This window comes from Rattus norvegicus, chromosome 17 (genome assembly GCF_036323735.1).
Source record: "Rattus norvegicus strain BN/NHsdMcwi chromosome 17, GRCr8, whole genome shotgun sequence".
NCBI lineage: Eukaryota > Metazoa > Chordata > Mammalia > Rodentia > Muridae > Rattus > Rattus norvegicus.
The window spans coordinates 26779551-26922881 of record NC_086035.1 but is presented as its reverse complement, the minus strand read 5'-3'; the positions used below and the strand labels follow the sequence as shown (position 1 = coordinate 26922881).

The window sequence follows — 143331 nt, the reverse complement described above, 5'->3', positions numbered from 1 at the left end:
CTCTCCCACCACATCTCTATTTACCTAGAAGTGTTCATCACCGAGCTCCACACACAACCAAATCCTTTCTTATAGCTTAGCACGCTCCTGGAGTGGTTGCCCTGATTTTGTAGCCAAAAAGTCACTCACTCACCACTGGCAAAATGAGAATTATTGATCCCTCACCTGAAAGAAACCCTGTTCACTGCTCTGTGCTCCCTCAGGACCTTTCCTCCTCCTGGGGAGCCTCCCTATCCCCCCCCCCATCTCCTACCCTTACTCACTTCTGTGTTACTAGCAATCTGTCTGTATCCTTTGCTTACCGTGAGTGCCAGAGGTTGACACTGAGAAGTTTCCTCTACGTGTATGTATTTATTAGTTTTTAATATGGGGTGTGTGTGTGTGTGTGTGTGTGTGTGTGTGTGTGTGTCCGCGTGTGCGTGTTGTGTGTGACCATGAGTGCTGAGGTAAGCATATGGAGGCCAGAGGACAATTTTCCAGAGTCAGCTCTTTCCTTCTACCCTGGTGAGGCAAGAGTCTCTTGTTTCTGCTGCTAGCTGACCTATGAACTTCGGGGGGGAGGGGGTGTTTCTCTCCTGTCACTGCCTCCCACCTTAGGTTAAGAGTGTTTTTGTCTTTGTTGTTGTTGTTTTAAACAAAGTAAAAAAGAAAAAAAAAAAACACAAGACAATATCTTAATGTGTGTTCTGAGTTGAACTCAGGCTGGCGGCTGGCAGGCAAATGCTTTTTCCTGCCAAGGTACCTCACTGGCTCTCCACCTTATTTTTTGAGACAAGATCTCACACTGACTTGCCGTTTTGGTTGGTTGGGCTCACTAGCAAGGCCCTAGGATCTGCCTGTCTCCTCCTGGGTCACCGGCATGTGCCACCATGCCTGGCTTTTATGTGGCTGTTGAAACTCCTAACCTAGGTTCCTGTGTTGTACAGCAAGCTCTTTATCCATGGAGCCACCTCCCCAGCCCTCTCCTTACTGTTTGCATCTGTATCACTGACACCACAATCGTCCTTTGCACATGCTGGAATAATGACCATAGTTTTGGCAATTTTACATAAGAAGAAAAAAATTAATGAGGGGAATTTCTGAGCTTGTTACAAGCCAACAGGCTAGCCATCTCCCTGTAGGATTGTCCTCCTCTTTAGTAATTGGTTAGGCTGAAAATTACACTCCCAGAAAAATGAGGCACTCCCATTTTGGGGAGACACTCCCAGAAAAGCTAGTAAATTTTCTCAAAGTCTTTGTTTATCTATATGATGGCACGGTGCCACAAAATAAATAATTATACACGTGAAATATATAATTTGCTTTGTAATGAAAGATGGGATGCTAACTGGATCTACCTCTCCTCAGGCACTGTCTCCTAGGAATGAGCATTTGGGACCAGCTGTGTGGGGTAGCTTCAGAACAGATCTTAGGACAAAGGAAAACAGCTCTCTCATCAAACCTACCCAAAGTTGCCATACAGAAGTGCCATTGAAGGCCCTCTCGTAACTTTTAGGCAAAGGAAGTATTAGTCACATCGTGTCGCATCACGCTCTTTTATCTATGCTCTTGGGGAAGCTCATCTCATTTGGGAGTTTTAAACATTTGAGGACATGTGGGGTTGTCAGGTACCTTACTCATCCGCTTAATAGTGGACATCCACGGAAATCCCTTTCTGATCCAGTGGAAGGTTTAAATCAGTCAAGAAAAAGCTGCAGGGATGTTTGAAGAAGGTAGACATTAGTAAGAAGCCCATGCTTACTAAAGCTCAAACTCCCCCACCCCGCCTCCCAAGTGCTAGGATTACAGGTGTGCACTCTCCACACTGCTTGCCTATTCCACAAATTGTGCTGTGTATCCTCGTGTTGAGCGATTGGAGTCTTATATAGAACGCCCCGGATAATCATCCTCCCGTTCTGTGGAGCCCCCTTTATTTCCATGGGAATGCCCTTGGCGGTATACAAGTTCCTTGGCGGTATACAACTTTTACATCCTGACGTCCATTTATTTTTGCCTCTGTGCTCATGCTTTGACGTCACATCTGAGACTCCCCTGACACATCCAAGGTCACAACTGACTCTTGTGTTTTCCTCTGGGTTTTAGTATTTTACTTTACGGGGTTTTAATATTTTAGTGCTTTTTTTTTAGGTCACCAATCCATCAGTGTTACATTTTACACATGGTAAAAGAGGTCCATTTGTGTGGAACCCTGCTTTCTGGGCAATGTTGAAAAGATTGTCCTTTACCTTGTTGAAAGTGCTTGACCAGAGAAGCACAGTGTTATTTCTAGACTTGTTAGTCTACTGGTCTATGTGTCTATATGAATGCCAGTCCCACACAGTTTTGGATTTTTTAAAGATATTTTTCAAGTTTATTAATGTGTACATGCATGTATCCGTGTAGGGTTGTGTGCTGATGAGGAAAGTACCCATGGAGGCCAGAAGATTGTGTCAGATCACAATGGAGTTAGTGGAGCTGGAGTCAGTGGCAGGGGTGAGCACTCCATGTGGGTGCTGGGAATAGAACCGGGGCCCTCTGGAAGAGCAGCCAGTGCTCGTAACCTCTGAGGTGTCTCTCCAGCACAGTTTCAACTAGCAAGTTTAGTTCTGCAGCACATTTTGACGAAGGAATGTGTGAGTCCTTCAGTTTTTTTCTTTCTCACTGTACTGATATCACTTTGGGAATCTTTGCAATTCCAAGTGAATCTGAGAGTTCTTTAAGCTTTTACAGAACAAAGAAAGAAATACCCAAACAACCACAGCTGGCTCCTTCGGCCCCGGGATCACCATTTCATCATCATGTGTGAGGACACTGCTCTACCAGCAGCTCCTGCCCAGGGCATTCCTTTTGGAATCCCGAGCATGGGGCTAAAGCTTTCTCAAGCTATATTAGGAGTACAAGTAGGTAAGCTGGGACTTGAGGGTCAATTCGTCCTTTAAAAATTTTTAAACAACATTTACTCTATGTGTGTACACATCCGCACGTGTGTGTGTGTGTGTGTGTGTGTGTGTGTGTGTGTGTGTGTGTGTGTGTGTGTGATGTGTTTGGAGGTCAGGTGACAGCTTTCTTTTTTTTTTTTTTTCCCGTTTCTTTTTTTTCCCCGGAGCTGGGGACCGAACCCAGGGCCTTGCGCTTGCTAGGCAAGCGCTCTACCCCTGAGCTAAATCCCCAGCCCCATGGGTGACAACTTTCAAGAGTAGGCTCTTGTCTTCCACTGTGGGGGTTCTAGGAATTGAACTCCGGTCATCAGGGTTGGCAGCAAAGTGCCTTTACCCAGTGAGCCATCTTGCTGGCCCCTCAGGGCCATTTCAGCGATTTGAAATGTGCGTGCTTATATTATTTATAAAATGCGCGTGCTTATATTATTTATCTGCCCTCTTTGTTAACTAATCCAATTCCCCACTTTAAGAGGAAAATAATCCTAATGGACCTTTGGAGGTGTTGGCTACTTCATCCTGAGTTCACCAAGTGCCTAGGATGGTCTGAATCAGGCAGCGCAACGGATGTATAATCTCAAAGAGTTTAGGGATGTATGGGGTGGGGGGTTGTATGGTGGATATCTGCATGGAGGGTGCCGTATGACTAAATATAATTTCTTCATTTACACAATATAAGAGGTCCAGGGGAGGAGTGAGGTAGCACTGCCCTGTGAGAACAGCAACGATCAAGGGGTGCCCAGAGAAACAGTATATAATCCACAGCCACATTTCCTGAGGTAGGTGATAGGAAGAGACAGTCTAGTGCTTCAAAGGGTTCGATGAAGAGGGATGAAGCAAAATCCGAGACTCAGTGGGAATGAGCGGAACACCTCCGTGAGCATTCCAGAATCTCAGTTCAGCCAACCCAGTCCTGCTGGAGACAAGAGGCCCCAGCTGCAGAGCCAGGGTGGAGCCCGGTGTGGAGAACCATGAATCAAAAGGAGTTGTCTGGAATTGTGGGTGCTATGGATTTATAGACTCATCTCACAGGGTCTGAGCCACAGCCTTTCCAGTTTCCAGAGGACCTATTGTTCCCGGGGGAAGGTGGAATGTGGCCCTCAGCACACACCAGCAGGTGCAGGAGCTGGGAACAAGCGTCAGGCACACCCGAGTCTCCAGCTTTTGTTCTGTAGCCACCACCCTAGCTGAGGCCCTCGTCACTGCACCCTAGAATGATTGAAATAGCCTCTTGTCTGACCTCCCTGCCCTCGGGCTCACCTCTGCCCTAAACCACAGGGCAATCCTTGGTAGCCTAATGTACCCACAATGATGTCAACACCGTGTTGTCCATTACTCAAAAGTGCTGCCTAGCTTGGACCCAGGACTTCTCTCTCTAGAGCAATTTCAGGGGTTTCCACGGTTCCCCCAACCCTTACATGCTTATAGTGCTGGGCTTGAACCTGAGGCCTTGTGTTCAAGTTTGCCAGGAAAATGCTCACCATTGAGCTCTGAGTTTGCCCATTCTAAACACCCCACCAACTCCCCACTGCACTCTCAAACGAAACAATTCTGCTTGTTTTGTTTATTTGCTTTTCAATGATTTCCTGACCATCTAAAGTTTCTTGGACATAAGGCACTATTATTAGGCTGAATGGTATTGCCACCCCCAAATTCCTGATCCAGTTCTAACTGTGGTATTTCAGAATGCCACCAGATTTGGAGTAGGGTCTTTGTAAAGGTAATTAGGTTAAAGTAACACCATCATCATGGACCCTTTCTGATATGATTGGCTTTTATCAAAAGAATAGGTCACAGACACACACAGAGTGTGACCATGTAGGACCTAGGAAGGAGACATTCTACTTGAGACAAGATGAGAGGCCTCAGGAGAAATCAGCTGTTTTGGCATGCAGGAGAAGATATGCACCTGGGTTCTAGGTGCATATCTTTGTTACGGCAACCCCGGGCGTTTTACACAGACCCTCTGCCAAACTTACCGAGAAGTTTATGTGTACACATTAGTTTCTTGTAAAATTAAGATATAGTGTGCAATAAAACTTTTGATTTTAAATTTCATTTTTGTTTTTGGTTCTGGTGCATTGAACTCTGTGTGAGATATACCTCACACGTGCTCAATATACACCCTCTGCTGATAAGCCATGCCCCCAGCTTCAACAACTGAAGTTTTAGATTAAGCAGTATTCACACACATCTTTCATGTTAGAATATATGCTATCTACTGCATTCCTCTTTTTTTAAAGTTTTATTTTATTTATATGAGTATACATTAGACACATGAGAAGAGAGCACTGGATCCCATTACAGATGGTTGTGAGCCATTATGTGGTTGCTGGGAATTGAACTCAGGACCTCTGGAAGAGCAGTCAGTGCTCTTAATCACTGGGTCATCTCTCCAGCCCTACTGCATTCCTTTTAATTTAGTTCTTTTTTTTTTTCCGGAGCTGGGGACCGAACCCAGGGCCTTGCGCTTCCTAGGCAAGCGCTCTACCACTGAGCTAAATCCTCAACCCCCTACTGCATTCCTTTTAATATGTGATTAATATTACCTGTTCTTCCATCTACTGTTCAATATGTTTGTGTGTTTGTGTGGTGTGTGTGTGTGTGTGTGTGTGTGTGTGTGTTTAAATGTGTTTGTATACGTAAGGATGCATAGGTAGGTCAGGGGTTGATGTCAATTATCTTCTTCTATTTCTTTCCATCTTAGATGCTGAAACAGGATTTCAGATTTGATCTTGTTTCTACTTTCTACATGCTGGGATCACAGGCAGGCTGCCACAACGCCTCTACATTTTTATGGGTGCTAGGTATTTGAATTCTGGCTTTCATGTCTGTAAGGCAAGTACTTTTCCCATTGAGGTAATCCCTCAAATGTTTCTCCATCTATTAAACAGAAAATGCCCCAAATGTCAATTTTATTAAATCACAGAGACTATATGATGAGTACACACCATATTTAAAGACCCATGTTACCTTCAGAACACAAAGATGGGCTAGACGACACTTCCTATGGGAAGGATGACATGTGATTTTGGTATTCCATATACTAACAATAAAAACCAAATGCCAAAGAGTGTCTTGACTTGTTCCAAGGGCAAATGCTCAGCTCCGGAAGGATCCATACCCAGGTTTATTCCCAGTGTGTTGCAGTGCCACTGACATGGGGTAAGTATGACTGTCTTCTTAGATTCCACTCCCTTAAACCATACCACAGTTAGTATCTAGCAACAAGAAAGCAAAGAATGTTGACAGAACCATGATGCTGGAGACAACTGGTCTACCCTCAGCTTTTTTTGTTCTCATTTCTTCCAAGATAGAGTCTTATTATGTAGCTCAACTGGCTTTGTGTCCCCAGTCCTCCTGCTCCAGTCTCCATCATGCCAAGATTTCAGGCTTACGCCACCATGTCTAGTTTGCCTTCACCTTATAGCTGAAGCTGAGGACCTGAGTTTTGTCTCCAAGAATGAAATCACGTAATACATGACCCTCTGTATCTCTCTCTACCCCCAACAACCCAAATCTGTCTTTTAAAAGAAGACATCTAATTAAGTACATCTCCTACACCAGTTGCTGCAAGAGCTTCCTATTTCTATGCATACATACAATCATTCAAGCCCACACATCTCACCAAAGCCTCGAGGCTCCAATGCTGATCTAGGCCTGTCAGCTTCTGTGGCTTCCTTTAGTTACTGTGGTTTTGCTATTTTGCCCTTCTCTCTGTGTTTTGTTCACCTTTCAAGACAGGTTAGCCTCAAACTTGTTAGGTAGCAGAGGATGACTTTGAACTAATTTTCCTGCCTGTGCCTCCTTAGTGCTGGCATTATAGGAATGTGCTACTATGCCTACTCTTGTGCGGTTCTGGGGATCAAGCCCAGGGACCCACAGACACAAGGCAAGCATTCTACCCACTGAGCTTTGTCCCCAGTTCTTCTTCTCTATTTGTTGATTTCTAAGTGTTTATTGAGAAATTATTTAGTATAAAGCATGCTGGCAGCTTCTAGAGGAAACAGAAGTCAGTCAGAGCCTTTAGTAAGCTCTGTAAAGCCAACCTTCTATAACCAAAGGCCACACATCTATGGATTCTGATCAATGGAATCTACCCGCAACAATATGTCTTAAAATTGTGCCAATACTAACATGTGCTTACTTTTCTTGTCATTATTTCCAGAACCTGGATTTGCATAGCATTTATATTATTACATTAGATGCTGTGAGTAATGGGGCTGAGGACTGCTAGCAACCCTGCTTTTGTGGGAGTTTTGTTGTTGTTTTGTTTGTTTGTTTTGTTTGTTTTTGTTGTTGTTTTTAGAAATAAAAGAAAAGAAGCATCAAGGGGGATATGTGTAGGTTCTTTGCAAATCCTACACCTTTTGTATAAGGGTCTTGGGCATGTGTAGATTTGGGTATCCAGGACAATAGGAAGGAAGTGGGACCAAGTCCTAGTGCTTAGAAGATTGCGAGTCTCAGACATCAGACATTGAACAACACAGCTGGACGTCAGCTGGCTTAAGGGTTATTGCTTTGTATTCATGTTCTTCCTTCTTGGAGTAAGAGAGTAGTTTACTATTTTTTTAAATCTTATAGTAGCTGTACTGGCTGGTTTTGTGTGCCAACTTGACACAAGCTGGAGTTATCACAGAAAAGAAGCCTCAGTTGTGGAAAGGCCTTCATGAGACCCAGCTGTAAGACATTTTCTCAACTAGTGATCAAGGGGGGAGGGCTCAGCCCATTGTGGGTGGTACTGTCCTTAGGCTGGTGGTCTTGGGTTCTACAAGAAAGCAAGCTGAGCAAGCCAGGGAAGCAAGGCAGTGAGTAAAATCTCTCCATGACCTCTGCTTCCTGCTCTGTGTGAGTTCTAGTCCTGTCTTCCTTTGGTGATGAACAGCAATGTGGAAGCGTAAGCTGAATAAACCTCTTCCTCCCCAACTTGTTTCTTGGTCATGATGTTTGTGTAGGAATAGGAACCCTGACTAAGAAGACAGTAGCCTACAGTTAAGTTAAAAACCCTATATTATAACAAGGTGTTGAACTTTTAAGTCATTGGCATTTCCAAAGACAGTTGGACTTTTAATGTTATACCATATTTTATAACACGGTATTAATAATATGTGATGATGGAGACAAATAAGAACGAAAAGGGAATGGCTTAAAGTGTCATGTGTCAAATGGCTCATGTGTCAAATGAACAAGGAGTGCTGGCAGTTCTTGGGTGCCAGTGTGGCACACCTGAGAAGAGGGAACCTCAGTTAAGGAATTGCCTCTACCATATTGACTTATGGGCATGTCTGTGGGCTCATTTTCTTGATTGCTAATTGATGGAGAAGGGTCTAGCCCACTCTGGGCAGCACCACTCCTAGGCAGGTGGTCCTGGACTGTATAAGGAAGTTAGCTGAACAGAAGCAGGAAGCAAGCTAGAGAGCTGCATTCCTCTGGGGTTTCTGTTGCAGGATCCTGCCTTGGCTTCCCTTGATGAAGGAATGTACCTGTGAGCTGAAATAAGCCCACTCCTCCCCAAGTTGCTTTTGGTCAGTGTTTTATCACAGCAACAAAAGCAAACTAGAACAGAGGGACTAGACTTCGTTTCTGTGTCTAGGCAGCTAGCAGCCAGAGGCAATTAAGAAGCTTTTAAAGCAAGACAAGCAATAAATAAATATAATTTATTATACTTCTGTCTCTTTCTCTCTGTGTCTCCCCACACATACATACATGTGCATGCATACATATAGGCACATAGATTGAGGATCTCTAGTTAAAAACCACAAATCTGAACTTTTTGAGTGCTGATCTGATACCATAAGCAGAAAATCCACACCCAGCCTCATGTGATGGGTACAGTCACAGGGAAGGTATATAAGATCACCTGCAGGCTATGTAAACAAGGTGTATACAGAATATGAATTAATTTAATGTTGAGATTTGGGATCTACCTCCAAGATTCCTTACTATACATGTCTTGACACCCCAAAATCAGAACTTCTTCTCTTTCCTAGCATAAGAGATAAGGATTACTCAACTCATGCACAATATTGAAGAGTGTTGAGGGTTTTATTTTCCAAGTCCTTTCCAGAAGCGAGGTAACCATGGCACAGAAACACTTTATGGCTTCCTGAGACACACAATTAGCAAGACATGAAGCTGCTGATTTTGGCCCATGCGTGATGCCCTGCCCCAGTTCCTGGACAGGGATGGCCTGAGCCACAGCCAGGGCAAAGGAGGTTGAATAAAGAGGCAGAGAGGAGAGAGGCCATCGCAGGCAGATCTGAATGCCATGTGAGGGAATGAGAGGGACCTAGAACTATTCCGAAGTTTCTAGCGTGATCACCTAAAGGTGGGTGGCATCCCTGAGGTAGAAGAAGGGAGAAGCCACAGCTAGAGCTGTCATTGCTGTGATTGAAGGCAAAAAGGGGACAGGTGTCCCTGATTAAGATAGTCATGCGGCACCTGGTTAAGGGTATTGGAAAAGCTCCGAGGGAGCCTGATAACTTAAGTGGACTTTGAATGAGGAGGAGCTAGCTCTCATTAGGGAATGCTACAATGCAGGAGATCGGGAGAGAGTAAAGCAGATGTCAGCTTCCCAGCATCATAATGAATGCCTGAGAGAACCAACGTATTAAAAGAAAAGGTTTCTTTCAACTCACAGGTTCAGGGGCTTTAGTCCTTAAGAAAGTGGCTGCGCTGGTTTCAGCCCATCATGGCAGCCATGTGTGGTAGAACAAAGCCTATTTTATACTATGAGACAAGGAACAAAGAAGAGCAGTCTGTAGGAGTTCCACAGTCTATGTCAAGGGCTGCCTCCCATGACAGAAGGTCCTTCAGCAGACCCCGTTTTTTTTTTTTTTTTTTTTAAAGCTGGCAACTAAGCCCTTAATGCATGGGCCCATGGGGAACATTCCAGACAAAACTATAGTGGGAAGCTTGCGCTTGTGAGCAGGGAACAGCAACAGGAAGTTCAGTTAGAGTACCCCTTCTGTGGACTTGAATGGCAGGAAGAGCTGCATGTTTAGGCAGACGGGAAAGCCCTGGTGAGGCTTGCTAGTGGAAGGAAACCCACCATGGCTGACCGGGATACGTTAGAACTGACAGTGGGAACAACTGTTACTTGGGTTTTGTATTAACACAGGAATGAAGTCATGGGGGCTTGGATAAGGACCTCAGGGTTGGAGAGGAACTTCAGGGAGGTGTAAAGAGACCATGAGCTGTGACCTAGATGAGAAGGTAAAAGGTGGGGAGGGAATCCAAGGTCATCTTGGGAGTTTTGAACTTGGAGTGAACACAATACATTCAATTCGGAGGAGAAGGCTTGAGATGACACTTCTGTGTCTAGACAGTGGGCATAGCCCAGAAGAATGAGAATTTGGTAAAAGTTGGGGTCATCTCGAGAGGTTACAAAATCTGTACAGGGAACAACATGGCTGAGAGCAGAGGAGAGACAGGAAGGAAGACGACAGAGGACATGGCCATGTGAAATAGCTTGGTTATGGGTGACAAGAATAGACACTACAGGCCTAAGAGGCTGTGGGAATGAATGAGGCCGCAGAGAGCTTCCAAAGTCAGGAGGAGGAATTTCAAAGGAGGCAGAATGGACTGGAACTCACTCCAAAGACTGGACGTTTGGCATGTTGCTATTTCTTTGGTATTTTGGCCAAAGGGTAGATATCAATTTTTTGCCTTTTTTTCTCTACTTCCTGTCCCTGTGATTTACCCATGGTTTTTAAAAAATTGATTTATTTATCCCACATGCATTGGTGAATTGCCTGCACGTATGTCTGTGTGAGGGTGTCGATCTCTTGGACCTGAAGTTACAGACAGTTGTGAGCTGCCATGTGGGTGCTAGGGCTGTCCCCTGGAAGAGCAGTCAATACTCTTAACTGCTGAGCCATCTCTCCAGCCAGCACATGGATTATTTTCAAAAGGGATTTTCTATGTACAAATGTGTGAAGGTACCATCATTCCATTTAGGGCATTTTGATTTTATGATGATGGGGAAAGTGTGTGTGTGTGTTCAGTAGAAGCCAGGCTTGGGATTTTGAGTAAGAATTTTTTTGGGGGAGGGGAGGGTTATGGCTTTGTGCTCTTATCTTTGGACTTTGGGGACCCTAGCTCTCCATGGCCTTGACTCTGCAATGTGTTGCCTGCTAAGCCTGGATCAGGGATAAGTCAGGTGCAGTAAATTTACTTTTGTTTTAATGATACTTTTAATCCTCCATGCTATGATGCAATCCCATCTTAAGTTGAGGGGCATCTGAACCCACAAGAACAATGGCAGCCAAAGTATAATAGAGGTTCTTCCTCTCTCATCTCACTGTGCAGATCATATTGTCTTTGAATTCACTATGTAGCCCAGGCTGGCCCTCCTGCTTCCCTATTCCAGGTAGTAGTGTATGCTACCAGGCCTGGCTCAGAGCACATAGTTAATAGCAGTGTAGCCAGGACACACTGTGAGGCTCACAGACTTCACTCCACTTCCCCACACTCTTACTTCGAAGGTGGCAAGGCCTCTGTGGGTCCTGTCTGGGATCTTCTTTTCCAGACCTTTAACAACATTGACATGAGCGGCTCCTTTGTAGGCCTCTCCCCCAGGGTGCCTGCTTTCACAGCTGACTTTTATGTCAGGACAAGATGGTGACCTGTTTGTCGAGGGCCTGAGTTTTCTCTTTCTTTGACTGTGACTGCTTATCCTAGTCAGGGCCATTAGAGATCTTGACACTCCTCCAATCAGACCAAGAGCACAGGACAGATCAAAGCGATACCATCAAACCTAGGGATATGACTCAATGGTGGAGCACTATGGTGGAGCACTGTGCCATACAGGGTAGAGTCATGGAGCATGGGGTGAGGCTGCTGGGAGAAGAGAGGAAGTGGTCTATGTTACAGTCACACATGATGTAGTGTGGAGATGGGAAGTCTGGACTAAGTGTGCTCTCTGGGAAAGAGGAAAGGGTGCTGGCAGCCACTGACACATTTTGGTCATTGTCCTCAGGCAGGTCTGGCCAGAGCAATTGGAATCCCAGCCTCCTCCCTGGAGGTGTTCGGGATTCCATTTTCTCTTTCCCCTTGCTTGGTGGCTTCTCCTAGGGCCTGATCTGGTCTCACAGGTGACGTGGACATGGGAAGCCTCAATGTCTCACCCAGGCTTGCTGCCCTCAGTGAGATGGCGTCCGCCTCTCTGCTGTTCTGAGTCCAGGCTTGTGGTCCACCTGTAGTGAGGATTTTCATGTCCCCATGCCTCCTTTCCTTGCTGGCTTATAACTGGCCACCCTTTCTCTTCCTTTTTTCCCTCCAATAAAAGTTCCAAAAAAGGACTTGAGAGATGGCTCAGAGGTTAAGAGCATTTGCAGCTTTTCCAGAGGAACAGAATTCAGTGTACACACACACACACACACACACACACACACCACCCACACATACACACAGAGTACCCTCCTACGCTCATATAGCATACCCCTCTCCCCTTACAAATAAGAAACAAAAATAATTCTTTTAAAAAGGCCCTAAACCAGAACACTGCCTTCAGCCTTTCAAGTACAAGGGGGGGGAAATCACCAGGGAAAGAAACAAACATTAACGTTGATTAGGTTTTGTTTAAACTCATGTTTACAGGAGAGCAAGTCCTGATAACTTATCTCTCCTGATGGGTTTTCAATCACTATGCTTTCTTAAGCAGTTGGCTCAAGTCTAACAGATAGCGACTAATTTCCTTGAGAGCAACCCAATCTATTGTTGATGATGTTGCAAAATCTCAGTTGAGTCCAAGAAAGCATTGTTCAATGTTGAGCCTAGACGACTGTGAGACTGGCAACGGGCAATGGCTTTTCCCTGGAACCTGTTTCTACCATGGCTGTGTGTCTGCTGTGATAACATCCTCCTGCTGTTTTTTTTTTTTGGTTCTTTTTTTCGGAGCTGGGGACCGAACCCAGGGCCTTGCGCTTCCTAGGTAAGCACTCTACCACTGAGCTAAATCCCCAGCCCCCCTGCTGTTTTTTATTAATTTAATTTATTGTTTGTTTAAACATATGATGGATGTGTGCTTTGGTGTAGGTGTGAACCGTGGGTTGCATGTGGAGGCCTGGAGACTACTTTGTGGAGTCCTTCGTCTTCTTCCACTTTTACATGGGCTCTGGGTGTTAAATCCAGGCCATAGCAAGCGCCTTTGCCCACCCTAGCATCTCACTGACCATCATGGGGTTTTTGGGGGGAGGAGAAAGGGGGATCTTTTTCTTTCAATACATACTGTTGGTGACCTTGGTGACCAGTCTACTACACTTTAGGGATTGACTCACTGACTTCAGATGCACAAGATTTGCATTTTAAATTCTGTTGCTAATGAATGCATGACCTTGGGTAAAAATATTTGCCTTCATGGGCCCCAATGTTTCTATTTATGAATGAAGAGAATGAAGGCTTTGTAGATCAACAGTGTGTAGAAGAGAGAGCTGCAACACCTGCTGATGTTTGCCAGTGTCTGAGACGTAAATCATTTCACACTGTCAAACTCAAAACCAGCAACATTCCTCAAATCCTGAAATTTTAATGATGGGCTTTGTCTGGGCAGCACTGGAATAGAAAGAACAATACACATACTTCATGCCTAAAATTGTTTTATTATTTTGAAATAGGATCTCACGTAGCCAAGGCTGGCCTTGAATTCCCTGTAGCCAAAGATGTCCTTCTGCCTCCAATCTTCTGTGCATTGGGATGTTGCCACCGTCCTTGGTTTTGGCAGTGCTGGGGATTGAACCCAGGGCTTTATTCTGGTAGGCCAGCACTCTACCAGTGGAGCTACCCACTAGGCTTAATCTTGAAATTCGACAGAATGGTATATCTTAAATCCCATTCAACCTTAAAAGACTGCAATTCTATGCTTCTGACACTGGGTCAGAATACACCCGAAACTTCATTCACAGCTCATGGGGGCATCAACATCCTGGTTCCAGATGGTAATAACCTCCCACCTTGGGTGTTGACACTGGTCTGGTGGTCTTTGAGCTAAAAAGTGGTCTGAAAGGACAATGACCTGGAGTTGGGCCATTCAGGCCTTGTGCTGCTGCAGAATGAGAGTCACCCAGCCTTCCCCGTGGGTCAGATGGGGTGTGAGTCATCCTGTGTCATTTCAGCCACTGTTTCCCAGGGTGCTGGGAAGCAAGGAGGCCAGAGAGCATGAAACAGACGGAGAGGAAAAACACGGAGGAGGAGGAGGAGAAAGGGCCCCTCCTTGGGCAGGGCCTCCCAGGCAAGCATGAGTCACCCCTCACTGTCCTGTCTGCCACACCTTCTGAATGTCAGGTGGAGAATTTGCCTAGCCCAAGCACCCTTGATCAAGTCAGAACAGGTTTCCTAAAGGTCGGGCTCATTAACATTAATGGACTCAAAATAGGCCAATCTCTTCTTAAATGTGGCTTCTTTCTGTTCTGTTTGTAGCCAGAGTAGTAGCCAGTGCAGAAGAGGAAGAAGAGCAACCAGCAAGTTCTGCCTGGATGGGGGAGGCTGGGGAGGATCACAGAGAAGAGAGATGGACTCCCATGATGCCTCCCTAACCTTCCTGGCCAGCTTGTTAAAGAGCAGGACGAACGTTCTAGAGCACGGTTATTTATGCCTTAACCATACCGCAATCAAGATCTGTCCATTGTGAGTGCATGTGTACAACACCGCTACCAAGTTACCGAAAGGTCTAGCATGGGCTAATTAGCAAACTTGAAATCCAGAGACATGCAGCTCAAGAATGTTGGGACGGATGCTATCCAAGCCGAAAAACTAAATAGAAAAGAGAGGCAAACATTCAGAGAATTGGAAGCCTAGAGTATTGTTTTGGGGGATAGAAAATGGTTTAGCTATTTGGAAAACAAAATGGCAGCCTTTCAGAAAAAGTAAATGTAGACTAATATGAGTTAGCAATTCCACTTCTGGGTATACACTGGAAGAATTGTAAGCAGGGCCTCTCTCTCTCTCTCTCTCTCTCTCTCTCTCTCTCTCTCTCTCTCTGTGTGTGTGTGTGTGTGTGTGTGTGTTGACTGGCATTTTTCTCTTAGTATAATGTCCTTGATGTTCATACATGTTGCAACCTGTGTCAGAATTCCTTCCCTTTCAATGTCAACTACTACCCAATTATGTGATTATTTTTTTAATGTGTGTGTGTGTGTGTGAGGGAGAGTGAGTGTGTGTATAGACACATGCATGGTGATTGTATTGAGGACAGGAAACAACCTCAAAAATTAGGTCTCAACAGAGTCTCTCTTCTTCTTCACTACTGTCTATACCGGCCTAGCTGGCCCTCAGGTTTCAGATGATTCTCCTTTAGCTGCCTCCCAGTGCCCATAGGAGCCCTCTGGGGTTACAAGTACATGTGCTACTGCATCCAACTTCCATGGGCTCTAGGGATCAAAGCTCTGTCCATCGGGTTTGCGTAACAAGTGCCTTACCCACTGCGCCATTACCACAGCCTAGAAGTAAGGTCTAGAAGAAACGTTTGCACACCCAGTTCCTGTAGCATTAGACATTGCAGCCCAGAGGTGAAAGTACCCCAGATGCTCACTGCTGGTGGCTGAAGACAGAAACTATGCTGTACTGCAGCATGGAGTAGTATTTGGCTTTGAAAGAAGGGAATTCTGACATAAGCTGCAACATGGGGGAGCCTTGAGGACAGACAGTATACTAAATGAAAGAAGCCAGTCACAAAACAAATACTGCATGATTCCACCTACCTGGCTTTCCTAGAACAGTCAAAATTCATAGGGACAGAAAGGGGAATGAAGGTCCCCAGAGACAAAGGAAGGTAATTACCTTCTTCTTATTATTAATGACTGCAGTGTTTTAGTTTTGTAAGCTAAAGAGAATTCTGAGGATGGATGGTAGTGTGGGCAGGGCAATACTATGAATGCATTTTAATATTGTGGAACTGTATACTTAAGATGATTAAGATGGCAAATTTTATGCTATGCATATCCTCCTATAATTTGAAAAACAATTCTACACACACACAACAATGATGGAAAACCTTGGGGACAAATGGCCTGGGTGATGAGGTTGTCCAAGAAATAGGACTTTGACCAAGTAATGTGACCAGTGTGAGTCTCTTTTGTCCTGTCAGAGATAGTCCTGAAGGCCAAGCTAAGGTTTAGTCAAGATAGTCCAGGTAAGGCTGTTGATATGTTTTGGCATACTGCACGTGGTCAGTAAGTGTTGGGTATTGCTATCATTGAAACGCATTATTATTGGACTTCATAGACCAAGGTCAGTAGAAACTGGCCATGGGCAGTCTTGTCTAACTTGGTTCAAAAGATGGCAACAATGAATTTCTTGCCATTTATATTCACATCCAGAAATGTATGTATTGTTAAGAGTATGTACATATATATCTGCGGGTAAAGACTAGCTAAGATCTCTAGTTAGCATGTTAAATGTATTTTTTTCCCCACACTAAGAAAAGAACCTGGTTCCTTGTGTGTGGTAGGTCACAGTGCTGTACACTAAACTACAGCTCTCGTCAGCTTTCTTAATTCCTCTTTTCTGCTAATATAGCAGAGTCTCCCTTTGCCTCTAGGCAGGCTGCATTTAGAAGTGGTTTATCAGCACAAAGAGATTGCCCTTCGGTTTTTTCCGAGGAACTTCTAGATTGATGTCTGAAGTGTGTGTTCCACATAAGCTATAAGGGAAAGCTCACGGGCACCAAGCCAAGTCTGTTACTTAGGCAGCAGCAGCAGCAGGGCAGATCTCTACCCCGCCCAGAATCCCCGGCTGCACACTTGTCCCCTCAGGTTCCCTCTGCTAAGTTGCTAACGCACAGCACTTTTGGGAAATTCCTGGGCAAACTCAACTTCCCCTGGCGATATTTCAAAGGTAAGGGTGGGGGAAAATGCCCTAACTTTATACAAGATTACAATATTTGAGGATGGATAGGTAAAAGTGAAAATGTTCTGCAAAAAAAGTAAATATTTACAGAACAGGGGTTCTCAGATGGGGATGGGTTGGCTCCCGTTACTGCCTGGGAGTCATGCACAGGGTTTTCTTGGTTGTCACGGGCTTGTGTCCAGTGGTTGGAGGCCAGGGATCCTGCAGAGACTCCATAATCCCTCAACTGTGCTATTCGAAATGAGATCTGTCCATCCCACAGGTCAGCCAGTTCGAGTTAAGGACTCTTGTTCCAGAATAACTAGGAAGAATGGAAATCAGTCATTTTCTCCCTGAAAAGAGGCTAAGAAAAAAGAGCTGTTAAAATGGGATGGTTAGAGGGGCGGCTTAAAGAGACTATTTAAGAAAAAAAAAATCATCTCGGACTGGTGAGATGGCTCAGCGGTTAAGAGCCCTAGGCTGCTCTTCCAGAGGTCCTGAGTTCAATTCCCAGCAACCACACGGTGGCTCACAACCATTTGTAATGAGATCTGACGCCCTCTTCTGGTGTCTGAAGACAGCTACAATGTATACATAAAATAAATAAATTCTAAAAAATCATCTCTTACTTTTATATTTATGAAAACATGTGTGTGCACATGTGACTAAGCCTACATTAGTTGATTAATTTATTATTGTTTTTGTTTGTTTGTTTGTTTGTTTTGAGATAGAGTTTTTCTCTGTAGCTCAAGCTGGCCTCAAACTCATGGTGAGCTTCCTGCCTTAGCTTCCTGAGTGCTGGCATTACATCACATCTGGTATCACAGACGGGTTTATCTTTTTTTTTTTTTTTTCCTGTAGCATCTTTCTTTTGGAAACACTTAACTCCAGCTTTGGTAAAGCCAGAGAACTTACATGCTCCAATCCCAGAACCTGGGAAGCTAAGACAAGATTACCAAGATCTGGCTACACAGTGAATTCCAGTCTGGCTTGGAACCTTGTCCAAAACAAAACAAAACAAAACAAAACTTTTTTTTTTTCAAAGAGAGAGGATTTCCTCTCTAAAACATCTAGGCTGTTCTAGGGATATCTTCGTTAGCCTGTCTGAACCTGTTTTTCTATCTTGTTCCACTTTCAGGAGGAGTTTGTCCAAACATGAAATCCTTTTAAGCTTCCCAGTGGGGTTACCCTTGGGAAACAGCTTTATGGGGAAGCACAAATTAAAGCGGGGAAAGGGTTTGGGAAAGCTTCAGCGAGTGTTGGGGGGGGGGCGGGCTTTGAGGGCATAAGAGCTTCCCTAGACCCCGGGAGCCTACACCTTACCGCTGGATGTCTACAGCCAGCCACCTCAGCTGAAGAAATGGCAGAACAGTCACAGACATGTTCCAAGTGCCCAGGGCTGTGTTCTGGATCAGGACATAAGCTCTGTGGTGGTGCTGTCTTCCTATCTAAGAAACAACAACAGAATGTGCCTTACCTAGTTGTTGGGCAGATTAAGTGAGAGAGCAGGTCCTTGAGAAATGTCAGCTCTACCAGTTGGGATGTAAAACCAGAGAAAAACCCACCGGCCTCATGGCTCACTACTGACTCAGGTGAGAGCTCCCACCAAGCACACTCTTTTGCACTGGGCTTCATGTGAGCTCAGGAGAACTTTGCCAACAGTCTATATCCATTTGCCATTCCCACCTTCAAAGCAAATGGGTTTGCAAACACAGGTGTCAAGTCCCAGCACCCAAGGGGTGGGTGTATCAGCAATCTTTCAGAATATTTTCTCTTCATACCTTCCTAATGGACCTTGTATTATCAATCAACAGTGGTGACCCAATACACAGAGTATGCAAGTTCAGTCCCACTTTGTGAGAGTCACTTTGTGAGGTGGACAGACAGAGGTTCCCAGGAACCTGTTCTTGTCAGTCACCTGTCTGGTACCAACTTTGCTGAGCTTGACGAGCCCAACCAGGCTTGCGACATCTCTCTCTGCTTGTGAAAGCACAAATGTGCTGCTGAAATTTCAGGCTGGAGTACAAACCTGCTCTCCTGCCCTACACGCCAGTAGGTGTAGAAAAAATGCCATCGACAGCCAACTCATGTGCTTGGGTTGTAAGTGCCTCTTTCAAAAGGCCACCGAGGACTTTTTTCTTATTAAAAGTAATAGTTCCTGGGTTCTGTGGCTCATGTCTGGTAATCTCAGTTACCAGGAGACGGAGGTTTGCAAGTTTAGAATTTGCCTGGGCAACTTAGCTAGACCCTGTATCAAAATGAAATGAAACCAAATGAAGTCATATAAATACAAGTGGCAGAAGCCTATTTCAGTGGAAGGATTCTCGGCTAACATGAGAGAGGCCTCTTGCTCGATCAAGCTAGCTCAAGAAATTGTTTCCTGTTCTTTGAAATGAAATTTTCTGTTGGACATATGGGTCTAATCACTCAGTGTACTACACATTAGGGGTTGGGGGATACCCAGATAGACACATGCCCCTTCATGTTTTTGATTGTTTGTTTTTTTATGCCGTGGGTTGATGTAATACACACAACTTATTTTTAAGGGAGGAAGGGTTTACTTAGCCCCACAGTCTGAGGGATACCACCTCTCATGGCAGGAAAGGGGTGGTAATGGTGATTCTGTGAGAGCTGGGGGCAGGGTGGGGCATGGGAGAGCTTGCAGCAGTTGGGTATGTCATATCTGTAGTCAAGAAAACTCCGTTCTTGTCAAATGACGTCAAACAGAGATCCTTTCCCTCTCCTGACATGCTTAAATCCACAAGGGAAAATGGACACATCTATATGAATTCCCCTTGATAGTCAATCCTCCATTGTAATCTGCACACAACGTTTAGCAAGAGCTCGTCCTGTGTTCCAGAGATCTTCTGCTGAGATCTTTGATCTTTTAAAAATACAGTTCCAGGCTGGAGAGATGGCTCGGTGGTTAAGAGGACTGACTGCTCTTGCAGAGGACCTGGGTTCAATTCCTAGCGCCCACATGGCAGCTCAAAACTGTCTATAATTCCAAGACCTGACACTGTTACACAGACACACATGCAGGCAAAACACCAAATGCACATAAAATAAAAATAAATAAATAAAAAATAAAATGTTTTTTAAAAAATACAGTTCCATGGTAGAAATAGGTTCAGATAGGTAAGATCCCTTCCAGGGGTTCTCTCTCTTTCTGACAGGTTCTTGTTGTATGGTCAAGGCTGACCTTGAACTGGTGACCTTTCTGTCTTAGTCTGCAGCATGCTGAGATTACTCTGGTGTATGAGTCAGCACGTTCATGATTGTCATAGTACCCCTGAGGATGGGGCATCCTGGGTTAGAACGACAGCTGAACAGCTCCAGAGAGCCACTTGTACTTCTATAAGCTGACATGCCTCACTGACTATCTAATCCCTCCTTGGAGCAATTTTATATCAAAAAGCTCATGATTTCTGAAGCTTGCCTTTCCGTTCTCAGCCATCTGACGGCAGTGATCAGCAGCGGGCAGTTCTTTCTTGGAGCACTTAAGAATGGTGATGAGGGCCAGTAAGATGGCTTAGCAGGTAAAGGCACTTGCTAACAGACCCGATGATGAGAGTTCAGTCCCTGCGTCTCACACAGTAGGAGGGACATAATCACACAAGCTGTCCTCTGACCTCCACATGTATGATATGGAGTGTATGTTCCACCCTCCATTGAAATAAGAAAATGGCTTCCCACAGGAGGTGACTCTGGCCCAGGACATTGTGGTAGAGGAAGCCAGTGAGCAATGATTCTCACGCACGAGCATCGCCTGTGGAGAAAGGATGACGTCTGTTGTCCAGGCTGCACTCTGGACCAGGTGATTCAGCATCTCCGAGGACATGACTTGGCTGTGTAAGTTTTAAAGCTACCTGAGCGGGGTTGGGGATTTGGCTCAGTGGCAGAGCCCTTGCCTAGGAAGCGTAGTAAGGCCCTGGGTTCGGTCCCCAGTTCTGAAAAAAGGAACCAAAAAAAAAAAAAAAAAAAAAAAAAAAGAACATTTACATTTAAAAAAAAATAAAAAAAAAATAAAAAAAAAAAAAGCTACCTGAGCAATTCCAGCATAGAACTGGGGTCAAGAATGAGGCCTTGGATCAGTGACTGTCATCAAATAGGCTGCATGGCAGAACCTTCTGGAAAAGGGCGTTAGACTGCCCCAACCTCACCCCACAATGGATGTGTGAGCACCTTTGGGAGAGCGCTCCGGGCTGGTGAGGTTTCCAAAGCTCCTCCAGGCGATCCGAAAAGCACCAAAATGGTGGAGGTCATGACCATCTATCTGCAGTCTTGGATTGAAGCTACGTCCATCTCCGTGGCCCTAGTTCGTGCCTGGCTGTGTCAGCTGGGTTATTTCCACTAGAACACGTGGAAACATGGAGCCGGTATGGCTGAGAAGCTGGAGAAGCTGAAGGTCTCAGTGAAGCTGCGGCTTTCCCATCTGGCATCACCTGTGCAATGTCCGACAAGGAGCATCCCTCTTGGGTTGAGCGTTCTGCTCACCAAACCGAAATCCTGTCCTCTTCCCACCACACTAAGTGTTTCTTAGCATTTTCTTCTTAGTATTTTTTTTTAACCAGCTTTCGCTTGTTGATCAAAAATGCAGGCCTAACAATTTGAGAGTTTCTTACAAGTGTCTAGGCTCACACAAATGCATGTAATTTTCGTACGAGTCCTGAAAATATAAAAAGGTAAGCAGCTGTAGCTTTTTGCTTAATAGTTGTCCTATTGACTTCCAGCTCACAAACTGAGAACAGTGTGTTCTTTAAAAGAGGCTTTTTGAGCTGGGGGAAAGGCTCAGTTGGTAAAGCACTTACATGGCAAGCACCAGCCCCAAGTTTTATCTCTAAAACTCATGTTAAAATGTTGGACACGATGGCCCATTTTTGTAATCTCGCTACTGGGGCAGTAGAGACAGATGCACTTCTGGGTTCACTAGCCAATGAGCCTACCCTACTCGGTGAGTTCCTGGCTAGTGAGAGGCCCTGTCTCGAACAGAAAAGGATGGATGACACCTGAGGACCAATAGCTGAGATTGCTCTCTGGCCTCAACAGACATGGGCTCACACATGGATGAATGTGGGCAGATGAAGTTTTCAAATGCCATTATCTTAAAATAATAGTATTTTTCAGCTTTTTTTTCCCTCCCTGAGGGTTGATGAGATGTCTCAGAGGGGAAGAGCCCTTGTTCTGTAAGCTTAAAGACCTGAATCCAAGCCTCTACAGCTGTAGGCTACTTGTGACTGTAACCCCAGGATTGGGGTGCAGAGAAAGGAGAATCCCAATAACCTGCTGACTGGTCAGCATAGCCAAAATGGCGTGTTTCAGCTTCAGTGAGACTGTTTCAAGGCAATAAAGGCAGAGACTCACAGGGAAAGCACTCTGTCCTTCTCTGACTAGCATATGCACACACGGGCACACACTCAAGTGCATGTGCCTCTCCTCCCACTTAGAACTTAGGATTCATGCATCTGCTCAACATGTCCAGTCTTTCACAACACACGAGTGACGGCATTAGGAAAGGCAGACCACCACAAACAATGACGCTCCTGGGGACGCTCCAAGGAGCTCAGCTCAGGAAGTGGTTTTGGAAACAATTCTACCAGAAGACAATGAAATAAATCTAAGCGTGTGAAATGTTTCTGGCAAGACAGGTACAGGACTGTGACCTAAATGGATACCTGATGTGTTTCTTGCTATAGGATGGTCTTTTAAAGTTTCTGTGTTGAATATGTATGCCTTTGACAGACCTGCATGCCACCTCAATACGTTGTCCTTAGGAAATCCTGGCTCCATCTTCCAAATCAAGCCTACCCCCTGCATTCATGAAATAGTCAACCAAACAATCCATCTGGTTCTACACGAAGCTGATACTGAGATTAACCCTGAGCCTTGGTCCTGGCTGCTAATCAGATCTGGCTTCTTGCTCTCCTGCCCTACCACAGGCTGGCCTCTCCTTGTTTGAGTAGCTCATTTTCCACGTGTGAATTTTTCATTTGTGGACTAAGCAGGAGGACTCTACCTTCTGCTTCCTCTTGCAATGTACTGTTGGTTTTGTTGTTGTTGGTTTGTTGGTTTTGCTGTTGTTGGTTTGTTTGTTTTGCTGTTGTTGTTTGCTCGCTGGCTGGTTGGCTGGCTTCTAGATGACTTTTGTTATTTCAGGAACAGGCCTGGGTGATAGATCATTAACCTCTCTTGGGGTTCTCCTTAGAGAAAGAGAGGAGATGCCTCTTTCCCTAGGTGTTTTGTCAAGATGTGGAAAGCCTAAGTGTTTATGGTGATGGTTTAGTGATACTTTTGCATGGCTGAGTTGTCTGGTGATACAAACTCTGTTTCCAAACACACACACACACACACACACACACACACACACACACACACACACACACATATATATATAATTTTTTAAAAGATTTATTTATGGGGGTTGGGGATTTAGCTCAGTGGTAGAGCGCTTGCCTAGCAAGCACAAGGCCCTGGGTTCGGTCCCCAGCTCCAAAAAAAAAAAAAAAAAAAAAAAGAAAAAAAAAGAAAAAAAGAAGAAAAAAAAAGATTTATTTATTATATATAAGTACACTGTAGCTGTCTTCAGACACACCAGAAGAGGGCATCAGATCTCATTACAGATGGTTGTGAGCCACCATGTGGTTGCCAGGATTTGAACTCAGGATCTCTGGAAGAGCAGTCAGTGCTCTTAACCACTGAGTCATCTCTCCAGCTCTTCAAACTTCTTAAATGTACTAAATTGTTTGTGTGAGTGTGTGCGCATGTGTGCATGTGTGTGTAGGCCAGAGATCAACCGTGGGTGTCACTCCTAAGGAGCCACCCACCTTGTGTAGTAAAACAGGGTCTCTAATTAGCCTGGAGCTTGTTGGGTAGACCAGCCTGTTTGTGAGCAAGCTCCAGAGATCTGCCTATCTGTGTCTCCCTAGCACTGGGATTACAAGTTTCTGCCACTCTGCCCACCTATTGCTTGTTTGTTTGTTCTTAAACTTGCGCTGGGAGGACGGAATGCAGGTTCTCATCCTTGCGCACTAAGCCCTTTACTGGCTGAGACACCTCCCCACCTGTGGAAACCCTTTCATACGCGCCTTCTTGTAGAATTCTGTAGGACTGCAAGTGGCTGTGACTGTCAGAGCCGCAGTGTACATTGTGAAATGCTAATAAGCTTGCTTTAAACACCACGTCATCACACCAACTCTGATGCATTTTTAGCTCTAACTATGAAAAACTAGGAGAGATGATTGGGGATTTTCTTTTCATAAATAGAATCACTGGTCCCATTTCCCCATTCTTTTTGTTATTTTGTCATTTTTTTTTTCGGACCCAGGGCCTTGTGCTTCCTAGGCAAGCGCTCTACCACTGAGCTAAATCCCCAACCCCACCCCACCCCACTCCCCCACCCCCCTCCCGTTTCCCCATTCTTAAAGAAAGCTGGGTGAAAGGTGAAAGGGTAGACACTGGGAAGTAGCAACTCCTGTAGTCCTGATGCATTTGTCAGTGGAGGAGGGGAATCCCTGGTGAGATGGGAAAGCAGTCTAATCTGAAGTCTGCCCAGAGAAGGATGTGTGGCCTCTGCTGTGTCCATTCACTACAGATGGACAGGAAGGTCTTCCCTTGAGGGTGAGAATATGGGTGTGGCATGGCTACAGCTGATTTGAGCATTCCCAGTGACTAATCGGGTACTGCCAGTTAGCATTCTGTTGCTGTAACAAACCGGGCTAAGTGACTTCTATGGAGGAAAGGCTGAATTCAGAGCTGTCTGTCACTCATGGTCTCTAGTCTTGTTTGAGATGCATGGCAGCACAATGCATGGTGGTGGAAGAGATCTGATCATCCCAGGGCAGCCAGGAATCAAAGGGGAAGAGGAAGGTTTGGAGGTGCCCTTCAAGGCCACAGCCCAGCAACCTCACCTTCCTTTGGGCTCCGTCTACTAAAGTCTCCGCTATCTTCCTGGTGTTGCTGCAGACAGGAGACCGCCCATAATACACTGGATTTGCAAGACACTCCCACTCCAAACTTAACAAGTGCTAAGTGAGTCCTTCGGAAACTGCTTGCTGAACAATCCCTACTAGGTGACCCATGACCTTGGTTAATGACCACTAATCTGTATTCATTGTTTACCAGCAGCTTAATAAGGCCTTTAATGACCTCCGTGAAGAAAACAATTAGGAAAGTACAGCCTAGATGACCTTGTGACCTGCAGAGAGCCCAGACGGTTATGTGTCTGATCAGTTTGGGATCTGAGTTAAAGGTCGCCAATATTTCCTGTAATTATATCAGACCAGTGCCTTGTCCCCGTGGGAAATTCCAAATGCTTGACTCAGTAGACTCTTCATTGTTAGTGAGCCATCCATCAGCTACACTCATATGCATATGTTTTGAAACTGGTTGTGTTTATGTGGAAATTTCTTTGTGGGCATTTTAAGTAAACTCTCATTGAAGTTTACCTTGATTAATAGGCACAAACAGCAAGCACATAATTGGGTAGTCTTTTATATTCATGGATGGGTCATGTCCTCAGGCCAAGAAATACAGTGTACCATCATTCCAGAAGCCACTCTTCTGTCCCTCTGTTGTCACTTCCCACCGGAAGTAATCCAACCGTGATTCTAATGAGTTCCTATTGTAACAATCAGCCACTTGAAATACACTTCCTTAGACAGAGAATATGCTTGCTAAAACTTCACCTCAGCAACGGTAATAAGCTAGTCTTTGGCTGCCTACTGTAATGCCCCAGTGTGAATAGAGTGTTATAGAGTTCAAAGCCCACATATGGTTCGTTTGTTGACTTTCAATGACTGTAACAAGGTCCCTGAGATGCTCAACCTATAAAGAGGAAAGGTTTATTTGAGGTGAGAGGTTTGGGAGTATCAGTCCCTAGTCTTGTTTTGGGGACTGTGCTATGCATCACATCAACGTGGGGAATGAATGGTCGATGTAAACCACTCACTTCATAGCTGGGAGAGAATGGGGGTAGCGAGGAAGAGGGGGAGGGGGAGGGGAAGGGGGAGAAGGAAGAGGAAAGGAAGAGGGGAGAGAGACGTTGGAGATCTTACAGTCTTGAAGGGCATCTTTTCAATGACCAGAAGACCTGTCACTAGGCCCCTTCTCTTAAAGCATCCACCACCTCCCAACAGCAAAGAGCTGAGCCTCAGGGATTGTGATCCAGACCCAACCTACAGCAGATGGAGCCAACCTTGTTATGTAACCATTTGACCCAGAGTGTGAACATCTCTTTGATGGCTGGTGAGTTTCCATGATGCGTCTGCATCAAATTGAAGCCACGCATCTCCGCAGACTTTTTAACTTTGTACACTTGTAGGATGTGGACACAGGAGACTTCCTTGTCTACACCTTACTCTTTCTGATCCTATTTGCGGGAGATAGCTTTACTTTGAGCTTCTCGTGCACACCTTCCTTAACAAGCCTGGCTCTCCCTGGCTGATGGTGCTCCCACCCCCAGCCCTACACTGCCCTAAGTGACTTACTGTTTACTCTTCAAAAAGCATCACAGTAACCAGGAGTCCCTTTTATTACTATTATTTCCGCCCCCTCCTCCCCCTCCCCTTTCCCTTCCTCCTCCTCTTCCTCTTCCTCTTTCTCTTCCTCTTCCTCCTCCTCCTCCTCCTCCTCCTCCTCTTTTAGACAAAGTCTCATTGTGTTAGAGAATGAGTTCCCAGTGAGGGGGTTTATGCAGAGCTGGCTGTGTGTGCCTGGAATCCATCACTGAAAGATTTTACAGATGTGACCCTCTGAGTGTAAGTAACATCTAATACCTTCTGTGTGTGGTTCTGAGGATTAAACTTGAGGCTTTCTGTGTGCTATGAAAGTGCTCTTCTACCAAGCTACATCCTCAGCCCCTAATTCCTCAAGATGGGAGCTAAGTGGGGAGATAGCTCAGCAGTCAAGAGCACTTGTTCTTGCACATGACCTGGTTTCTATTCTCAGCAGCCACATCTGTCAGTAACTCCTGTTCCAGGGGATCTGTCACCCATTGCATGCACATGGTGCATATACATGCAGGCAGGTAAAGCATTTATACACATAAAATAAAGAAATAATATGTTTTTAATGAATGAGGTAATACTACTATGCATGTTCTAGCACAAATGGAAACTTGGAATAGTTTAGAAGGAATTCAGAGCACTAGTTTTTAAATTATATTTAATTCTGCACATATGGACCTGAATTTGATTCTCATCTCCCTCTCCCTCTCTTTCTCCCTCTCCCTCTTCCTCTCCCTCTCTCTCTCTCTCACACACAGACTCATATGCACATGAATAAATATAATTTTAAAAATTAAAGAAAAGTAGAAAAAATCAAACGTGACTAAAATAGCAAGCATTTGGTTATTCAACAAGTCTGTTGTGTGCCCTTACAGTGCCCTTATAGGCTTACTCTGAAGCATCCTCTAATATTTCATTAAAAAATTTGATATGGGTGTTGTGTTTTGCCTGCATGTATGTCTGTGCATTGCAAGTGTACTTGTTGCCTGTGGAGATCAGAAGAGGGCATGGGATCCCTTGGAACTGAAGTTACAGCTGATTGTGCACTACCAAAGTGGGTGCTTGAAATCAAACCCAGTTTCTCTGGAAAAGCAGCCAGTGTTCTTAGGCCTTTTCTTCCCATCCACTGAGTCTTGATATATACATAGTTGATAATGAAGAGAGCCTTTCTGTTTCCTATTATTCATCTATCTGTCTGTCTGTCTGTCTGTCTGTCTGTCTTTCTGTCTGTCTGTCTGTCTGTCTCTATCTATCTATCATCTATCTGTCTGTCTTTCTGTCTATTATCTATCTATCTATCTATCTATCTATCTATCTATCTATCTATCTATCTACATTTGTTGTTGGTGGTGGTGTTGGTGGTGGTGTTGGTGGTTGTGTGTGTGTTCTTGTGGGTTGTGTGTCCATGCCTATGAGCCAGAAGCCAGAGGAGGAAATCTAGTGTTCAGGTAGGCAACCTGGTCAGCAAGCCCTGCTAATTTTCACGTCTCTGCCTCTAATCCCCCAGCACTGGGATTATAAGTGAACATGGCTATTCCTGGCTTAAAAGAGGGTACTGAGGTTGAGAGTTGGGGGTCCAGACTTAGAATTTTATATTTACTCTTATAATATGCAAGCGCTTTTACCCACTGAGCTATCTCCCCAGCTGCCTCCTTTGTGTTCTTACTGAAAATATTTACGCATCAGAGCTTTGTCGAAAATAGAGAATCCTTCACAAAAAAAGAATCCTGGATACATAAGTCACTTATGAGTTGAGCCTGCTCTGCAAGGTACCACTGTGTCTGCTTGGGGCTGTGGGTGAGCACTATGTGGCTCTTCACCTACAGGATGTGATTACTTCAGGGAGGAGATGCTGTATCATGAGGCTTTTGAGCACCATCCATAGACTTCATAAAGTTTTACAGCTACCATTACCATTTTTGAGAGCATGGAGATGTTCAATTATGGTTAATAAAATACAGTGTTTGGAGGTGCCATGCTTGAGATTGAATTCAGGGTACATAGTGAACACATATAGTCTCCTATTTAACTACACCCTCAGTTCTTAAGATAAAAATGTGTGTAAAGAAATAACTTCATGGGAAAATGTAAAGGTATGATACTGTCACTGGGTGAAGTTTTGTTTCTCAAGCCATGTCTTTCTAAAAAGAAAGAATTCAGCCAAGAGACACAGATAATCTAAGCAGAAACATATTTAATCAGAAATATATTTAGTTTAGTAAAGGGAAATACATGCTTTAGACAGAAATGAAAGTGGCCTGATCCACAGTAGGAGCTGGGTAGCAAGCTGCACAGTACGCTTCCTTGTGTGTAATCCCTGTCCGTTTGTTTAGCCTCTGTGTGTATGATGTGTGTGGTGTGTTATATGTATTGTGTGTTATGAGTGTATATGTGTACACATGTGTATGTGTGTGTAAGTGGTGTGTGTGTGTGTGTTTAGGTGTGTATTTGTGCCCATTTGTATGTGTGTGTAAGTGTTGTATGAGTGAATATGTGTATGTGCATATGTATATGTGTATAAATGGTTTATATATGTGTAGTGTGTGTGCATGTATGTATGTGTGCACATGTGTATGTGTGTGTAAGTGATGTATGTGGTCTGTGGTATATGTGTATAGTATGTGTATGTGGTGTGTGCTATGTATTGTGTGTGTACTGTATGTATGTGTGTGTGTTGTGTATGCTGGATGTGTGTGTGTGTGCATGTGGTGTGGCTTATGTGTGTGTAGTATGTATATGTCTGTGTATATATGTGTATACACATATGCACCATATTTGTGGAAGTCAAAGGACAACTTGAGGGAGTCTGTTTTGTTCTGCTACCTTCTGTCATGTGGGTCCCAGGGATTGAACTCATGTCATCAGGCTTGGTGACAAACACCTTTCCCCAGTGAGCCACACATCATTGGTGTACATTGTAGATTTTTTTTTTTTTTGGTTCTTTTTTTTTTTTCGGAGCTGGGGACCGAACTCAGGGCCTTGCGCTTCCTAGGTAAGTGCTCTACCACTGAGCTAAATCCCCAGCCCCCAACATTGTAGATTTTTAAGGACTTTCCATGAATATATATTTGGCTAGAGGCATATTTATAGGATTAAGGAGATCATTCTCCTCCCTCTCAAAGCATGATGAACTCAATCTCCATTTTGTAACATCATCTCCTAGGATCCTTTTAAAAGCCCACAAGAGGGAAGGTCAAAATCACAAAGTAAATACTATTATAATGGAGCTGGGGGTCTCCTGTGGGTCTCCCTTTTGATGCTACCCGTATGGGGCACCTGAGAAGGTTCCATGTGCCTTAGTTTCTGGTAAAGCAGGAAGATCCCATCTGCAGCTTCAACAATTTTAGTCACAAACAGGCATTCAGTGTCCTTGGCTCTCTAGTACCTCCTGCCTGGCCCAGTCTCAATACTAACACATAATTATTGTTTCCTTCATTGGTTGCTGTCCAAAGTATAGTTTTTGCTTAGGTGCAGATACACAATTTTTTAAGTAATAAAATGGTCTGTATAATTTAAAAGTTAAGGGGGTTATTGAGAGTGTTAGTGATCTGTTTAACTCATGTTTGAGCTAGAGTGAGTGAGGTGTTGACTTTATAAGGCCATTAGAGTATCTAGAACCGATTCCCACTCTGTCCATGATAAAAGTCTTGATTGTCTTATGGTATTTACACATGTACCCTAGGAAACAGGAAATGAGCACAGGCAGTACTAAATAACAAGTCAAGAAAACACAAGGAGAGGATACACTGTAGAGGTCTATCAAAGGCTGTGAGCACAGAAGAAAGGGAAAAGGAAAAAACAAAAGCTGAGTGAGGGAGAAGGGAGAGAAGAGAGAGAGGAAGAGAACCTGGGAGTGTTGGCTTTGCTAATTAACACTGAATGACCAGGCTGTGATAACCTGGTCCATGAACTTCATTTTATCTCAGTAAAATCAAGATAACACAATGCTACTCAAGGTGTTATTCTGAAGTCAACAGTAAAGCGTTTTACATGCTGTGTTTTGCTCCTGGAATGTAGTTCACTATGTTTATTTGTTTCCTGTGGCTGAGATGGTACCCAAGAAAACAAAGAGGACAGAAGTATTTATTTATTTGTTGGTTGGCTTGTTTATTTAGGTCTCCTGGTTTCATTCCATGGATGCTGGCTGCACTGCTCTGGGGCTGCATACAGCTAATCAAAGAGTAGTGGTGATGGGAGTGAATACTGAAGATGGATGTTGCCACCTAGGAAGCAGGGAGTGAACAGCAAGAGGGAGAGACTCAGATGGGATACATCTCTCAAAGGCATGACCTCATTGTCCCCCTTCCTCAAATCAGGCCCCTCTTTCTGCCTCCTCAAACATGAAGTCATCAATGGATTGATCTACTGAGTGAATCTAAACTCTCATGATACAGTTTACCTCTTGATGACTGGATTCACTAGCTACAGATCAAGGCTTCAGACATGGACTCTTGGAGTGTTGGGGGAGACAACAGCTTATCTAAACCTTAACATATACACAAGCTAAATGGTAACAACTCTGTTTTATTAGGCTGTGAAAATCTCCAGGATGGGAAATATGACTTGGTTAGTTTTGCTTTCTAGGAATCTAGTACAGTTCATAAAAGGGATTCCAAAGAAGTTGTTGAATGATCAGATGATGGAGTGAGTGTTTTGTTTAGAAAGAATTGGGTTTGGGAACCTGGGAGAGTCTTAGGATGAAAAGACTCAAGGCTTTGTGAAGAGCAAATTGGATGCATTACAAGAGGAAAGAACATAAGGAAAAAAGAAAAGAGGCAGGGAGGACCATGTGCATGCAAGGTAGGCTAGGATTTAGTTGTGTGATTTCCTTCCTTGAGTTTCACAGGCAAAGCTGGCAGGGAGTATCTTATCTGCTGACAGAGGGTTGACAAAGAAATTTTAGGATGGGGACATGAGAGAAAGAGAGAGAGAGAGAGAGAGAGAGAGAGAGAGAGAGAGAGAGAGAGAGAAATTCATGAAGGCCAGCCTGGTAAAGATGGAGAGAGTCTAGGGAGGATCATCCTGTTCTACTCAGGGAGTATTCAAGACCCTGACCAGGGTGACAGCTATCAATGTGAAGAAGGACAAAAGGCAGATGAAAGAGAGGGCAGCCAATGCTCTTCTATAGTCTTGCATTCTTAGAGTGGCCAGGACCCCTGAACACTGACTCCTGAAGCATGATAAAGTTTATGAAAATCTCTTGGTGATTTCTGAGTTGGAGATGGGACATGTTTAAATTGGAGGATTGATTGAGGAATGTGGAGCATGTGGGTGGGATGAACTGAGGAAAGCACTTTCTCACTCTAGGTTCCCTCTCCTCAGATGACTCTAGCTAGTGCGAAGTTGACAAAAACACTGACCAGTATAAAGTCAACTTTCATGATTGTTGTGACTTATTACTAAAAGGTGGCAGGCATGTGATCTGTCATAGAAAAGCACACTTAGATGAGAGAAGCAATTCAAAGGCTGGAGGACTAATTTCAGCTCAGGCATTAGGGAATACAGTTTGTCCTAGTGGGAAAGGCATGTCAATGGGACTCATTCCTGTCCCTGGTGGTGGGAGTATGAGATGGCTGGTCTCATCATGTATGAAGTCAGAAAGCAGAGAGTACAGTCAGGAACCAGAGTTGGTTATTCCCTGCCAAGGACCAGCCTTGGTTTGGAGAGGGGTTCTAAGGAAGAGGTGTTTGGGAAAAGAAGGACATGAATAGTTATCTGTGGGGTGCAAGCTGACAGTATTGTATTCTGCTCCTGCTGGCTCTTCAAACAGTTCAAGATAGCTCAGCTGTTGAAGGCCAAAGCCCAGCCTTTTATTCCCATACCAATTCTTTCCTTTACTCCAGATTACTTTTCGATTATCCTACAAATCAGCATCCCATGACTCTAATCCTTTGAGTATTAGAAAAAAAAAGCAAGCAAAATTTCAACATTGCAATTGAGTTCAGGGATCTGCCTGCCTTTGTAAGCACAGACAATAAAATACCTGGGTGAGATCTTGTCCTGAAGTTACCATTCCCACCATGCCTGGGGCCAAACTAGCTTTGTTCCAGACTGACCTCAAACTCAGGAATCCGCATGCCTCTGTAAGCACAAACAATAAACTTAGTGGGTAGGATCTGGCTCTGTGCTCACCACTCCCCAAATATCTCTATCTCTTCATTAATATCGTTCTGATAAGCTGGCTTATAGTGGAGCTGCCTTTATTCTTTTAGATCTGTAAAGTCCTTCATACGATTCAAAGTGCATCCTTATATTTTACATAGTTGAGAAATTATATATTTTTGAACTTCTGTTTTCAGAGTTCTTTCCCACAGCCTTGGGATGATTAGGAAGAGACCAGCATCATTGAAGTGAAATCTCCTGGGAAGTGTTTTCTGAAAGCACAAAGAGGCTGTGTTCCAGAGATAGCCAAGGTTGCACCTCATGCTGTGGCTGGACTTGGTAGTGTTTAAAAGTCACCCAGGGGGTATTGGTTTTGAAGGCATGAAGGGGTCACGTAGAGCAGCTGACGTTGGGCACTGTGAGAGGCCATGGAAGGCCATTGGTAAAGGTGTAGTCTCAGGTGAAATTGATGATCCAGAACTGAAGGGGTCATGCAATGGAGCTGAGGCTTGCAACCATAAAAAGAGCCTATTGGTGAAGCCTAATTGCAGTGGAAAACAGCAGTGTTTTGGAGATGCCAGTACCATGAGATGATCACCAAAACCAGCAGGGGCCTGAAGGTCATAACTTTCTACCATTTTGCTGAGACATTATATACACCCTCACCTTCCAGACTGGTGTTGTCTCTTTGTCTCTGATTATCATGGAATCATTAACCTCAGTAGAGAGGACATTCCCTATAACCTTGTCAGGGGGAATATTTCCAGAAGTAGGAGGAGGGCGTAAAAGAATATATATTTTTTTACACAAATAAACCTCACACTCAGCAACCTCCAATATGAGAGGAGGCCCACACCCTGCTAGCTCTGTTCCTGCTGTGGGAACCACGTTACACTTTCCCTTCCATGACCCTGCAGGACTGGCAATCCCAATCTTCAAGAACCAACTCTCAAGGACCCATTCCTCCAGCTAGGCTAGACCACATTTCATGTTCCCAAAAGAGCATTGACAGCTGAGGACTAAGTATTCAAACACGTGAGTCTGTGGGGAGCATTTCACAGTCATTGTGGAACAAGGAGCAGGCATGGATCAACGATGGTGTATGTCAGGAGCAAAGAGGTCTGCTTCTGCATGTATGGGTGGCGGGGGGTGGGCTGATTTGTTTTAGGGCTTAAAGGATATAGATGAAGCTTGTAGGTTTTCAGATGGAGCTGTAGACTAATTAGACAGGAAAATGGAGAGGTGCACTGTTAGAATTGATAGTCCAGGGCATGGCAAGATGATAATTGTTAGGGACAAGTCTCCTGCCTCTAAAAGTTTTAAGCCTGTCCCAAATAAACAAGACAAGCACCAAGACATTGGACCTGATCTATATGGCTGTGAAGCCAGTTGCTTCTATGTTGCGTGTAGCTTTTGCTACCCCAGCTAAGCTCCAGGAATGGGCCACACTACCATCCCTGACCCAGAGAATTGGATCCATGGATGAAAAACACAGATACAGACACATCGCTCAATTTCAACCTGCCATCTTGGCTCAACTGTTGGGCGCCTCCAATCTACCCCAGCTAGTATGCCCTTCCCAATACTCCCAGAGCAGCACTGTAAATCTGCCTTCAACTTCAGTTGCTCTGCCACCTTAGACCCAGCTCAACATCCCAAACTCCTACCTGGAGAGGCAGCCTATGGCTACTCCGCCGGAGATCTCACATGGCTGGTTGGCTTTTTTGCCTCCAAAGCATGGCAAAACTCTTTTCTTCTTTTACCTGCATCCGCTAGCTTGCCTGCTGGGAACCTGGCTATTCCTTCCAGCACATTGGCTGCTAGCATCTTTATTGATGGATCAAGAATCAATTGGGGAACAGGACTTTAGCATCACACCCACCCCTATACTTCTATTGTATTTTTCCTTATTATAGAGTTATTATCACTTAAGTGTTGTATTATATTCCTTTCAGCAATGAAGAAAACAACTTGAGAATCAAAAAAAAAAAAAAAGGGTACAGAAGGCAGAAGGCTATTCTAAATGTCTTAGTCAGGGTTTCTATTCCTGCACAAACACCATGATCAAGAAGCAAGTTGGGGAGGAAAGGGGTTTATTTAGCTTACACTTCCACATTGCTGTTCATCACCAAAGGAAGTCAGGACTGGAACACACAGGGCAGGAAGCAGGAGCTGATGCAGAGGCTATGGAGGGGTGCTGCTTACTGGTTTGCTTCCCCTGTCTTGCTCAACTTGCTTTCTTATAGAACCCAAGACTACCAGCCCAGGGATGGCACCACCCATAAGGGGTCCTCCCCCTTGATCACTAATTGAGAAAATGCCTTACAGCTGGATCTCATGGAGATCCTTTTTCTGTAATAATTCCAGCTTGTGTCAAGTTGACACACAAAACCAGCCAATACAATTGACCCCTTGTCAACTTGACACACAAACACTATTAAGCCCTTACTTTCTTATTCATCCTCAAGATCTAAATAACTTTAAGGGTTCCACCATCTTTACAGATTCTTACATATTAAAATTTCAATTCCTTCAAAATATCCAATCCCTTAAAATTCAAAGTTTCTTTGTTTTTTTGGTTTTTTTTTTATACAATTCAAAGTCTCCTAACTGTGGGCTCCACTAAAATACTTTCTTCCTTAAAGAGGGAAAATATCAGGGCACAGTCACAATCAAAAGTGAAATCAAATTCTAGCTGTCCAACGTCTGGGATCCACTCACAATCTTCTGGGCTCCTCCAAGGGCTTGGGTCACTTCTCTAGCTCTGCCCTTGTAGCACACACCTTGTCTTCTAGGCTCCAGATGCCTATACTCCATTGCTGCTGCTGGTTTTGGTGATCATCTCATAGTACTGGCATCTCCAAAACACTGCTGTTTTCCGATGCAATTAGGCTTCACCAACAGGCTCTCTTTATGGTTGCAAGCCTCAGCTCCATTGCATGACCCCTTCAGTTCTGGGCCATCAATTTCACCTGAGACTACACCTTTACCAATGGCCTTCCATGGCCTCTCACAGTGCCCAACGTCAGCTGCTCTACGTGACCCCTTCATGCCTCAAAACCAATACCCCTGGGTGACTTTTAAACACTACCAAGTCCAGCCACAGCATGAGGTACAACCTTGGCTATCTCTGGAACACAGCCTCTTTGTGCTCTCAGAAAACACTTCCCAGAAGATTTCACCTCAATGATGCTGGTCTCTTCCTAATCACTACTAATTTCTTAGTCAAGCTGACCAGCATCAATTGTCCCAGTAACGCAAAGATTTCGCTTTAGTTCTGGGATCTTGTTAATCACAGCTGATTCTTCAGCCCCAGCTAACCAAACCCACAAAATATTCACAATCAAGATAGCATCAGCCTTGATAAAAGTCTTTAATCTTCCCTCTGAAATTTCACAAGCCAGGCCTCCATCTTCTGCACTGTTCTCAACATTATCTTCCAAACTTTGACAGAACATCCCACAGAGCTCTTAACACCCAATGCTCTTCTAGCTCAAAGTTCCAAAGTCCTTCCACAGTCCTCCCCAAAATATAGTCAGGTTGTCACAGGAATACCCCACTATGCTGGTACCAATTTATCTTAGTCAGGGTTTCTATTCCTGCACAAACATCATGACCAAGAAGCAAGTTGGGGAGGAAAGGGTTTATTCAGCTTACACATTCACATTACTGTTCATCACCAAAGGAAGTCAGGACTGGAACTCACAGAGGGCAGGAAGCAGGAGCTGATGCAGAGGCCATGGAGGGATGCTACTTACTGGCTTGCTTCCCCTGGCTTGCTCAACTTGCTTTCTTATAGAACCCAAGACCACCAGCCCAGGGATGGCACCCACCACAAGGAGCCCTCCTCTTTGATCACTAATTGAGAAGATGCCTCAATTTGAAGGGTGAATTTGAATCTCATCCTTGGTGCTATCTGGTTGGCAAGCCAATCACTTCCCCCAAGCCTCTACAGCTCATAATACCTGGGTTGGTCTCCAGGATTAAGTCAAACAAAAGATGAAACAATTAGCAATTATATCAGGAACAGCATCCTCCAAGTTTGCTGTCTGTAGCTGTGATAAAATACTCTGACCCAAAGCAACTTGGTAAGAAAGGGTTTCTTTGGTTTCTCATAATCTACCATTGAGAGAAATCGGAGTAGGAATTGAGATGGGTCTGAATAAGAGACCAAAGGAAAAATGCTGCTTTATGGCTTGCTCTTACTGACTTGCTCAGTTTGCTTTCTTTTACCCAGGACTACCTGCCCAGGAGTGGCAACACCCACAGTGAGCTGGACCCTCCCTTATCAGTCACAGACTTGCCTATGAACCAGTTCTACAGAAGCATTTTCCCAATGAAGGTTTCCACTTCTTAGAGGATCATAGCTTGCTTGTGTCAGGTTGACCGAAATCTAAGCAGTGAAAAAAGCTAACCCTCCAGGTGGCTGTGACTTCTCCCTGAACGGTGGTGTGTGCTCTAGGACAGAAAGCTGTGGTTAGGTGGCAGACCTGGAAGTTGGAAGGACACCAAAAGAAGAGCAGTGGGGACTCTAAGAGTCTGAACATTGCAGAAGGTTCTGTGGAGATCTTTTATGACAACCTGGAGGCTGACTTCTAGCATGTGAGGGCAGAAGCCTTGAGGACCCAAGGAATGTGTACACACCTGCCTTATAGCACACCAGGAGGCTTATCCTTCTCCAGTAAGGAGAAAAAATGCCTCTAACATGAGACAAAGACAGCGTAGTGGTGGTGTGGCAGTGATGGTGGGCTTAGGAGGCACTATGATCTTTTTGAGGCTTTATTTGGACCAGTATCTCTCTGAGGACAGTAACAGTATTTCTCCTGCATTGGGTATTCAGCTAGAAGAGCTTGTGGGTCGAATTCTTCCTTCAAGTTTAAGATCTAAAGATGATGGGGTCTGGGAGAGTATCTCAGTGTGGAACTCACTTAACATCACCAGGCCCTGGGTTCCATCCTCAGGACCACAGGGGGGAAAAAAACCCCACAAACCAAAGAAGGGATGTTCTGATATCTGAAAGTTTTATAAAATGCCCAGAGAAACAGGTCTGAACCCCACCCCCCTCTTGTTTTTGCTTGTTTGCTTTCTTGGTTTTTTGAGACAAGGTTTCTCCGTGTAGCCTGGCTGTCCTGGAACTCACTCTGTAGACCAGGCTGGTCTTGAACTCACAGAAATCCACTTGTCTCTCAAGTGTTGGAACTAAAGGTGTGAGCCACCATTGGCCCAGCTGGCCTGTGCCGCTCAACGGCATTCTACAAGCAGTAAAGACAAGATCAAGTCTCCCTGAAATATGAGGGACAACTGTTTGCAGTTGGAATTCCACATCTGGCCGAATGATCAATTGAAATGAATGCTGGAGTAAGGAAGCTTTCAGACAAGCGAGTCCCAGAAATGGACCTTTCTGTGCGCTCAGACTCAGTTGAGAGTCTAGAAGACCTGTGGCTCCAAAACGAGGGCAAAAGTGAAGACAAGGAAAGCCCCAGGCCCCAGGAGAGAAGCCAGGGCTCACACCTGGCAGAGATCAGATAGATCACTGGAGCTAAGAGGCTTGTTTATACAGCAGCTGGCTCACTTGAGGACACGCCCCGAACGCTCTCAGCTGGTTTCTTCAAGCAATGAAACGGGGTAACTGATGCAAGAGTTTGCATTGAGAAGATAATTACTCAGTTAGAGAGAGCTTGGGTTGAGCTGATGGTAACAGACAGCTAAGCAGAGGGGGAGAGAGTTATAGCCCTAAGGGATGGGGAGGGGAGGGAGTTACAGCCAGAAGGGATGGGGAGGTTGTAATAGGGAAGGCTTATGATAAACTCATTATATAAAATCCTCTACCAGTGTTGTTTCCAATAGCCAATAGATGGGAGCAATCCAGATGCCGTCAACAGAGGAGCGGACAAAGAAGACATGGTGCATCCACACAATGGAATACTATTTAGCCTTAAGAAGGAAGGAAATTCCAATACATGTTGCAGCACGTATAAACCTTGAAGGATTATGTTCAATGAAGTATTCCAGACATGAACAAGAACTATGCGATTCTACTCATAGATGATCTCTAGGGGCATGGGATTCATAGGGTAAGGATGGTGGCGTCAGGGGTGGTGAGGAGGGAGGGGCGAGGAGTTAGTATTTAATGCAATTTAGTTTGAAATGATGATGAAGGTCAGGCGTGGATGGCGGTGGTGGCTGTACTTAATTTCACCGAGAACATTTATAAAGGAGATGTTGAGGGCCCACGTTAGAATTCCCAGACCCATGCATACTGCCATTCCATCAGAAGCTCCCAGGCCAGCATCTGTGAACAAGAGATCAGGCTTAAACAAGGCAGGAAAGTGAGGCTTTGTTTTCCACCTCTGCACATGCGCCTGGCATTTGAGCATCTGCATTCACACACATGAACATGCACACACAAACCAAATGTACACACAGTCAGACATCATACAAGTTGTGTGTACATACACATTCATTAAACGCATTTTCTGTTTTGTTTTCTACCATTCAAATAAATATGGATTCATTTTCTTAATATTTATTGGTAATAATGACTGAAATAAAAATGTCTTCTATTAATGTAAACCCCCCCCCTTTTTTTTTTGGTTCTTTTTTTCAGAGCTGGGGTCCGAACCCAGGGCCTTGTGCTTCCTAGGTAAGCGCTCTACCACTGAGCTAAATCCCCAGCCCCGTAAACCCCTTTTTAAAGTCAAGTTCCTTCATAGTTAAAAAGAAAACGTTCAAACATCTCCATTTGTATATTACATTTTCAGGGAAGTAAACGGAATATTGACTTTTTTTAAAAAACGAAGAAGAAGAGGAAGAAGGAGGAGGAGGAGGAGGAGGAGGAGGAGGAGGAGGAGGAGGAGGAGGAGAAGAAGAAGAAGAAGAAGAAGAAGAAGAAGAAGAAGAAGAAGAAGAAGAAGAAGAAGAAGAAGAAGAGAGTTTGTTTGCTTGTTTGTTTCTTTAAAGCCATGAACATCTCCCCCACCACCACCACCACTTAGTAAAGCACAGTCAAAGGTTTGGGGGCGATGACAAATGACGTTTCTTCTGGGTTCCATGGTGGGAAAGGACGCTTTGTTCCAGTCCACTTGAAGCCAAACTGCTAAGTAGTTAAAAAAAAAAAACCAGGAGCGGTCAGGCTGGTTTAGCGAGAATGACGTGTCCCTACCGACACCCACCTTTGTAAGACAAAACTGATTCACCAGTTCGTGGATCCTGCGCGCAACGTGCTTAGCCGTTCCTGTATTTGAAGTGTGTCGGTCTCCGGACAGTTTGGCTTACATGTTTCAGAGTGAAACCCTCCGAGCGTGTAGACGGCACACAAAGTGAATGAAGCTAAGTGTGCGTCACAGAAACCATCCTTTGAGCTCTCCGCGTGATTCGCACGATTTTTCCGTGTTGAAAGGAAGGGATAGGTTCACTTAAGTTGCGAGGCGTCAGTTCAGGAAGCCAGACATGGCTCGGCTGTCTGTAGGTAGGGCTCTCTCCTACAGCGAAGGTAATTCACTCTCTGACATCTGCAGCCCTAGCTGAGAGCTCAGGGCTCTTGGGAACCTTACAAGGAAATGGCTGCATTCCTCAGGGTAGGTTTGTTTTCTTAAACACCGTCTGATAATGGTTGTAACTGCTTTACACTAAGTCATTGCTCACCATCTTCCCACTCCTTGGTTCCCATCAAGAGTGACGCCTTCTTAAAATGGAGATGAAAAATTCTAGAACAAAGGTGAATTCATCACTTCCACTGGAGGTGCTGAGATGTGTCCTTACCAAGAGCTTTAAACAACAACTAAATAAGCCCAAAACACAAAAGTAAAACAAAAAACCAGTCACTAAAATGAAAGTGGTGAGGGAAAAGAGGGGGTGGGGAGGTAGAGGGTGATTGTTGGGGGTGGGGGTGGGGTTGATGTAATTTTAGTGAGTTTCTTGCCTTCTCCCCACTGACATTTTATGCAACACACGCACTTTTATAATCAGGAAGAAAAAAACGTTCTCCAAGCTCAGTTTTATCTAAGATAACTTACTTGGTTTGCTAACCGGATTCTTGACTCTAAGTGGGGTTGGCTGCTCTCTTACAGGCTGGGAATATAGGCAGTGACTTTTTGCAGGCTGTTTCCTTCCTGAGGAAAGTACTCAGGACCCCAGGCTAGGAGCCTCAGTTGCAATGCTCCCCCAACCCCAGCTGAGCGATCACTTCCTGTGTTTTATAATTACTGCTGGTTGGTTGTTCTTATTTTGTCTCTGCTTTCAATGTCAAAATAGCTGGACTTAGGAATTTGCTCATTTTCCTCATTCTTTAGTCTCCCCGATGCTAATGTTTCTGCAGTGAGGGTGGGGGTGGGGGTGGGGGTGGGGTGAGGGGGCAGAGTATCACTGTGTACTTTAGGATAATGGTGTGGGACCTGGGGACTTGTGTGTTGGGTGTTTGTGAATATCTAGGGTGTTGAAAGAGTCACTTCGGAAACTAGATTATGGTTTCAAATTTGGACCTACGTTGTTCAGTATGCTGACCTCCAGTTTTACTTTTTCTGAACAATGAAGACTATATTCAAAACCAAACCAAGAGCAAAGGAGCCGGGAAGATGGCCCAGGTAGAAAAAGCACTTGTCAAACTCTCGAAACCCATATAAAATCTGGGTGCAGTAGTGTGTGTTTGTAATTCCAGCATTTCTATAGTGAGACGGGAAAGCAGAGACAGGAAGAGGCCCCTGGAGGATCACTGCCCGGATCAGTACACAGTATAGTGGCAAATGACAAGAGTCTCTTCTACAGACAAGGAAGTCAATAAAGACTGATGACTGATGTTATCTTCTGATATTAACAAGCATCATACACATACGCACACACACACATCATACGCACACACACACACACACACACACACAAATAAATAAATAAATATAGTGTCTGTAATAGCCAGGAATTAATGTTAGGGTTCCCTTCAGATAGCAAAATGCACAGATGCTCGAGTCCCTTGCATGGTTTAAATAATCTCGTTATGTATAATACCCACTATAATGAAACAATAATTGTACTGTGTAAAGAAGTAAGGACAAAAATTCTGTACATGGTCGGTATAGAGGCTTCCCCCTCTAATCTGTGTTTACTGAAAGTGGGAGAGGGAGGTGTCACAGAGTTCTGGCTGCTCATTCTTTGTGACTTGAGATCCTCAAGAAAAACAGGCCTAAGACCAGATAAAATGATACCTACGCTTTGTGTGACCTCAGGAAGCAGGCATATCATTTTATTATCATTATTATATTATTATTATCATCCAGATACCCCATGTACTAAGTTTAGGGAAATAACAATTACTAGAACACTTTCTTGGGTTCAGGGAATATGATATCTTGCTCAGAAATGTGCTCTTTCAAGCCTGACGAGACAGGAATTTTGGCATTGCGATAGGAGATTAGAAACAGAATTTCTGATACTCGAAATATCAGGTAACTCAGAGAAATGCCTAATACGTCTGGGTCTCACTGTGTTCTTCTATTAAAATGTGGCTTGGTTTACATGATACTTATGCTGGGAAAAAACTCTTGGTCAGAGCCTCAGAGGAGGCCCAGGAATGATGGAGAAGACCAAGACTACCCAGGCTACAAGACTAACCCATCGAGATATTTCTCCTGCTGGCTGTCTTCGCAAGCCTTCACACATCCTCATGTGAGGAGACGCGGCCACCCAAACTCCACGAAGATCAGCACCTACCAGGTTGAAAATCAAGACAAGGGGCAGAAAGAGTGTGTGAGATTTTCATCATGTCAGTAGAAATGTGTTTGAAATGTTTTCCTTAGATACTAAATTTTTACTAGGTGTTTTACCTTCCTTTACAACAAAACAAAAAATAGATGAAAGTCACTGAAAACAGAAAAATTCTCCTGTTAATCAGGAAACCTAAGCCAATAAAAATAAAGATAGTTTTAGTCTAAATAATTTTATCGAAATGCTTTCCTCAATGAAATCTCTGAAAAGTAGGAAAGGTTGTATATACTTATGTTTTACACACACATACACACTTATAGTGTGCTGAATCAAGCCCAGGGCCAAATGTGTTAGGCAAGTGCTTTTCCCCAGAACTACATGTATAGCCACTATGTACTTTATAACTAAAACCTTCTCTGCTGACTTAATAGATTGCTTTCTTTATTGCACATACTGTTAGCCCAGGCTTTTGTCTGTTCTGATTTACTAAAATACTCTTCCTCTAGCAGGCAAACTGGCCATTTTGAACTCAGGGCTAGAAAAATCTTTGGAACAAAAGTGTGTCACTTACTACAAAGAGATAATGGGGGAAGGGGGGGTTCCATGGGATTCTGAGCCAGCAAATGGTTTCTGTTAAGCTCATTGAAATCAAGGTGTTCTGTTTGGTGTTTTACATGTGCTTAGGATAAGGCTGAGGGCTCTCTCCTAGCTGCAAGGTCATTTCTAAGGTTAGCCAGAGACAAGGTTGCCTGTCAGGAAACTGTCTCTGTCACTACATGGGAAGCTATCTACAAGTGGCAGGGAAAAAAATAGCTGACCTTGCTCAGCCCAGCAAGTGAAGACTTCCAGATGCTAAATCTGGTGCTTTTCAAACCAGTTGCAAGCCAGGCAGTGGTGCACACACCTTTCATTCCAGTACTGGGGGTGTGTGTGGTGTGGTGTGGTGGGGTCTGTGCACACATATGTGTGTGTGTGTGGGGGGGTGTCAGCAGGATCTCTGAGGCCAGCCTGGTCTATAGAGTGAGCCCCAGACAGCCAAGGCTACACAGAGAAACCCTGTCTAGAAAAATTAAAACCAACAAACAAAACAACAACAAACTCCAAACCCAGTTGTAAGAAACAGACCTTTCAGCCTCTTTCTGGGTCCTCATGGTTCTCTGGAAATCATAGCATACACTGTTGGTGATCACTTTCCTAAAGCAGATTTTGGTTTCCTACAGGGCAAGGGCTGCATGCTACCCACCCTTGTGTGTGAAGCCTTGAGCCTGTGGGTTAGTCCATGCTAGACACCAATATGGCTCCTCAGAGGAATTCGTGTTAACAAGGAGGAGATTTCTGACCTAGAGAGAAAGACAGATACTTGGCATCTAGCCAAAAACTTTTTTTTTCATTTTTAAGAATAATTCCATGTGGTACTTCCTCTCTGGTCCTTGCTATAGAAGGTTGGTAAGGCAGACATTCCATATTCTGGGCTCTCTCCTGAGTAAATTATAACATAAAGATCAGAACGACGATGATCTTCTGATGTTCCTCTTCAGCATGGCCTGAAACAGCCTAGACGACTAATGTTGTGTGTGCGTCTGGAGTCCACCTCCCTAGCATGTCAACCTACTTATTTCATCCTTTTATCTCCCTGGCTCGCCTTAGAGAAAGATAAATGAAATCACGGTCTTCCCAGACAGGCATGTTTGGTTGGTTTTAGACCCACTGGTATTCTTGGGAAGACCTGGAGGAGAGCGAGATGCACTGAGGTAGGTCAGGAAGCAAGGATGGTCACAAATTTACATCTGGTGGGCTGTGCTTTCCAGGCTTCCCCTGCTTTGTAAATAGATTGACCGGCTGTGAGTCTGGGAGGCTGGAAGTGTGGGAGGCGCAGCTCTGGAGTAGCCTTTGTGAAGTGCTCAGATGGGCTATCTCTGGTGGAGGAGAGCCTCTCTCGCTGTGAGGTGTTTCCTAGATAAATGGGTTGTATCCAAGGTGAATTAGCAGGTCGACTGTGGGTCCTTTTCAGTATAGGAGAAAGGAGATCTCTGAATGGCTGAAATTGAGGTTCTACTAGAGCATTTATGAGGACAGTGGCTGTGTTAGTCATCTTTGTCTTTTGCACGGTCTGATACAGGACCTTCCTTCCATATGATGTGTTATAGTTATTCGCTGGACAAACAAGATGCCTAAGAGGGAAAACATTCCAAATCAAATTCCGCGCATTATTTACTGATGCCCCAAACGTCTTCCGGACACTATGGGTTGTCTGTGCGGAAGCTGACTTGTGGGTACGGATTCTATTTCTACACAGAGCACTTTTGTCTACATGCTTTCGGCCAGGTGAATTTGCGTTTAGAAATGAGAGGAAATGGACAGTAGTTGAAGAGTGGCAGATGTTAGTGGGCGAGCTAACAAGTGGTAAACTGTTATCTCACTGTGCGTTTGATTCCTTGGACTTAAGTTGATCCGCTCTGGGCAATCAAGAAACAAAAGTGCAAGTAAGACTTGTGTCCAAAAGTTTGAAGTGTCATCGGAGAGTTCGATAGGACACATATTTAGAAAACCTCCACTTCTCCTCCACACCATGCCGATGGAGTTTGATATTTCCTTTTTGGGTTGCTTTAACCAGCTCATAAGCATCTGAGAAATACATTGTAGAAACAGGAAAGCTAACAGACATGATTTAGGAAGACGAGAACTATGTATTGCCAAGGTCTTTAAGCAGTATTTACTGGAGAGCATTTAACAATGTCCCAAGTTATCTAAACAGCTAGTGTACAGGGGTCTGAATCTAAAGCCAGTTTATGGAGACTACGGAGTAGATAGCACTCATCTGCTAACTGGGAGTGGCTTTGGAACAAACCTGTGGAATGTTCTGGCTGGGTGTTACTCATCTGGAACCCTGGTATCTGTCCAGGGTTCTTGGGCAAAGAGGGACTCAGGTTGGAGCTTAGGAGTCTACATGGGACAAACGTGCTCTAGATTCTTTTAGAGAAATGGAAAGCCACGTCTTGTTTCTGTTTCATGCAAAATCCTTCTATGAAGCCCAGGCTAGACTTGAACTAAGTCCTGCTTCCGGAGTGCCAGGATTACAGGACTATACCAGGTTAAAAAGTTGGGTCCTATGTTTTAAATCTTCACAGCTTCTTGTTGAAAAAGAGAGTTCAAGGGAAAATAAACTGTAATTTATATTGTCTGTCATCCGATGGAAAACAGCGGAAGTGTCTTTATCCTCATGACAAATTATTTCTGGAAAAGCCCTTTACAGGATTCTCTGTAAAATTAGTTTTTACACAACAGAAATCGAACTCCTGGGGCGATTTAAACAGAAGCTTGCGTGTGGAAAAGCAAAAAGTATTTCACTGAAGTTGTCCTAGGCCACTTTATTACCGCCCCTTGGAGTGTAGGAAATCCTCCGAAGGTGTGCCACTATGACCGAGTTTGGCTCCTAGAGCCTGAAGCAAGTCCCCCAGGGTCGCGGCCCTCGGAGGGGATCGAGTCGCCAGGTCTCCGCCCCTCGTCCCTGCTCAGGCTTCGGTGGCGCAGGGCGGAGCCGCAGGTTGGGGAGGGCGGCCCCAGGCGTCGGTGACACGCGGGGGGAGGGGCGGGGGAGGCGAAGCGGCCGCACCTCGCCCTGGGAAGAAGCGGGCCAGGTGTGGCCTGCGCGCCTGGTGCCAGCGGGGAGGAGACTAGCGCCGCCTCGACCAACACCAACACCCAGGCGCGACGCAGCTCCTCTGAGCCCTCGCTGCCCTCCGAGCCACAGCTCCGCTCCGGTTCCCGCGCTCAGACGCCAGTCGCCGTCCCCGTCTCCGCCCTGCTGGAGCGCTGCTCCCCGGCCAGTCCTCCGCGTCCCGCGCTCCTCTCCGGGAGTCCCTCGCGTGCTCCGAGGCGACGCCTCGCGTATGCCGCGGCGCTGAGCGGCTCTCTTGAGTGACCGCAGACATGAGCTGCAACGGCGGCTCCCACCCGCGGATCAACACGCTGGGTCGCATGACCCGCGCGGAGTCCGGCCCCGACCTGCGCTACGAGATGACCTACAGCGGAGGCGGCGGCGGGGGCGGCGGCGGCGGCGGTGGCACCAGCAGGATGTACTACTCCCGGCGCTGCACTGTCAACGACCAGAACTCCGACGGCTACTGGTGGGTACCGGCCGGCCGCCACCTAGCTCAGGCTGGGACCTTTGGCCAGGGAGTTGCCCGTCTCCTGGGCCGACCAGGAAACCCAGGTCTAGGCCGAGGAAAGTGCATTGCCCCGGGTCACGGAAGGCAGGACCCGGTATCCCTACGCCCAGCGCTCACCCCTGTGAACAGGGAGCGTGGGTGTGTGCCGGGACCCGGGCGACAGTCTTACCGTGAGCCTTACCTCGTTTCTACCCTAAAGCGACTCCTTTCCGCCTCCACTGTGGAAGGGAGCAGTGGATGGCTGGGACGTAGGTCTGGCCTTTGTCGTCCCCCCTCCCCTTCCCCTACCCCCGGGTGTCCCCTGAAAGGTGGACCCGGCTGTGATTGCCTTTGTTCCAGCTGGCAGGTGGGAGGTCAGGCAAGGCGGAGCTGCGGCCACAAACACGGGCTCGCAAACTAATGAAAAGTAAAACTTGTGAAGGGGTGGAGTCCCTTTTGCTAACCGGTGGCTTCCGAAGGACTCAGGGCTTGCAACTCACGGTCACCCCTTAGGTTACTTGGCCTTCCGAGGGTATCTGCGTGGAAGTTTCGCCCTCCGCCCGGCCTGAAACTCCTGTCACGCAAATGGGTTCCTTTGCAGGGATGGCCTGTGGGCGCTGGTTGCAAACTTGGCCTGAACAGGTCTGTTCCGCTCGCTCCCAGTTCCCCACTCTGGCCACTTGGTCACCGGGATTCCACCGGAGGCTCTGCGCCTCTTATATAAAAAAATATCGACCTAGTCTCCTGGGTGACTTTGTATTGTGTGGCTTAGGGCTCAGTATTAGTCATCTTTTTGATCGGTATAGAGTGGGCTCAAGCTCCGCCTGGGAGGGTGACCCTGGAGGGTGACACTGTGGCGCCCAGGCCAAGTTGCTGAAGAGGAATCCACGGCACAAAGGGCTGGGTCCTCTTCCCAGATCGTCGGGCAAATACAGCGAGGGAGTCACTGGTGGGTGGGAGAAGGTAATGAGCATCCTTTCACACAGTCCCCACAGCTGCTTTCTGCAAGCCCACGTGAGCCGTGAGACTTTTGCGACCCGCCCCTTCCCAGCCCTACCCTGGTCGCGCCTCTGGAGGCGGCCGCCCTATACCTTAATGCTTCGCAGCGCAGTGGCCGCAGGCGGAGGAGGAGAAACCTAATGGCTCCGGTGGAGTTTTGTTTTGCAAGCAGTTTTAGAGACCGGACAGCCTTTCCAGTTGCAACCTGTTTTCTGCTTGAATTTATTTATTTCTCAGGCACAGGGTACCTTTTCTCATTATTACAGATCTTTGTCTTCTTAACCAATTTTGACCGGGGATTTTGACGAACGATTGTGTCTGATAACACCAGGTTTAAAAACTTGGTTTTAAAGTATATTTTAAAATTTGGCCAGCCACCTAAATCTCAAATTTACTTTTCTGTCTTAGCCTTCCCAGAATTCAGTAGCCCATTCTTTTCAATGTGTGGATTGCATAATTAAAGTCTGGATCAGAATGTGAAAGAATTCTTTTTTTTTTTTTTCTTTTTTTTCGGAGCTGGGGACCGAACCCAGGGCCTTGTGCTTCCTAGGCAAGCGCTCTACCACTGAGCTAAATTCCCAACCCCGAAAGAATTCTTTAGTAGTTCTTTTCAACACTTTATGAACCAAGTTATTGTTATTATTAACCTTAATATTTAGTCTGCTTCTACTAGCCAACGTTTCTTATCTTTTGTTATTTTTGCTTTATTGGGAATCAAACCCCAAGGCCTCACACACAGTCGGCAAGTGTTCTACTCCTGACCTGTACCCACCCCCCCCAGCCCTTTTAATTTGACAACCATCAGTGCCTAGTAATTGGTTAATTCACTTCCTTGGTTTCTTATAATCTTATAGAGAAGTAATATTTTTAATTTATTCATTGAGATGTGAGCGGTGTAAAGATACATTTCTTATCAGGATTCTTCCCTAAAACAATTTGGAGAAAAAAACAATGTTTTTCCCTGTCCTTCAGTATTTCTGCTACCCCACCCCACACACACACACCAAAAAAGTCTATTTATAAACCTATCAAACTTTATATCTTCTGGAAGGAAGAGCAGACAGAAGTAGAAAATGACCTCACTGTGAGAAAGGATTTCCCCCCTTAAGGATCGGGTGTTGGTCAGTGGCCCTTCAGGGGGTCAGCGGTAGCCAGGTGACTCAGAGGCTGTCATTTTCTTCAGACCCAGGTGATAGAGTCCCCTCCCCCCCAGCCTGTTGGACCTGTTCTAGTGCTGCACAGTAGGAAATGGCCCGTGAATGCTGAGTTCTGCATTTTTAGTTCATGGAGACTAAATGGAGAGTCAGACCCTGTACCTGAACCTGTTTTTCTGGTAACATTTTAGCTTTGTGTGGAGGGAGCTGTTTGCTCATTACTCATCTCTTAGGTTCTGCAGAAGTAGGAGGCCCTGTCTGCCCAAGAGAGCTGGGGACCTCTGCTAAACAGAATGCTTAAAAAATATTTACTTTTTTTTCTTCTCTCTTTACAAAAATCAGTGTGGAAACTACTAGTTGAATGTTAACTTATTTGAATCTACAGATTGAATTGATACAAATGAAATAACTTTTGAAATAGGTGTGGGTAGCTCGTCTTTATGTAAACCAGTCTCTGCAGAGAACTCAGATCTTACTTTTGCTATTGAAATCACCGTGAAGTGTGTCTCTTCTGTCTTTTTTCCACAACTAACTCTTGGCCATTTTCAGAACAGTTTGAGATCAATCACATTTACAGTGTAACGCCTTCTCCTCTCCCCCAGCTCCACCTACTTTATTTTAGGTTAGATGGGATCTAAAACCACGCACGTTTCATTGCGTTCCACAGGGGAAAGAGTAAGTGTTACAGGCTCGGGAATGTAAAAGGCATGAAGTTTGAAAAGAAACTTTAGAGCTCCTTTTCCCCTTTGCATAAGACATCATATCAATGCTCCTTTCCGCTAAGGCAGAATTTCTGTAGTCTTATTCTTGGAGCTAACATAAAATGCTAATCACGGAAGTATTTTGTCACCCAAGTAACCAGAGCTCACACTCAGCTCTTCCACCAACCAAACAAAGCGGAGCAAAGATTCAAAGCGGTAGGCATTAAGCTTCAGAAGTATGTGGTTACAATGTTAAGGCTTTTTCTTGTCCAGACCTCATTATCTCAACATCGAACCAGGGGCTGAGAATATGCTCAAGAGAGGAGCATTTGCTTAGCACACTACATTCTCAACAGAGCAAAACATAATAATAATAATAATAATAATAATAATAATAATAATAATAGTAATAGTAATAATAATAATAATAATAATAGCAGTAAAGGAAATCAGAACCAGCAAGAACAAACCTCTAAACTTCAGAGTGAATAGAGCATTGAGGACCATGAAGCCTCACCCAGATCTCCCCGAGTTGACTTCTAGACTGGACAGACCTGTCGCTACCTGTTAATGTATATAAAATTCCATGTCCTTTTATTGACTTAGCAAGCACCTTCTGAGCATGTGCTGCATACATGGAAAGTTAAGGTGGATGAACAAAAAAATCTGAGACCACACAAATACAAGGTACATAAGGGTGGAATTGAAGGTACAGACTAGCGCTGTAGTGCTTGCCCAGAGCTCACAAGGTTTTGGCACACACACACACACACACCCCACACACACATGTTGGTAGTTGTATAAATAGCAACAAAGGTTTCACAAGTAGAGATAGCATCTGGCATTAGACTTTATTTTTTTAAAAAGAGTGGTGTTTATTTTGTGTAGTAATTCGGCTGATATACAAAGATGTACAAGAACATGAAATTGGGGTCCGGGGAGTTCAAGAGGTGTGTAGAGTGGGCTCCTTGGTGAGCATTCTTTGAAAAGTGGAAAGTGGTTAGAAAGGGAGGAAGGTTCTTAGGAAAGGCTGGTGGAGGGGCTTGACTAGCAATGGAATCCATGGCAGGTTTTCATTGCCACCAGAGTCTCCTCCAGGGAGCTGTGTTCACTGAGCCTCAGCAGGGTGGCTGTCTGTGACAGCTCTGTTGGGGGTCGTGCCTTGTGCACAACCTGCTAGAAATCTGAGTGAGAAGGCCATTACTCCAAGGCAGGAGGGTGAAGGGAAAGTCTGGGCGTGGCAGGTGCAGTGGGGTGGGAAAGTAGACACAGCCCAGGTGTGCCTCAGCCCACACCTGGGACACTGCCCAGATGCACTGACAGCCTCAGCCCACACCTGGCTGTGAGATGTAAAGAGAGTCTGAGGGACACCCAAAGCTCAGAGCCTAGGTCACTCAGGATACCTATCGAAACAATGGCAAAATCAGATTCAGGCAAATTCAATGCAGGTCAGATAACACTGGCATTGTTATTAAACCTGGGTAAGTTGTATACTTTATAAAATGTCAGATCCATGGCTAATATGATCCTTGGATGACAGTTCCCATCGCCTTCCAGACACCTGTGATGAATCAGGTATTATGCAAACCTCATGTAATCTCATCCCTCGCAACCAACATCCCAATTTACAAATGGGAAACTGAGGTTAAAATAGTTAGACAAACAAACAAACACTTTGCCCAAGGTCTCACAGCTTGGTTGAATTTTGTATCCAGGTTATCGCAGTATCTGAGACAAGTTCTGTGGTTATAGCTCATCTTCTGTATTTGAGAGCCCTTTTCTAGCCAGTACAATTCTTTACTTCACTGTAACTCTGTCCAGCCTCATTCTGCATTCATCCAGATGCATATTTCCTGATGCATTTCATTATTTTGTTACTGCTCTTATAAAGAGCTTCCTGTGCTCAGAGAACCCCACCCAACATGATTCTGTATTACTTAGACTAATTGTTGATTCTGTATTATGCTGTCTGATTGTTATTTAATGGGACAAAATAGCTTTTGACTGTTGTTGTTTTTTTTCCTAAATGGGCTTGGGTTCATTGTCGTCCAGGATTGAAATGGCTTGGGAAGGGATGTGCTGATGTTCTGATGTCTCGGTGCTGACATCTGAAGGTGGAGCACAGAGAACTTGGGTGTGACTTTGAGAGTCCAACTTGACTCGGATAACCAGTCTTACCAGATGAGAAACTTCTAGAACAATTTTAGAAGTGTTTTTCCAGTCTGTAGGAGTAGCCGAGAGCTCGGCCCCCTGATCAGCCTTTCTCCTTCTCCATCCTACTGGGTTCCAGTGGCCCTGACTCTTAAAAACTGAAAATGGTTCACTGTGATGCTGGAGTTGAAGCCACAACCCCAAAGATTCCCAAGACCAAGACAATGAGCCAACATTGGAAGCCACATCCTAAAAAAAAACCATGCAAGCTCAGACCCACAATTTATATCTCACCAAAGACAGGTCCGGTTGGAGGGGTTCACATACGCTACAACTGTGAACAAGAGCTACATTTCATCAAGATGACCTTTAGTGGGGAGAAGCAGCAAACAGTTGAAAGTTTTGCTGGGAAACAGGATTTCTGACAAACCGACATCACATCCGGTTTTATCTGTCATCTGGAGGAAGAAAAGGATGTTTTCGGGGATGGCAGGACAATGTGTAGAGGTCCAGTAAAACAAGTGTAAATTTTTTGCATAGGAAAATATTTCGAAACAGAGTTCTTTGTTTTGTCATTGAATTTGTTAGAAACAAATATTTTGTTGACGTTTCCACTAAACAACAAAAATAAACAAGGAAGACGTCTTTTTCTGAGTGTTCTCACTCCTTCGAGAATTCTTTCATACTCCTAAAATATATCATTTTCACTTAATTGCCTGAAAGAGAGCTTTCGAGTCTTACAGGACTCCTGAAAATATCCCATACTTTATACCCAGTCCCATACTTTATACCCTTTTGCCCCCTCTTTCCTTTTAAAATATAAATGTATTTGAATGGCTACACTGTGGCATAAAATTGTATGTACTCACAAGTACCCTGCAGAATTTTAATGTATGAGTCCACAGTCATTTCCTTGATTCCCTTTAGGTCTGTGTCTACTTTTTTTTGTACGATGTCCTCAAAATAACAGCTTGGGGCAAAGACAGAATACACAAAAAGAACAAAGTCTTAACCACAGGAGCCGCCTGCCCCCATGGACAGAGCCCCTGGGGTTCACCTCTTCAGCACTCTAGACCTAACTGCACTCTGAAGCCTCACCCCAGCCCTGCAGGTGGGTGCTCCCACCTGTTGGATGCAGGCCATCGGGCACACAGCTTTAGTGTCACTCCAGCTTGGTTAAAGTCACAGACGGTACAGCTGGCAGTGAGCTCCTGTGTCAGCCTTGGGGTCTCTGTGAAGGTTGTGGCAGTGTGGCCAGTTTGTCCCCTTCTTCATCTGCAGCAGCCACCCAAACATATGGAATACCACCTCCACGTTTTTGTTTGTTTGTTTTGTTAGTTTGTATTTTGTTTTTCAAGACAGGGTTTCTTTGTGTAGCTCTGGCTGTCCTGGAACTAGCTGTGTAGTCCAGACTGATCTCAGACTCACAGAGATCTGCCTGTCTTGGCCTCCCCAGTTCTGGGATTAGAGGTGTGCACCACCACCCCGCCACAGTTCTTATGTTGGGACAAAGTTTAAGGTCTGAGGAGACTTGTTCCTCTACATCTTTAGGGAAAGAGACCTTTATTCATTCATTTGGGTGAGATCAGCCGCTGGGATGGGTTTACTCCTAGGTTTGGCTCCTAAATGAGGGCGACCAGTTTAATGTCATCAGTCATGTGCTTGCCTTTGTTTTTCTTCCGATTTACTGAGCCAAACTAGCAGGCCCTGGGCACCTGCAGTGTGTAGAGCTGTACGTTGTTATGTGTGTGTAGGAGGGGAAGACGGAGAAGCTGTGGGGTAGCCACACCTGTGTAGCTAAGTCCAAGAGAAGTGGGGGCAGAGTGAGCCCTGGGGGGTGGGAAAGGGGGGAGGCGTCGTTAGGCCATCCAGCAACTCACCTGATGGCTGGGGTGTTTAGTGAGTCACCCTTGCATGAAGTAAAACTAGACTTTCTTTTTTTTTTTTTGTTTTGTTTTGTTTTGTTTTTTTGTCTTAAGAGTCTTAAAAAAAAAAAAACAACCAAAAACAAAAAACCCACAAACCTAACAATGTGTGATATATAAGAGACGCTTTAAAGATTGTAAAGAGAGAATCGATGAGGCCTTAAGATGAAAGCATTATGTATTTATAATTTCCAACAGACATTTAATGAGGATTTGTGGGGAGGGGGTCGTTTGATGAGCCTGAATACAGAGAGACATTTACCTTCACTTTGGGCACACAGACATGACTCCAAACAGCACAAAGGAAGAAGGGAGAGGGATGATCGGAGAGAGGAAGGGAAGACGTAACCCCTGGAAGAGAGCGTGTGCACACAGAAAGCAACACGGAAAGGCGGCACGGGTGTCTAAGGAGCAGTGAATGGTAGTGTGCAGTTATTTTGTAAACCAAAGCATTTTTACCTCATGACGTTGCATACCTGTCATCACAATTTTCTTTCTGTACCATTCTGGCAGCAGATGTTCAACAAATGCTTTAAGATAGCTAATTTGGGGATATTATTTTCTTCCTTAGAAAAGAATGTTATCTGAACACGCTGAGGTAAAATGTTACTGGACGCTGTTCACAAAGATGATCGCGTGATGTGTCTGGATTTAACTCCGGAACGCGTTTTCCTTTTAGCCACCGGTGAAGGGATCCTTTTACAAAAGCTTAGAGCCATTCTTGTTTAAACAAGTTTTAGAATGAATTTTAAAAAAAATGTTTGCGCAGGCAGGTTCTGTGCGGGGTGAGTCATTTGTCTGAGTTTGAGGATAAAACAATGTCAGAAAAGTTGATCTTCCAAGGATAACTCCTTAATTTCCCAGGAAAATCTATTAATTTTAGCTTAGAAGTCAATAGTCTTTTTTTAACCCGAGTGAGCTTTTCTCCCCCACCCTAAAGCAACTTTTATATTCTCTGTCTATAAAACAACATACATTTTAAAATGGAACCTTAGATGTGAGATGCCCGCTAGCTCGGTTCTGAGTGTGGTTTATAAACCTCCCACTTTGGGCTGGGAATGCAACTCAGCAGGCAGAGGGCTTGCCTAGCCCGGAGTGCTGGATAAATCCCCATCACCACAGAAACTGGGTGTGGTGGCATAGTCTTGTCCTCCTACCGCTCAGAGGAGGAGGGGGGAAATGCAAGGTCCAGCCTCGGCTACAGAGTAAGCTTGAACCCAAGCTGGTGAAGGGACTATTTGCTTAACTTGCTTGATGATTGATCAGGGTTCGATTCCTAGTACAGAAAGAAAGGAAGGAAGGAGGAAAAGAAGGAAAGAAGGAAAGAGAAAGTAGTGTGCTCCCTGAAGCCACTCCCCAGCCCTCGTGAGGGATCCGCACACTCGGCAGGCCATGAAAATGGATGTCTGACCCAGTGGATTAAAATCCTCTCTGCCTGCCCTTCTCCTTGACGGAGCACAGCGGTTCTGTGTATGAGTCCTCCTCTGGGGCTGAAACACCAGGGTAGCTGCTCTCTTCCCCAATTGCTAACCTCAGCAGGCAGAATCTGACAGAGCCAGTGTGAGCCCAGTTCTCCCTCTGACCCCACTCTGTTTCTTTCCAAAGGGCTTCTTGATTGCACCTCAGCTGGAATTGGGATTTTTACAGGTGAAGACAGGATAAGTAGGCTCCTAGGAGGAGATAACAGAGTTCTCTCTGGTACCCATGGTTTCTCTTCTGCTCTTTCGGTTGCCTATGGTCAACCATGATCCAAAAATACCAAATGGACAGTAGGCAGGAGTTGGGGCTCATGCCTGTGAGCCTGAACACTGGAGTCATAGAGGTAGAATCAGGAATTCAAGGTTACCCTTAGCTACCAAGCCAACTTGGGAACATGAGATCTTGTCTCAAAAATAAATAAATAAATGGGTTAAGGGGCATGGGTCACTCTTGTAATCTTAATACTGAAAAGACTGAGTCGGGCTGCAGAGATGGCTTAGGGGTTAAGAGCACTGACTGCTCTTCCAGAGGTCCTGGGTTCAAATCCCAGCAACCACATGGTGGCTCACAACCATCTGTAATGGGATCCGATGCCCTCTTCTGGTGTCTCTGAAGACAGCTTCGGTGTACTTATATATAGTAAATAAATAAGTCTTAAAAAAAAAAAAAAAGAAAGAAAGAAAAGACTGAGTCAGGACATTGCTCTGATAGTTGGAAGCCAGTCTGGGCTACATAATAAGATCCTGTCTCAAAAACAGAAAATCTGGATAAATCTAAAAATAAACATCCTGAAATTTGAAGTGCCCTTTGCTATAATTGTTGTATTTGTTCCATTTTATTAGTTCTAATCTGTTTATTATGCTTAATTTATAAATTAAAGCATCACCACATATATGTACGAATAGGGAAAAACGATAGCTTTTCAATACTGAGAAAATAGATTTTTAACACTATAGTAAAACAGGATTCACCCCTGGCTTGGTGGCTGTAATTCAAGGCTGGAGTGCATGAGTTTCAGGTCAGCCTGGTGACAGAGTGAGTTCTGGGCTAGCCTGTGCTATAGAGTGAGACGCTAGATTTTAATACAACACAGATTTTAATACTCCTTAAGGTTTCCGACATCCTGTGGAGAGTCTTAGCACTCAGCCACTTAGGTAAAGGTGAAACAGTGGATTAGACATGTGGCAATGTCAGAGGTTCTTTCATTATTCAATTTAGTCCTTTTTTCCAGTCTTAAAGAAGCTTGGCTTCTGTGTACTTCTCTTCTTCATCTACTAAGAAGCAAACAAAAACGCAGGGTTAGTGTATCAAGCACGGGTTGTGGGCACATGCCAGGCCGTTGGTAAGCTAAAGCATTTTTTTAGAGTTAATAACACATGCAGTGTACTTTTAAAAGAATAGTCAGACACTCGTGGGTAGGGAAGAGGAAAAGGTGTCTTCTGCAGGATCGAATAGATCTTAAGTGATAGAACTGTCTTCCCAAACTAGGGGGGCTTAACAAAGGATGGCAGCCCCCAATGCCCTGAGTAAGTGTGTGACTGTCCCAGCTCCCTCTCCCTGGGGGCAGCTCACCTGTGAGTGTCCAGTAGCATCCTCTAGTAGTGGGGGTTCAGGAGCTCCAGAGTTGTGCTTTGTTGCTCGAAGAGTTTCATCTTCAAATTTCAGGATGTTTAAAATGTGTATGACACTTTGGATACATTTATTCACAAATGAGTTTGAACTTCTTGCCTCTGTGAGTGGTGTGTGTGGTGTGAGTGTGTGTGTATGTGTGTGAGTGTGTGTGAGTGTATATCTCACTTTATATAAGTGAGTGTATAGTGTGTGTATATCTCTCTGTGTGTGGGTATGTGTGTGTGGTGTGAGTGTGTGTATGCGTATGTTGTGACTGTGTATATGTGTGTGTGTTGTGTGTTGTGAGAGTGTGTGTATGTGTGTGTGTTGTAAGAGTGTGTGTATTATGTGTGTGTTGTAAGAGTGTGTGTATGTGGTATTTGAGTGTGTGTGCTGTGCGTGAGTGTGTATGTGTGTGAGTATGTGTGAGTGTATATCTCACTTTATATAAGTGAGTGTATAGTGTGTGTATATCTCTGTGTGTGTGGGTATGTGTGTGTGGTGTGAGTGTGTGTATGTGGTATTTGAGTGTGTGTGATGTGAATGTGTGTGATGTGAGTGTGTATGTGTGTGGTTGGTATGAGTATGTGTGGTGTACATGGTATGTGAATGTGTCTGTATGTGAGTGTGCAGTGTGTGTATATCTCTGTGTGGGGGGGATGCTGGGGATTGAACCCGTGGCCTCGCTCATGTTAAGCGCATTCTTTATCAGCCAAACTTGCTGTTTTATCCACTTTTATTTTGAAGTAGATTCTGATTTACAGGAAAGTTGCCAAGCTGGTACAAAGTTCTTATGCATGCCATACCCTGTATCCCTTAACTGTCTTTCTTACGGCTCAGTTTATGGTGTTTTTTTTTTACCATGGCACACCTTGTTAGATCAGTTAAGGGAGTCTGGCTTTTATGGTGTGGAGAGATAACCCTTTCATTCATGTACTTAGAACTGGCATTCTGTGTGGACAGCATCACCTGAATCACCTTGCTGAACAGAAATTTCCAGATGTTTCAGAAGAAAGGTCCCTGCCTTTCAATGAAGGAAACAAACTGGCTCTGAAGCCTAGTACACAAGAAGCTGAGACAGGAGGATTGCTATGACAGTGAGGCCAGCCTGGGCTACATAGTGAATGAGACTATGTAGACTATGAAGTAAAACTTTGTCTCAAATAACCAAAAAAAAGTAAAAGGAAAAAACAAAACCAAAGGAAGAAAAATAAGTAATTTTATTTATAATTATACAAGACTTTCCAATTCTCTCCTTTCCTTTGTATGTCCCTTCCTTTTTTAAATTTATGTAGAATCTCAGGGTTGCCCAGCTTGGCTTTGAACTCCTGAACCCAAGCCATCTTCCCACCTTACCCTCTCCAAAGACCTTCATGATTTCCTGTGTCTCTCCATTTCTCTCTTTGTTTCTTTCATTTCCTTCCGTTTCCTGGCAGGTACACTGGGAAAGTGTTCTAAGGCCGCTGGAATCCGGTACAAGTTAGGACAACAGATGTAGTCTTGTCTGTGTCCCAGCGGCGTGGGAATTGTGCCAGATTCCCTGTGTCACGCTGAGCGGAAGGGAGACTGCTTGTACTCACCGGCAGGAGTCTGAGAAGCTGCCCAGGGTTTGACAGGTGGACACTCAGGCCCTGTGCTGCCTGGGCCTGCCTCAAGAAGCCAGTGTCGTCATTTGGGAGTGGTTCCCAGGGAAGGCTGGGATCCTCACCCACATCCAGCTAGTGCTGGCTTGTTGGGGAGCCTTACTTACAGGGAGGAACCCCGAATAAATGGCAGGAAAAAAAAGAAAGAAAATGCTTTCCTGTGGTGTGGTAATAATGGAGTCAGGCACTGTGGGAGAGGTTCCCACATGTGGGCCTCCTCATCTGGGTATGGTATAGCTTTTGTTTTCTCAACATTTTTCTCCCAGTGCTTAGCTTGTAACCCAAGCCACATGCCAGGCTAGTGCCACACCACTGAACTGTGTCTCTAGGTCGACATCCCCTTTCTTTTAACAGTAGAATTCTTTCTTTAAAACATACAGGGTGGGGTACAGAGATGGCTCAGCCGTTAAGAGCACTAACTGGTCTCTTGGAGGACCTAAGGTCAGTCCCCGGCACCAGTGTTGGGCAGCATACAACCGCCTGTAAGACCAGCTCCAGGGGATCAGATGTCCTCCAACCTCCTCAGCCACCTACACTCGAGGGCACAGGCACACATTCATACACATAGGTTAAAACCTGAAGACATAGAAGGACACACACAGTTCAGTTTGATAGACATCAAGCTGACAGAAGCAGATGCACATTGCACTGGAGCCTGATGAAGGACCAGGCACCCCTAAAGCCCTTTAAGGACTTTCGTTGAAAGAACATACTCAGGTGTCCCTGGAGGCCAGAAGAGGCCGTCTGATCCCCTGGAACTGGAGTTACAGACACTCCATGTGTGAGCTGTCCGGAGTGGTTGCTGAGCTGAATCCAGGTCCTCTGGGTTCTCTGCGAGACTGGTGTATGTGCTTAACCACTAAGCTAACTTGCTACCCCCAAGTTCAGCATCATACAGCATTGTGCAGCATCATACAGCATTGTGCAGCATCATACAGCATCGTGCAGCATTGTAGAGTATATTCATCTGACCTTGTCGTACATATTAGACATAAGTCAATGTACTCTACATCTGTATTAAACCAAGCTGCTGTAAGCAGGGCTGCAGCTTGACTTATAATCATCAAATTAGAAACATAGAACGAGCCTCGTTGTGGGAAGAAACTTCTGTTCAAGAGCCGTTCCATCTTTCTTCTCCTCATACCGAGATTTCCTCACCTCTTGAAGTGATTGTGGAGAATGTTTTTTTTTTTTTTTTTTTTTTTTTTTTTTTTTTTTTTTTTTTTTTTTGTAGAGTTACCTCTGCTCTTGTCTCCTGTGCCTGGATTCGCTAGTGATATCCCTGTGCTCTGTGCTTGCCATAGATGGACATGTTCTGGGGACTGGGCTGTCGAGAGGGAGGGAGAGGGGAGTGACAGACAGGCCAGATGAGATCACTGGCTGCCGTCACTGGCCATGAGCACCTGAGGAAAAACTGCTTTGAAGGACATTTTGGGGTTAATCTGTGAGATTTTGGCAGCCCACCAAACTTTGTGCTTGGGAGGCAGAGACAAGGAACACTATGAGTTCGAGGCCAGCCTGGTCTACAGAATGAGTTTCATGCCAGCCAGGGCTACACAGAGAAACTGTCTCAACCAAACCAAACAAAAATTCTATGGATTAGAAAATAGTGTGATATCTATTTTAATTTCCCTGACTCGGACAATTGTCCTGTGGTTATATAATTAGTTGTCTTCATTCTCAGGAAGTGTATACTGAAATATTTTGGTGTGAAAGGCCACTGGCCTTGTCAAATGGGTCAGGCAAAGGTGATATAACCACACACGGGTGACATCTGTGTGAGCAACTGTGGCGTCTGAGTTCACAGACTACTTTTGTGCCATTTTTGCAGCCTTCGTGAAAGTTTGATATTACTTTTACATCGATAAAAGTCATCTCATGTCTGGATTTCTTTGTCTCCACAGTCAAACCGGCACCATGTCCAGGCATCAGAACCAGAACACTATCCAAGAACTTCTGCAAAACTGCGCAGACTGTCTGATGCGGGCAGAGCTGATCGCACAGCCGGTAAGCTCCCCTCGTGTCTCCAGTCTGGTTCTTGCTCACGCTGGTTTCTGGGGAGTTCACGCCTTCATCATAGCCTGCGTGTTGTTGAGCCTCTCACCTCATTAGTGTCTCGAGATGGTCCTTTCAGAGCAGTCGAGACAGGGATATTATCTTAATCTATTTTCTGTTGCTAGTAACAATGCCACAGACTGGGGAAACTACAAAGAAGAGAGGTTTGTTTTGGCTCCTGGTCCTGGCAATGACCTTCTTCTTGGCAGAGTCCCCAGGTGGCAGAAGGCATCACATGGCCACAGACAAGAGCACGCAACACTCTAGCCAAGTTGGCTTTTATAACAGACTCACTCTGAACAGGATAACCTATTCATCCACTAATCACATGAATTGATTAGTCACCTATTAAAGTTCTCCTCTGCCCCACTCTCTTGGTTTTCTTGAGATAGTTTCTCTGTGTAATAGCCTTGGCTGTCCCAGAACTCACTCTGTACACCAGGCTGGCCCTGAACTCACAGAGATCTGCCTGCCTCTGGTTTCAGAGAGCTTGGCATTAGAGGTGTGCCTTACCACCCCCAGCAAGTTCTCACTTTTTTTTTTTTTAAGATTTATTTATTTTATGTATGTGAGTACACTGTAGCTGTCTTCAGACACCCCAGGAGAGGGCATCAGATCCCATTACTGATGGCTGTGAGCCACCATGTGGTTGCTGGGATTTGAACTCAGGACCTCTGGAAGAGCAGTCAGTGCTCTTAACCACTGAGCCATCTCTCCAGCCCCAAGTTCTCACTTTTTAAGAGATTCTTTTAACTTTTATTTTCTGTGTTTGGGTGTTTTGCCTGCATGTATGTTTGTGCTCCACATGCCTGGTACCTCTTGAGGGCAGAAGAGGGTGGCAGATTCTTTGGAATTCTAGGTGGTGGTGGTGAACAGCTCTGTAGGTGCTGGGAATCAACCCTGGGTCTTCCAGAAGAGCAGTGTGTTCAGTTAACCACTGAGTAATCTCTCCGGCCATAACTCCTTTTAAAGTGTTTTGAGGGCTTATAGTGGCTCTGGGTTTTCTAAAAGCTGGCCAGGGAATGATGGGGTGGTAGTCACCTTTTCTGTCTTCTTCCCCAGTGACCACGTGTTTTCAGTGCTTGAATTGTGACCTCTTCTCTCCAAAGTTGACATTCATGCTTGGTTTATATCTAGAACCTGCCACACTGCAAATGTTTTAACCCAGAACGTTAATTAATTAATTAATTTTTAACGGAAGGCTATCTTAATGTTCTAGTTTCTTAATTTAGATACTATGTAGATTCTCATAGTAAACATTTAAAGGTATAGGCTGACAGGTGTCAGAGGATCACAGCCAGCACTTGGGAAGCAGAGGCAGGAGGATTCTAAGTTTGAGGCCAGCCTGAACTGCGTAGTGAAACTACCAAAGAACCAGAAGGGAAAGAAGGTGTAGAGAAGGAGGGAGGGAAGGAGGAGGGGAGAGAGGAAAATACATACTTTTAGTTTGTGGTAAAAGGGTGTGGGGGTCAGCACACTGGTCAGTCCTCCCATACCTGGCTGGACCCTTTCATCCAAAGCAGGTACCAGGTATCAGGACTTCATGGAGAACACACGTGCAGCCCTGGGTGTGGTTTATAGTGACTGTAGGTACAGTGCTCCCAGTTTAATTCTCTCGATGTGCACTAAAGTCACTAGAGTGGGTGCTGGGGTAATCGGTGTCATGTCTGTTAACATCTTTGTGTGTAGAGCTGCAGCCGAGGGGGAGAGAGCAGCCAGTGGACAAGGGAGGGCAAGGGCTAAAGGGCAGTGAAGCAGCAGACGAGCTTTCTGTTTAGAAACAACGTCAGCGTGGAGGAGACTCTCGTAAGAAGATACAAAACTGCGTAACTCAGTCTCATATACCTGTCACTGAGCCCCCTCTATTGTGACATCTGACCTAATGGCAGGGTGTCATTCTGCTTTCTTAAAGAACTGAAAAAGTGATGTTCACACACACACACAGACACACACAGACACACACATACACACACACACACGATGCATAATTTGAACTGTTTTTATTACATATAGTGTGTGTGTGTGTGTGTGTGTGTGTGTGTGTGTGTGTGTGTGTGTGTTCGTGCGCATGCTTGTGTATCATGAGTGAGCGACTGCCAGAGGACGCATCTGGAGGTCAAAGAACAATTTTCAGGAGTTTTTCCTTCCTTCCACCATGTGTGCCCTGGGCATCGAACTCTGATCACCAGGCTTGGCGGCAGGTACTGAGCCATTTCACTGGCCCTGGTTTTTGTTTGTTTGTTTGTTTTTGTTTGCTTGCTTTTAAGACAGTGTCTCTCTGTGTGGTACAGGCAGGCCTCGAACTCCTGATCTTCCTGCCTCAGCCTCCAAAGGTGTGGCATTACGAGTGTGTCCCGCCATGTGTTCTGTACAGTTCGAAGTGAGCTGTCGGATGAGGGGGCTTGTGCTGTCTGTCATGTTACAAGAGAAGGTTTGCTTTCACTGACGCGTTTGAGATTTTTCCTTATGTATCTTCATGCAAATTCCTCCTGCTAGGAACTGAAGTTCGGAGAAGGAATCCAGCTGGCGTGGAACAGAGAACTGGATGAGTATTTCACTCAAGCCAATGATCAGATGGAAATCATAGATGGCTTGATCCGGGAGATGAGGCAGATGGGCCAGCCCTGTGATGCGTATCAGAAAAGGTATTGCCTGCAGAACGTAGGTGGGGGGACCCCCAGTGGGTGACTTCAGGCTTTTTCCAAGAAGAGGCACACACTCCCCAAGGACAATTCCCTCATTTGGGATTGTGCAACTTATCCAGTTCAAATATAAAATTGCAAACTTCATCTTTAGTGGACCCCTCCCCCGCCCCCAACCCAGAGATGCTATAAGAATTAAATAGACCTGCCAAAAAAATGATCGTTCAAAAAACTCAGGCTCTACTACCTAAAGACTATACATGGACTGACCCTGGACTCTGACCTCATAGGTAGCATTGAATACCCTAGTAAGACCACCAGTGGAAGGGGAAGCCCTGGGTCCTGCTAAGACTGAACCCCCAGTGAACGTGATTGTTGGGGGGAGGGCAGCAATGGGGGGAGGATGGGGACGGGAACACCCATCGAGAAGGGGAGGGGGAGGGATTAGGGGGATGTTTGCCTGGAAACCGGGAAAGGGAATAACACTCGAAATGTAAATAAGAAATACTCAAGTTAATAAAAAACAAAAACAAAAACAAAAACAAAAACAAAAAACAAAACTTGGGCTCTTCCTGGAGCGGCTGCAGAGCCTTGTGATCCTGGGTGTTTGGGAAGTTGAGGCAGGAGAATCAAGAACTCAAGGCCTGCCTGGACAGTTTAGTGAGATCTCATCTCAAAATGAATTGCCTGGGTTTTGCCCTTTAAAGAAGGACAAAGGATGTGGTAGAGTACTTGCCCAGCATGCAGGAAGCCTTGGGCTCAGTCTCCAGTGCTGTAAAAACCTCTAGAATGGTTTAAGGAGCTAAACAGGTCGAGAGCCCTCCCTCCATTCAGGCAGCAGCAGAGGCCTCTGGTACAGCATCTGCCTTTTCAAGAGGCTACTGTCAAGCTTCATCTAAGGCTGTTTCCTTGTGACAGCGGCCCTGTTTTCCTTTCCTTTCAGACTGCTTCAGCTCCAGGAACAGATGCGAGCCCTGTACAAGGCCATCAGTGCCCCTCGAGTGCGAAGGGCCAGCTCCAAGGGAGGGTACACTTGTCAGAGTGGCTCCGGGTGGGATGAATTCACCAAACGCCTGACGGGCGAGTGCCTGGGCTGGATGAGGCAGCAGAGGGTAAGTGACCTTACAAGTGCTCGCTTAGACGCCTAACCTAGGTAGTTTCGACATAGGTGACGTCACAGTCAGCACCAGCCCCCCCAGGGTCAGCAACCTGCTAAGTCACGGGGTCATTCTACCCACGTTGCCACTGACCTCATCTGTCTCCCACATAGGCTGAAAAGGAAGAAAAGAGCTCTTCCATGGCTTGTCTGAAACAGTAATGCAAGAGAGAGAACAGTTGAAATTAGAAACAAAATTATAAAATAATATCATGTGGGAGGTGTTGGGCACCATGAGTGACACTGGGTCTTCTGGTTTGGGCTCCCTGGTGGTGGCTTTTTGAAGTTCGGTTGTCCGGCTGTGGAAGTCTCCCGTCACTTGTGTGGGTGTGGAGTCAAATAATGGCCCAGGAAGCATGTGCTGATCCTTTCCCTGCAACTGGAGTCTCTACAAAGTATCTTCCAAGGCTAATTACTGTTTTGTTGTTTTATGTAGTAATTAAGCCCGATAATGAACAGGTGGCCTGAGAAACATGCCGTAATCATGTAGATGGGAATTTTATAATGAAAACCTTCTAATGAGCCAGCCTTCTTTGAGAGGTGGATGTCTTAAAGTGGTACATTGTGGAGAGGTTGTTATGCCGTGCTCTAAGAACCTGATTAATTGTTGGACCCATTTCTTAGTGGTTCTAAAATTTCTTAGCCATTTAAGCACACACACACACACCCACACACACCCTTTTCTTTGAGTCTGGGTTGAATTGTGTTGCCAGGGTTAGTCTTGAACATGCAGACTCAAGCCATTCTCCAGATCAACCTCTGGGATATCTCGGACCTCAGGGAAGAGCCCTTTACACCCAGTCTTTAAAAGGTTTGGGTGTATTCTTGTGTGGTGTTTCCTTTTGCTACTAATCATTCATTCACTGACTCATTCATTTATTTTTATTTTTTTATGCTTAATTTTGTTTGTTTTGTTTTCGTGTGTGTGTGTGTGTGTGTACCACATGTATGTACCACATACATGTGTGTGTACCAAATGTATGCAGTGCCCAGCAGAGGGCATTTAAACCCCAAGAGCTAGATGGTTTAGAACCAGCTACCATATGCACGCTGGGAACCGAACTCACATCCTCTAAAAGAACAGTTAGGGTTCCTAACCAATGAGAAATCTCACCATACCTATTTGAGTTTGTTCGTTTGTTACTTGGTTTTTGAGACAGAGTCTTGCTTTGTAGCTCAGGCCAGCCTTGAACTTGTGATCCTTCTGTCTCATCCTCCAAGATAATGAGATTGTAGTATATTCTACTATGCCCCCCCAACCAATACACACACACACACACACACACACACACACACACACACACACACACACACACACTATAAAGACCATAAACTATTGCGGAAAGTGGAGTAGATAGCGTCATAAAGTCAAAGATGACCTCAGAAACTTAACTACAAACTTGTTTGCATGTCTTTAGATTCCCTAAAGTCTTTGAAGATTTCTGTAATTTTTGAGACGGGGTCTCATAGAACCTAAACTGTGTAGCTCAGATGACTTTGAGCTACTGAGGCCCTGGCTTCCACCTCTGAACACACAGTTCTTGAAGGTTCATCATGTTGGCACCATGCTAGAAAGTGAGGGCTCAAAAATTATGGTCCATTGTTATGAGGATAAATACTGTTGAAGACGAGAAACATCCCAAGTGATTGCCCACGAGGGCTTTAATAAAGTCTTGTTTAGGAGTTGAAAGAATGTGAATGATTTGAGGTAATGGGGCTAAAACTGTAGCCTTCAAGGATCCTTGATGGGAGACAAGAGAAACTTTGAACCAAAGTAATTATGAGACGTCATATCCCCTGATGTCTTCTAAGCCAGTGAGACAGTTAAGTGACAGCTCAGAATTAGTCATTTTCTGTATTGCTGTGGGTGTAGCATTGTGGGGTGCTTTGTAGAGCTGGGTGTGGTGGTAGATGCCTATAATCTCAGCCTGGGCTACATAGGGGAGCTTTGTCTCCAACCCCAACAGATGGACAAATGACGACCACACACACACACACACACACACACACACACACACACAAATTAAAGCAAAGAAGATTTGGTAGAAAAATCTCTACATCTTTAAACTTCAGAAAATGGCGTTCTCACGCGGCCATCATTGATCCATCGTTTTCTGACACCCGTCCATGAGCCTCGATTTTGATACGGTGTCGGGTGCTTCTTAGAGTTCTCAGCAAACTAAAAGCTGTCTGAGTCCTGCTGGAGGTTTGCCCCAGGATCTGTGTGGCCATTTCCTTCTCACCCCACCTTCCCCCACACATAGCCAGCATTCTTCACTCACTCCCAGGAGACCTAGCAGAGGACTGTGCTGATAAGAGAGCCGATTCCCCAGCCGTGTTCAGGAGGCAGACACACATCTCCCTGCCAGTCTTCTGCTTTGTTTCCCTGATCTGTGCTTCTGCTGATGGTCGAGCCAGATACAGTACACCCGGCAGGTAATGAGCTGTGTGAGCTGGCCCTGGGTCATCTCTGCCTTCCCAGGGAGCACTTGCTGTTCCTGTTTTAAACACTGGCAGTTGCTGGACAAGGCCAAAGTCCTTGCTAACCTTCAGTTCTCTGACTCTGAAATGGCTCCTCTCTGAAGCCTTGCCAAGGGCACCAGAACATGGGTGTGGCTTCGGACAATTGTGTTCTGTTCTTGCTGCCATCCCAGAATGGGTTGTTTGCCCTTGGCATGTCAGAGAGATGACACGGGTGATTTAGAAATTTACATGTGCTTGTGCAAAAGGAGGAAGAGATGGTGGATCTGACCAGAATGAAAGGTGCCAGGGAAGGAAACAATGTATTTGATTCTTACTGTGAAACAGCCTTAAATTGCAAGCTCAAGTGATAAATCTAGTCAGATTTCACATTATGTAAACCCATAGTCCTAGCGTTGTTACCAACATTAATCAGAACAAAGGATCTTGAGTTTGCTTGGTATCTTCCCTTTGAAACGGACCATAGAGAGTTTTTAACAATTTGAAAGGAATTTTCAACGCTGAATTTCTGAGCCAACAGTTAACTATGTAGCATTCATCAACGTAACTTGGGGCTGGATATGTAGCCGAAGGGTAGGGCACTTGCCTAACTTTTCTGAGGCTGTAGGTTCGATCCCCTGAATAGCGATAACAAACAAAAGATAAGTAAAAGAAGTAAGCAACGGCAGCTTCCTTGGGTTAGGGATTTTGTTTGAGAGGCAGAGGACATCTAACGTCCATTTAAAAATGAATAAAGAAGCCAGGCGGTGGTGGTGCATGCCTTTGATCCCAGCACTCGGGAAGCAGAGGCAGGAGGATCTCTGTGAGTTCAAGACCAGTATGGTCTACAGAGTGAATTCCAGGACAATCAGGAATACATGGAGAAACCCTGTCTCAAAAATGAAACAAAACGGGGTTGGGGATTTAGCTCAGCGGTAGAGCGCTTGCCTAGCGAGCGCAAGGCCCTGGGTTCGGTCCCCAGCTCCGAAAAAAAAAAAAAAGAAAAAAAAATGAAACAAAACAAAACAACACCCAAAACAAACAAATAAAGAAATGGCTTTAGAACTTAAAATCTATCATTCACACTGCTATCTAGTCATACAAATTCACATTTTATTTCTTTTATCTCTTTAAAAATGTAAGCATTATTATTGTGTGTGAGTGCCAGGCACAGGTACAGGGAGGGACCAGAAGACAAGTTTTGAGCATCAGTTCTCTGCCCTTCTCCTGTGGGTTCTGGGAATCAGAATCCAGTGTTATTCTTGCATAACCATCCCTTTTACCTGCTGAGCCATTTTGCCAGCCCCGCCCCCACATGTGCACTCTCATACGTAGACTCTCTTTCTTCAGAAGAGTGATCTGGATTGCACAGAACCCATGACTGAATTTCTTCCTCAGTTCACCTTGGGCTGGAACCAAACTAACTGAGGATGTCTTTGGTGATTCTCCTTAGCTATTTGGTAATCTCAACCCTTTAAATTTTATTTTGGCTTCAGACATAGTTCATATAGTTTTTTTTTCTTTCTTTCTTTTTCACTAAGACAGGGCCTTGCTGTGTCCTTAGGCTAGGTTTTTTTTTTTAAACAAATGAATACATCTTTAAAGATTTATTTATTTATTTCATGTATACTAGCTGTCTTCAGACACACCAGAAGAGGGCATCGGATCCCATTACAGATGGTTGTGAGTCACCATGTGGTTACTAGGAATTGAACTCAGGACCTCTGGAAGAGCAGTCAGTGCTCTTAACCGCTGAGCCATCTCTCCAGCCCCTTAGGCTAGTTTTGAACACCTAGGCTCAAGTAATCTTCCCACCTTAGCTTCCTGGGTGGTTGTGTGTTTTGAGTTTTATCTGAAGCAGAGTTGCGTATGATCTCTCTCTCTTGACCCCTGACGCTCTAGAGAAAGGAGTCTGTTGCTAGGGAGGATAATAAAGGGTGTGCTCCCTTCCCCCTCTCTGACTGCAGGCGGAAATGGACCTGATGGCCTGGGGTGTGGACTCTGGTTCAGTGGAGCAGCACATCAACAGCCACAGGAGTATCCACAATGCCATCGGAGACTACCGCTGGCAACTGGACAAGATCAAAGCAGACCTGGTACTTCTCACGTTCATCAAGGAGTCTATAGAAGGGCCTATCGCTTAGGCAAATTTGTCTGCAACCCAAGACTATTATTATCTTTCTAAGAGTCTAGAAATTAAAACAAAAACAACCCCCTAAACCCTATTGTCTGTCTAAAAGGGAAGCGGAAGATTTTATGGGCCCTGGAGAAGGAGTTGATCCAGATATTAGGCGCATGCAGGAGGATATCATGAGTTTGCGATTTATAAATGCGTATTTGTAGAGGCGGTAGACCGATAATTACTACAGAAAGCAAAGCGTCGCCTACCAGAAGAGAGTGAGATTAGCATGTAGCTTATATTGCTGGTGGAGTTGGTCAGCGCCCCACTCCTAGGTGGGGATAAAGTCACATCTGTCCTGAAGGAAATTGTGTCTCATATATCTCTCCTGTGCTGGGAAAATGTCAGAGTTGGGGGAAGTGGAGAACGAAGGCACAGGATAGGAGTCTGATCTCAGTGCTTGCTCCCCACACCCAGCCCCAGCCCCATGTGTGATCCTTAGACCTAAGTTTTCATTTTCACTTTGTTCTGCCTTGCTCTTGTCCATTTGAGTATCTGCTCACCTTTCTCCTTCATGTCTCTAAGATCTGGAGGATCCGAAATCATATTTCCTTCAGCAAGTTTTTAAGTGACAGAATACCTTGTGGTGAAGGGAGGAGTGGCTAGGGAGGGGCCTTCAACCTCTTTGGGGAAAGGTCACGGTGGGCAAAAGACTTAATTGAGCAATTGCTTCTTTTTACTGAGAGAGCTGAGGCTAGCACCATAGAAGGAAGCATAGAAGGGGCTACACTCTCTATAGACCTCCATGAAAGGGATTAAATATTTACCTGTGTTTCCTTATCTTCCAGCGTGAGAAGTCCGCAATCTATCAATTGGAGGAGGAATATGAAAACCTGCTGGTAAGCTTGTTTAACCTCCGCTAATTCCGTTCAATTACTCAAGAGGTAAACACCTCTGGGGGTGGGGGTGGGGGACCATACACTGCCTTAGAGTTCAGCAAAGACCCTGCATATACACTGGCCCTTGTGTTCATAGATTATAATTTTGTTGTTCCTGATTTTCTTTTAGAATTGGAATTTCAAATGTTTTGTTTTATTTTGTTGTCGGAAGGCAGAACCTAGCACTGTTCTGGGGTTTTTGTTGTTGTTGTTGTTGTTTGTTTGTTTGTTTGTTTTTTGTTTTTTTTGTTTTTTTTTTTTTAGTTAAAATTTCAAATCAATGACTCTTGTTAGATGCATCTAAAGTGACAAAGGTTTGCAGCCCTTTCTAACAAGTATAAACACAAACAAAATGTTTTCCTCGCATATTTTTACAAATCTGTCACTGTCTCCAGACAGATGCTATGTCAGTTGCTTGATCCCAGAGCAGAGATTTCCACTTTTCTGTTTGGCTCATCCGATTTATTTCCACCTTTCTCATATTTCCTTGCTGACTGCAATGCTTTTAAGATAGTGTGGCTCCTGGTAACAGACTACTTTTCTTTCCTGTTGGGATGGGCATAAGACTGGAACTTTAAATTTGTGGGGGCAAAGTCTGACTTACCAAGAGAGAACACTTAATTTATCTAGGAGTCTAGTTCCCCCTAATTATCTAAAATGATTAAACTCAGGCATCATTATCTTTTAAGTTTTTATTTATTACAGTTGGTGTGCGTATGTGTGTATATATGTACCGCACATGTATACTATAGTGTACATGCCATAGTGGATGTGGTGGTCAGAGGACAACTTTGTAGAGTCAGTTCCCTGCATGGGTCCTGAGACTTGAACTCAGGTTGGCAGGCTCGTCCAGAAAATGCTTTGCCTGAGCGATCTAGCTGGCTTCAAATCATTTTCTGAATCAAGACTCTTCAGAGGCTGGAGACATAGCTCAAAAGCAGGGTGCTTCTCCAGCATGAGGGGCGCCCTGAGTTCCCCTAGCACCAGGAGAAAAGATGAGAATGACCATTCGGAATGATTGGCTCTGAGATACCCATGATCCCACGGGCATCACCAGTTTAGACAGGGCCTCTCTCCTATACCAGGTGAATGCAGCAGGTCAAGGGGTTTTTGCCCAGCCTCAGATGGTTTTGATAAAGAACTCTTATCTGTTCAGTCTGCGGAGAATGCTGTCCCTCTGTGTCCTTACACTGTCGTCATCCTAACGCCGTTCTCAACCTTGTCCACAGAAAGCCTCCTTCGAGAGGATGGACCACCTGCGCCAGTTGCAAAACATCATCCAGGCCACCTCGAGAGAGATCATGTGGATCAATGACTGTGAGGAGGAGGAGCTGCTGTATGACTGGAGCGACAAGAACACAAACATCGCTCAGAAGCAGGAGGCCTTCTCTGTAAGACGCCTACCTTGCCTTTCGGGGGGCAGGGGAGAGGTCTTTTTAAAATAATTTGATCAGCCACTCGTAAGTGGGTCCACTGTTCAGTGATGTAAGATTTATTTAGTTTTATTTTATGTGTTTGGGTGTTTTGCTTGCCTGTGTACCATCTGTGTACCATGTGCCTGCAGTGCCCATAATTGCCAAAAGAGGGCATCGGAGTCCCAGGAACTCCAGTTGCCAGAGCTTGTTAGCTGCTGTGTGAGTGCTGGGAATCAAACCCAGGTCCCCTGGAAGAGCAATCAGTGTTCTTTTTTTTTTTTTTTTTTTGGTTCCTTTTTTTTGGAGGTGGGGACCGAACCCAGGGCCTTGCGCTTCCTAGGTAAGCGCTCTACCACTGAGCTAAATCCCCAGCCCCGCAATCAGTGTTCTTAATCACTGAGCATCTCTCCAGCCGCTCCCCCTTTATTTTTAAAGAGATAGAGTTTCCCTCCGTTAGTCAGAAAAGCTACTACATTTTGGAACTCAATCATCCTGCTTTATCCTACCAACTAGATAGGACTATGGGGATATGACATTGCTGGCTAACCATCCCCCAAGCCCAAGTTCATTGTTTAGTATCCATGAAGACAGAGTGATTCATGGGTAGTGTGTGTGGAGATTAGTCTATCCGGAAACCCCAGAGGGGTGGAACAGTGGAACAAAACCTGAAATTTGGCATCAGAACGTGTTACGTGGTGAGCACCTACAATTTGAAAATCTGAAATCCAGAATGCTCCCTCTGAAGCTTTTTGAGTGCCACCATGGAGCCATAAGTAGACTCTTCCATATCTGAGTTCAGGTGACAGGTGGCCGTCAAATCCAGGAGCTCCCAAAATTCTATATAAAATTATTTTCGGGCTATTGGGTAGAAAACAAAAATAAGTCTTATCTTTAGGCTTGGATTCTACCTCCAAACTATCTCTCTGAATATTTAAATATTTTAGAATAGTAAACCCCAAGCATTTGGAGTTAGGGATGTTTAACATATATTGGTGGCAATGTTATTAATTACCTGCGTGGTCTTGGTCAGGTCATAGCCCTAGTCTCATCTCGGCCCCTCACTAACATTGGTTTCCCAAGTGGCTGTGGTTCTTGAGGACAATGTAATGTGAGTCCTCAGCATCACTTGTTCCCAGAATGCAGTTTTCTGCGCAGCCACCTCTGAAGAGCGTAACGTAACAGAAATCTAACTGCGACTTGTGCTAAGGCTTTCGTCCTTTCTTTTCGCAGATCCGCATGAGTCAACTGGAAGTCAAGGAAAAGGAGCTCAACAAGCTTAAACAAGAAAGTGACCAACTTGTCCTCAATCAGCATCCAGCGTCAGACAAAATCGAGGTAAGTTTCATGGGATTCACATTCTTGTTAGGGAGAAAAACATTTCACAACAGACATCTTTGTGGGCGAATGATTCTTCTCCATTACGAAGCTGGGCCAACTTTACTTTCTAGTTTAGGATCAGCACCCTAGGCTAGGATTTGGCTTTCGTTTTTTCCCTGGAAAAAATATTTTAGACTCTACCAGATGATCTCTGGTAGAGATCACAGTTACCTAACTTGGTTGTTGCATCACAGAAGCAGCTATGGACAGTGTGTAAGTGAACCACCCTGGTCATATTTCAATAAAGCTTTATTTATAAATAAAGGCAGTGGGCCAGATGTAGCTTCTTGGACAGCATTTGCTGACTTTTGCTGGAGACTGCTATCTGTGACCTGTACCCAGGGCTGATGGAGCTGATGGATCACACATTCCTGTGATCTAGCTCCTGTCCCAGAACAGGCTTGGAGTTCTGAACGGATTCCCACACTGGTGCTATATGCACCATATCCGTTCTGATTGGTCAGAAAATACACAACTAAGGCAAGACCCATTTTGACTGGTCCCTTTGGTGGTAGCTGTTTGTAAGAACTGTTTGCACCAAGAAATCTCAGGTGGGACTTCTGTCTCCAATCATTAGACGTGGGGTGAAATAAAGAGGCATCTTTTTCATCTGGCTCATGGGTCTGTGCAGGAGGCATCCTTCTGGGCCTCTGAGTGGACACGAGGCAGCTGACATCTTGACGTTTTCTTGTTTCAGGCATATATGGATACTCTTCAGACACAGTGGAGTTGGATTCTGCAAATCACCAAGTGCATCGATGTCCACCTCAAAGAAAATGCTGCCTACTTTCAGGTTTTTAGACATATCTTTTTTTAAAAAAAAATCTACATTCTTGTGTGTGTGTGTGTGTGTGTGTGTGTGTGTGTGTGTGTGTGTGTGTGTGTGTGTTTGTGGTGTGTGTGGTGGCTGCATGCCACTATGGGAATGTAGAAGTCAGAGGACAACTACTTGAGATGGTCCTAGTGATTGTCGGATACGGCAACAGGCATCTTTACCCACCAAACCATCTCGTTGGGCCTGCCAGATATTTTAGAGTGGCCATGGAACCTCGAGAAGAGTGTTGACATCAGTGATGAAGCCTGGTTCTAGCTTTCTGGAATTAACACGTGATTGTGTAATTTTAGAACAGGTCACAACTCCAGGCTTCAGTTTCTCGTGTACAAAACAAGGAGCTCAGACCCCAGGGTGATCTCCGGAGAACTTTTCCTAGTCTAAAATAACACACCACGTGCCTGCATTGTATGGCTGAGGTGTTTCTAAGCACATGTCACTTGGCCCTGCTACCAAGTCTGTGAGTGTCCTCTACTAGAATCTTTTCCTATAGCCACTTAGCAGAGGTTTGTGTGGGGGTGACAGTTCTCGAAACGGAACTACTAAGTGATCCTGTTGCTTACATTTCTCCCCAGTGTTAGCAAAACGCTCAGGGTAATTAAGCAGAGAAAACATTTATTTGGACGACAGTTTTAGACGGTCCAGTCTGTAGCCCGGGGTCCACATCATTCTAGTTGGTGAAGAGGTAGCGCCTCACAGTGGGAGGAAGATGAGGCGGCTAGGGCCCTCTGATTCTCTCTGAGAGTCCACCCCAACGATCAGACCACCCACCATGCCCCTTCTGTAGATTTCACTGTCCCCATTAGCGCCACCCCAGGAACCCAGCTTTTCACACACAAGCCTTTGGGTGACATTCAAGATCCAAACCCTGGCGTTTTCTCAAGTTCCTCTTTACTGACAATGACTGTTGTCATCCTGAACAGTTTTTTGAAGAGGCCCAGTCAACTGAAGCCTACCTGAAGGGACTGCAGGACTCCATCAGGAAGAAATACCCCTGTGACAAGAACATGCCCCTCCAGCACCTGCTGGAGCAGATCAAAGAGCTGGAGGTACTGTGCCACACCCAGACCCTCAGCAGCTGCACCAGGGGCGGGGGCGGTGGGTTAACACGATGGGCTGTGCTAGACTACAGCCCACACAGGGCCCACACCTCAATTTCGTCATCTTTCTGTGGCGTGCCCAGCTACTGTAGGGAAGGGCTTTTGCTTCAGTATCTCAGTAATTTACAGAAAACAAGAGCAGAGAGAACACCATGACTTGACTTGACAAGACCCTTGGGAAAACACCTCACATTTTATCCACATGGTCATTTCATGGAGATAGCCTTTCCTGCTCGATTAATTCCAAAGGCTGACTGTGGAAGGTTATGTTACCTCATGACGTATTTCGGGCTTATTGTCACTCATGGAACTGTTGCAATATTTAACTTGGATGTTGTGGCAGAGGTCTCTAAAGCTCACGGGGCGCCCATGTTGAAGGCAGATTGTATTTGCAATTGCAGAAAGAACGGGAGAAGATCCTGGAATACAAGCGTCAGGTGCAGAACTTGGTGAACAAGTCCAAGAAGATCGTGCAGCTGAAGCCTCGGAACCCAGACTACAGAAGCAACAAACCCATTATTCTCAGGGCCCTCTGCGACTACAAACAAGACCAGGTGTGTGCTCCACGTCCAGGAGCAGAGCAAAGCCTCCTCTTTCTTCACATAAGCTTTTGTCAACCAAGAGGGCAAAACTAGTCTTAGTTCCAATAAGGACCGTAGTCGAGTCTTTTCTAAGTAAAGCAATCACCCGTTGAACCAAAGCAGTAACACTGAGCTGCCCCTGGGAACTATCAGGGATTAGAACAGTAGCTGCTTCCTTTGGGTGCTGGAGAAGGAAGGTGAAGCTCCCTCCGTGTTATGCTGAGCGCAGACTACATCTGAGATCCAGCCTCACCTAGACGATGGGTATCTTGAAGGTTTAAAACCTTTCAAAGGTTCACTTTTCCTTCTTGTGGTACCTAAGGCTTGTTTGTGAACACCCCATCTTTAAGTTTCAGAGAAGATAAACGAGAGAGAGCACTGTTGTGGCGCTTGTAAAGTGAGTTGTTGGCAGTTCTGGATCACGTCCATCCTGTAGGCTCTGTGGGAAGCTTGATGCAGGTTTACATTAGTTTACATTAGTGGCTGTTTTTATCTGTGACTCCTCCCGTCTGCTTCCTTACAATCAAATTCTGAAGGATCTAAGAGGCAAAATGTGTTTACCCAGTTAGAGGAGCTTTGTGAAACAGGGGTCTGTTCTACCCTGGGGCATGTTCTAAGGTCATGTGTGGGGAGAAAGAAGTTAGGCTGAATGTGAGGGCCCACGTCTGTACTCTTAGAACCTGAAAGGTAGAGACAGAATTCCCTTACATGGAAAGGCAGCCCAGGGTGGAGAGGGAGACCTTTTTTTGAGAAACAACCAAAATCAAACAACAACAAAAGCAAAAAGCCAATACCAACAACAAACAAAACAAAAAAGGAAGGAAGGAAAGAAGGAAAGAAGGAAGGAAGGTAGGGAAAAATTAAGTTGGATTGAAATATGAGGTGAAAATTTATGTTCAGATAGACAGTTGCCCTAATATGCAGGCTGGTATTTTTTTTTATTGTTATTTGTTTTGGTTTTCTTCTTCCTCTGGTGTGAGGGATCAGGGCTACGAAAGCACTTTGTCACTAAGCTGCACCTCCAGCCTTTAGTAGCCATTTTGAGAAGCCGTATCCAGCCAAGTGTTGAGGTACATGCCTTTATTTTTCACGTTCAGGAGGCACAAGCAGGAGGAACTCCGTGAGTTCAAAGTCATCTTGGTCTACATAGTGAGTTTTAGGCTATCCTTCTGAGGCTACGCAGTGCAATCCTGCCTCTGTAAAGGGTGGGGTGGGAACTGGAATTAATTAATTGAATTTACTTATTTATTAGTGTATTGACCCTTCAACCTAGGGCCTCACACATGGCTGGCAGTCATACTACCACAGAGCTATACGTCCAGGCCTTATTTTTTGTATTTCCTATCTTGAGATATGACCTTCTTAAGTTGACCAGGTTACTCTTAGTCTTGCTCATACCCCAGGCAGTCTTTGAACTTGTAACGCCCCTGCCAATGCCTCACGAGTAGCTGGGACTGCAGGTCTGAGCCACCAAGCTAGGTGGAAGTTCACGGAGAAGGTTACTTTTTTTTTTTTTAACAGAATGATGTCAATTTAAGAGCGAATATGACTGAGGCAAGTGATGTCCCCATATTAAAGTCTAATGTACAAAGCACGAATTCAAAACAGGAAGAAAGTAAGATGGAGGTCTGCCTATGGCAGAAGCGTTCTCACACTCCTGGGGGATCTTCTATGGGTCTCTTTCTCTAACTCACTTAGCACATTGCTAACGTTGCCGATCCCTCTGGGTTCACACGGATTGTTTACACAGGTCCTGCTTGGGAGTATCCTGATTGTCTTCCTCTGATGGGGGAAAGCACAGGAGGACCACCCGTTCGTATGCTTTCATTTTCATCTCTGTTTCTTTGGCAGAAAATCGTCCACAAGGGGGATGAATGCATCCTCAAGGACAACAATGAGCGCAGCAAGTGGTACGTGACCGGCCCCGGAGGCGTTGACATGCTTGTCCCTTCTGTGGGCCTGATCATCCCTCCTCCAAACCCACTGGCTGTGGACCTTTCTTGCAAGTAAGTTCTGAAGTTCCTAGCAGCGGTGACACTGAACGGTGGGGCAGGAGGGCTGGTGCCGGAACGAACAGCTCACAGAAGTGTTTCCTTACTGTAATCGCCCCCAGAAAAAGCACTTCCCGTTGTCACGAGTTTATGGTGAAGACTTTATTATGGATAAAAGAGATCATCTGACCATATCAGAGAGCCAGGGGCAAGCATGAGGGCACTTGCCATGCCCCCCCTTTTTAGTAGCGAATGAGTTATTTCAAAAGTAATCATGAATACGACATACCCCTTACGAATGGCAGCAATTGTTGGCCAGCAGGTAGAACATACATGTTATGGGCTGTCCACAGTAGATTCTTTTCACATGCTTTAGGTTGGAAATCCTGAGCCCCACACTGGGTGGGAAGTGTTGGGAAATGCCCTACCTTCCTCTTCTTTCCAGGGTTCAGGGGTTGTCAGCATTTAAGCCCTGTGGGAATGAAAACACTGCTAACAGTCAACATAACAAAGAACCAGATAGCCTAGCTCAACCAGGACGATTTGAATGTTCTATATAACGACAGATAAAGTCGAGAGTGTACTTCTGGGAGGTGGGTTAGTCTGGATCTCTTGACATGTTGACAGTTTCGAGAATTACACGATCACTCCATAAGGTTTGGTTTAGATTTATGGGCAGCAGTACAAACCTGTCCAGCTTTTCTGTGTGGGCTCGAGTGTTCTCCCTTTCCTTCCTCCAGGATTGAGCAGTACTATGAAGCCATCTTGGCTCTGTGGAACCAGCTCTACATCAACATGAAGAGCCTGGTGTCTTGGCATTACTGTATGATTGACATCGAGAAGATCAGAGCCATGACTATTGCCAAGGTATGTGTCCGGGGCTGCCCAAAGGACTGTGTGGTCCAGTGGACCTAGTCACTGGACAAATGAAGATTTTGTGTCCCACCATGTGAGGCCTCTTAGTCTTACACAGGACTGCTCTGTCCACGGCTGCACAGAAAGGGGTGGCACTCAGGGGTAGGAAGCTTGCTTAGCACGCATGAAGCCTGAGATCCTTTGGCTAGCATCTCATACAAGACCAAATCAGCACATGGCTGGTTATGAGACAAATAGACACACCTCCTGAAGAGACCTGACAAGCCAGAATACTTATGGAAAAGGCAGTGTGGGCCCCCATCTCCTTGGAGACAGTGGGAATGAGGTCATACTCATCCACTGGAAAAAGGTAGAAGGGGAAGTCATTCTCGGAAGAGCTCTGAAAGCATCCCTCCAAGTCAGAGATCCTTGCGTGCAATTCTTTTTTTTTTTCCGGAGCTGGGGACCGAACCCAGGACCTTGCGCTTTCGTTTGCTAGGCAAACGCTCTACCACGGAGCTAAATCCCCAACCCCTAGAGATCCTTAAGGTGTGGTTGGCAGAGCCTTGGGTTGAGGAGTCCTTTAGTGAAGTGATAAGCGTAGAGAAGTAAATGGGATGGGAAGCTATAGGGCCTTGAGCTCCCTTATCTTTTTAGAATGGCTATGCTGCATTTGCTTAGCTTATAGTTGAGTTTCTGCATAATATTGTGTTTGAAGAAAAATATCCTGTGAAGGAAAAGGCCACTGGCAAGCTTCTGCTGTGCTTCTTAGAAACGCTGATGAGGCCCCCAAGACCTTTTATAGCTTAGCCTATGACGAGGGTTGCCCTGCCCACTCTGTCCTGCATGGGGGTGAGACTCACCTCTTCCCAACTCACTGTGCCTGATTCGCTTCTAGCTGAAAACCATGAGACAGGAAGATTACATGAAGACCATTGAAGACCTGGAGCTCCATTACCAAGACTTCATCAAAAACAGCCAAGGCTCGGAGATGTTCGGAGACGATGACAAACGGAGGATGCAGTCTCAGTTCACTGATGCCCAGAAGCATTACCAGACCCTGGTCATTCAGCTTCCTGGCCACCCCCAGCACCAGACAGGTCAGAGTGCACCATCTGTTTTCTTAGTATCAGTCAGAGAGGTGGTTTGGAAAAGAGAGCCACCTGTGTAAACTGTTTCCTTCAAAGACACTTAGTGGGGGCTGGAGAGATGGCTCAGTGGTTAGAGCACTGACTACTCTTCCAGAGGTCCTGAGTTCAAATCCCAGCAACCACATGGTGGCTCACAACCATCTGTAATGAGATCTGATGGTCTCTTCTGGTGTGTCTGAAGATAGCTACAGTGTACTTATATATAATAAATAAATAATAAATAAATAAATCTTTAATTGTGACAAAAGAAAGTCACTTAGTGTGCTATGTGTTGACATAACAAAATTCCCGAAACTGGATAACTTATAAAGAAAAGGAGTTTAGTTAGTTCATTACTCTGATGGCTGGGAGACAGAATGGAGCCTGCTGAGTGATCCGTGGCTTTGTTATAATTCACCAGAGAAGCAGAAATGGGAATGGTGGCATGTAGAAGGGATGGAATGGCTTTAGAATAAGTCACTTAACTGTGGTTTGATCAGTGCCAGAGACTTAACCATCTTGCAGGAGATGTGCAGTCATCCTAGCTGAGGGTGGTACCCTCATAATCTAATCATCCCCTAGGCCTACCTCTTAAAGGCCCTACTACATCAGGACTTTTACATTAGGGACCATTCTTCCATCACAGGAGTACTTGAGGGACAATAAGCCTTATTTACTATATAGCAGACACATAAAAGAATTTGCATACCCAAGCTCTAGAATCAAGTCACAGGAAGTAGGCATATTTTTATACAGTTGAGCAACCTCGCACCTTGCCAGCTTGGCAGTCTCCCATATTTATGGTTCTTACTTTTACAGTCACCAAAACTGAAATCACTCACGTGGGTACCTGCCAGGATGTCAACCACAATAAAGTAATTGAGACTAACAGAGAGAACGACAAACAGGAGACGTGGCTGCTGATGGAGCTGCAGAAGATCCGCAGGCAGATGGAGCACTGCGAGGCCAGAATGACACTCAAAAATCTGCTGCTCACAGACCAGGGCTCTACACACAACATCACCGTGAAAATCAACGAGCTCAAGGTAGGACCTGCTAGCATTAATCTCCCGATTCCTCAGGTCCTGTGCTTATCTGGGAATGAAGAAAACCGCCCCATGGCCTATGTGATTATAGGCAGTATATTTGTTTCCTATTGCTATACTAAAGATGTTTCAATCTTAAGAATCCCACAGCTACAGTATATATATATATATATATATATATATATATATATATATATATATATATATATATATATATACACACACACACATACACACACACACACACACACACACACACATATTAAACTTGTGGTATATGTACCCTATAGAAGATAAATTTATTTTAAATTATATTTATTTTAAATTACGGCAAGGGCAGGGAGGTACAGTCACATGAGTTTGGGTTCCCACAGAGATCAGAAGAGGGTGTCAGATCCCCTATAGCTGACGTCATAGGCAGCTGTGAGCTTCCCCAGGTAGGTGCTTACTGGGAACCCAACTCGGGTCTTTGGCAAGAGTGGTACAGGCTCCTAAGCACGGAGTCATTTCTCCAGCCCAACATGGACTACTATCCAGTTTTGAAAACTTGAGAATTATGTGAACCTGGGGGATGTTATGCTGAGTGAAATAGACCAAGGGCGGAAAGACAGGCAGTAGGCGATCTCACTAACATGTGCAATTGAATAAGGAGTCGAACGTATAGAAACGTTCTAGTGATGATCTAGTGATGACCAGGGGTGGGCTGAGGAGGAAGTGCGGAGATGTAGATCAGAGGGTACACGTTTGCAGTAAAGTAAATCTGAGATCTGGCGTGCAGCAGGGAACTGTAGGTAATAATGTACTTATTGAAATTTTGCTGAGAGAGTAGATTTTAGGTGCTCTAACCATATATATGCATGGATACAAGCACCGTGGCAGGTACCTGACGGAGCAGTGGCCTTCGTTATGCAGAGCAGAACAGCTTGCTGCAAACCTTAAAGCGACTGGTTAAAAATGGCTTTGAAAGAGTTGCACAGCTAGTGAAATGTGCTCCCCTCCTTTCTTGACAGAGTGTACAGAACGACTCACAAGCTCTGGCCGAGGTTCTCAATCAGCTTAAAGACATGCTTGCCAACTTCCGAGGGTCTGAAAAGTACTGCTATTTACAGAATGAGATATTTGGACTATTTCAGAAGCTGGAAAATATCAATGGTGTCACAGATGGCTACTTAAACAGGTGTGTGCTGCTAGTACCTCTCAAGAACAGTTGGCACTTTCAAATTTCCTTTTGTCTTCCCTTTTGGTGAAAGGGATAGAGCCCAGGGTGACTGTTCTCTCAATGAGCCACATCCCCAACCCTGTCAAGCTTCATTCTTGCCTGATTTCATTCTTTATATGTGCTTGACCTATTGGAGCTTGTACCTTAAAGATGCCCATCCTCCTCCCAACTGCCTTTATATCACCCTGTTTCCCAAAACCGACCAAAAGCCAATAGTAACCGTCCGATTACATCACTGGAAATGTTAGTCATATGTTTTGCTCTTTGCAGCCTGTGCTCTGTGAGAGCCCTTCTCCAGGCAATTCTGCAAACGGAAGACATGTTGAAGGTCTACGAAGCGAGGCTGACGGAGGAGGAAACTGTCTGTCTGGACCTGGATAAAGTGGAGGCTTACCGCTGCGGGCTGAAGGTACCTTAAAGGGTCACAACTACAGCCTGGGCCCCCAGGAAGTGATGGAGAGCTCCGCCCTCTGCTCCAAAGCCTCACTAAGTTTTCATGAGTGTTTTATTTTTAGAATTATTGTAGGTTTACAGCAAAGCTGACAGGATAGGGCCCATATACACTGTACCTAGTTTCTTCTAGTGTGTCAGTGTCATAGATTTGTTTGATCTACTTGACACGATTGGTGAGTTGGTAATGACTTATTAGTATAGGCTGACTTCAATGCCTTTTGTATGAAAGGAAGGCTCTCATGTAGGTCACCTAGGTCTCGAAAGCACTATATAGCCGAGGCTGGCCTAGAACTCCAGCTCCTCTTGCCGCCACCTCCTGGCAATGGGATTACTGGGGTGCACTACCCCACTCACGGTCCATGCTTTCCCCAGATGTGCAACTGGGTTTCATGGGGTTTTGGACCTTTTAGTTTTTATTGTCTATACATGGCTAATGTCAGTCATTGGCAGGAAACTTTCCAGTGTCTGTCAGCAGGAACAGGATGGATGTGATTTATAGTGGAAATGGTTAGCAGAGTCCTGAGTTAGAATGATTTCTTCACTTCAGGGCCTCTGAGCCATGCATGATAGTTTATGCTTATAATCTCAGTACGTGAGAGGCAGAGGCAGGGGGATTGCTGTCTTCGAGATACTGAGGATCAAATCCAGAACCTTGTGACTGTTAAGCTTCTCCAGCCCTGAGCTATGTCTCCAGGCCTTTCTCTTTTAATGATAGAGCCAGCGGGCAGCTCAGTGGTAAGAATGCTACTTTGCCTCAGCACCAGAAGTAGATGTAAATAAGTAGTGGCTCAGGGGTGGCGTACAGTGGTGGAGGAGGAGATGACTTTTTATGCACCTTTCCCCCTTTAACTTGCAGAAAATAAAAAATGACTTGAACTTGAAAAAGTCACTGTTGGCCACCATGAAGACGGAGCTGCAGAAGGCACAGCAGATTCACTCCCAGTCTTCACAGCAGTACCCGCTCTATGACCTGGACCTGGGCAAATTCACTGAGAAAGTGACACAGCTGACGGATCGCTGGCAAAAGATAGATAAGCAGATAGACTTTAGGTGTGTCGGTCTCCTTCCCCACAGTCCCTGCATTCGGTGGTGCAGATCTCACCAGCGCTATTGTCAGAAAGCAGGGCCTGTACTTGGCCAGCCTACTTTCTGTCATTAGTTTTGACTATTCTGAACATTTTATACAGATGCACTTATACGGTGTGTTCAGAAGTGGCTTCCACAGAGTGTGTAGCTAGACTTCCTGTCTGTCATGGCGTCTTGCTTATTTAATCTTAGTCACTTATTTTTGTGGTAGTACGGATTGAACCTGTGACTTTCCCCATGCTAGACAAGTGTACTACTGCCTTGAGCTACTTTCCCAAACTCCCTGACTGTTTTTCAAGATGTATTTATTTCATGTATGTCAGTACACTGTCGCTGTCTTCAGACACACCAGAAGAGGGCATCAGATCTCATTACAAATGGTTGTGAGTCACCAGGTATTGCTGGGAATTGAACTCAGAGCCTCTGGGAGAGCAGCCAGTGAGTGCTCTTAACCACAGAGCCATCTCTCCAGCCCTGTTGTTTGTTTTGTTTTAAATTGGGTCATGCTATGTGGCTCAGGCTGTTTAGGAACTTGAGCCCCTGCTGCCTCAGAGCACAAGGATTATCGGCATGTGCCATCACCTCTGAGTATTTTCCACCTGTCTTTAAAAAATTAAATTAAATTTCTAGCAGTTGAATTTTGTCTATTTTTTCGGGTTTCATGGGGGAAGCAGTGAGATAGGATCTCACATAACCCTGGCTGTCTTCCAGTGCCCCACAAAGTCAGAATTGGCCTTAAACTCTTGATTTTCTGACCTCCACCTTGCAAGTTCTGCCACATGCAGCCATTTCATCTCTTATCATGGCCGGCAACTATTCGTTTGTTTGGACTTGTATCATAGTTGATGCATATTTGGGGTTTTAGTTTTTGGATATGATAAAAAAAATGCTATGATAAATTTTTGTGCTTGCCGGTTTTCAGTTCCTTTAGGTAGACACTAAGAAGACTCGTCGGCTGACTTAATGGGTTACATATTTTAATGTGTAATAAGAGTGCCTTAATAATTTTATACATTTTTTCCCGTAGATTGTGGGACCTGGAGAAACAAATCAAACAACTGAGGAATTATCGTGACAACTATCAGAGCTTCTGCAAGTGGCTGTATGATGCCAAACGCCGCCAGGACTCTTTGGAGTCCATGAAGTTCGGAGATTCCAACACAGTCATGCGGTTTTTGAATGAGCAGAAGGTATAGCCCCACTTGTCATTCCAGCGCCCTGTTGTGATTAATCGGGTTTAAGCTGGGTTTGCTCCTGGTTTGAAATGAAGAATATTTCATATTATGAATCTACCTTGTGAATGCTTAAGGAGTGCACAGAGAGAAAGCAACTGGGATGTTCAGAAAGGAATACAACTGAAGAATAGTGATGGTGGAGGTTATTTTCATGTCATAGTTAAGAAGTGTTAGAGTTGAGACAGTGAGTGCAGGCATTGTTGGGGGTGGAGGCAGACATAGGAGATCCTTGAGTTCAAGGCCAGCCTTGACCCTATGTCAAAAAGAAAAAAACAAAAAAAACAAAAGAAAAAAGAGAAGTGATGGGCCTATATGGTAATTCTGATTGAAAGTCTCCTCTTATAAGGAATAAATTGGAGGCTTTCTTCTTCTGTCAGAATGGAGAAAAGTTCTCCTCTCAGGCCATTACTAATCATGAGTCCATATAATAATAGACTGAAGGGAAAGAAAAGAACCACGGTAAAAGTGAAGTAACCCTTCCATTTGTATGCTTTCACATTTGTAATATTTTATCCTGTATAGAACCTGCACAATGAAATATCTGGCAAACGGGATAAATCAGAAGAAGTACATAAAATTGCTGAGCTTTGCGCAAACTCAATTAAGGTAAATTGGTTTCCTTAAGAATGTTGGCACACTGTGGGAGGGTATAAAACCTAAATTCACTGTGTTCATGTGTGAAAATACCGAAGAGTTTTAAAAAAGGATGGTTGGTGATGGTTGACCAGATGGCTCACTTAGGGGAAGGTGCTTGTTACCAAGTCTGACAACCTGAGTTTGATCCCCAGAGCACAAGTGCTAAGAGAAAACTGACTTTTGCAAGTTGTCTTCTGACCTCCCAGTGCATACACTCAAAATAAATATATTAAGGGTTTAAAAGAATGTTGGTATTTCATCAAGAATATTGCTAATTACATTATTTGTTTTGCTTTAAAGACACTGTCTTTTTGTACTCTGTGCAAAAATTAATGTGTTTCATTTAATAACAATATTAACTGATCATTGTTAAGGACCTTTGTGAGAAAATTTTTAGAAATAATTTGATGATATAAATCTGTGCAATTATAACTGAGGCAGGAGTATTGCTATGAATTCAAGGCCAGCCTGGATCAGACAGTGAGTTCTAGACCATTTAGGAACAGAGTGAGACTGTCTCAAAAAAAGAAACAACAACAAACAAACAAACAAACAAACAAACAAAACCCCAGAAAACAAAGGTTTTCTCAGGACTGGAGTAGATAGCTTTGGGATAGAGTATTTACCCAGCAGACAGGATCCTGGGTTTGAATAAGCAAGAACCCAAACAAGGATGCTTCTCTTAAACTTTGTAATTCTGCAGGATTATGAACTCCAGCTGGCGTCATACACCTCAGGGCTGGAAACTCTACTGAACATACCTATTAAGAGGACCATGGTTCAGTCCCCATCTGGGGTAATTCTGCAAGAGGTGTGTAAGTCTATCCATATCTCAGTGTCGACTGCCATAAGTCATTATGTATCCCTTCATGTCTGTTGTCCCTTCTGCCTGTCTCTGCCCTGTTTCCTGCCCACCTTTCCTACCATGCTGCAATACATCTCTGGTACAGAGTGTCCGCTGAAACTCAGGGCTTATTAGCACTCTCCCTTTGGTGTGAGTCGATACACATGACACAGTTTTGGAAATCATTTGGGGAAGTCCAAGTGTGTCCTTTATGTGCTGGACTGGATTTGCCATATTTGGTGAGATAGACTCCTAAGAAGTGGGAGTTATGTAGTAGATTTATAAAAGACAGCTTTCCCCCACAGATGTCAGAGGCGGTTAGCTGGAGTGGTGAGGGCGGAACACAGATGGTTCTGGTCCTTTGCTGGATTTCTAGATTCCAGATCCAGCATAACTGACAGATGGGAATTTACTATTTACAATGCCATTGTTTTATTATAAGAAGGCAAAACTATTCAACTTGTACAGAACTCTTAAAAAAATGTAATATACGTAGATATTTCTTTTTTCTTTCCCGAAGGCTGCGGACATCCATGCAAGGTACATCGAGCTACTTACAAGGTCTGGAGACTACTACAGATTCTTAAGTGAGATGCTGAAGAGCCTAGAAGATCTGAAGGTGACTCGTTTCCTTGAAGTGTTTTTTTTTTTTTTTAAAGAAACAGCATAGAACCTTGTTATCTCTGCTTCATTATTACAGAGCTTGGTCCAATTGCATTTCTTCCAGTTGGTTTAATGCAGTTTTAGTCTGGGCTCAGTACTGTGCTCTCGAGTGGCTGCTCCGAGCGGACTTAGGTAGCATTTGCCAAATTGTGATTACTTTGTCAAAAATCTTATGGTTTCGTTTAGTGCTTTATTTATATGAAATTTGCTTTATTTATATACAATTTTAGATAGACTCACTATAGACTGAATTTTATCTTTAATGTTGAGTAATTATTCAATTTCTTCTCCCTTTTTGAGAGTAGACTTGAGTTCATATGGGTATTTGCTGTGTATCTTTGAATGGGTGCTGTATGATGCATCAAATCGAAAGCTCTTTGGTTTTGTTTTTTTTTTTTAGACCAAACAAAGAGAAATGAAACAAAACAAAGACTAGGTTGGCCTCAAATTGATAATCCTCCTGCTTCTACCTCTAAAGTGGAGGATTATAGGATGTGCCACCATGCATAATTAATCATGTGCTTTTGGTCAGGGGGAAGTTATTTTGTTTTAAAAAATGAGGAGGCTGGAGTTCAAAGTTGACACATCATTCCCTAAGATCATATGAGCAGCCAACGGAAGCATTGTTGGTGGTGTGGAGGGTCTTGGATTGTTTTCTGGTAGTTTTTATCTGATATCATTTGTGTGTGTGTGTGTGTGTGTGTGTGTGTGTGTAAAATACGCATGACACTGAAAAGGTGTTGTTTCTTCCTTGTGAACCAAAGTGCTTTCTTTTCAACATGGTTTCTGATTTTATATCCACAGCTGAAAAACACCAAGATTGAAGTTTTGGAAGAGGAGCTAAGACTGGCCCGGGATGCCAACTCGGAAAATTGCAATAAGAATAAGTTCCTAGATCAGAACCTGCAGAAATACCAGGCCGAGTGTTCCCAGTTCAAAGCAAAGCTTGTGAGCCTGGAGGAGCTGAAGAGACAAGCTGAGCTGGATGGGAAGTCAGCCAAGCAAAACCTAGACAAGTGCTACGGTCAGATCAAAGAGCTCAATGAAAAGATCACCCGGCTGACCTATGAGATCGAAGACGAGAAGCGCAGGAGAAAGACCGTGGAGGACAGGTTCGACCAACAGAAGAATGACTATGATCAGCTGCAGAAGGCAAGGCAGTGTGAAAAGGAGAGCCTTGGCTGGCAGAAGCTGGAGTCTGAGAAAGCCATCAAGGAGAAGGAGTACGAGATAGAGAGGTTGAGGGTTCTGCTGCAGGAAGAGGGCGCCCGGAAGAGAGAATATGAAAATGAGCTGGCAAAGGTAAGAAACCACTATAATGAGGAGATGAGTAATTTAAGGAACAAGTATGAAACAGAGATTAACATCACCAAGACCACCATCAAGGAGATATCCATGCAGAAGGAAGATGATTCCAAGAATCTCAGAAACCAGCTTGACAGACTGTCCCGGGAGAACAGAGATCTTAAAGACGAGATAGTCAGGCTCAATGACAGCATCTTGCAGGCCACAGAGCAGCGAAGGCGAGCTGAGGAAAACGCCCTTCAGCAGAAAGCCTGTGGCTCAGAAATCATGCAGAAGAAGCAACACCTGGAGGTTGAACTGAAGCAGGTCATCCAGCAGCGCTCAGAGGACAATGCCAGGCACAAGCAGTCCCTGGAGGAGGCTGCCAAGACAATTCAGGACAAAAATAAAGAGATCGAAAGACTCAAAGCTGAGTATCAGGAGGAGGCCAAGCGTCGCTGGGAATACGAAAATGAACTGAGTAAGGTAAGGAACAGTTACGATGAGGAGATCATTAGCTTAAGAAACAAGTTCGAGACTGAGATCAACATCACCAAGACCACCATCCACCAGCTGACCATGCAAAAGGAAGAGGATACCAGCGGCTACCGAGCTCAGATAGACAACCTCACCCGGGAGAACAGGAGCCTGTCTGAGGAGGTAAAGAGGCTAAAGAACACTCTAGCCCAGACCACCGAGAACCTCAGGAGGGTTGAAGAGAATGTCCAGCAGCAAAAGGCCAGTGGCTCAGAGATGTCTCAGAGGAAACAGCAGTTGGAGATCGAGCTCCGACAGGTCAGTCAGATGCGGACCGAAGAGAGCATGAGGTACAAGCAGTCCCTCGATGATGCTGCCAAGACGATCCAAGATAAAAACAAGGAGATTGAAAGGCTCAAACAGCTGGTAGACAAAGAGACCAATGAGAGGAAATGCCTGGAGGACGAAAATTCCAAGTTGCAGAGAGTGCAGTATGACCTGCAGAAAGCCAACAACAGCGCCACGGAGGCCATGAGCAAGCTGAAGGTTCAGGAACAGGAACTGACACGCCTGCGGATTGACTATGAGAGGGTTTCCCAGGAGAGGACCGTGAAGGATCAGGACATCACGAGGATCCAAAGCTCCCTGAAGGATCTGCAGCTGCAGAAGCAGAAAGCAGAAGAGGAGCTGAGTAGGCTGAAGAGAACGGCCTCCGACGAGTCCTCCAAGAGGAAGATGCTGGAGGAGGAGCTGGAGGCCATGAGGAGGTCTTTGAAAGAGCAAGCGGTCAAGATCACCAACCTGACCCAGCAGCTGGAGCAGGCATCCATTGTTAAGAAGAGGAGCGAGGATGATCTCAGGCAGCAGAGGGATGTGCTGGATGGCCATGTGAGGGAGAAGCAGAGGACCCAGGAGGAGCTGAGGAGGCTCTCCTTGGATGTAGAGGCCCTTCGGCGGCAGCTCGTGCAGGAACAGGAAAATGTCAAGCAGGCTCACTTGAGGAATGAGCATTTCCAGAAGGCCATAGAAGACAAAAGCAGGAGCCTCAATGAAAGTAAAATAGAGATTGAAAGGCTACAGTCTCTCACGGAGAACCTGACCAAGGAGCATTTGATGCTGGAGGAGGAGCTGCGGAACCTGAGGCTGGAATACGACGACCTACGGAGGGGCCGAAGCGAAGCAGATAACGATAAAAACTCAACCATTTCGGAGCTAAGGAGCCAGCTGCAGATCAGCAACAATCGAACCCTGGAACTGCAGGGGCTGATTAATGATTTACAGAGAGAGAGGGAAAATTTGAGACAGGAAATTGAGAAATTCCAAAAGCAGGCTTTAGAGGTATTCACAAATATTTGATCAAAGCTTCACTGTGTCTCCCCGTAACTGACTCCAGATCTAATCTGAACTGTTGTCTCGCTGCTTCCAGAATGCCTAATTTCTCCTGTTTACTGCTCATGCCCTTATTACTTGTCAGATCTCTGCTATGGCTTTAAAATCATCCCAATGCCATCCTCTCTTTGTCACTGCATTGAATACCACGCTGTCGAAACCCCATGCTTGGCCCTACTTTAAAAACTTTAGCATGAGAAAAACATCTAAGATACTTCCCACAAATGTTCTGCTCTTGGCTGGGCTTCCAGTGAGTGCTAGCTAGATCATGTGCTTAGCTTGCCCAAGGTCCTGGGTTCAGTCCCCAACACCACCATTTCAACGTACTAAAACACAAGGTATCCAGTATCCAGTGGTCCCACTACACATCATCTTTAATTCAATTTTTTTCTCAAAAAGTAATAATTTTTTGATTATTTCTTACATGATTTTAAATTTCCACCTCTACTTAGATGTCTTTTCTGCATGCATTACCCTGTTGACTTTTGATTGTGCACCTAACGTTTCTTTCTGTTTGACTCCTTCTAACAAGCCCTAATTTAAAAACGACTTCTAATGTGTTTGACTTCTTTAGACAATATTTGTGTGGGGCTGGGTGGTGTGTGTGTATCTGTATATTTGTATTGCTTTGTTAAATGTGTCAGTAGAGTATGCAGGTGAGATGCAAGTGCAGCAGGGATGGTAACTTGGAAGAAAATTGCTCTCCCTTTTTCAAACTATCATTACTGGTAAAAGTAAGGCAGGTTTACAACTTCTAATTCTGTCTGTGGAAAAGGAACACGAAACAGTAAGTATGACGCCATTTACCAAACTGACAATCTATATTTTCATAATTCTTCCAGTAATGTGTCAGGTAGCAAATGAACAGTATATGTAGGGAAAATACAGACAGGGGAAAATGAGACTATGTTTAAAATATATATGTAGGAAAGGGGGTTAAATTACATTGATCATATGCTAGCATCTAAACAGTATTTTTTTCCCCATTTCTTTCTTTCTTTTTTTGAATTCTAGGCATCTAATAGGATTCAGGAGTCAAAGAGTCAGTGCACTCAAGTCGTTCAGGAGAGAGAGAGCCTGCTGGTGAAGATTAAGGTCCTGGAGCAAGACAAGGCAAGGCTGCAGCGGCTGGAGGACGAGCTGAACCGTGCCAAAGCAACGCTGGAGGCAGAAACCCGGGTGAAACAGCGCCTAGAGTGTGAGAAGCAGCAGATCCAGAACGACCTGAACCAGTGGAAAACTCAATACTCCCGCAAGGAGGAGACCATTAGGAAGATAGAGTCGGAAAGAGAGAAGAGTGAGAGAGAGAAGAACAGTCTTAGGAGTGAGATTGAGAGACTCCAGGCAGAGATCAAGAGGATTGAAGAGAGGTGCAGGCGGAAGCTAGAGGATTCTACCAGGGAGACTCAGTCCCAGCTGGAAACGGAACGCTGCAGGCTTCAGAAGGAGATTGACAAACTCAGGCAGCGCCCCTATGGGTCCCATCGGGAGACCCAGACAGAGTACGAGTGGACCGTTGATTCCTCCAAGCTGGTATTTGACGGACTGAGGAAGAAGGTGACAGCAATGCAGCTCTATGAGTGCCAGTTGATTGACAAGACAACACTGGACAAGCTATTGAAGGGGAAGAAGTCAGTGGAGGAGGTGGCTTCAGAGATCCAGCCTTTCCTGCGGGGTGCGGGGGCCATCGCTGGTGCTTCTGCTTCTCCCAAGGAAAAATACTCTTTGGTGGAGGCCAAGAGAAAGAAATTCATCACCCCAGAATCCACAGTCATGCTTCTGGAGGCCCAGGCGGCCACTGGTGGTATCATCGATCCCCATCGGAATGAGAAGCTCACGGTGGACAATGCCATAGCTCGGGACCTCATTGACTTTGATGACCGCCAACAGATCTACACAGCCGAGAAAGCCATCACTGGTTTTGATGACCCGTTTTCAGGCAAGACCGTATCTGTTTCAGAAGCCATCAAGAAGAATTTGATTGACAGAGAAACCGGAATGCGCCTGCTGGAAGCCCAGCTTGCTTCAGGGGGTGTAGTTGATCCAGTCAACAGTGTCTTTTTGCCAAAAGATGTAGCCTTGGCCCGTGGGCTGATTGATAGGGATTTGTATCGCTCCTTGAATGACCCCCGAGATAGCCAGAAGAACTTCGTGGATCCAATCACCAAGAAGAAGGTCAGCTACATGCAGCTGAGAGAACGGTGCAGAATCGAACCCCACACGGGTCTGCTCCTGCTGTCAGTACAGAAGAGAAGCATGTCCTTCCAAGGAATCAGACAGCCAGTGACCGTCACCGAACTGGTTGATTCTGGCATATTGAGACCATCCACCGTAAATGAACTGGAATCTGGTCAGATTTCTTATGACGAGGTTGGCGAGAGAATTAAGGACTTCCTCCAGGGGTCAAGCTGCATAGCAGGTATTTATAATGAGACCACGAAACAGAAGCTTGGCATCTACGAGGCTATGAAAATTGGCTTAGTTCGACCTGGTACCGCTCTGGAGTTGCTGGAAGCCCAAGCAGCTACTGGTTTTATAGTAGATCCTGTCAGCAATTTAAGGTTACCTGTGGAGGAAGCCTACAAAAGAGGTCTGGTGGGCATTGAGTTCAAAGAGAAGCTTCTCTCTGCAGAACGAGCTGTCACTGGCTATAACGATCCTGAAACCGGAAACATCATCTCTTTGTTCCAAGCGATGAACAAGGAACTCATCGAAAAGGGCCACGGAATTCGCTTACTGGAGGCTCAGATCGCAACCGGCGGTATCATTGATCCAAAGGAGAGTCATCGGTTACCGGTTGACATGGCTTATAAGAGGGGCTATTTTAACGAGGAGCTTAGCGAAATCCTCTCAGACCCAAGTGATGATACCAAAGGCTTTTTCGATCCCAACACTGAAGAAAACCTCACCTATTTGCAACTGAAAGAAAGGTGCATCAAAGATGAGGAGACGGGGCTCTGCCTGCTGCCTCTGAAAGAAAAGAAGAAACAGGTGCAGACTTCACAGAAGAACACCCTCAGAAAGCGGCGGGTGGTAATAGTTGACCCAGAAACCAACAAAGAGATGTCTGTTCAGGAGGCGTACAAGAAAGGCCTTATTGATTATGAAACCTTCAAAGAGCTGTGTGAGCAGGAGTGTGAATGGGAAGAAATAACCATCACGGGTTCGGATGGCTCCACCAGGGTAGTCCTAGTAGACAGGAAGACGGGCAGTCAGTATGACATTCAAGATGCTATTGACAAAGGCCTCGTCGACAGGAAGTTCTTCGATCAATACCGATCCGGCAGCCTCAGCCTCACGCAGTTTGCGGACATGATCTCCTTGAAGAATGGCGTTGGCACCAGCAGCGGCTTGAGCGGGAGTGTCAACGATGATGTGTTTAGCAGCTCTCGACACGAATCCGTGAGTAAGATTTCCACCATATCCAGCGTCAGAAATTTAACCATCCGAAGCAGCTCTCTGTCTGACCCCCTGGAGGAGTCAAGCCCCATTGCGGCCATCTTTGACACAGAAAACCTGGAGAAAATCTCCATTACAGAAGGTATAGAGCGGGGCATTGTGGATAGCATCACTGGTCAGAGGCTTCTGGAAGCTCAGGCCTGCACGGGTGGCATCATCCACCCTACCACCGGTCAGAAGCTGTCCCTTCAAGACGCAGTCTCCCAGGGTCTCATTGACCAAGACATGGCCACCAGGCTGAAGCCCGCCCAGAAGGCCTTCATTGGCTTTGAAGGTGTCAAAGGAAAGAAGAAGATGTCAGCAGCAGAGGCAGTGAAAGAAAAATGGCTGCCCTACGAGGCAGGCCAGCGCTTCCTGGAGTTCCAGTTCCTCACCGGAGGCCTTGTTGACCCGGAAGTACATGGGAGGATCAGCACCGAAGAAGCCATCCGCAAAGGTTTCATCGATGGCCGTGCAGCTCAGAGGTTGCAGGACATCAGCAGCTATGCCAAAATCCTCACCTGCCCCAAAACCAAATTAAAAATCTCCTACAAGGATGCCATGAATCGCTCCATGGTGGAAGACATCACTGGGCTGCGCCTTCTGGAAGCCGCCTCCGTGTCCTCGAAGGGTTTGCCTAGCCCTTATAACATGTCGGCCCCAGGCTCCCGCTCTGGCTCGAGGTCCGGATCTCGCTCAGGCTCCCGCTCTGGTTCCCGTAGTGGGTCTCGAAGAGGAAGCTTCGATGCGACCGGGAATTCCTCCTACTCCTATTCCTATTCATTTAGCAGTAGCTCCATTGGGTACTAGTTGGTCAGAAGTAGTTGCCATGCCTTAGAATCATTTGTATGAATTTCTACTTTATCTTAAAAAAAACAAAGAAAACCTGGTGCTTGAGGTATAGCCGTAGAACCCTCTGTGCTTAAAACATAGCTGCAAGAGAATTCCGATAGTAAAGGTTCGCTTAGCTCTGTAGTTTTCAGCTCAACCAATGGACTTCCATATAGTGAATGAGAAGTGGTGAGGATAGCACACGTTGAATTGGGAATTTACTTCCTCCATATTTTGATCAATTCTCTGTAACTTTTCTTGGCCTATAAGGTCCAATTTCTGTGTCTGGAGATATAAGAGATTACACTGACTACTGGTGTCTTGGTCCTTATGTTGCCTCTCACTTAAATAGTTCCACTTTCTGCCTTAGGAGCAAACTGGCCCCTCCCCACTCCAAGTAGTTTGGCCCAAGTTTCCTTTAGTTTGCGGACATAGATTGAATCACCCATATATTCTTGAATACACTTGTTTGGTTTGGTATTACTCTGACTAGGTTCATAATAGCGCAGTCTTTGCCTTTTGTTAGCCAAGGTTTTCTGTTTATTTGGCTTGTCATTTTCCATGTGCTTTAAAAAGGTGTCTTTATGAAGTTTGCTGTTCTGACAATAAACTTTTAGACTTTGGAAGTTTCTGTGTTTTGATTTATAATGCACTATATATACAAGGACACTTAATTGCTGATTTTTACATATCATAAAATAGGTTTAAACCATTTCCTTACTAACAAACCTAATAAGAAAGCCCATCAAAATATGAGTTCAGGTTTTTATTTTAAGAAGCGATGGTCTTCTACATTTAGTGTTTTTTTCTTTTTTCAACTCAGCTCTTTGGAAAGAAGCTTATGAAAATAGATCATTCTAGAGACTAAAGCCCTGCTCTGTGTCATTCTGGATAATAAGTTTCAGAAGCACCAGCCAACAATTATCATAGTACTAGGGGAAAAAGTAAAATGCCTGAGACTCGTTTCTGGATAGCTTCAAAATAAACCATGTTGCATTTTATTCCCCCCAAAAGGAAAAAACAAAGCTGTTCTTGAATCTATGGAAAGGATCCCTGAAGAGGTCTTGACTCTACACTGAAAAATAAGGAATGGTTTATTCTTCCTCACGGTTTCGGTTCATAATCCTTACCTCCACTGCTTCTAGGTGGATAGTAAGGCAGAAGCTCATGGCAGAGAGATGAGGGGAAATGGGAGGAAGGGACCTGCTCCTGGCAGCCTACTTCCTCAAGGCTCTGCTCCCTAAAATTTTCAAATCTAGATAGCTCTACTATGTGGGGACCAAGACTTCTACACTGAGCCTAAAGAAGACCTGTTTTGCCTGGTGTCGGGCAAGATACTTTGAGAATTCAATAGGATTTACAAGTCCACTGACTGCAAGACATTTGCGGTTTGGGTAGGGACTGTAGACACATAAAACAATCAGTGGGACAATTTGCACCCATCAACAGGAGACACACAGACAGATTGTGTACAGATAAAATACAGAACAGCAAGTAAAGTGCTGAACACGAGGAACAAGGTCAGATATACTTCACGATTGGAGGCTTTTGGTAGCAATTGAAAGTCACCTTTATTTTTAATGAACAGGGTATTTTTCCTTCATAGTAGTTGTCTTTTGTTTTCTTCTCTCTCTCATAGTCCATCTCCTCTTTGTCCCCATCTCCTAATTTAGAGGACTTGAAGTTAATTTTATTCACTAATGAGTTCTATATACCACACCATAGGTCTTAGGTTAGAAAAACAGTATAAAAATAGCCCTTGTAAGTCTAAAAGAAGATGATGCTGGAGGGGAGAGAGGGAAAGAGAAGGAAGGAGGGAGGGGGGTGGAGGAGAGAGAGAGAGAGAGAGAGAGAGAGAACTCAATTCTTGATCACTTCACATACCATGGACCTCTTGCCTCAAACAAATATATTACCCCTGGGTTCTGGAGGCTGGAAGGCCACAATCGAGGTGCTGCAGGGCTGACCTGCTGAAACCATGGCTTGTGGCTGGGCATCTTCATTATGGCATTTATTTTATTGTTATTTGTCTCTCTTACTCCTCCCTGCCCCACCGATTGCTGGTTCCCTCTCTCTCCCAAAACAGCCCTCCCCTTCTCCTTTGTTGGGGAGATGGGGTTTCTCTGTGGAGCACTCCTGGTTCTTCTGGAACTCACTCTGTAGACCAGGCTGGCCTGGAACTCACAGAGATCTGCCTGCCTACGCCTCCCAAGTGCTGAGATTAAAGGCGTGTGCCACCACCGGCCCGGCCCCTTCTGCTTTTATGTCTCGTGAACTCCATCACTCTCCCTCCCTTTAGATCACACCTTCTCTCGATCCTTTCTCTTGTCACATCCACACTTAAATCTGAATTCTGCCTATGAGGAAAACCATGATGTCTTTCTGGATCTGGCTCATTTTGTCTAACAATGGTTTCTAGTTCCATCCGTTTCCGTACCCCTCCGCACATGCCCCAGCTGAGTAAAGTTCCATTGTGTATATTGCCCTGATCTCCTGTATCCATTCATCTATTGATTCCTAGACTGGTTCCGTATCCTAGCTACTGTGAGTAGTGTGCAGCAGTGAGCGTGGTTACAACATTATGTTTGTGGTTAAAAGGATGGGACGCTTTGTGGGTTCGCACGTCATTCTCGCAGAGTCATGCTACCCCCTGTCTCGCTCTGATTTTGTGCTGTGTGAGAGAGGTGTCTTTAATAAAGACAAAAAAAAAATCAATTAAGGACCTCAACTCTACACCTAAGCTCGATTTCATTGCTTTAAAGGCCCCACCTCCAAATCTAGTCACATTGTCACTGTTGAATATGGAAGTTGTGGGAGAACCTAGCTCAGCCTGTAATAGAAGCTTGGCATAGAAAGACTAGTGGGGATATGTCAGAGATAGTGCACATCTTAATACGGCCTCCATTAGCCAAACATAGGATGACTCTAGTAGCAACAGAGCAGTGAGTATTCTTTATATGATGAAGTAAATGATGCTAACTTTTGAAACTCTACCTCTGTTTAATTAAACGGAGTTCATGGTGAAATAAGCCACAGGATGGAAGTGATCAAACAGATTCTTAGCATTAGGTTAAAACAGCAGCCGGTGGGCTGGAGAGATGGAGCACTGACTGCTCTTCCAGAGGTCCTGAGTTCAGTTCCCAGCACCCACATGGTGGCTCACAGCCATCTATAATGGAATCTGATGCCCTCCTCTGGTGTGCGTCTGAAGACAGCTACAGTGTACTCATATACATAAAATAAACAAATCTTTAAAAAACAAAACAAACAAACAAACAGCAAAGACACAGGGTTAGCTGCATAAGTTGAAAGTGTTTGCAGTGCAAGCTTGAAGCCCAGAGTTTGATCATTGGAAGCCATGAAAGAGAGAACTGAGTCCACAGAGTTGTCCTCTGGCCTCCATGCACATGCTGTGGTACTGACTAAAACCGACATGGGGCGAAAACGGCTTCCTACATCTCTTAGGTTACTGTCCAAAGCACGAGCGCCAGCAGGAACCACGGAGGGTTGCTACGTTCCAGCCTGCTTTCCATGGCTTGTTTGCTTTTACAATCTTAGACTTTCTACCCAGGCGTGGCACTCCTGGTGTCAATCATTAATCAAGGAAATGCCCCACAGACATGCTCACAAGCCAGCCCCATAGAAACAAATTCTCAGTTGAGATTCCCTTTTCCCAAGTGACTCTTGGTGTCAAGTTGACCAAAGCTAACCAGCACACATTGATAATAAATTATAAAATTGTGGGCTGGGGATTTAGCTCAGTGGTAGAGCGCTTACCTAGGAAGCGCAAGGCCCTGGGTTCGGTCCCCAGCTCCGGAAAAAAAAAAAAAAAAAAAAAAGAAAAAAATTATAAAATTGTTTTTTTATTTTTTATTTTTATTTTTTAACATGGGACTGTCCTAGACACAACTCATGCTTGACCTGGGCTGAGTTTTGATGTCTTTCACAAACATGGGGGCTACATAGAAACAGAAATCCAACAATAGTCATCATGGCATCTCCAAAATTGTTCTCACGCTTTCCCTATTGGCACAAACAACAGAAAAAGGAAAGAAACTGTGGGGTTGATAAATAAGGAAGCCAAGATCCATTTCTTTCTTTCTTTCTTTCTTTTTTTTTTTTTGGTTCTTTTTTTCGGAGCTGGGGATCGAACCCAGGGCCTTGCACTTCCTAGGCAAGCGCTCTACCACTGAGCTAAATCCCCAACCCCCAAGATCCATTTCTTTTCACAAAGTTATTTATTGGAGAGAAAAATCTCACAACCACTAGAGACCATGATCAGGCCTTGGGTAGGACAGCTTTAGGAAAGATAGCTTCAAAATGGAAGAATAAAAAAGGTCTCTCTCATGTACATCGTGGATAGGGAGAAATGAAATAGACAGAGCCCAAACCTCCATCAAGATTCCTCAAATAAAGGAGGTTCTCTGACTTTTAGTTTGGGAGAGTTGGCATGAAGTTCTACATCATATTATTTAATCTGACATAGCCGACATGCCAAGGAGCCAGGTACCGGGTAGAACCATAAACTTACCCTGAAGATATGGGGGTGAGAGAGGGCTAGGTTGGCTTGCTTCCAGCTCATCTGTGTGCTCTAACCCCCACAGCAGGCATTTATCAGCTGCAGCAGGAATTCTGGGAAAGGAGGGAGTGGGGCAGAAAGAGGGTGGGAAAGGGACGCAGCTAGCGGGTCTGTGATCTAACACCTACCACTTGGCTATGAAAATAAGATAAAGAGCAATGACAGCACCAGAGAAGTGTGAATAACGGCTCTGGAACTCAACCCTGGCTGTTTTTTGACTGCTGCTATGCTTTTTCCATAATAGTCATTTTTTATCAGTTAGTGAATAGTTCCTTCTTTTTTCCTTTAAATTAAAAGGTGGGAACTATGCCATTTGCCTTTGGAAATAACCATCAACCAAAGTGTCCCTTTATACTTCTTCCACTGGTAGTAAACGGGGAAGGGAAGCACAGACCTGATATGGAGGCACACAAATACAAGAAAGATTCAGTTCCAGGGATCAAAACAATACAGGGAGGTTAAACACTGAGTCCTGCACTTGGGTAGAAAGCAAAATGCTTAACACTATGTTAACAGAGCTGTGTCAAAGGCACGGGGGAGGGAAGAAGAAGACTTCCACTGGACAAATTCAAACTAACTTGGATAGTAACAGCAATTATAATGACAATGGAATAATAATATCCAATTTTATAACCTAAATTTATCCCCCTTCATTCCCAGTCCCTCCCAGTTCTACAGCGAAATAAGTAACAAAGTGGAGATGTGGACAGGAATGAATCATTTCATTGTTGCTTGTGTATCACTCCAGTAAAACAGCGTTAGAGCTGAGAAAAGACGAGACACACAGATAGTTGGTGTGCCTTTGCACCCGCTGATATCCATGGGACTATTTTTAGGGAAAGAGGCCTTCTGATGGCAGAAGGAAGGACTAAGCTCCATCCCAGAGGGCAACAAGATAGCCCAGTAGGTGGTCCATAAATTGGGCCCCTCATGTCCTTGATTGTCCCAGACCCAGGAGATCCCATATGCTCTGACTGAACAGATGTGATCTGGACCAAAACTCTGCCCATGTCTCAAAGTCCTAAGAGATGGTGGAGGACAGCTGACCACAAACTAATTGTACCAGAGAAAATGGCCACACATACTGCATCATTCTTCACATATGGGAGCCAGGAGAATACAGGACTTAGTCTGCTAGTCCCACATCAAAATTAGAGATGTCAATTCAAAAATAGCAGAATTTGTTAAGAACCGTAAGGCCTGCCGATTGACCAATACAATTCCCAATGTAAAGAAGGAATCTATTGAGAAACGAACTTCACAGGGGTAAAACCAGGAAAATTCGGATACAAATATTTGATGGTGTTTATAGATACCTTTTCAAGATGGACTGAGACTTTCTCAACTAAACATGAGACTGTGTGATGGTAACAACACACCATTAAAAGAATTCTTCCCATGGTATGGTTTTTCTATGCTTCTAGGGACAGACAATGGACCTACATTTGTGTCCCAGGTAAGTTAGAGATTAGCTCATATTCTGGAGACTGATTGGAAACTTCATTGTGCTTATAGCTCCCCAGAGTTCAGGACAGGTAGAAAAGATAAATAGAACCCTAAAAGAGGCCTTAACCTTGACCTTAGAGTCTGGATGATTGTACTTCTCTTTTTTTCTTTTCCTCTCTTTCTCTTTCTTTCTTTCTTTCTTTCTTTCTTTCTTTCTTTCTTTCTTTCTTTCTTCCTTCCTTCCTTCCTTCCTTCCTTTCTTTCTTTCTTTCCTTCCTTTTCAATATGGAACACTTCACGAATTTGCGTGTCATCCTTGAAAAGAGCCATGCTAATCTTCTCTGTATCATTCCAATTTTAGTGTATGTGCTGCTAAAGTGAGCACCCCCCTTCATCCTTTATAGAGTACGGAACTCCCATACCAGATGGGACTCACCCCTTTTGAAGTTACGCTTGGCTCACCTACTAACAGAAATTATTACACAATCTTGAGGGTGTCCAATGGGTACACAAAACGTGTTTGGCTTAAACTTCATGCTTTCCATAAAACAGGCCCACCTCCAGAGCATCACCAACTTTAACCCAGAGATTGGGTCCTAATCAAGAGACACTGCCAGGAGTCACTAGAGCCTCACTGAAAGGGTCCCTGAGCTACAGAGTTACAGAGTGTATCCACTGCATACCTGTTTGCAATTGAAGAAGATGCTGGTCAGCAGGAGGAGAATTTAGCCTCAAGGCTCCCTCCTCTCTCCCACCCATTGGCCCCTCCCTACCCATGCACCAGAGACACCACAAAGACATAGCCCTGTGACTTTTTACATGAAGCTTCAGGAAGTCTCATGATTGGACCTTCTAGACATAAGAGAAAGGGGGGGGGGCGGGAGGTGAGAGGCCAAATCTTTTAAGTTCAGACTCCACTTTAGAGAACCTGATCTAAGTTTGAACCCAGGTAAACTAGCAGGCTGATACATAGCATTAGTTTCAAGCTGTCCCCAGCAAAACCCGAGCCTAGCTCCAGACTCTAGGCTAATTTCCAACAAGATCAGCATCTCCAGGTTACACCCCCAACAAGACCAACGTCTCAGGTTATTTCCCCAACAAACTTGTGCTCCCAGGTTATAGCCCACACCCTGCCTAAGGACCACCAATGCAGAGAGGAGCAGAAATTTAGTTTATGATATGACTCGCAGCACCAGACAATTTTGTTAAAGGCCACAGTAGCTTTCCAATTAGATTCTTGCACACTTACTCCCTGCTTGCTGCTTACTATAAAGTCGTGCCCCAATAGATGTTTGGGGCTCCCCCCTCAAACAATGGTGCATTGGAGGGGGCCTGAGCTAGTTCAAACAAAAAGGCCCTATTGTAATTTATATCAGATCAGCTCCTGTCTGTGTTTGGGGGGAATCACTAACATTTCCCTGGCACTCCCTTTTAATAATTAATTATGAATTGGTGGTAGCAGTGACCAGGAGAAATGATAAATCCAGAAGGAAGAAAATTTTACAGGACAACTGGCCTAAGTTCTTCACAAACCTAATAACTCAATTTTAAAAGGAGAGAGGACAGTCTGGTAGCACCAGGCTTTAATAAGCAGGGACATCTCTGGCCTGGTCACCAAAGTGAGTTCCAGGACTAGATAGTGAGACTCTGTCTCAAAGAGGGGAGAGAGTAACCAGAGGGAGAGGGGGAAGAGAGGAGGCTGTTCTAAATTAAGAGATAATAACTAATTATAGTCAATTGTTTAAAACATAATAAATTGCTTTAAGAAGAATTTGGACAGCAGTTTCATGAATTTTCTGTTTGATCATGCATGTTCTGAGGATGTGCATACTAACATTTGGGATAAAGAATCTAGAAGCTATGTAGGTATTTGGAGTAATTGAAAGAGGCAAAACGCTAATGAACTGGAGAAAAGCTACACTGACACTTTCCTGCCGATATAAATAATTTCTCCCAAAATGTCGAAAGAGCCTGGAATGCTGTTCAATGTTAGGACCCAAGTTTAAACCAGCTAAGCAAACTAAGCCGGGTCCGGAAAAGTGAGGAAGACGCCTTTCAAAACTACCGCTTCCGCCCTGCCCGTCGGCTCTTCCCTATAGGTTGGCGCAATCCCTAGGTCCCGCCCACAGCTCCCAGAAGCCCGTGCGCTCACAGCAGTTCTACCACTTCCTGTCTGAGGTGAGCTGCGATCATGGAGGCCGAGCCTCCTCCCTTGGAAGAGCGGCGTCGGCTGCAGGAGGAGCTCAGCGAGTTCGTGGAGAGCTGCTGCAGGACACTGGAGGAGGTGACGGCGTCCCTGGGATGGAGCCTGGATCACCTGGACCCCGGGGACGAGGTGACGGCCGAGGTGAGGGGCGAGGTCGCCCGGCCTTTTCCGGGCGACTGGCTTCTCGCCGTAGGAAAGGCGCTGGTGGAACCCAGGTTTTTGCGAGCGCTCCATCCCGGTGCGATACAGGGGAGGACAAGGCTCGTTGAGTGCATGTTCCGGGGGTGCTGCTGTTAGGTTTGGCTATTTGCTTCGTCACGTTATAAGAATTCTACGTTGCGTTAGATTCAGTGTTGACTTTTCTCAATCTTGAACCCGGACGCTTCCCACTCGGACGGTATGGATTCTGGGACGATTAAAGGAAGCCTCTAAGGAATAAGCAGCCGACCCCTTAAGAAGTGTATTCGAGTGAATTATCCTGACTTTTGTTTTAATAGGTGCAGGATAAAGGGAATTTGCGTTGCGCGGTGATTTCTTATTTCCTTTTTACTTACCATTATGAGATAACAAGGTTTAAGCTATACGTCAATGGAACTGTTTACTGCGATTTACGTAGAAGCTTATCACTATTGTATTAAAATCGAAGTGGAAATTGGAAGGAAAAACCCTCCATTGTACCTTTACAAGTATATCTGGAGTTGTGAATTAACCAGTATAGCTCATGGCTTAAACCCTAGTAACGATGCTGTAAAATCTATTTGGGGGGCAACTGAGAAAGTTTGAGATAAGAATTAGGTAATTTTAGGAAATTTCCAGGCCACTGAGTAGGGCCCCACCACACCTTCCTTTAATATCGAGATATTGCTCAGCTAGTGATATTAACACTTAATGCTTTGTATAAGACACTACAGTACTTCATTTAAGATTCATAAACCAAGGAGGCTAGATGGCAGCATTTTGCAAATGAAGAAACAAAAACATGAGGGTGGGATTGGCAACTGGAATTTGAATGCAAAGCCTCTGAGGGTTAATTGCTATGCAAAACTCCCAGATTCGACAGTGTACTGTGAGGTGCATGATTATCTGATACTCACTAGAGTAACTGGCTTAAAAATTCTGGTATATAACATTGATAGTTTCTAGGATAGATGCAGTCCAGATAATTAATCACTTTCCACATTTCTGCAATAGTGCTTAGAAGACAACAGAGGCAGTTTGTGAGCTAGCAGAGCTTGTCATGGTAACAGTGAGGGGGATAAAGAAATGACAGCAGTTATATTATTGTGTGGCAAAGTCTGTAATGGGTGGAATTGAAATTTTTGGAGTATTGGTTATTATAGGCTATGATGCGTCAGTAAAAGCATCTTGAAAAGTATATTTAAAAAAAAAATCTGCTTGGGGGCTAGAGAGATGGCTCAGTGGGGAAGAACACTGGTTCCTCTTCCAGAGACCCTGAGTTCGATCCCAGCAACCACATGATGGCTCACAACCGTATGGGATTTGATGCGCTCTTCCTGGTGTGCAGGTGTACATGAAGAGCACTCATATACGTAAATACCTATATAAACAAATGTTTAAGAATCTGTGTGGATGTGTATGGGGTATGTCCTGGGTTATGGGTCGAGTTTTACTGTGTTGGGCATCTCTTGTTGTCTTGATATAACATACACCATTCTAGCTGACCCGTGAGCTTCTATTTTCCTTTCTGTCTTCTATCTCATAGTGGGAACACTGAAATTGGAGGTGCATATTAACCATGCCTATCTTTTGCATGGGTTCTGAGGATTTGAACTCGGATCTTTATGCTTCCTTTAGTGAGACATCTCCCCAGCCCTGACAATAATAAGAACAGCAGCAGCAACAACTGAATAGAATTAGCTAGGTCAAGCACAGAGAAGGCATCAGCACACTTAGAAGTCCAGGCTTAAGTGAGAAGATTAGAGAGCCTCAAGAACTTAAGGATGGCTAGAACATTAGGAGGATAATCACTTGTAGACCAACCTGTGTGCCATGATATAAGTGGGGAGTGGAGTGATGGTAGGTAGGGGCCATACAGGTTATAAGGAGCTTTATAAAGATCCTTGTCAGTCATTAGAGAATCTTGGTTTTTGTTGTTTGTTTGTCTTTTTACAAAAGACTGAGGGCAACAGAGAAGGCATAGACAAATTTTAAGTCAGGGACTATCCAAATCACATTTGTGTTTTGGTAAAATACCTACTAGTATTTATTTAGTACTAAGTACCAGGCCTACTCAAATGTTTTCTGTGCATACGCTCACATACTTATATTTATTTAATCTTCATGATATCTTTGTGTGATGAGAGTCTGTTGCTTCTATTTTACAGCTAAAGAAACTGACTCAAGCAAAAGTTAAATATGCTACCTAATTTTTTATAGCCAGTAAATGGGAGAGCTGGGGTTTCCAAAATGGCTCCTTGTGGAAAATGTCATAGAGAGCAGCCATCCTGCATGCAGAGATGGGGAGCAGTTAGATAGCTGTTGCAATCCAGAGAAGGAACGGTGACAGCCTGAATAGGCCAAGGGGCACTGGGGATAGAGAGAACGAAAAGGACTTCAAAGACATTTAGGAGTAAGTACGGTGTGACTCGGTGGTTGCTTGGATGTGGGTGATAAGTAAGGGTCAGTTCTTACTTGAGCAGGTGGCACCTTTCACTGAAAGGGGAAGAAGGCAGGTTTGGGTGCCAGTAGGCTTTTATGTTGTGATAAAATACCCCACCAAAACAAGGGAAGAAAGGAAGGTGTGATGATCAACTTTGACACAATGCAGAATCATCTGGGAGGGGAGTCTCAGTAAGGCATCCCTGGATCCGGGGGAGGGATATATTCACTGGATTGATTAATGTGGGAAAATTCACCCTAAAGGTAGGCATCACATGTGTTCCTTCTCTGCCCGTAATTGTGGATGTGAATAGCTACTCCAGGTCTGCCACTTTGACTTCTCTGTAGGATGCACTGTAACCCTAAACTCTCCTCTGAGTTTTTGCAGGGTTTCTATCACAGCAACAGACACAAAGCTAAGAAGGCTTCCAGTTTAAGGTAAAGTCTATTATGATAGGGAAGTCAGAGCTACAGGAGCGGGAAGAAGCAGGTGGTCCCATTGCATCTGCAACCAAGAGAAGCAGTGAGTCTTTGTGCTCAGCTCGTTTTCTCCTTTTATAGAGTTCAGGAACCCGGCCTAGGGAATAGTTCCACCCACAATTGTCAGCCTCAACCTAATCGAGATGATTCTCTATAGACCCAAGCCCAGAGGCCCACCTCCTAGGTGATTCTACATTTTATCAACTTGAGAGCTAAGATTAACCATCACGTAGACCATAAATATATTGAATTTATTTTTGTTCATGTTGGACTTTTAGTATAAGGTACTTAATAATAATATAAAGACTAAAAAAAATTACTGTGTGTGTATGATGTGGGGGTCAGTCAGGACAGTTGTGTGGAATCTGTTTCTTCCACTTTCTCTGTGGATTGCAGGAATAGTGCTCAGGCCATCAGACATGCTTGGCGAGTGCCTTGCCCACTGAGCCACCTTGTCACAGGTTCCTAGTGTAAGGTACTAAGAGAGACGTGGTCCGATGAGATGGACTCAGGAAACAAGCATACTGAGAGCCAAAGGCAGAGTATTGCTAGGAAGCATATTATTGAATGACAAGGCTAATGATTAGAATTACATGAAATACAGACTGTAGGAGACCAAATAAGAACCGGACAGGTAGAAAGACATGAACCATTTATCAAGAGCTAGAAGTGGTGAGAATGGCTGTAACCCCAGCACTCTGGAGGATGCTTAGAATTGCCATCAATTCAGAGCCAGACTGGGCTACATAGTAGAAGGAGCCTGTTTCTAAAGGAACAAACAAAACAAGGCTGGGAAGCTGGCTCAGTTGATAAAAGTGCTTGCTTCAGAAGCATGAGAATTCCCCAGAACAGTGGTAAAAACATCTGTAATCTCAGTAGTGGGGAAGTGGAGGATCTGGTGGCCAGCCAGTCTAGCCAAATAGGTGAGTTTTTAGATTTAGTATTCGGACTAAGGAAGACACCTGATGTTGATCTCTGGCTTTCACATGCACATTTACACATGCTCCCTACACACGTGTACATATGAGCAACAGCAAAAGAGAGCAAAGATACCGGGTTGACAGCTTTGGACAGGAGATCATGACTAGGAACTCTAATACAACAAGGGTGACATGTTCTTTGGCTTCAGTGGCAGGAAGGTTGTGCCAGTGAGGTAATGGTGGCAGGGGTGAGGAATGGCTGTTAGTGAGGCTGTCGGGATAGTGGATGCTAAGCTTTGAAGGACTGTAGAGAGGACAGAGAGGCTTTAGAAAGATGCATTGAGAGGACTCCCTTCCTTTCCGTACAGATACCCACATTGGATTGAGGCCCACAGAAGAAGAAGCACTAGGTTGTTTAAGTGCTATTTCCCTTCTGTTAATTTTTACAGGATGAAATCACCATATGCCCTTATGATTCCAATCATCGCATGCCTAAATCATCACTACCAAAGCACATGGAATCTTGCAGACTGAGGAAACTGGGATATACCAAAGAGGAAGAGGTAGCATTTGTTTATTGCATAATATCACGAAATTCACTCATTAGTAAGTCAGGAGAGTGTTATGAGCCCTTGTAGAGTAGTACTGTGTCTAACATCACAAATTGGTATTTATTTAAATAGAGGTATCATTTATCTCAAATCTTGAAACAGCTATTTGTGCAATCCTTAAGAATTGAAATTTGTATTTGTTTTTTTTTCACTGTCTAGGATGAAATGTACAATCCTACTTTTTTCTATGAAAATTTGAAGATTCCTTCAGTTACTTTGAGTAAGTGTGTTAGATTATAATTGAAATTAGCCTAGTTTCGTATTTTTCTTTTTAAATTAACCAAAAAAAAATGAATGTTATAGACATGCTTATGACATTTAGAACCTTAAGGGATTAACTTGTGCACAGTGAAGATACTTCATGTGATACAAAAATGGACTTGGTTTATGTTAACTGGAAGTGAAGAGCCTGCAAAACTTTGTACAGTAGGGCAGGCATGGTGGGAAGGCATAGGCAGGTAGATCTCTGTGAGTTCAAGGCCAGCTTGGTCTAAAAGTGAGTAGGACAGTCAGAGTTACAATAATAGATCCCATCTTGCAAAAACATCCAAACAAATTATACAGTAAAGTACATGCCTCACTTCTTGGTTATAACAAAAATATAACCAAAGATATGAGGTAGGACTGAACGTGCCAGGGAAGATGGAAATGTGCTCCAGTCGTGGGCACTGTATGGCCAAAGCCATGATGGGCCTCAAGAGCAGAAGTCCTGTTCCCGCTCGGATGGATCTGTAACTTTTGGTGAGACAGTGCCCTGTGGACTGCCTGAGAGTCTTTATTAGTTTTTGTGGTCATGAAGATGGATCTACTCTCTTACCTGCCAAGCAGATACTCTATCTCCACACCTTAGAGTATGATGTATCTAACTGTTTCAAACAGCGTCTGGGCTCTCCTGGTAGTTACTAGTTTCTCTCCAGTATGTACCTGCTAATCCTGAATGCAATTATGTTTTTCTGAACTAATTGGAATCTGACCACTTCTGGGTTCTGAAAGAATTCTTATTGAGCTTATAGGCAGTGACGTGGGTTTTTCTTTTTCAGATAAGGACTCACAGTTCCAGATAATTAAACAAGCTAGGACTACAGCTGGGAAAGATGGTGACTGTTATAGCCAAAGTAAGTGCTGCTGTCGTTTTAGCTAATTCGTGAATCAGGGTGTTTGCTCTCCTATAGTCACACATTGTATGTGCCTCTCAGGATCAGTCTTCCATTTAACATGAGATAGCTTACGTCATTCCAACTTTGTCAGCTGTTTCCGACTCAGACACACTAGAGCTCCCTCACACACTCTCTCAGCCTGGGGTGCTGTTTTGGCATTATCTGATGGGTGTGGTTGCCTTGCGGAGAAGTTTTAAAAAACACCATTTATTGAGTAAGCATACTGGATACAGGTGTCTTGGTTTGTTCTGTTTGGGTACAAGTACTTGACCGTGGGAGTTTGTTGAGAATGTTGACGATAACATTAAGACATTGCTCCATTGTTGCTCTCAGAACAGTCCCTCCAAGTCTGTATCTGTGATCTTTTTGGATTTGACCTTTGAGACTCTGGATGCCTTGGAAAGAACTCAGGAGCACAGTGGTTTTTTGTGTGGCTTTAGAGCATCTGTGGCTTCTCGTGCCCAGCTTTGGAGTTCTTCAAAATGTTTCTGCCTTGGAATTTGCCAAAAACAAGGCTTTAAAGAGAATTAGCTAAAGTTCTTAGAAAATTAAAAGAAGAGCTTTACCCAAGTGGAAGGAAGTTAATAGAGTTTAGATTTTTGAATCTGGGTGTGATGTTTAGTTGGCACAAGTGGCTCCACTTGTGCAGAAGGCTGTCGTCCTTCTGTCCTTCCTCACTCTTTCTGTGGTTATCATGGCAGGTTTTCCTCCTTGCTGCAGTTCAGTCTTTTCCAGTACTGTTCTAAGAAGCCACTGTGTCACTCTCTGGACTTGATTTCTCTCAGTGGACTGTGGCTTCAGAAGGAAGATTGTTTTTCTGGTGGCCTCTGTGTCTCGGGATGGTTACTGCCAGCAGCAGAAACACATTTTCCATTTGTTTGCTTGTGCAGCAGATGGTGGTGGCACATGTGTGGTGATGATGTATAGAAGTCCGAGGACGACTGCAAGGGTCAGTTCTCTCCTTCTGCAAGGGTTGAACTCATGTGGTCAGGCTGTGGCAAGCTTCTTTACCTACTGAGCCATCTTGCCATCCTAAATATATAGTATTTCCTTTTAAAGTTCCCATTTTTGTGTCTGCTGACTTCATCTCAGCCTTTAAGCTTACAGATAACTGATCTGTGATTACTTAAGTCTTCCATGATCTCTGATGTTTCTGCTTATTGGCCCTGTTAGTTAATAGACCAGTGCAAATCATTTTTTTTAAAGTGAAGTTTGTTGTGTTTTGGTTTGTTAGTTTGGGGTTTTTGTGAGGTGTGGCGTTTAAGACACTGACTGCTTTAGATGGATTCATGAACTTGCTTTGCTTTGGAGCTGACAAACTACTTCACCGTCTCATCCAGTCTGTATTTTACAAGTAGGAAACAGACCTTCTGAAAGGGCCGGTTTGATACAGTTCTTATATTGTTCGATGTAAAGGCCTTCAGTGCTTTTGTTACTTAGTGAGGTCACCTCGCTGTTCACCTCCCCTCTTTGTTTGAGCCAGGGTCTCTAGCCCAGACTGCCTTCAGTCTTTACAATGTTCTTGCCTCAGATAGAGTTTAGGTGTGTACTACACATCTAACTCATCTTTTTACTTTTTAAAATTTTTTTTTTCCTAGAGCTCTTTCTTTGTGTTTCCTTTTCCCAGCAAACTTGCGTTGGAGAAGTGTTTCCATCTATCTTCATTAGGTGAAGAAACTCAAAGGAGACTTACCTTCCCTAGGTGACAGCAGGGCTGCATCCCGGAAGAAACTCTGACTTGAGTTCTGCTCTGGGTTAGAAATGATCTTCCTGTAGTGAGAGTCGTGCACTGGGGTTCTGGGTGATGTCACCGTGAGAACATCAGACTGCACATCTGTGCTTATGTCAGTACGGGTCACTCCTCATTGTTGGTCACTCTGAAGAGTAAGTGTGCTGCTCACCCCTGCGTACGGAACTTAGGAGGTTTTGTTCTCTGTCTGTAGTAGAGCAATTGCTTTGTAGGATTATGGGAATACACATGGCAAGAGCTAAACTGGGGCTAGCTACATTAGTCGGTAACCTAATCTAAGGAAAAACTACTGTGTACCATGTTGTTATAACATGGGTAAGTTTTGTATAAGTAATTGCTTTAGGAAATGTCAGCTGGTGTGGGTATATAGGACTAGACAGTCAGCTGGTGTGGGTGTATAGGACTAGACAGTCAGCTGCTGTGAGTGTATAGGACTAGACAGTCAGCTGATGTGGGTGTATAGGACTAGACAGTCAGCTGGTGTGGGTGTATAGGACTAGACAGTCAGCTGGTGTGGGTGTATAGGACTAGACAGTCAGCTGGTGTGGGTGTATAGGACTAGACAGTCAGCTGGTGTGAGTGTATAGGACTAGACAGTCAGCTGGTGTGAGTGTATAGGACTAGACAGTCAGCTGGTGTGAGTGTATAGGACCAGACAGTCAGCTGGTGTGAGTGTATAGAACCAGACAGTCAGCTGGTGTGAGTGTATAGAACCAGACAGTCAGCTGGTGTGAGTGTATAGAACCAGACAGTCAGCTGGTGTGAGTGTATAGAACCAGACAGTCAGCTGGTGTGAGTGTATAGAACCAGACAGTCAGCTGGTGTGAGTGTATAGAACTAGACAGTAAGATTTAGACATTGAGTCCACTCCGTCACAGGAGCTGTTTTGGTTGGTTGGTTGGTTGGTTGGTTGGTTGGTTGGTTGGTTGGTTAGTTGATTGGTTTATGGTGCTGGGGATTAAACTTGGGGCGTCTAAGAGTTAGGTAGAACAGTTCTTTTCAGTGGAGTTGAGAAATTTTATTTGACTTTGAAGTCTTCTTTCTTAAGATTTGATTTCTCTGAATAACTTTTAATGCAATCTGTAACCTTTTAAGAACATTTTTAAATCCCGTGTAGAGTTCTGCATTTTTTTTATCAGGATTATCTTTTGTGACCTACTCATATCTTAGATGTGTTCACATTTGATCTGAGGCCTAGACTCTCTTCACCTGCCTTCTTACTGATTGACGTAGGTGAACATGGAGCTGGGTGTGCTTCCTCATCTGGTTGATGGTGTAAGGTGCACTGGGAAGGTCTGTGGTCATGTTCTCATGGCACCAGTGTGTCAGGTCAGCCTACACTGATGACGTCACAGGAAGTGAGCAGCTAGTATGCATTTTCTTCTGCACCTACTTTGACTAGTTTTATAACAAAGTTATTAATTTTGATCATAATAGTAATTTTATACTTAGTGGTTTATCTTCTTTCTCTGATATTAAGCATTCATGTTGCTGTAAATTTTATTACACGTATTGAGTGAGACGTGGCCATGGTTTGAAATGGGTGTCCTGTGGAAGAATCTTAGAGGGCCATCTGGGCAGTTAGTTTCCTCCCACGGGCCTGTTTTCTTTATCTGATGTTAGGGAGTTAGACATACGTGTGTTGTGGGTAATTTCCCTGTAAGGACAGTGACTGACAGAGAAGAGTGTTCATTACAATAACTTAAAGTTGGATTTCGAAATGGTAAGCGCTCTGGGGATGGGCAGAGGCGGTGAGTGTGTAGCAAAGTCTGATACAGGATGAGTTGTGCCTTGTTTATATTTTACCACAACTTAAACAATGAAAAAAGAAGACACAAATTTATAGCAGTTGCAGTACATAAAGCATATGGAAATTTGCACTTTGAAAACTTACTGTAAATGAAGCTTGTTTAAGTGTGTTTATCCTTTTTTTTTTTTTTCAATCAGTTTGTTGCTTAACCTTTTCTGTACTTTTTCTTTTTCAGTAATTGGGGTGAGTATAAAGAGGAATTAGGAACCTGAATGTACTCCTTATTTAAAGATATGCAGTATCCTTTTTGCAAATGATATCCTTTTAAAAGTATCACTCAAGCTTTTGACTTTACCTCAATAACTGTCACTCTTAAAGTCTTGGTTTGGAATTTTGATTGAATTTTAAGAAATTTAAATATTAGTCTATTATAAATAAATTTAAGATTAATTAATAAAAGAAAACATTGAGCTTGATTATTAAACTGTTTTCTACATTTTGTATTTTTTATTTAGATTTTTATAGCTGATAGTCAAAGGAATTAGGCTTATTAAAGCCAGTCTTCTATTGTATGATTGTGGTTAACACCCAGCTGCTAAAGTCTTATGATAGTGCCTCAGCACCCGAGTGATTGGTTGGTGATTTCAGAAGGAGTCCGTCTTCCCCACTCATTTCCAACCCCTTGACCAATAACAGTGTCCAGGTGTCATTAACTGCATCTGGGAAAGCACAGTCTAGGTACCACCACAGCTCTCCTTAATTTGTGGATAAGTCCCTTCACTGCTCTTACGTGAATTCTCCTCTTGCTCTCTCTTGCCTGAGATGCTAGTGAGTTCTGGGGAGGGCCACTGTTTCGCGTGTGCTATGTACCAGCTTTGACTCCCTTAGAGAACCTCGCCAGTGTTAGTGCTCCTGTAGTAGAGACGCTCTCAGTTCTCATGGGAAGACTTGGTTTAAACTGCTTTGTTCACAGTCACAGTCACTTTGTTTCTTTGAGTCTCAAAACAATTTTTCTTCTATGTTTTAATACGTCATATCAAGGTATCGTATTAATTTATTGTTCATTCATGAGCAGACGTTAGAATAATACGTTACTGTTGGGGCACTGTGTTACTTTTCCCACTTGGTTTAGTTAAGCCAGCATACCTCCTCTTCAGGAAACTAAGTCAAGTTTAAATTGTCTTCTGCTGGTCTTAGGAAGTTTAGAATTTCTACTTAAATAAGAGTCTGTAGGCCTGGCTGATCTCCCACCCCTGAGAGCCAGGGTTGCCAGTGTGTGCTACCATATGGCTTAATTGTCCCTACTCTGGTCATTGCACAGATGTCATGAACTTTGAGCATTGAACCTTAATGTTTCATATGAGGTCTTCTTACATATTCTTCACAGTCCCCTAATTTGTTTTCAGAAGCATTAAAAATGTACAGTGTCTATTAAAAATATTTTCAGCTTTTATATGGGGGCTTTCCTAGCCTGTCCTATGCTGTGTCCTTGTAGTCCTAGCTGCTTAGGAAGTGAGACAGGAGACTCCCTTGAACACAAGAGCCTGCACCACCCGGCAACCATGGCAACATGTCTAGACCTCATCCAGAGGGAAAGCAGGGTTTCTGATGCTCAAGTCGTTTCTGTGGTTATTGCTACCTGACTCCCTGGAGTCTGTCTTAACCTTGTTGGAGAGAACACCAGACACTGTGCAGCGTTGCCATTCACCACACCCTCTCCGTATGGAAAAAGTAGTTGGGGTTACTATGGTTATAGCACAGATTTAAGAGTCAAGTCCACGTGCTTCGCCCGTCGTTTACTCTTGCTCTGCTCTGTCTTAGGACTGTATTCTTCAGCGCCTGTTGAAGTTCCTCTGAATCACAAACGATCTGTTTGTGACCTCACACAAGCCGATCGCCTTGCCCTTTATGATTTCGTCATTGAGGAAACAAAGAAAAAGCGCTCTGCTCCTCAAGTCATCGAAAATGACAGTGACCTGTTTGTAGATTTGGCTGCTAAAGTCAATCAAGGTTTGAGATAAATGTCATTTACATTTCTTGTCACTCCATCTCACGAATGTCAAGTGATTTGATTTTTGTGCCACGCGAGGGGCGTCAGGTGGTGGTGTATCATGCACTGACATTAGTTATGAGTTAGTGGTGTTACCTGTGGGGTTTTGCTCTCACTTTAGTGCAGTGTTTCATCTACAGGAACACTACTTGTGTTTATTTACTCTATGGACTGGAATACCTCTGTTCATCTATTGGCTAGAAAACGAGTGATATAAAGTGGCCTGCATAATGTAGATTGTTTTGGAACTTTGTTGCCTCGTAACTTACTGTGCAGGGTTGTTCCTTACTTTATTTCTTAAGATTCATGTGTTTTATGTGAGGACACCGTTGCTGTCCTCAGACACACCAGAAGAGGGCATCAGATCCCATTACAGATGGGTGTGAGCCACCATGTGGGTGCTGGGAACTGAACCCAGGACCTCTGGCTCTGACAGAGCAGCCAGTTCTGTTAACCACTGCGCCATCTCTGTAGCCCGCAGGATTGTTCCTAACTGCTAAGTTCTTCATTTCAAGTAGAGCTAGAGAGAGAGCAGTAGTTAAGAGCTCGTGATGCCCTTGCAGAGGACTCAAGCTCACTTCTCATTACCCTCACTGGGTGGCTTACAGTTACCCGTAACTCCAGCTCCAAGGGACCAGATTCCTTCTTGACTCCCTAGAGACACTCACAGCGACAAACCCACAGACATACATGTGCACACATTAATAAAAATAACTTAAATGCTTGTAAGAGTATAATAATTTTATTCTTTCATTAGATAATAGCCGAAAAAGTCCAAAATCTTACCTGGAAATCCTGGCAGAAGTGAGAGATTACAAAAGGAGACGCCAGTCCTACAGAGCTAAGAATGTCCATATAACCAAAAAGTCATACACCGAGGTAAGTCCACACTCTAGTAGTGCTTTTGCTGAAAATAAACATTTCCCATGATTTTCTAAGTCGATTTTATGTCCCCAGAGGTTTTTCTGAAGTGTCCTGATAATGCCACTCCCTGTTCGTCCTTGCCACTAACATAATCTGTGAAGGTTGCATAGCCTTTTATAGATACTTTTTTGAGAAAGTGGTTCTGTGCTGTGACAAGAGCATGAATTTGGGCTTTTAACTGCCCTTGGCTTGAGCAGGTTGGGTGTTGGGGTATTGGGGAGTGGTTGACACTGGCTGTCTATATAGTCCTCCCTGTTCTGGAGTTCACTTGTAGACCAGGCTGGCCTTGATCTCAGGGATCCTCCTGCTTTTACTTCCCGAATGCTGGGATTAAAGGCTTATACCACCATGCCCCTCTTCCATGGCTTGAGTTTTGACTCTGGTGTTGGTCATTGGCTGTGTGACTTGCATAAGTTATTTGAGTTTTTATTTAGATTTTATTTAATTCTGCTTTCTGTACACAGACCTGAGTATTGTCCATTGTGTATGTTTAGGTGCCCAGAGAGGCCAGAAGAGGTTGTTGAATCTTACAGGTTCGGGACTCGAGCTCCCTTGGGAGAACATCTGGGGAGAAACTGAAGTAGTTCATATTCTGTCTTTTATTTTGGTTTGTTAGGTGTAAGAATCGTGTGCCAATGTCCTCACACAGAAGAGTTAGAGACGTAAGCAGAGCAGGAAGAACTATGCACAGCTTTACGTGGTTCATCCCTCGTGGGCACTGGACTTTGTGGACTTAACCATTCTGTTCCTTCATTCTTTTCTAAATTCTTAAAATTCTTAAACAATGTATTTGCATAGTGACGGGCTTCATTCTGATGCTTTCATGGTCCATGCCATTATACTTCACTCTTTACTCCCCATTGTGTCCTGTTGCCTCCGCCCCCTTTGTGGGTCCCCTCCCATCCCTCAGGTTGTCTCTCCTCCAACATTGATGTCACACATCACTACCCTTTCTTATCCTCATTCCCTTTCGTTCTTGATGGTGTCTCACTGTATAGCCCAGGGAATTCTCGAATTTCTTTTTATTGGCATTTTAGACATAGCCACCCAGCAAACATTTTTCCTTTCTATCTATCTCTTATTCTCTATTTTGTATTCATACATAGTTTTTCCTTGAATTGTTCAAGAGTAAGTTCTACCCGTCTTGACCCATTACCCCTAAAATAGTATGTATATATATCTGAAGAACAAAGCTGCTTTCTTCCGTCACAGCATAGGTCCAACTTCACAGGTAACATTGAAATAATACTGCACTACCATTTATTTATTTATTCATCAGTGTGACAAGTGCCTTTACAGTGTTAAATACACTTATCTTACAGTCTGTTACGTCACAACCCTTCCTTAGTGCATTTTTGAGTGATGACAAGCAGTGATTTTTTTTCTAAATAGATTTTATTTTTAATTGCATGTGTGTATGTGTGGCTGTGTGCACTTGAGGGCAGGTGTCAGAAGAAGACATTACATCCCCTGGTCTTGGGTTCTAGGTGATTGTGAACCAGCCATGGATGCTGGGAACCAAATGGTCCAGTGCAAGGGCAACAGATGCTCTTAACCACTGATCCAGCTCCTGTTTTTCTGATTTTATGATCTTAAGTTTTAGAACAACTTCTTGATCTGACATTTGGTTTTTACTTCTTCCAAGGTAATTCGGGATGTGATAAAGGTGCACATGGAAGAGCTCAGTAACCATTGGCAAGAAGAGCAGGAAAGGGCAGAAGATGGTGCTGAGAAGTACGTCATTGTCTCTCCTGAGGAAGGGTTTGCTTATTTCATTTTATGTTCATGTCAAACCTAGGGCCATGCATGTTGGTAGTGTGCCTCCCGTATGCTGTAATTGTGGACATGGAGCACTGTGTGGCTTAAAACACCTGTCTAATGCGTCACCTGTATATACTATGAAACCATTGCATCTCTATGACTCTTGGTAAATTCAGTGCTCAGAATTACTGCATTTAGAATCGCGATGATGCCGGTCTTAGGGATGAACAACCACATTATGGAATTCGTTATTAAGTAAGACACTATAGGGGCTGTTTGCTTAACCGCTACCATTGTGGAATATAAAATTATGCCACTGATATGATGTGGAATATTATACTTTAGGTGCATGGTCTGTGTACGGTGGAGACCATTGGTGAGAGAAAGTAATGGATGTTCCTTTCTGTACTGCAGGAATGAGGAAAGGCGATCGGCTTCGGTAGATTCACGGCAGTCTGGTGGGAGTTATTTGGATGTTGAAAGTTCACGGCATAGAAGGGCTCGGAGTAGGAGCCCACACAAACGAAAAAGAAATAAAGATAAAAGTTCTGACTCAAGAAGAAGGAAAGAAAGGCGAGTGTGTGCCCCCGAGGTATCCAGCATTGTTGACTCTGTTGTAGAATGCAGAAGAGTAAGTTATTGGAGTAAGTTAAGGTAGGGAAGGAATTCATGGGATTCTTCACATTCACCATGTTCAGCTCACAGACTACCATTTAGTGATGGAGTTCCTAGTTCTGTGTGCATGAAAGGCTGCGCCCCACCCATCCTTTGAGACATTGGGAATGGAACCTAGAGGCAAGCGAGCTGTAACTTTAGCTCTTTTCTCCTCTCTTCTTGTCATTAATTTATTTATTCACTTTACATCTGATCACAGCACCCCCTTCTGGTTCCCCCTCACGAAGCTCCTCTCCCACCCTGGCACCTCAAGTTACTGAAGGACTAGGCACATCCTCTCCCACTGAGGCCAGACAAGGCAGCCCAGTTAGGGGGCCAGGATCCATAGGCAGGCAACAGAGTCAGGGACAGTCCCTGCTCCAGTTGTTTGGATCCACATGAAGACTAAGCTGCACGTATTTTGGGTGGGGTGGGGGACCTAGGCCTGGCCCATGCTTGCTCTTTGGTTAATGGTTCAGGCTTTGGGAGCCTCCAAGAGCCTAGGTTAGTTGCCTCTGTCAGTCTTCTTGTGACATCTCTGTCCCGTCCAGCTCCCTCAGTCCTTCCCCACTTCTTCACAAAATTCCCCAAGCTCTGTCTAATGTTAGGCTGTGGGTCTCTGCACCTGTTTCTGTCAGTTGCTGCATAGAGCCTCTCAAAGGAGAGTTATGTTAGGTTCCTGTCTGAAAGCATAATGGAATAGCTACAATTAATAAGGAAAATGGTTTGGTGCTTGCCCATGGAAGGGTCTCAAGTCGGGTCAACCATTGGTTGGCCATTCCCTCAGTCTCTGCTGTCTCTGTCCCTGCACATCTTGTTGGCAGGACACATTTTGGGTTTAAGGTTTTGTGGGTGGGTTGGTATCCTTATCCCTCCACTGGAGTCCTGCCCAGCTACAGGAAATGGCCACCTCAGGCTCCATATCCCCCACTGCTATGAGTCTCAACTAGAGTCACCCCCATAGACTCCCTGGGGCCTCTCTTCCCTGTCCCAGGTCTTTGGCGTGTCCTAGAGAGTCGCTCCCCCAAGTCCCATGATGGTTTTTGTTCTCTCTCCCATTCTCCATACACTGATCTTTCTCCATATTGTCTTAATGTTTGAGACAGTACTTTATCATTCTGGCCTTGAACTCACTGTAGAGCCCAGGAAGGACTTGGACTTGATCCTCTTGCTTCTGCCTGCCAAGTAGCCTGGATTCTAGACCTACACCACCAGGTGACCAGCTTGGTGCCTCCCACCTTTCTTAAAAATCTCAACAAAGCTGACATGAAGGTAATGTCTGGGTGAGACAGTAGTTTGGTGTTTGTTTAGACCTTGTCTTCTGTTGGAATCGCCTTCTCATGTTTCTCTTTACGCTAACTCTTCTGTTGAAGTGTGGTTGGAGTCAGAGACATCCCAGTTTTACCTTTGTTAGTACAGTTTGATAACTAGGAGAATGAATTAATGGTAAATGATAAGTGTAGACCAGTCGAGGTCTAATCGTGTACGCCAGCTACCTATTGGACACCCCAGGGCCTCACATGCTCCAGGGTTCTGACTAAACTGTGTCTCGCTCTGACCTTCTTCCCCAGTATTTCTGTCCTGGTTAGTGGGATGACCCTCTCAAATTTACCTAAGCCAGAGATCAGGTAGTCATTTACTTACCGCTTACCATCTGGTCAGGTCCAAATTCCTGTGCATTCTGCTATCTGCCTCCCTGCTGTTCTGGCTGGTGTCTGTTGAGAGAGTGATGTTTGCTGTACGTCTCTAAACTTCAATACTGAGAAAGTAATGTCTGCTCCTCTGCACAGATGAATTCTCAAAGTCAGCAACAGCACAATTCTCATTCCTTTGAAAGGCTTTCAGCACCCAGGGTCAGTTTCTATTCGTTTCTTGTACTTTTCTTACCTGTGGAGAGAAGAGTCTGCACTAGTTAACCTGACTCGACTTCTCGTCCGTATCTGTGCTAATTTGCATTGTATCCTGATGCCTAATTCTTATTTTTATTTGTTTACTTTTTAATGATTGCTTGGTAAACTTTATTAAGGCAAGAAGTATTGCCTTACCTAGCACACTGCTGTTTGCTGCACTCAGGAATTCCTTCCCCACTAGACAGAGTCTTAGCTTCTGGAAGGCAGGGCCCTGCTTAGATTTTGTTTGTTTGTTTGTTTGTTTGCTTGTTTGTTTGTTTTTGAGGCATGGTCTCACTCTAGTTTTAACTGTCCTGGAAGTCACTATGTAGACCAGGCTGGCCTCAGGCTCACAAGAGATCTGCCTGCCTCTGCCTCTGCCTCTGCCTCTGCCTCTGCCTCTGCCTCCCAAGTGCTGGGATTAAAGATGTGCACCACCACTTGTGGCTTTTCCTTAGTTTTATGTGGACAGTATTGTCCAGTACTAGCTTCTCTCATGACACATCTCTCCAGAGCCACTGGGTAGAAGAATTAGTAAAACATTTTTTTAAAAAATTATTTATGTGGGCTGGAGAGATGGCTCAGTGGTTAAGAGCACTGACTGCTCTTCCAGAGGTCCTGAGTTCAATTCCCAGCAACCACATGGTGGCTCACAACCATCTGTAATGGGATCCGATGCCCTCTTCTGGTGTGTCTGAAGACAGCTACAGTGTACTCATATATAATAAATAAATAAATCTTTAAAAATTATTTATGTATATGTGTGTGTGCCTGCATGAGTTTATGTGCACCCAGTGTGTGCAGGTGCCCGTGGAGGCCAGAAGAAGGCATTGGCTACCCTAGAACTGAGGCCCTTGAGAACTGTGTGCGTGGCAGAACTGAACCCTAGGCTCAGCAAGAGCCGTAAACCGTCCCATCTCTCACCCTGGTAAAGCTTAGCCTTGGCCTTACAGTTACAGTTCTGTTCGTCTTTCTGTCACTCAGTCTGTAGGACTAAAGCTAGCCGTGCGTCAGTTCTCTCGGAAGGTGAAACGCCTGCTTAGTTACCTTCTGACGCCCACCACTGCACTCTTCCCCACCCGGCAGAAACTGTACTTGGGCTCTTTTCAGAGTTGAGATCTCTAGCTGGCCCCTGTACCACTCATCTCTGCACTCAGTCCTTTAGATAAGGTGAGTTACACACAGTGGGTACAGCAGCCAGAAGAAGACAGTCAGATATTCCATTAGGCATGGGTCCTCTAGTCATCTAGCATGAACATATATTCAGAGTTAAAGCAGACCTCCAGAGTACAAATCTATTGTGCTTACCTCTCCCCCTTTCTTTACTTTACAGATATCATATGCTACTCCTCTTTCCTCCCTCCAGACTCTTTATACCCCTCCTTGCTCTTTCAAATTCATGGCCACTTTTTTCATTAATTGTTAGGTGCATATATGTGAATGCATATATGTATTCTTAAATATAGTCTGCTCAGTCTGTATGGTAACTATTTATATTTTTCAGGACTGGCTACTTGGTCACTCTTTGGTCAGAATACTGTTTCTCCTGCTCTCAAAATTCCTTAGTTGCCTGTAGTTGTTTTCTAGGGTTGAGGCCTAGGCTTTCCCAACCCACTTTGGCACGCCTGTTGTTGGCCTTGTTCAGGCCTGTTTAGACAGTTGCATTACTGAGAGCTTACGGGTATAGCTTCTGAAATTACTAGGAGACACGGTCTCTCCCTGATCCTCTGCTCTTAAAATCTCTATACCCCTCTTCTGCAGTATTCCCCGAGCCTTAGGTGTGGGAATGTTTTGTAAAAGTGTGCATGGGTCCTGGACTCCACAACTCTTCGTTTGATTAGTTGTTGTGTTCTGTAATGGTCTCCATCTGTTGTAGAGAGAAGTTTGCTTCATAAGGGATAAGGTTACATTTAACTGCAGATATAAGGACAAATATTTGAGTGTATGGGATTATGCTGTTAGAACAGTGGTGGTTGGAGGTTCTTGTCTGAGATCCATGAGTTCACTAGCCTTGGGTAGCTGGCTAGGTTTCTATTCCCCGGCATGATTTCCCTCTCGTTGAGCAAGTCTGAAGTCCAATTCGAGAGCTTCATAGTAGCTGGGTAGGATCATCTCTTGCTCCCCCCTTGCTTGTCTGTGGTCTTCTGGTCCCATGAGAGCTAGTCCTCAGGGAAAGACCATCTAATTTTGCCAGTTCCAGCTCAGGGGCCTCTGAGCCCTGTGACTGATATGCATGGTGTCTTCAGCAAAAGGGACTTAACTGCCACCTCTGGGGGTGACCGAGGGCCATAGCAATGTGCTGTAATGTTCTGGGAGCTTCTTGGACAGCCTCCCCAGCAGCTCAAGAAGGCTTTTCATGCCTGGTGTGGGGGTTTTGTTAGGTGGTCTTTGGCTCTTGGAGGGAGTATTGTCAGCCATGTGAAGAAATTTATATAATCTGTATATTTGTAAACATATTTATAAGTTACGAGTTTTGGGGTTTTGTTGTTTTTTAAGGTAGATGATAGTTTGATTCCTTATGGCTTTCAGTATTTTTTTTTTTTAATTTCAGTGTGACTCTTTATGGCTTTTTCAGAAATCTTTATTATTATTTTGCTTTCCTACTTCCTTATTCTGTGTTTATCTTCCTTCCCCTCTCTAATGAGAGCAACCCCCATCTTGCTTACCTGTATTTTAACCTTGATTTTAGTTTAATAATTGACTTTCCCTTTTTGTTCTTAAACTGTTGTTCAGCTGGGAGTGATGACATTACATGTCCTTGATCCCAGCACTCAGGAGGCAGGAGCAAGTGGGTTTCTGAGTTCAAGGCCAGCCTGGTCTAAATAGTAAGTTTTAGGCTAACTGAGGCTAAATAGTGAGACTCTGTCTCCAGGAAAAAAAAAGTATTGCCAGCTTACTATGGTTTATGTCTGATGGAGATGTATTGCTGTTATTAAAATGTTTCATTATAATTTTGTCTCTATTTCAGGGATGGAGAAAGACATCATAGTCATAAAAGAAGAAAGCAAAAAATATAATCAGATTGTAAATGCATTAATTATGCTTATGAAATAAATATGCTGATATTTAATTATTATCTTTGCATAGGAGAAAATGGCTGTTAGGGTAGTGTAATGCTTATTACTTTAATAAATTCTTGAACCCACGGGTCAAAATTGTACCTTACACATTTACATTTTCCTTCTATTTTAATAGAGTCTTGTTATTTGTTTCATTTTTGGTCACATATCAGCTTTCTTTTTCATAAGTCAGTACTTGAGATAGGTAGATTACACATGAAAACACTCTCTCTGTAGTAGTTGAAGGGAGGCTGGATTCCGCCCTGGCAGTGGCTGCTCCTTCTTACTATATTGGAGGCTTGTATGGGGCTGCCATCCCACAGTCAAAACTAACGCATAACTGTTCCTGTCTGAGACCTGCAAGGGTGGAAATGGAGAAGACCCTGAGGAAAAGGAGGTCCGGCGACAGACCCAAAGTTGGGTCCAGCTCAAGGGGAGGCCCTAAGGCCTGACACTTTCTGAGGCTGTGGGGCATTCACAAAAAGGGACCTAACATGGCTGCCCTTCGAAAGACCCAACAAGCAGCTGAAAGAGTCAGATGCAGATATTTGCACCCAACCAGTGGACAGAATGTTGACCCCTGTGGTTGAATTTGGGAAAAGCTGGAGAAAGCTGAGGAAGGGAGCAACCCTGTAGGAGGACCAGCAGTCTCAGTTAACCTGGACCCCCGAGATCTCTCAGACACTGGATCACCAACCAGGCAGCATACACCAGCTGATGTGAGGCCCCCAACACATACACACACAAGTTCAGTCAGAGGAGATGCACCTAACCCTCACGAGACTGGAGGCCCCAGGGCTTTAGAGGTCTGGTGGGGTGGTGGAGGTTGGGGACATCCTCGTGAAGATGGGTGGGGAGGAGGTATGGGATGGGGAACAGTGAGAGGGTGGACCACCGGAAGGGGAATAAAATTTGGAGTGCAAAAAAAAAAAAAAAAACAGTTAAAGATTTCATTTCCAAATAGAACCAGAATCTTGCTTGAGTAAGTAATTGACAAAGTGTTTGGTTGGACTTTGGTGATTAGGTTTCATACGTGAGAGAGAGACTAGGTTCTGCTTCCTGTTTTTCTTTTCTTTTTTTTTTTTTTTTTTTTTTTTTCGGAGCTGGGGACTGAACCCAGGGCCTTGCGCTTGCTAGGCAAGTGCTCTACCACTGAGCTAAATCCCCAACCCCACTTCCTGTTTTTCTAATACATGCTTTTGCCGTGTGCCCCAAGCTGGCCTTAAATTCATCAGCAGTTCTGCCTCAGGAGAGTAGAAATAGATGAGCCTGGAGTTTTCTGCCTGCCCGCTTAGCTCATGTGTTCACTGAGAGACGGAACAAAAAAATCGAGGTGCATGGCCTCCATGTGCACGCACGTAGATGTTAGTGTCACCCACACATACAGAACACACGCCAAACCCAAGCACTTAGCGGCTAGAGTTACACTGAGCCAGCCAGAATTGTCGCGGTTGTGAGTCAAACACCAAATTATTAGCAGTTTGCTTATTGCTGTATGCTCAACTTAAGATTTTGTTTTAAATTATGCTTTCTACCGATTAGGAGAAACCGAGGAGTCAGAGGATTAGCTTATTTAGGTATCTTACAGGGCAGATAAGGAAGGGAGGTGTGGAAGCAGTGGGGCGTAGAACAGTGGAGAAAGAAGAGCTAAGATGCTATTAAAGGTCCTTACAGCCCAGAGGCTTAGGTGTACAGCCAGCAGGTGAGGATTAAATGTGGCGTCAGCAGGAGATACTCCACCAGCTCTCAGGCTGTCTGCTTTCACGCTGCTGTGTTAGGAGCTCCTTCAGAGCAAGGCTGCCACAGCTGTAGCTCCTGTGCCTGCCGTTCAGTTTACTTAAGTCAGGAGCATCTTCAGACCCCACATCTAGCATTGATTTGTAATTTGCTGCTGTCAGTCATTACTATGGCTCCTCCCCCATTTCTTGTGCATGTTGTGCTTAAACCCAAGGTCTTGCTCACACAGACCCTAGGCACTTGCCTTACCACCAGTCACATCCCAGCGTGGTCTTAACAACAGAATACCGTGTAACCCAGGCTGGAATCAGATTCATAGTCCTGTCTCTACCTCCAGTGTTTGTGTCCATTCAGACCTGACTCACCAACATTTCCAATCTCTCACGATATTTTTTTTCTCCCTGAACCTTATTAAATGTGCTAAGAATAGTTTGTGGCCAACTATTGAGACTTAGAACATTAGTTTTGATGGCATATGCCTTTCAGTCCCAGTACATAAGATGCTGAGGCAGGAGGATTGCTTGAACACAGGGAAACCTTGATTGCAAGCTTATCGGTGCTGTACTCTGGGTGAGAGGTATTGTATTTTTAGGTAAAGCGCGAGGAAAGGTGGGTTCCAGTCACAGTAAGGATTTCTCTAGTAGAATGGTAACAGCACCCAAGGGTGGTAGCAGGTGTCTTGAGTACCCATTAAGCAGAGGCTGAGGCAAGGGGATTCCTTGAATAGCTAAGTTTGAAACTAGCCTACACAACATAATGAAAGTGCATCTTTCTTTAATTTAAAAAGAAACGATATATTTGTTATATATAAGTTCACTGTAGCTGTCTTCAGACACACCAGAAGAGGGCATCAGATCTCATTACAGATGGTTGTGAGCCACCATGTAGTTGCTGGGATTTGAACTCAGGACCTCTGGAACAGCAGTCAGTATTCTTAACCACTAAGCCATCTCTCCAGCCTGAGAGTCTTTATTAAATTGAATTTTAAAATATTAAGTATTTAGGTTTAAAAATCCCAGGAAGGATACCAAGTGTTTAAAGACGATGTCACGTAGCAAAAAGGTTGGGAGAGATCAATTACTGCCTTAATTAATGTGTTGTTTAATGTTTAGTGGTTTGTAACAACCAAAACTCGTCCCATGATTTGCTTGAACATCCACAGAAAGTTGGGAGGGGAAATAAGCTAAACTCCCATTTTCAAGGAGAGAACATTGAGGGACCTGGGCAGAGGTATGCTCAGGTTTATGTGTGAAGGGTAACTTGGGGACCAGACACTGAAATATCTTCTATCTATACTTCTTACACGTGTACCAGAGGCTACTGTGTACCAAAGGGCACTCGGTGAACAGGCTGATTCAGTTGAAAGAACCCTCTGATCTACTCACCTCTCTGTTACTCTCTGCAGTCTTACCCAGTTTGGGCTTGAAGTCTCCAGCCTCCCAAATAAATGGGGGGTGACTGACTTCAGGCACGTGCTACCATGAGCATGTGCTCACTTGATGAAGCAAATACAAACCTTAAAGGTGTTCCTGGGAAGCAAAGAGAAAAAGCTTTCAGAACATTCCTGAAAGGTCCAGGACTCCTCGTTACAGAGCAGCTGTGTTGGGGGAATGCAGCTTACAGTGAGTCTGCCTCGAGACCCGAAAAAGGCAGCTGTCCTCGTTGAACACAACATGAAGTTGCTTACTTTATCTAGGAATTTCACTTCTCAGCTACTTTGTTAGCCAGCAACTTCAAGAAACCATCTGTGTTTTTGCTGGGTTCATGACAATGAGAGGCATTGCAGTTTGAGGACAAAAGCTGCACAGGAAAAAAGAAACTGTTTAGCCTTTCTCTTTGATTCTTTCCCAAGCTAACAAGGAATGCATGAACTTATAATCATTATCATCATCATCATCATCATCATCATCATCATCATCATCATTATCATTATTATTATTATTATTATTATTATTATTATTATTATTTTATCCCCTTGCTCAAGGTGGCAATACCAAGCATCTGCTGGGTGACAGGGAGAGACCGCATCCTTTGTACAAGTTTCTTGGGGTTGGATTCACACTGATCTCACAGGAGAATTAGTTCCTTCAAAAATACATCAGACAGCATGGCTGACTGGGTTTTGACTTGTACTTTCAACACATCGCCTGGTTCCTCTCTACCCATCCCCCAGTTGTAATATAGTCTTAGTTAGCTCTCATCTCAATGGGACCTGAGCTTTGCCACAGCCAGAGTCATGGACCAAATTGCTGCTTGCTAAATAGCTTGGCCTCTGGTATTTTGTGATAGTAACAGAAAATAGACTAAGAATGTCCTTCCCCCAACCCCAGTTCAGCAGTTTCCTGCTATTAGGCAAATGGACTTCCTGACGTTCCCACAAAGCATATTCATTTTCTCCTGACTTGCAGTATCTCCCATTTGTCTTTTAACTCTACCCAAACATTTGCTTAGGTATCCAGCTTTGCTGAAACCTGTAGCACCATCTCTGTCTACCACGCAGTTAACACTGACTGGGGCTAACTGTGCTGTTTTAGTTTGGGAGTTAAACACCCCAAAGGGGACCATGTTAAAGGCCTCCTTCCAGTACAGCTCAGGGCGCTACTGGGAGGTGGTAGACCCTTTCAAGAGGTAGAGCTAGTTGGATGAAGTTAGGCTACGGAGTGTACCTAGGAAGGAAGTATTGAGAGCCTGGCTAGTCCTGTTTCATTCTTTTTACTAGAGCAATGGAGGCAAGCAATTGTGGAGTGAAAGCTCTGAACTGAGATAAAGTTATCCTTGTTTAAGTCAATCTTCTTGGGCGTTTTGCCACATTAATGGGAAGCTCACTAGCAAATAACTTATAAACACACACCTTTTGGGAAAGGGAACAACTCAGTTATATATATATGTATATATATATGCATATATATACACATACACACATATATACATACATACATACATCATACATATATATACTTTTTAAATATTTATTTAGGGCCTGGCGAGATGACTCATTAGTTAAGAGAACTTACTGCTCTTTCCTGAGGACCGGGGTTCAGTTCCCACATGTTGGCTCACAACTACTCATAACTCCAGTCCCAGGAGTTGTGAATCCCTTTTCTGACCTCTGACACCAGAATTATGTAGCTCTGGCTGTTGTGGAACTCACTATGTAGACCAGGCTGACTTCGAGCTCCCAGAGATCCTTTTGCCTCTGCCTTCTGAGTGCTAGGATTAAAAGGGTGCAGCACTGTGCTTTGCAAAATCCAACTCTTTCCACTGAGGCAAGGTCTCACTCCGCAGCCCCTCCCTGGCCTAGAACTCACTATGTAGCCTAGGTTGGCTTTGAACTCATGATGATTCTATACCTTGGTCTCCAAAGTGTTGAGGTTATAGGCATGCCCACCGTGCCTGGCTGGGAATCATTTGTTACTAGTTAGTATTGATTAGTACTATATTAACATAATTGTGCTCTATTAATACAATAGTGATAAAGTGCTAGCGTCACAAATGAACAGGCATCATATGTCACACGTTTTCTGCACTATTTCTCTCCAGGATGGCAGTACACCACGGTACAGACTATCTGGATTTATTGCCCCTTGGAATTTGTTTTGTGGCCCACTATATTTAATCAGTGCCATCAGCATATGCATGGAAATGGAACTATTCCATTGGAGCATGATGGCCTCCCCAGTGGCCACACAACTCAAGACAATGACTACCCTCTGCCAGGTCAGGTCTCATGAGTCCCTTACCCATCTATGACAGGTCCAATCTTTTACTGGAAAGTCACTGAGGCTTGAACAGACTTTTGCCACATGCCAATTCTGGGGAAGTCTGCTGATCTTGTCCCGCTCTTCCTCCTCCTTCCACTCCTGTCTGTTCACTTTGCTGACTGCATGTGTATTATTCCCTGTGTCTGTCCCCAGCAGACACTGCTGCTCTTGCTTTGCAACTGAGTGAGTTTTCTCTGCACCTGGCCCTCTTATGCTGCTTCTGCGCATCCTCCCACTGTGCACACAGCTCCAGCCTCGTCCTTTCTTTTGTTTAGGGACATCTCTCTGCCTGTCCCCTGAGGTTGCTGCTGCACACGTTTGAGCTATGAGTGTTCTCCCTCTTGTCCTGAATGATGCATGAACCATTCCGGAGTGCACAGACCTCTGGAAATGTTGCATCTATGTGACAGAGTTTCCAACACTGTTTGCCAACAAAGTCAGATGCTACCCTTCCTCGCCTTCACATCCTTAGGGAGCACAAGTCCTGTCCTGCTTGGTCTGTGGCCTGGACACTCTCTCTCTCTCTCTCTCTCTCTCTCTCTCTCTCTCTCTCTCTGTGTGTGTGTGTGTGTGTGTGTGTGTGTGAGTGTGTGTGTGTGTGTGTGTGTGTGTGTGTGCACGCTTGCTTTCTAGATAGTGATGGGATCCCCAGGCAGAATGTGCAGTTTGGGTGTGATAGGCACCTGGGATCTCTGGCTGCAGCACAGTGACCTAATAGCAAGCTATGTGACCACTGCTGTGGTGGATCTCCTGTAAGAAATCTAAGATGTCTCTTCAGGCCTATTGGCTTCTCTCAGATGTCTCTATCGTGGGAACTTGTATCCTGGCCATCTTCTGTCTCCAATAGGGTCCTGTCTTCCCCATACCATCTCCTCCTATCCTGCCTCAGGACCACTGACAGCCCCAGGAGGACTTGGCAGTTGTTTTGGAAGGATCTGGTAATAGGTGTCTGTTCCCAGTCGGGCCCTACCTGGCCCAAGACTTCAAAGGCTTCCCCAGTTTTGTGCTGTGACCCTTAACGCCACAGCCTGCATCCTTGAGCTGGCCCTGGATGCTTCCTGTCATCTCTGGGGATCAGTGAGAGGTGTAGTGTACAACTGGCTGAGAGCATTGGGAAAGAGGTTTAGGGTGGCATAGGCCAGGTCTGGAAGCCCTCCCTTCCCATGGATCGGAACTGACCCAAGCCTCCACCTGTCCAGTTCCTGTTCCCAGGCCTCCACCTGTCCGGTTCCTGTTCCCAGCCTTCACAGCTGAGGCTTAGGTTCTTAGCTGTCAGCCACAAGTCATCTTGAATGGTGGCACGGCTTTGTAGATTGTAAGCGAGGTTCCCAACTACACTGGCTTTGCGGGTCTGTCAGGCAGGGCTGGTTTCTGGTCCTGGCAGTGTTTGTAGTCTTTAGTCTCTTGGCACCAGCAGTGCTCAGACCACCTGATGTGTGCCTGTCACTGCCCCTGAGTGTGTTGGGACCCCTTTGGCAGGTGCTTCAGAGTTGATGACTGCAGAAGTTCTGGGGTGAATCTATTGAGCAGTACCTTCCCCTCCGGCCCCCAGGTCCTTTCCCCAGACAAGACAAGAAGGTCAGCCTGGGTGGATTGGGGAGTAGAAACTGAACCTTACTCTCTCACTGGTGGGTGACAGCCCACAAGGAGGAGAAATAGTGGGGGTGGAAAGACAAATGGAGGAGGCAGAAACATCAAGTTCATCGTCTCAATGAATGCAGTGACTCCTGGCAACACCTGATAACAGCTTCCGGAACTAAGGTTGCTAGCCTAGCAACACTTCCTGACAGAAGTCCTAGGGCACCTGTTTTGTATCCTGTGTGCCTAGGACTGCTGGGAAGGGCTCCATCCAAGTTGCTCCCCGCCAACCCTCTTCTCAAATTCTCACACCTTTAAAATTCTCACACCCATCGAAACTTTGTGCACGGCATTTGTAATAGCTAATCTTGGTTGTCAGTTTGACACACCTGGGAAGAAGGAATCTCATCTGAGGGATTGCCTGTTGGCGTGTCTGTGGAACATTTTTCTTGATTGCTAATGGATGTAGGTGAGCCCAGCCCACTCCGGGTGTTACCATTCCCAGGCAGGAGGGCCTTGGCTATGTAAGAAAGGTAGCTGAGCAAATCTGAGAAAAGCAAGCCAGTAAGTAGCATTCCTGTGTGGTCTACATTTTAAATTCCTGCCTCTAGTTCTCGCCCTGGCTTCCCTTGATGAACGTTCGATGAATGAACGTTTTCTCCCTGAAGTTGGAGAGGCAGATTAAAGTTCCCACCAAAGGAAACACTTCGGTAGTTAGAACTGCCCCATAATTGATGCTGCCTGGGTGGAGGCCCAGTGAATGCTCAACAGGTCCGTGGACAAACACGGCGTTACACGGGGCAACCACGGTGCTACACCGGCCATTTCAAGACTGAGCATGGGGCATTCCAGCTGGAATGTTGGCTACACGACATGTGCTGGAGAAGTGTTAGAGGCAGTTTGAAAGCGGCAGCCCCTCCTGGTGTGACTCCGTAGCCCCTGAGCACTATTAAACACGATGTGCTTTCCTGTCACGGCTTGGAAAGCCCAACAACTCGGTGGGATCAGCTTTTTGGCTGACCTCTCAGTTGCTCCGATCCCCACCCTGCTGGGGGACACAGAGAACGACCTGAGCTGTTCCCTCAGCTTGGCACCTCCCTTGGGAGTCTCAGGAGGTAAGTGACCTGCTCCTCGCGGGGAACAAGCACCCCCTGCTGTTTGAAGGGAGCTATGACCAAAGGCCACACTTGCTTTTTACTGTTGCAATGAAGATTCTTGAGAAATCTCAAAGAAAGGAAGCTAGTTAGTTCACAGTGAAGCTCTTCCCAGTAGCCTAGACGCACTCACTGAGTGTTTATAAGCAGTGGCTGGCCTGCCAGCTAGTACTTCATGTGGATGGAGAAGTGATGACCGAGGTTTTTCATTACAGTGCACAACAGCTACTGGCCCCACTGGGAGCTGCAGCTCACCTCTCTCCACTGCTTCCTCCAATAGTTCCAGTTATTTCTTCATATCTGAATGAAAACAGAAATACAAGGAAAGGGCATGTCATGTGATGGTTTGCATATGCTTGGTCTAGGGAGTGGCACTATTTGGAGGTGTGGCCCTGTTGGAGTGGGTGTGTTACTGTGGGTGTGGGCTTTAAGACCCTCATCCGAGCTGCCTGGAAGCCAGTATTCTGCTAATAGCCTTCAGATGATGATGTAGGACTCTCAGCTCCTCCTGCACCATGCCTGCCTGGATGCTGCCATGTTCCCACCTTGATGATACTGGACTGAATCTCTGAACCTATAAGCCAGCCCCAATTAAATGTTGTCTGTATAAGAGTTGCATTGATCATGGTGTCTGTTCACAGCAGTAAAGCCCTAACTAAGACAAAGAATGACTGATCCTACATATGGGGGACGGGAAAGTTTATTGTAGATAAAAGGGAGAGCACAGCCAGAGGGATCCCAGAGATATCTGGGAGAGATCAGAGTGGACAGGACTTAGCTAAGCTGGGCCTTGTGGGGAGAGGGTTAGAGGAGAACTAGGTGCAGCAGCCAAGAGGGCAAAAGTACAAAAGGACAGGTAACAAAATGGCTGGATTATATAGGGATGAGCCTCTGGGTTCCCTGGGCTGAAGAAGTTTAGGGTAGGGCGTGGGGTATACCAGACATACCCTGCAACAGGTAGGGCTGCTGGGAGAACCTGAAGGCCAGATCCATGTTGATATGTTAAATAGGTACCTCAGCCGTTTGTCCCAGGGCTTGAGACATATTACATATTAATTTTTAAGAAATCTACATTCTGCATATGAAAGAAAACATACAGCATTTATCTTCCTGACTCCTGTTTTTTTTCATTTACCATAATAATCTCTAGTTCCAACCATGTTTCTGCAAAGGACAAACTTCTTTATCTTTTACAGCTGAATAAAACACTGTGGTCTTCCCCCCACCCCACCCCCGTCCTCCCAACTGGTCTAGGTCTATATCTTGGCCATTGTGAATAATTCAACAATAAGCATAGATGTACGAATCTCTCTGGGAGGTTCTGACTTCGATTCTGCCATGTGTACACCCAGGAGCAGCATAGCTGGCTCCTGTGGTAGTTGTCTTTGCCATTTCTTAAAGAGACTTCCTATCGATTTACGTAGTAGCCAAGTTAGTTCACCTTTCCTCCAGCAGTGGATAAGCGCATCGTCTGCACTCAGGGTCTTGATAGCGATTCTGATCGGGGTGAGGCGGATATTAATATATTTAAATTTGTATTTCCCCAACGCTCAGGATGTTAAACATTTTTCTCTATATTATCTGCTATTTGTATTTTTCCTTTGAGAATGAGACTTTAATAATTATTAATATTCAGTTACTGTCCATTTGTTGGTTGGGTGTGTGCATGCGAGATTTTTACTTTGTAGATTCTAGATACTAGTCTCCTGTCAGATACCCAGATTTTTTTTTCCCATTCGGTAGACTATGGATGTCTAACCCTGAGCCACGTGCAGCCCAGATTAGGTATGAATGTGGGTCAACACAAAGCTTACATTTGGTTAATCATGAGATTAAAAATTATTTGAATTCAATCGAGTGGTTCTCAGGAATAAACTTTGTAGATGATGTCATGCCTCTATCATACAAATTACACGTGTATTCATTCCCAGTATCTGAGAACCTGTGTGGCTTCAGGTTTTAGTAATTTCGGGTATTTGGGGTGTAGCCTGCATGTATGTCTGTGTACTTTATGTGCAGTACCTGCAGTGGTCAGAAGAGAATGTGAGGTTCCCCTGGAACTAGTTATAGGCAGTTGTGTGATGACATGTGGGTGCTGGGAATCAAACACGGGACCTCTGGAAGAGCAGCCAGTGCCATCTCTTCAGCCTGTGACTTCAGTTATACAGTGGTGCAGGCTCGAATGTGTCATGTTTCAAGTGCAGACAGTTGAATGGACACCATCAGATGGGATATGTCCCTTAGGGAGGGACACTCAGCAGTTATAAGTAGTTTAATACATTACCAATCAAGGTTCTTCATGTTTCTTACAAGATGGGTGTTTTTAATATGATTAAGACTACTCACTCAGCCAGGTGGCTGGAGGCACATGCCTTAGATCCTAGCCCTCAGGGGACAGAGGTAGGAGGATCTCTGTGAGTTTCAGGCCAGCCTGGTCTACAGAGAAACTCTCCACTCTTCTCCTTTCACCCAGTGCACTTCACAGCTGGCTCTCTGCTTCGTGGCCCATTGACAGCTAGAGTGCAGAGAGGACCAAATCTAGCTAGATTCTGGTAAATTTTCATAATGAAAGTAAATATTGTCTCTTATCTGTTACTATTTTTAAGGTAATAGAAAAAATAGATGGGTTATTAAAAAAGAAAAATGGACACCATCACTGGGAGTGAGGCAAGTGTTCAAAGCTCTGGGGGAGCTGGAGCCTTGGGACTTGAGGTGGTTAACATAGCTCCCCATCCCTGTTTACTCATCTTGTTCTAGTCTTTTTCTGCCAACCAGCTTCTTTCATATGTTAACCTTGATGAGCTCTCCACAGGCCTACTCTGTCACAATGCTCTCCCCACAAGCTTACTGTCACAAATTCCTATTTGGGTTTCTTTTGTTTGTTTTGCCTTTTTTTGTTTGTTTGTTTTTCAGACTGGCTGTCTGTCTAACTCACAGAGATCTGCCTGCCTCTGCCTCCTGAGTGTTGGGATTGAAGACACTTGCTATGACACCTGGCACACTAGAGGGAACTTTGGATTTCTTCTGGTTGGAACTGGCTGCATCCCTGCATAATAAGGACTTTCAATTGGCAGGGTCACATATCCTGGAAGACACAGATTTAATAAGATTAAGAATGCAAGGTCCAAGCAGGAGCAATGAAAGGCCCCAGTGAGGGCGAGAGGAAGGGAAGCCTTAGACAAACAAAAAAACTGATGATTATACACTGAAAATGTGGTTAAGAAAAATCTGACAAAGGAATCCAGTGGCTGAATAGATTAAAAGGGGAGTAGTGTGAGTTTGTAACCACCGAGTGACAGCAGTTCCCAAAGACAAATAATGAAGAAAACCAGAAGATACAGTGAAAGCACATTCCTGTAGGTCTGGAAGGGAAACTCATTTTTACTGTAGTTGGATGGCTAACATGCCTATGTGATGGAAACTCCTACTTGGGACTCAATTAAACTCTCTAACTCTCTCTCTCTCTCTCTCTCTCTCTCTCTCTCTCTCTCTCTCTCTCTCTCATATTTTTGTTCATTGGCCCCATTTTATGGTTTGAGATCATGAAGGTAGCCAGGAATAAACCATCTTCCTTTTTATTGTTAAAGTTAGTTGAAGTTCCTTGGGGGTTACTCTTAGGGACTTCAGTAGATTCTTTATGATAAATTATTCTTAGCAGTTGAAATGAATCAATTCAAGTCAGATTAGGGTATATAAAGACAGGTATATTGGGAAGCCACTCTCCGGCAGGTTCACTGGTCCCAAGGAAGGAGGCCAGGGAAGTGGATGTGGGGAGGGAGCCAGAGGGGAGGGGGAAGAGAAAGAGAGAAGTGTGCACGAAGGGAGATAGAAAATGCAGAGAGGAGGAGAGAGAGGAAGAGCAAAGAGGAGAGACCAGAGTGTCTGGATTATAAGGAAAGAGCTTCTCAGGGAGGGCAAGCCCAGTGTCTGGGCTGGAAAGTTCAGGGTGGAGGGCTGGATATGCCAGGTCACGTCTGAGGGATGCTGGGAGAACCTGGAGGCCAGGTCCACCTTGGTATGTCAAATATGCTCCTCGGAGGTTTGTCCCTGGTCTGAATCCCAACACCTTGTATCTCTAGTTTTCTTTTACCAGTTATGTCATCTCCTGGGATGGGTCATGGTTTTGCTGGCCATGTTTCCCACAGGAGCATTGACAATGTTTTCCTCTGTGTTTACCCTCCTTTTTAGACTGCAATGGGGTGTCCGAGGCCTCTCTGATCAGGGACAGGTAACTCGATGGATCGATAAGATCCTTTCGGAGGTGTTCCTTGGTTCCCTGTGATTTAGTTGAGATGAGGAACAAGATATTGGCTTTTGGTCCCTACATCTCTGCTGGCTTTGGCCTCCAAGTACGGCTATGGCACACGCAGGAGGTCAGTTATACCAGGATGGAACAAATCATCGTTCAAATCTGAGCCTTCTGTGGCACTTAGAAAAGCATGGCAGAGACAGATTTAAACTTAGATAATTAGTGTGTGCTCACTGCTCTGTGGTATGCAGGGAGTCCTTGAGGAAACGTTAGCATTTCTATGTATTGTTGAGGTCTGTGGTTCTCCTTGTAGTATTTTCCTTAAGGGAAGTGTTTTTCGCAAAAGAGTGAGTGAATGGTTGATTGCAGCTCTACTCTTGGTGTGCCCTGTAGAAATGGCTTCCCTTTTCTTTGGAGCTTGAGTTAAATGGGGGTCACTGGGTGGGATGGAGCTCTGTGAAGGGGGAGAAGGGATCTCATCCTCTGTTTCTGCTTTGAAAAGCAGGGTTTTCACAGACAGGGTTCCTAAGTTGACATGCTCCCTCCACAGTCTTTAACGGTCTTTGTTTCCTTTTTTTGGTGAAGAGCTACAAAGAGCATAAGGCACCTCTGACCATGTCTGCTCATTCCTACAAAGTAGATCAAGTTTCAAAATGGTGTAGGTTAGTTAGTCTTCCATTCACTGGTCCACCTTCCCCTTCACCCAATTTGTATTGAGATTAGACAATGAAACTGAAAAATACTGGTCTCTTTTTCTTTAGATTCTTAGGACCAACCCTATTCCAATTCTTTTGTGTTTGTTATTTTTAATTTACTCAAGACAGGGTTTGTCTGGATAACAGCCCTGGCTGTCCTGGAAATCACTTTGTAAACCAGGCTGGCCTGGAACTCAGAGATCTGCCTACCTCTGTCCTCCCTTCCCCCCCACCGAGTGCTGGGACTAAAGGTGTGCGCCGCCACCAGTTGGCCCAATTCTTTAAATATAAAGTTTTTTTTTTTTTTAATGATATAAAAAGGTGTGTGGGTGTGCAGGCTTGCACACATGACTACAGTTGTCCTTGGAGGCCAGAGCCTCAAAGCTACTGGAACTGGAGCTATAGGTGCTTGTGAGCTTCCTGCTGGGAATTGACCACTGGGCTTCTAGAAGAGCAGTCTGAATGTTTGCCTGCAGTCGTCTCTTCAGCCTCTTTTATTTTGATTCTTGAGGCTGCCTCATAGATAAAGTCCAAGGATACTGAAAGTACTCTGGCCAGTAGAATGGAGAAAAATCATCTCTTTTATCCATTGCAATTCCTCAATGAGGTCTATCAGTTCAAAGTAGACATCCTGGGAAGGATATGGGAGTAGCCATGGCAATATCTGGAACACTGCTTTGCATTGCAAACAGTTCTGGAATTACCCCACTCCCTCCCTGGCTCGAAACCGCTTGCCTGTGTTGTCTCTCTCCAGGACTAAGCGGTAGGGCATGGGCGTGTCCTTCCCAGCTCCAAGTATCTCTGAGGCTACATCTTTTACTTCAGTGGAATAAAGTCTCTTTCCCAAGAAGTCCTTGAAAGTCCTGAGGTTTTTAGGTTCAGGGAAGAAAGAAGCTTGTTTACATCAGGGCTCTGGCTTTGTTGTTTTAAGTTGCTGTTCAAGTTAATCATTTGGGGTTTTGTTTTTTTTTCCCCTTTGGAACTCACGCTCAAGGGAATGGCTTATGACCTGGGGAATTAAGTCTATTCCCTCAGCAATAACACTGCCTACAGCCAAGGGGCACAGACTTTGATAGAGTTAAGATATGGTGAAGCATGACAATAGGACACTGGGGACAAACAACTAAACACCTCTTACCATACAAAGCCTGTGGGTGATATGTTTAATATCTAAACCTTCCCTTAGTATCCAGCCACAGAAAGGTGAGGTCTGGGAACTTGTTTTGGATGTGGGCTAACCCTGGGTAAACCCATTCTCCATAGCTTCCCCTTTGGGTCCTATGATCTTGTTCCAGCATCGTAGAAAGGTGGGGGTTGTTGTGGTCATCCTCAGGGACCTAAGCAGCACCAGAGATTCTGAGAGACCCTGTGAGGTGCCATCTTGGTAGTTCATGTGAGTACCACCATCTTGGCTGGTCTCTGCTAGTTGCTGGTCTGTGAGAATATGGGTCTGTATTGCTGGCACACCAACAGGACCTGTGAACTTGGTGCTGGGTTCCTATGGATGTGTGTGAGGCTCTCAGCCAACAGGAACTTCCTTGGCGGCTGCATCCCAGCTTTCAGAGAGGGCGTGGCAGCACTAGTCAATATACGTACTTTGTCCATTTTGGTGTATAAGGAAGTCCAGGCTTCCAACTGCATGAGTAGAGACTGGAGGAAGAAGCCCATGAAGAGTGGAGTGGTTGAATCTGATGCCTCAGGGCATGCTCATGCCTCCAGGGAAACCTGCCCACTTCCAAGTGCTCTGGGAAAAGCAAAATGGGAGAGCCAAGAAGAAAGGGAAAATAAGGAGCTTTATGTAACTATCCTTGCCAGCCCTTGTAGGTGAGAATCAGAATGGGGGGTGGGCACTCACTGAGATTTGCGGCAGGGACACCTGGTAGGGAAATAGGAGTAATGACATTTATTAGAAAAAAAAAAGGCCCTCAGGAGAATGGGCATGGGCTAATGAACTAAAGGCTATCCCAAGGCCACTTGGAATGGTAATTAGAGCAGGAGGGATGCTCTTTCCCAGGGAAGAGCCCCAAATTGGTTTCCCAATACCACATGGTCAGCCTAAAGATATAGAGGCCCTAATTTTGAGAGTCAGGAAGGATTGGAGGGAAGAGAAGGGTGTGATGTAATTATATTTTTATTTTAATAAATATTATGTAATAAACAACACAACACACACACACACACACACACACACACACACACACACTATGTAAAGAAGCAATACAAATTGATAGCATCCTGAAAATTGTCCAAACTGACTTCCATAAAGGGTAAGGGATTAAATTGTTGACAATTCCAGGGATGCCTCAAAAAGAGAGATGTTTTGGAAGATGCCAAATCAAAGCCAAATAGTGGAGAGGTTTTATGTTTGTTTATTTCACTCACATTTTCATATACCAGTCAGTCGTCAAAAGCGGTGAAGGCTGGAACCTGGAGGCAGGAGCTGATGCAGAGGCCGTGGAGGGTGCTACTTACTGGATGGCTTGCTCAGCCTGCTTTGTAATAGAATTCAGGACCACCAGCCCAGGGATGGCCCCACCCACAATGGACTGAGCCCTCACACATCAATCATTAATTAAGAAATACTTGGCAGGCTTGCCCAAGGCCTGATCTTATGAAAGCATTTTCTTAACTCAAGTTCCCTCCTCTCAGATGACTTTAGCATGTGTCAAGTTGACAGAAAACTAACCAGCACACATCTGCACTTTTGTTTTGATTCAGATTAAGTTATTTTTGCTTTTTTCTGAACATTTACTTCAGTTCCTTGGATAAGAGACTAAGACCCAGACCCTGACCCCCAGCCACACCCTTAGGCTTGGCAATGTGCTAGAATGGTCCCTGGAACTCACGGAAAGACTTAACTCACATGGTCTAATTTGTTATAAAGGATATTTTGAAGGACAAAAATAGGTACTCAAAGAGATATACAGAGTAAGGTCTGGAAGGCTCAGAGCTTGGGAGCTTAGAAGACTTGATGAATTGGAATGTGCTACCGATTCCAATGTGTTCAGTAATCTGAAATCTCACCAAGTTTTGTCCTTCTGGGCTCCTCTGGAGGCCCTCACATGACTGCATAGTTGATTCAGTCACTGGTAAATGCTGGTCAGCTCAATCCTCACCCCTCCCCTCTGCTACTGGAGGTGGAAGGAAGCTAAGTTTCAGTTCTCTAAGGACTTGGTTGGTTCCCTTGGTAACAGCCTCCATTCTGAGGTTGTCCTGGTGCTCCCAGCCACAGTGAGTACAATAACCTTTGTATTGGTTACTTTTCTCCTCAGTGTGATAAGCACACGCCTGGAAATAGCTTAGGGAGGAAGGATTTATTTTTGTAATTCCGAGGTGGTTGGAACACATGGCAGGACCTCCTCATGTCCTCACAGGAATTAGAACCGAAAGGTGCTACCTGTCAGAAAGCAGAGCTGGTCCGTGAACCTCAAAGCTGTCCCTGGAGACACACTTTCTCCCGCAATGTTCCATGACCTCGCCAAACAGAGCCAACAGAAGACTAAGTGTTTGCATACATGAGCCTACAGGGGACATTTTACTTCGTACCGTAGCTGCATTCGAAGAGGCATATCACTCCAGAGTAGTGTCTAGAAACAAGGACCACATAGGTACTCCACAAGGCTCACCATCTTGTTTCTCTACCTTGGCTCCTCTGTCAAGCATCTCTTGCCTATACTGCTCCAGCCATCTCGCAGTCGAGCACCTACTCTCCTCATCAATCCTGCTGACAGACACCAAAGTTCCTGCCTGGCCTCCTCTCTCCAGCTCTTCTCCCATCCCCAACAATATCAGAGTTTGTTTGGAGGGGACGCTTTTAAGACTTTATTATTTCTAGATTCACGGCAAAACTGAGATGAGATTACAGAGTTAGTCCATGTACTCCCCACTCCAACACACACAGAATCCTCCCATTGTCAGCATCTCCACCAGAGTGAAGGAAGCACTTGTTCTGATCAACAAACGTGCTGACAGCGTTAGCGCCAGCCCACCTTCCGAGACTCAGTGCTACGTTATCACTAACTGCCAAATGACACACACATATCCTTTAAAGAGTCCCGCCATTGTAGCCTGCTCTTTCACTTTGTCTCTCTTGTTCTGTCTCTGTCTTTCTCTGTTTCCATCCCGCGCTCTCTTGTCCCTGCTTCACTGTGGCCTCTGACTCCTCCAATAAATCTCTTGTGTGATCTCTGAGGAGGCGTGGCCTTGTTAGAGGAAGTATATTATTCTGAGGGAAGGCTTTGTTTGAGGTCTTATATGCTCAAACTACATCATTGCTCAAGTCAAGGAGACCATGTACCACTGCCTTCTGATCAGGATTTAGAGCTCTCAGCTCCTTCTCCAGCACTATATCTGCCTGTACACTGCCAAGCTTCCCGCCATGATGGTAATGGACTAAACCTCTGAAACTGTAAGCCAGCCTCAATTTAATGATTGCCTTTATAAGAGTTGCCATGGCCATGGTGTCTCTTCACAGCAATGAAACCCTAACTAAGACACCATCCCTCACATTCACAATATTCTACTCAACCAAGGTCAAAATGGAGAGCACTTCGCATTGTGTTGACACATCATAAGCACTTAAAATCCATAGTTTGCATCAGGTTCCTTCCTGGTGTGAATTCTGTGGGTTTGGACAAATGGAGAGTGAGACATAGTACCCCAAGGAGTTTTAGAACTAAAGGTCATGTGTTCTACTTATTGAACCTCCCTTCTCACAGACGCATAGAACCATGGATAATTTCATTTTCTCCATAGTTCTGTCTTTTCTAGAATGTCAGTGTCGCAAAGTAGTAGGCACACTATCTGTAGCCACTTCCGGTTGCCTTCCTCCTTTTAATACTAAAAATTGGGGCTGGGGATTTAGCTCAGTGGTAGAGCGCTTACCTAGGAAGCGCAAGGCCCTGGGTTCGGTCCCCAGCTCCGAAAAAAAGAACCAAAAAAAAAAAAAAATTTAGGGTTGGAGAGTTGGCTCAGCGGTTAAGAGTGTTGATGGCTTTCCCAGAGGTCCTGAGTTCAATTCCCAGCAACCACATGGTGGCTCACAACCATCTGTAATGGGATCAGATGCCCTCTTCTGGTGTGTCTGAAGTCAGCGATTATGTGTAAGTGTTTGCATGTGAATATGGGTTTGTACAATAGGAAAAGACACAGAGGCAAAAGCGTGGTCTATATACATATGATATGTTGTGATATGTGCTGTAGTATATATACATATATATGTTCTGTGTATATGTGATATATAGAGATAAACATATGCTTTGCCTATATGTGATATATAGGCTATAATATATATACACACATGTTGTATATATGCTTGACCCAGGGAGTGATACTATTAGGAGGTGTGGCCTTGTTGGAGTGGGTGTGTCACTGTGGACATGGGCTTGAGACCCTCATCCTAGCTGCCTGGAAGTGAGTATTCGGCTAGCAGCCTTCAGATGAAGACTTGCCTTGGTCATGGTTTCTGTTCACAGCTGTAAAACCCTAACTAAGACATATGTATACCTATGTATATATGTATTCAAAAATCATCCCCAGGACTTGCCTGTTTCTCAAGGGTGTTCTTGAGAGGCAGTGAGTGTACATGGAGCTGGTTACTGCCACCTTACGGTGAAAACATTGAGAAGAGAGTCTCACACATGGGTGTTCTGTGCATTTTTAAAGCTTGATCATTTTCCAGGTCATTTTGTCATGAAAAAAAAAAAAGGTGAATTGTTGACAAGCAAGAATTCCAGCACAATTAGCAAAGCTTATGCCTTTTCCCTTTCCAGATATACACTTGCCACCTTCTAGGTATCTTGCTAGAAACCCTGATTGTAGGGAAAGGACATGCATTAAATGGCTTATACCCTGGCTTTACTTTAGAATATTATAATCCCATCCAAGGTACCTTATCAAAATAGAAACAAAGAAAAATAATAGCAAAAAAAGGAAAAACGTTTCTTAGCGACACTTTGTAATGACCTTGAGAGCCACCACAATGGAATATATGGCCAAAGCTGACACTTAACTGTGATTCCCCTGGGAACCCATACCCACACTTGGGTGTGTCTTTTTTTTTTTTTTTTGATCATCTTTCTTCCTCCTAACTCTGGTGCTTAAAAATCTATATTAAAATAAGGTTAAAACCACAATTCTGCTTCATACTGGCTAGTCCAGAAATTTCTTTCTGCATTGAAGCCACAAACCGTGGGTTTGTGACTGATTTTAGTTCCCTTAAGGGAACCCCCTAGGCTGCCTGTATGTTCCCTCACCACTGACAGCCACACTGTGGTTGAGTGTTGCTGACTTTTGAGGCCACTCTTCTGGTTCTCTCTTCTACCTCCCAGGCTGTCTTGGTATCTGAGACCAGTTCCTCTTCTGAGTTTCAACACTGGAATGTTCAAGTCTCAAGCTTTTCATCTCTCTGATTCCCATCACTTCCAGGGTCTATTTAAATTCAGGCTTTAGTCTCATGATTCCTACCCTCTCCTGCTTTTCTCCCTGGACTCCGCACCAGACGCCACTCGCTCTGTAGGGAGACGCATGGTCTACAGTGAGGAGTCTATCACAAAAGGCAGATTAGCAAGAGAAAAGCAGCCAGGAGTGGTGTGGTGGTGCTTGACAGGCAGGAGTACTCATGCAAGCCAGTTGGCTCTGCATAAGTTATGGGCCGGCCAGGGATACATAAGAGAAGCTAGAAAGCAAACAAATCAAAAGAAATCACAAACAGCCACCTAAACCCAAAACCACCAGGCAAGAAAGGCACAACATATTTATTTGGCCAGATGTCTATATGACATGGAAGCCCTCCGACAGGAAGGCGGCCAAGCCCAGGGGAATCTGTGTATTTTCATAACGACGGTTGACAAAGATGAGAGAAAATTTAAGATTTCCTTAGATTAAAATGCTCTGCGTGGCAGGTCATATTTCGCCATAGCATTTCCTGTATCTCATTGGCTTGATATCTAATGAGCATCTCTAGATAAATATCTAATATATAAACACCTTTAAAGGCAAACTTCTACTTTTTCCGACTCTTCATCCCAACCAGCCCTTCTCTAGTTTTCCACATCCCAGCATTCCACAGCTCCATTTTTGTAGTGGCTCATCCTTTGCTCCCTTTTCTTCTTGTCTATACCTCAGCCGCCATCATATCCTGTCAACTTTAGTCTTTTGCCATTTCTTTCCTCTACCCTTACCATTACCTAGTTAGAGCCGACATCAGCCTCCAACTACGAGAAAGACTTCCCCCTGGGCTTCCCTGTCTCTGTCTGTCTTGTCTGTTGCTCTAAACAGGAGTAGGGAGAATTCCTTTTACCTTGAAGGAAGACTCTGTCTCCTTACTATTTCAAACCTAGCTGTGCCTTGTTTACCTTTGTTCACCTTCTGTTATAAACAAGTACAAAAGGCTGGATAATCTTGGAGAAAAGAATTTTATTTCTTACAGTCTGGAGAGTGGGAAGGTCTCAGGATTAGGGCCATATCTGGTGAAGGCCTTTCTTGCTAATGTAGACTCTGCAGTGTTCTGAGGTGTATGACATGGTGAGAAAACCCATGGGAGATGGGCAGACCTGTTCTAGTGAGAATTAAGCCAATTACTTGACCACTCATGGAAGCTGCTCCATTACTTCCAAATTTGGCTCTCACATATGGGTTTGAGGACTAGATCAGTCAGAGGTGTGTGTGTGTGTGTGTGTGTGTGTGTGTGTGTGTGTGTGTGTTGCTGCTGTTGCTACTGCTGCAACCAGAACTTAAGAAGAGTACACTGAAGGAAGAGCCATCCATTTGGCTCATGGTTTTAGTCCATGGTGTTGGCTGGCTCCATCAGGACTTTGGTAAGGTAGAATCACCATGGTAACATGGTGTGGTGGAGGACCACTGCTCAGGAAGGCTGGAGTTAGGGGAAGGTCCAAAGACAAGAAACACCCTTCAAAGTCATAGACCCAGTGTGATGACTCTTCCCAGCTGTCGACTTGACTATACCTGGAATGAACTACAATCCAAAAATGGAGGGTACACCTGTGATCCAGATCTTGAGGCTGGAAGACACAGGCTTTTATCCAGATCTTAAAGCAGAGGGTCATGAAAAGCTCAGGCCCAGGTAAGTTTAATCCCAGGAGACAAAGGCAAGCAGATCTCTGAGTTCAAGGCCAGCCTGGAACAGAGCAAGTTCCAAATAAAGAACAGTTTAGGTCCAGGTGTGTGGTGCACACCTTTAATCTGGTTCGTACCTTCTTGACTACATAAGGGCAATGGAAGAAGGAAGGTGTCCTTTTATTCACCTGCTTGTACTTACTTGCCAGCACATCTGTTAGAACCTACTTCTTCAGGATTCCAGCTTACACAGAAGACAAGGTGAGGTCTCCTAGTCTCGTGGGATGGAACAACTACTTGGACTTCCCGTTCACAGCTGCCCATTGTTAGGTGAGTTGGACCTCAGACTGTAAGCCACTACAATTAATTCCCTTAATATATAGAGATATCCCTTAATATATAATATATGTTAATATAGTCACATCTTCTGTGACTCTAGAGAACCCTGCCTAATACAGCCATTGACCTTCCTTGAACTGGGCTTTACCTACTACTCCGTATCACCTTCTGGCTGCAAATGATGAATCCATTAGTGGATGAATCTTTTAATTAGCTCAGAAAACCCACAATCTAATTGCTTTCTCCAACTCCCACCTTTGAATAGTACATTGGGGGCCAAGCTTTCAGCCTATGAGCAATTTTGGAGAAACTTCATGCCCAAATCTTAAGAATGGGTTAGTTCCCAACATAAGAATTTTGGAGAATATTCAAACCATAGCATGTCCTTTCTCAGGCAATGGAAGGCACACAGCACCACCAGGGTGTTGAAGGCTTACATGCTCTGTGTCCACACGCACATCTTACCTCCTTACCATTGCCTCCCTCCTTCCTCCAACATCAGCTTTCCTGTTTCTCCTCCAGCACGTGGCTTCTCCTCCAGCACGTGGCCTCCTATACTATGCTACTCAGTGTGACTGAAAAACTCATCCCTGTCCCCTAGGTTTCTACTCAAAATTGTTTTAGCCAAGCATCCTTTCTAGAATCTTCTGTCTAACATAAATTTGTCATCCTTCTGCATCAACCTACTGAATACTAGTATTATAATCTTTCCTTATTGCATCTGGCCAATTTGTTTCTTTTTGAACTGAAGATATTGTAGAGAAAAGAATATGCATAGAAAAGT

At 44.7% G+C, this 143331-nt stretch overlaps 3 protein-coding genes and 1 non-coding gene across 11 annotated transcripts in view; 3 read left to right on the top strand and 1 right to left on the bottom strand.

Annotated features, from left to right (window-relative positions):
• Nucleotides 1–45462: 45462 nt before the first annotated feature.
• Nucleotides 45463–93729, top strand: Dsp (desmoplakin). 2 transcript variants are annotated; one of them, XM_017600713.3, is made up of 24 exons: nt 45463–46167; nt 59756–59858; nt 62403–62551; nt 63492–63660; nt 68132–68260; nt 69132–69182; nt 70451–70612; nt 71867–71971; nt 72711–72806; nt 73769–73894; nt 74347–74499; nt 76378–76532; nt 77258–77384; nt 78271–78472; nt 79322–79548; nt 80559–80725; nt 81038–81176; nt 82077–82270; nt 83334–83496; nt 84064–84147; nt 84881–84988; nt 85542–85640; nt 86489–86986; nt 89849–93729. In XM_017600713.3, exons 1-24 carry the CDS (start codon nt 45971–45973, stop codon nt 93080–93082), a joined length of 6837 nt encoding a protein of 2278 aa, XP_017456202.1. In that variant the 5' UTR covers nt 45463–45970; the 3' UTR covers nt 93083–93729. The 2 variants fall into 2 exon arrangements, with proteins under 2 accessions (XP_017456202.1, NP_001406527.1); NM_001419598.1 differs by having other exon boundaries at nt 45761–46167; nt 86489–88783.
• Nucleotides 93730–99407: 5678 nt separating this feature from the next.
• LOC120098045 (U6 spliceosomal RNA) lies at nt 99408–99513 on the bottom strand. Its single transcript, XR_005495975.1, has one exon. It is a non-coding gene; the product is annotated as a U6 spliceosomal RNA (small nuclear RNA).
• A 1763-nt stretch (nt 99514–101276) lies between these two features.
• On the top strand, nt 101277–121064 carry Snrnp48 (small nuclear ribonucleoprotein U11/U12 subunit 48). Of its 5 annotated transcripts, none has more exons than XM_006253788.5 (9): nt 101279–101475; nt 105803–105916; nt 106124–106184; nt 107005–107079; nt 112443–112631; nt 113429–113550; nt 115241–115329; nt 115771–115948; nt 120868–121064. In XM_006253788.5, the coding sequence occupies exons 1-9, from the start codon at nt 101320–101322 to the stop codon at nt 120886–120888; spliced, it is 1005 nt and encodes a 334-aa protein (XP_006253850.1). In that variant the 5' UTR covers nt 101279–101319; the 3' UTR covers nt 120889–121064. The 5 variants fall into 5 exon arrangements, with proteins under 5 accessions (XP_063132230.1, XP_006253850.1, XP_038951407.1 ...); XM_039095479.2 differs by having other exon boundaries at nt 115771–115987; NM_001106107.1 differs by having other exon boundaries at nt 101290–101475; nt 115771–115929; nt 120868–121063.
• Nucleotides 121065–137323: 16259 nt separating this feature from the next.
• Bmp6 (bone morphogenetic protein 6) overlaps nt 137324–143331 on the top strand; it is a 261855-nt gene continuing 255847 nt past the window's right edge. For 2 of the 3 annotated variants that reach the window (XM_063276108.1, XM_063276107.1), the window contains exon 1: nt 137324–142538. The gene's annotated coding sequence lies outside the window, so the exon portion shown is untranslated. The remainder of the gene's footprint in view (nt 142539–143331) is intronic. The other variant, XM_063276110.1, reaches the window with a different exon arrangement.

Bases quoted from the DNA above. Each gene is read 5' to 3' on its own strand.
- Dsp (NM_001419598.1), top strand. From the start codon at position 45,971: ATGAGCTGCAACGGCGGCTCCCACCCGCGGATCAACACGCTGGGTCGC. The intron at 82,271-83,333 runs GTGTGTCGGTCT...TTTTTCCCGTAG, and splicing joins GATAAGCAGATAGACTTTAG to ATTGTGGGACCTGGAGAAAC. The intron at 84,148-84,880 runs GTAAATTGGTTT...GTAATTCTGCAG, and splicing joins TTTGCGCAAACTCAATTAAG to GATTATGAACTCCAGCTGGC.
- Snrnp48 (XM_006253787.5), top strand. From the start codon at position 101,320: ATGGAGGCCGAGCCTCCTCCCTTGGAAGAGCGGCGTCGGCTGCAGGAG. The intron at 113,551-115,240 runs GTAAGTCCACAC...ACTTCTTCCAAG, and splicing joins CCAAAAAGTCATACACCGAG to GTAATTCGGGATGTGATAAA. The intron at 115,330-115,770 runs GTACGTCATTGT...TCTGTACTGCAG, and splicing joins GCAGAAGATGGTGCTGAGAA to GAATGAGGAAAGGCGATCGG.